The 144179-nt window shown below is 39.5% G+C and overlaps 1 protein-coding gene across 3 annotated transcripts; it reads right to left on the bottom strand.

Moving 5' to 3' along the window:
- Nucleotides 1-39228: 39228 nt before the first annotated feature.
- On the bottom strand, nucleotides 39229-86838 carry lmx1bb (LIM homeobox transcription factor 1, beta b). 3 transcript variants are annotated; one of them, XM_028458551.1, is made up of 10 exons: nucleotides 86708-86830; nucleotides 86084-86467; nucleotides 85666-85788; nucleotides 85137-85323; nucleotides 47101-47333; nucleotides 43975-44150; nucleotides 42671-42748; nucleotides 42229-42295; nucleotides 41525-41686; nucleotides 39229-40407 (listed from the first exon to the last, which is right to left on the bottom strand). In XM_028458551.1, exons 3-10 carry the CDS (start codon nucleotides 85733-85735, stop codon nucleotides 40250-40252), a joined length of 1131 nt encoding a protein of 376 aa, XP_028314352.1. In that variant the 5' UTR covers nucleotides 85736-85788; nucleotides 86084-86467; nucleotides 86708-86830; the 3' UTR covers nucleotides 39229-40249. The 3 variants fall into 3 exon arrangements, with proteins under 3 accessions (XP_028314352.1, XP_028314351.1, XP_028314350.1); XM_028458550.1 differs by having other exon boundaries at nucleotides 41525-41683; nucleotides 85666-86467; nucleotides 86708-86838; XM_028458549.1 differs by having other exon boundaries at nucleotides 85666-86467; nucleotides 86708-86831.
- Between the last annotated feature and the right edge of the window lie 57341 nt (nucleotides 86839-144179).

Below are 144179 nucleotides of genomic sequence, written 5' to 3'. Positions count from 1 at the left end.
TACTTTGGTAAGAATTATTTGTGTAAAACTTATAAAGTTAATGTTTGCTAAAAAGGATCTTCTGCAAAGAAACACTGCTTCCCTATTTTGATTCTCTGATGTATGGACTTAGCTATGGATATCAGGAATAATGTTGGCTACTTTAATCAGCCTATCTGCAATTTGTTTCATCTGATGCGTTGGAAAAATGCACGACAACATCTTATGTTTTGCATGCATACTTTTATTTGAGATAGGTTTAAAATTAGTAAATAAATATTAAGTTTAATATTGTGTGTGTGTGTGTGTGTGTGTGTGTGTGTGTGTGTGTGTGTGTGTGTGTGTGTGTGTGTGTGTGTGCGTGTGTGTGTGTGTGTGTGTGTGTGTGTGGAGGGGGGGGAGGGGGGGTAGATGTACACATAGGGGTATGCAGTGGCACTACAGGGGGTACTTAAGAGAGGGAGAGAGAGAGAAGGTGAGAGTAGAAAATAATAAAATGAATAAAAGTATGTAAAATATGGGGATTTTAAAACGTGTATTATTGGTTTAAATTAAATGATAATCATATTATTGATGATGATTAGAACATGAACTAAAAAATACAATGGTCAGTCTTACTCCCACACTAGATGAGAGATGACAGGAAATGATAAAAAAATAAAAATAAATAATAATAATAATATATTAATGAGGCCCCTAATACTATTTCTTCCCACTTATTTACAAAGTTAAATTCTTTAAAATGTGTGTTATCACTCATTCAATCTATCATTGTGCTCTTTAGTGTTTTTTTTAAATAGTATTCTGGTCAAAATGTTGTTGCTGGACTAAAGGGGTACTTGGATTCACTGGTGTAGATGATAGAGTAGATTGTGCGGCACAGACACTCAAACCATATAACGTAAATAGTTTCTGGCAACAGAGAGGGGTATAAGTTCAAGACAATATTTGGGAGCTGGAAGACTGACAGTAATTCAATTAGACAGGAATCCTCACCCATTGGCTGGGTCAGACTTATCCATGTTAATCAGCAGAGACCGGAGACGCATAAGCTGCTGGTTTCCTGCTGGGGATATTCTGTCTGACTGTGAGCTCTCACCGTGCACTGCATTTAGTCCTGATGTTGGTATTACTGCAATAGTCTTTATAAATACAGATACAAAAATGTATTTAAAACATAGACAGACATATTTACTTTTAGTATTTCTTTTTTTCATACAAAGAGGTTGATTCTATTTTTAATAGACAAATGTTGCTATATAGTTATTTAGCTCCCAGTTTTGTCAGTGAGTTTTGAATGAGTATCGTAGGTTAACTCCCTCCACTTATTGTTACTTTTCCTAAATATCTTTCCTCCACTGTATGAAGTGTGTTGGGTCACTGTGTGTTTCACTGCATATCTCCTCTGTGCGGCGTATTTTCACCCCTCATCATTCAATTGGCTGTTTATATTTTTTAACAGAAAGCATTATTTTAAGGAAAAAAAAAAATATTACAGTTTAATTCTAAATAAAAACATATCTTAATCAGTGTCTCTCTGCCAGTTTTCCTCACGCTTGGTCAATCTTTGTGGTGTTTTTCTCTAAGTTTAATGTAGCATTGAAATTTGAATAAGATGTTGCATGTGTGTTTAATCCGTGTATCATTCATTTTTCATTATATAACAAAAACATGAAAAAAGAAAAAAAACACTCATTATTTGATATTTGTTTCAGAAACCAAAATGAAAAAATGGAAAACGCCTTGTTTTTCTAAATTTAAGCTCTTTTGCTTCGGTACAGAAAACAAAAAAAAAGGAAAACAAACACTTTTATTCGTTTTCTCCATTAACGATTTGCCAAAGTATGTGACCCAGAAGTGAAGCGTTCCACATTCCGCGATATCTTTAGCTCTGCAACACTTAGGAGTCTTTAAATCCTCTGAAATGTCCGTGAGGACGTTCTGTGCCCAACACCAGCTAAAGCAAAAAGGACACATTTCGGATGCACAGTTGGAAGCAGCGATCTTGTCATGCCAAACTGCCTTTAGCATAGCCGTTAGCGTAGAATGGGAGTACACTTCCGGGTCACGTACTTTGGCCAATCAGTAATGGAGAAAACGAATAAAGGTGTTCGTTTTCCGTTTTTTGTTTTCTGTACCGAAGCAAAAGAAAGAATGAACGAATGATACACGGATTGTGTTTGAGTAAACCATCAATCTAATTTCAAAGAGCACTTGTTCAAAAATAGAATTGTTTTGTTTCGGTAAAAAACACCACTTCACTCATATGAGTAAATTTGATAGTTCACCATATTTATTTTACTGTGCATTATAGCATTAGAAACGCAGTAGGATTGAACATTTATTGAATTTGGTCACGTCACATTTCTATTGATTGACTTTTGTAGCATTTATCAATAATTCATTATCTTTCATTGTTAAATGACTGCAGTGTTTCTTCTTGTGCCAGATATCAGATATAAAAAGATATGTATACTGACTACATAAAAAGACGGGGGAATTGCTCTGTGGCAATGTAAAGACTGCTGTATTTTGTATGATATCCTTTGAAGCTCTGGAGAGTTTTGATTCCCTCATGTAAATTTGAGAAGATTGTTGTCTAACCCCTTAGTGCGATATAAATGTCTGCAAAAAGCAATTTAACCAGCATGTCAGCTTAGGAAAAAACAAATGATCTATTGTTTCAAACTCAGTGAACAAGCACATCAATTATTAAAGCGACTCGATTTAAAGAGGAAGATGGTTAGACGGCCATGATGGAGGCGGGTTATTACCAAAACAACAGGTGTAAAGATCCTTCAACATTTAACTCTGCCAGTTAACGTGCAGCCTGCCTGCTCTCAGAACAGGTGGATGAAGCTGAAGACAAACAGGTGAACACACACACACACGCGCGCGCACACACACACACACACACACACACACACACACACACAGAAAAGACAAGAGCCAAAGCTGTCATCCTGACTTTCAGATGAAGTGGAGGATTAGAACAGAGGTGAAAGCATGTTTGAGGATCCTGGTGACAGCAGTTGAGTGCAGATAGGCCAAACTCCTCAGGAATTCTCAAGTATTCACAGGCTTAGCTGTAGGTGGGAGGTGGAGGGAGAATGTTTACTGAAACATATCTGCCAACATATTTATTCACTTGTTTTTGGAAATCCACAAAAAATCCACAAAAAAGTGAAAAAAAAAAAAAAAAAGTCTTCCAGAGTAAAAGCTTTTCCTAAAATTTCATCTCAAATCAATGGGATTCTTTGTTGTGTTTGAACTTTTCTGAAATATCCAATGTTTAGGACTCCTGAAACTAATGTCACTAATAAACAAATGTTATACCAAAATCAAGCCTTACAAATGTGCCTTGTGGTTCTGAAAAATATGGTGTGTGTATGATTATGTCCAATGTGTATTAGTTGGCGTTATGGCGATGCAGGAATGTGCATTTCACAGCGTTTCTTCCACCAACGGATTGAGCTGTGGTGTTCCTACCGCACCAGCCATTCGTCCTTCCTTCAGACACGCTGACTAGGCGCGGCTGAGCTCAGGTATCTCCACTAACCTCTCCTTTGTCCTGCTTTAAAATAGACTCTTTTGTCTACTGATTTCTGCAGGTCATTGTGAGGAGCGCCTCTTAGTGTCAGCTTTATTTCACACTGTAACTCTAGCCGCGATGCCTCCCAACTATCCACACCGCCTGCCTGGTATTCAGCTGAGGCTGCATTACCCACACCCCCATCTTATAACTGCACCCAAGGGACTACTTGCAAACTTTGTTGCTTAAATATTTAAATAGACCTTTAATTGACATTTGTCAGACCTCACTAAGAGAACTGAATGCTTCATTGTTGACATCCAAGAACTGCTTTTAGTTCTACAGTATGTCCTTGTCTTAAAGATTCATAGATGTTTGACTATGAAGTGTTGTTTTTCTTCACATATGATCATGGATCTGTCATAGTATTAAAATTAAAGAAGTGTTGTCTTGTTGTTGACAAGAAGTCTAATACAAAGAAAATGTCCAAATTTGTTCTGAAATGGTTTTACCGTTAATTGACACTGACAGGACACAGCTCAGCAGCCTGCATTGACAATGTTTTTATAACCTCTGACCTTCAAATGAACTCAATCTGGGAAATTTTGGTTAAATGAAAAGCACCACAGTCCAAATTACAGCCGTAGAGCAGCAGGATGATGGGAATTCTCCAGGGGGAGGATGCAAAATTGAGTAACAATGAAGAAGATGCACCAAATTACAACACGGGTGTTTTTTTTGTTCCTTCTTTGGAGCTTAACCTAAGATCCCAGCTGGGGAGACACAACCCCCGGGCTGTGTCTGACTGTCTACCCTTGAAGAGTAGAAACAACAGAAGAAGGAGGAAAAAAAGAGGCTCATGCTAAAAAAGCAAACATTATAACCTGATATCAACTCTCAGCTGGGGTTTGCTTCACTTCAACCATCTCTGTTTTGCTTTCTTGGGATTGTGCAGTCTGTAAGGCCTTCCTCAAAACATCTCCATGGCTAAAAATAAAAGTCACATACAGTACGCTGTGTCAGAAAATGTTCCTTTTTGATACATGTTTTACTAAATGACAACAAGCTGGGTCTCTCTAGGATTTTCATATCTTTACAAATACATTTGTAGTGAACCATTGGTTTGAAAATATTCATTTTAGAATTAAGATATTAAAGTAGTAAACAGAGATCTGATGTGTCATTTAATCCTATTCAGGTTTTAACAACGAAAAATTATGTTAAATATTAAAAAATCATATTACATATCAATGTAGTTTACTGCTAATGTAGAGGAAGTGAGAATAAAGACAATGTGTATTAAAATTATTGTAAAACACACGACAATACATAACAAGATTAGATACAATTGTGATGTCACAGCAGCACAAGACAAGCACAAATACAAAACCAAACAAAATGTAGATTAGCAAAGAAATAAATATATAAAGCAATCAATATATATATATATATATATATATATATATATATATATATATATATATATATATGTATAGACATGTATGTATACATACATACATATCAACTACAATTTGGTTGATTTTGAGCTTCTGCTATATAGAATTTGGGACACTGAACGCATTTAAGAAGGTAGCATTCACTGTTAGGTTCCATGTGTATTATCTTTTTAGTCCAATCGCAGTCAAAACACATAACATTTCATTAGCATTTACTTGAGTCAGGGTTCCTGAATGTGCAACTTGCTGCTACCGACTGAAAGAGAGAAGTGATTCACTGATTTTGCTTGATAAGAGCTACCCATATTAAAGCTGATATCCAGAGTTTCTGAGAAATCTATGTTCATGTATTATTCTTTTGAAATGGGAAAATATACCTCACTAGTCTTTAATTATGGTCTACTGCCTGTGGTCATTCATATACATTAATGTATATAAGTCCCTCCTTTGTTCTATAGACCCCTATACAAATGGAAACGATCGCAGAGTGCGTTCAGCCAGTAAGCTTCGGCTTCCTGTTTTTGAGACTGTCAATCAAAGTGAATGCGGAACTGTGCACGGAAACAAGGCCGCGCGTCACAGCAAACTGGTGAATCTGATTTTGTTTCAGAAAAGTAGAGGCGTGGCTTCTGGTAGATTGGGAGAGGCATTGGAAGGAAGTGGAGCTATTGAGGGCGGGACATTTTTCAGAAACTCCGTATATCAGTTTTAAAGGATCTTAATGTTCATGCAACAATGTAAAAATATCACACCATAAACTATATTCTTAAAATGTAGTCTTAAAAATACATTTGGCATTGTCAGTGGTTACAGTTGCCTTTTTAATTTTCAAATTTAAAGCCAGGTGATACAATGACTTCAAATTCTCAGGTTTTTAAGTTTTTAACCAAGGAGAAATACAATATATTTATAAGAAGGCAAAATGCTGAAAAAGCAGTGGAACTACACTTGTAGTCGAGTTTCCCTCTTACAGTCAAAGACTGGCTCAGTCCTTTAAGTGTGCTGTCCTTTGGAATGAAGGTCAGTGGGAGCTCGTCTCGGCCCACTTCTCCCGCTCAGCTCACATTCTCGGGCTGAACCCGTGTCCTGAGGCCAGTTGGGCGGCACAGTTTCATGTCTCATGTCCTCACAGTTCACTGGGCCCTTTAAAGTGAGCACACCCACCGGGGGCCCTCAAGACTACAAAAAGCACAAACACCAGGCTGTGTAGGGTCCTAACTGTGGCCTGCACACACACACACACACACACACACACACACACACACACACACACACACACACACACACACACACACACACACACACACAAAGACAGACATTAGCGAACACAATTATCTGCATCACCTCCACAAAACATTTTGCTCTGTGGGTCAGTATGTGTCACACTAAAAATATGCAACATTCTATCATAATGTTTCTGTTTTCTTCTCCAGTCAGAGATGAGATCCTTAGGTTTTGATAGGAGGGCAATGTGAAGAAAGAGGATCACTTTTCCGACATGGCACAGTCCGGTGAACATACGCACCAAGATCAAAGCAGCCTCTTTGCCTACCGCAGCGCATCGCCAACAGATCTGACAAAGTGCCCCCATTGTGTGACCCTGACCCATTGCTTATAATAGATCGTCTCCAGAACTGGCCTCTCTGATGCCGAACCGGTCCATCACACAGAGCTGCAGTACATACGTGATACGACATGTCAACTTTCATGCAGCCTGGACGGCTTCAAAAAGATCAGAGATGACAAGTAAAGTTTGGCGTCAGTTCTTCCTTTGGGAATTTAAAGCTTCCCAAAAAACCATCACAAAGAATTTCAACAAAGAATTTGTTTTTCAAACTAAATTTTATTTTGCAAAAACTTCTTATCTATGATTTTCAATCCTTGTAAACTTGATATCAACATGTGCCACTACAGTGACACAGATGACTCAAAACCAAGATATATATTGCAGGTTATTTCTGAAATATCCTATTTGAAATGACATACTTTAAACATTGTATTCATTTTGCATTGTAGCATTGTAGATGTCTGTTTGCAAATGACTTGCCTTCTGAGAGCCATTGACTGATACATAGTAAACATACTTTTATACTGTGCCACGTCTTCAGCCTCGGGCATGTTCTCCATCCTTCCCTCCCTCCCTCATAATTACTGTGTTGATCAAGGTTAGAGTTGTATTAAAGGACGCTAACCCCTTTAACCTTACGTGAACTCTCTTAATAGTCCACCTTGGAAGCTGATGCGCAGTGTCAAACACTGTCACCCACAACTAGTCATTGAATTAGTCTTGGCATGAAACTTAGAGACAGGTCTGAGGAACTGCTGAAGCCTCCACATGAGTCAGACTCTGCAGCAGAGACAGAACGAACACGAGGGGGTCAAAAATGCAGTGTTATCAAATACTCCCACCCCCCTTTGCTGTGAACCCCCTGCCTGGGCTTACAGAAACAGGACAGACTCCCACAACTCAACCTACCATCCTGCCAGCCCCGAGGGCTCCTCCAGAGAAGCTGAGGAATTCGAAACTGGGGTCCGACATGGTCTACAGCTGGGAGAAGAATTTACACCATCCTTCGTTTCACCCTCTTATTGTCTGCCACTGGTATCCCAGAGTTCCCTGTCTGTCTTTGTTGTCTTCTTAGCTCTGTGTTTTGATATTGGTTTTGCTCAAGGGCAAGGGTCAGCTGGGTTGTGACATTTGAGTTTGACGGGAAATGAATTGCAAACAGTGGTAGCTATGAAGGTGAAAATTTAAACGAGGGCTGACTCCTACAGAAAAACAGAGAGGGTGAAGAGAACCCTTGTTAGCAGCCACTATGCTAATATCAGTGATAACATGGCCACTGTTATTGAAAACATTCCTCCATAGGATCACATTATTCCTTTTTCTCAGCTTTATTGCATGCCAACCTTACATGGTTGCGCCTCCATGTTTGAATGCTTGCTTGGCCATGACTACACTGGGGGCCGAATGCAAGACTAACCACTGTGCTCAGGCCAGGGGGCTGCCATCATTTGAAAATATCTCTTTAGCTGTGTGCAGTACACTAAATATTTTCTAGGGGGCACTATTGAACTAAAAGAGAAACACACTTCAGCCTCGTCAAAAGGGAAGACCTTCTTCTGAACACAGTAAGGGTGCATCCACAGAATGTTACAGAAATTACTCAACTCCTGATTGTTTTACATTGCAAGCTCAAATAAAGAGTTTAAATAGAAAAGATAGCTAGCCATCAAAATTGTTGATCTGTAAGACATTGCTTTCTATGGTAATTCAGGTCGTGTGAATAAAATGATCAAATGAAATAATCTCACTGGAAAGACGTAAAATGAAATAATAAAGTACCACAATAATGATAAAAGGGGACAGTTTTGGATAACAGAAACTAATTTTAATCTATAGAGATTAAAATTTGGCATTTGAGATTGTGTGAGCCATTGTCACCACTTGTGTGTTCACAGCTGAGGCCACAGTTGGCTGCTGATATAATGGAGCTCGTGTGATGGACAGATGAGGTGGACTGGGCAGATATTGGCAGTGGGAGTACGATAGGACTAGGATGCAGATGAGGCTTGTCAGAGGCGGGTGATGGGGGAAGGGAAGGGGTATAGTATCTGACAGAGAGCGAGGAGGCTGGTGCATGGTGGGGGTTCATATCCAGGGAGACTGGGCTCGCAGCAGTATGCAGGTGGTGACTGGCTGGTGCTCCTCAGCTGGGCCAGCCGCCAGCTTGGCCCCAAGTGCCCCGCTTTGAATTCAGCCCTTTGTGCTGCCCGTGGTCGTTCAGACAAACTCATGTCTCATCATCCACTGAGATAGTAGTGATACAGGATAATGACTCAGCTGCAATATCAACTAGCTGTGTGTAAATAGCATTCATCAAAACACATTATCTCCTGTGATATCATCAGTTAACACTGACTTTTGTGTTAGTGACCTGTTTTTTAGATGAATTTATTCACATCTTTTTTTTTTTTTTTTTTTACACATGATTACAATTCAAACAGCATTTATTTTTCATGAAAGCCATGAAAGGATATAAGAGATAATTCTATGTTTAAATTATTCATGCTTTTAATGCTTGATTAAGTGCATTGTGAAAAAAAAAAACAGTCAGCATAATATAATATACATACAGATGTATAAACAAATGAATTATACAGTCGGACTTTCAACAAAGATAATGCATTTAATAGAATTGTTGGTGTTTCGTTTAACTGATCGACCATAAATCACAGTGAAAATGCACTGAACAAGGCGGGCAGTGTTCTTGTTCATGGAGGAGGCACTTGTGAGCTCAAAAAATTCTCTTTACTGTACATCAGAGGTGTCAAACCCATGTTAATTCAGGGACCAAATACAGACCAGTTTGATCTCAAGTGTGCCGCAGATTATAGGTAGTGGGAAAAAAGGAAAATTTTAACATCATTGTGCCATAGTTTTTAGTATCAGTTTAAATCACTTCAAAAAACCTTGATTTTGTTGCCAATTTTTGTGTAATTTAGAGTACATTTGTGAAATTGTTTGTCAAAAATTGCAAGATTTGTGGCAAATTAAGAGTTCTTTCCATAATTTGCAATGAAAAATTACTGCATTCACATGTGATATAATTAAAGAAAAAATGCAAGCCCCTAAAAATATTGAGTTTCATTAAATTGGTGAATGTGAGATTTCTACAACTGGATTATTTGGTAATTTATACAAATATTCATGTTTGTCATTTTTATTTTCTCCTGCAGGCCAATATGGATGCTCTAAAGCAGTGATTCTCAACTGGTGGGTCAGGACCCAAAATGGGTGGGCCGCGAAGAGTTGGTCAAAAATAAATAAATACATAAAATAAATAAATACTTAATGTCTCTCATGTTGGACTTGTCTTTTATTTTAAAAGCAACTTTTCTTTTGATAGGCATGCTGTGAAATGCATGTTGCACAAGAATTTTTTTTTTTTTTTTTAAGTATATATGTGTGTGTTTTCAACAGCTATTTTTGAAAACCTAATTCTAAAAAAAAGAGGGATGCGATTTAATGACCGCGGCAAAACGTGGGTCCCAGGGTGAGACCAGTTGAGAACCCCTGCTCTAAAGGGCCGGATTTGGCCCCAGGGCCTTGAGTTTGATGCATGTGCTGTACATCCTCAAGTCTATGGATAGTCAAGTACAGCGATCAATAACAAAAAAAATCCTATTGATTTTTATTGTACCGTACAATCCTATAAATCGGCCCATTGACCTAAACTCAAGGTAAAACCATGAAATAATTTTTGGAAGAGTGATGGTGGAAAATCAAACCTGTTAAATGTAATCTACGGTACATATACATATATGTAGATGGTAGCACTTTAGTATAGGGAACACCTATTAACCATTAATTAGTTGCTTATTAGCATGCATATTTGTAACATATTGACTCTTAATTAGTCATTATTAAGTACTTATTAATGCCTTATTCTGCATGGCCTTAATATACAACCAGCAAGACATTCACTAAGAGTTTTCCCTCAATAACCTCAGAAGTATTACTTATTGGTATTAAGTAAGGAAGTTGTGTATGAATTACAATCTTAACATGCTAGGGTTAGGATTAGAGTTAGGATTAAGGTTAAACCAAACCCTAACTCTAACCCTAATCCTAACCCTAACCCTCTTTGAACTGCGAGATAACCATTAAGTGTATAATAAGGCATAAATAAGTACTTAATAATTACAAATTAAGAACCAATATGTTACTAATGCTAATAAGCAACTAATTAATGGTTAATAGATGTTCCCTAAACTTAATGCGTTACCATGTAGATATAGAAAATATGATATAACATAATAAAATGTAATGACATGTTCTAATGATTTTTATAATAAAAACGTATTGATATTTCATATTTATAGAGTAAGTAACACAACATGTACAGTCATTGTATAGATCGTGTGTGTCAGTGGCCTGGGAGGTGGTGGCCTACTTAGAAGAAGTCAGGCTATGGTGGACAGGCTCTAATAAGAAGCAGAAGCAGTGAAGTGGGAGTGGGACTGGTCCTGGGGAAGGTTCACATGGGGTTAACTATCAAAGATGAGTGCAAACCTATCCCTGTGGAAAAGACGCAGAAGAAAACATCAGCCTGCACATGCTAAGCTCCCCAAACTGGGAGTTCCTCAGCGTAATTAATCCAAGACTGCAGATCCTCCCCCACCAAACAAAATGTGTCGCCTCACTCTACAGAAGAGTGAGAGCTAACACTGTTAAACGTCATGGTCACTTAAACTCATAGACTTTTTTTTTAAATATAAAGTCTCAGATTGCAGAAAGTGTCTGATTAGTTCATGCTAAGGTGTAATTTATAAGCACACCCCAACTCTGCCCGAGGAAGCCAAATCATTTTTATTGAAATGACAGCTAAGAGGAAGAGTTTGGTGGCTACAAATAACCACAAGGTTAAACATATAGTATTGTTGTTAGGAAGATTTGTGTGGGTACCTCCAGAAACACCCAGAAAATGTTGAAAACTGCCGTTTGTTAGACAATTAAAGCCCCACGACAATAAGAAAATTAAAAAAGATGTTAAAGCCTGGAATTAAGTTTGTCAGACACTGTGGAGAGGTTGGGATTGTATAGATGGCTATTTTTTTTATATATATAACTGCTACAAAAAAAAATGTACAAGCTTCAGGTATTTTGGTTTTTGGAAACATTAACCGTCATAAGGAAATAGTGTTTTATTGATTGTTATGTTGCTCTTGTGTTGACAGGTGTTGTCAGCTGTCAACACAAGCCAGACTGTTCATCCAGCAAATTCTAGTATTAGAGCAAAATAAAATCTAATCGTAAGCTATTCATCTTTGGTTCTTAAACAAATCAATAGCTTTTACAATTTGTAAATAGAGACATTTTATAAAACAGCACTGGTTATTTAACTCCAACCCATCCACCATCCTCACTAACTCCTTGCTTTGTTTGCAATTGATCCTATTTTACTGGAACAACTTCTGCTTGAACTTTCACAAAGAGATCTTTCTTCACAGCAGCACATTACTTTTCCTCCACTTGTCCAGACAGGGATTTCACTGGTAATGGCCCTGTAATGGGCGACAGGTCCTTGGGCACAAGCTTTAAGGTTATATTATTGAACAGTCAGTTCTTGACTGACACTTTGTGTAAATTTGTACAATTCGCTATACGTGGCAACTAGAACCATCTTCTCAATCAGCCAAATTGAACATAAGAACAGCAAAAATAAAACTAATGAAAAAAAAAAAAAAGTGGACAGCCTGCATGAGGACAAGAAGTGTCAACGAGTCCCTGAATCAGTTCAGCAGACAGGACTTTGTCAGCTTTCACACTTTGAGACATGCTGGCTTACTCTTACAGTTGCCCCCGGGCGGAGAAAAACCTTTGTTCAGACTTGCAAAATGTTTGTGGTACCTTTGCTAAAATCAAAGAAGTTTACAGTCAGACAAAGATCATTAGGTAATTTTAAAAGAGTGATGAGAGAGAACACAGTTATTGTCAGTTTATGTCCAGTTTTAAAATAGCACTGCTCTCAAATCTAACAGATTACAGGATACTGTAGCTGTTTTCCTTCATCTTCCTTTGGATACCTTATTGCTTCAGATGCATCTTCCTCCTGCTGAGATCAATTACAGTTTTAAATTGTTTTAAGCAGAAGTCATGCTGGAATCTGAGTCCTCAGACACCACAAAATTAATCCAGTCTGGTTGCTGTGATGCCATTTGCTAGGGTGCCTTTGTCGTAAACACTAAAGACGGCTGGCACCTGTCTCTGCATATACAGCACAGCATCAGCACCCTGATGTGCTTTACATATTTATATTTTAATTGCGTTACTACCCGCATGGTCTATTAATGCTGCTCTGTTCCAATTGCCAGTGTGACACAAATATGTCATGTTCCTCACCAGCTCTTGTGTTCATAAAGGGGAAATGTAGAAGGATTGTTAGGATTTTGAAGACATGAGTAAATAAAGCCTAAGCAGCGCTTTTCATTACATCATTTACACTTCCTAAGTGTATCTGTAAAGATGTTCCATTAAAGCCCTTTGATTTCAAACATTAACACAGCATTAACCTCAAGAATTCAGTTGTACTTGAGGAAGCCAGTTCGTTACTTTGTTTTGGGGACCAAATATTCTGTTTGATGTATTACCATTGCTGTAACGCCTGCCATGACGAATATGAGCTATTTATCTTCTACGTCATTCCAAACAGTGTGAAGACAAATTTTGGACCGAAATGTTGGAATTCAATGTTCCCAAGGCAAGTTGACACGAAATGTCAAGAAGAGACATGTGCACCTTCAAAGGGAAAGCCACAGGCAAGGGTTTGTGGGTAGGATTCTGTGCATGGCAGCTCTCTGTCAGGGCTTGCTGCCGTCTCCTGAGCCTCCAGTTTCCTAACAGCCAAAGAAGAAAATCAGGCTATTATGGCAATCTGAAGGTTGACACCCCGTGGTGCTGAGTGGCCTAAAATCCTCTCTTTGTGTTGGGATTTATGATAAAGTGATTATGTATCCAAGAACATTAAACAAATTAATACCCTGACATGACTCTCAGACAGGTGACTAAGCTGTAGGTCATAAATGTTTTTGAAATACTTAGAGCAAGCAAAAAGTCATAGTGCTTACGTGTGGGAAAAAAAGTTTTTAGATGTAAAGTTTATAAAATCAAACCACAAAAAAATACTAAAAAAGAGGTATACACTATATATTTTGTAGCAACAGTGAGCTGGGAAGGTTAGCTAAAGAAGCAGTTGTTTTAGCTAATTCAAAATATAGGTAAATATCTAGGTAAATAGAGGGAAAACTGAATCCTACAAAAAAAAAGTAAAAGCTTGCTAAATTGTGGATTAACCATACAAGACACAACTGTTTGCAAATAAACAATGTTTGAGCTGACCACAGATAGTGCGACCTGCACAAGTAGCCTTCAATGCCCCCATTGCCATAAATCTGGCACAGAGTTTGTAGTAAAAGTCCACATAATCTAAACTCAGAGTTGAGGGTTTTTCTTCCTCCCTATGTTTGCCAAAATAATAGGTATACCTCTGCTAAGAAATTATGCCCCTTTTCCATTCCCCCATTGCAATCACTTCCGGTGGAGTCGGCCATCTTGTTTTGGACATGTGTTTGTCTGCACAGTGTTTGTCTGCACTGTGAGGGGTCGCATCTGTAATGGCCGCATCTACAGACAATGGAGACGTCGCTCCTCAGCCACTGTCAGAGATAGACATTTTATTGCTAAACGCCAACAAGGAAATTACCAATCTACGAGAAGAGATTTGTTGCCTTTCTAACAAGCTAAAAAAGAAAAATGAGCTGTAACAGGTCCACAGTCCACACATATTCCTAGTCCTCTTTTTCCTTCAACTTCACTCATTATTGGTGATTCAATAACTAGGAACATCAGATTCTTTAATGCCATCACACACTGTATTCCAGTTGCTACAGTTCACACTTAAATTCACATCTTAAACGTAATCAAATGCTACTCACACTGCCAGCAACTGTTACTAAATCAGTGTTACATGTAGGGACGAATGATACGACCGGCCGTGAATTGTTTATAGACCATGAGCAAGTTAAACCTTCTCTTTAATGTTTTAAAGATATGTGAGAAATCAGTATTTATCTCTGGTCCTCTTCCTACACTAAATCGAAATATAGAACGTTTCAGCCATCTCCTACAGCAGCACAACTTCTTACAATCTTATTGTGAACTCCATAATTTCATGTATATTGATAACTTCAACCTATTTTGGAAACGTGCTGATCTATTCAAAAAGGATGGTGTACATCCTAATTTACATAGAGTGCAATTTCTAAAATCAAACTTAGAGTCTGTGATTCACGGCTCTACACGTGCATATAAAGTTCATAGTAAGCAAGAAAAATTATAATAACCATGTTCCCCGTGACAGTGGTCGGGGAGGGGGGGGCGGAAGCAGTTTTTCACTCTAGCTTATCAGTCACCCCAAAAACCAAACTTAACCACAATACATTTGAAAGCCTCTCTCTCGGAATTTGTAATCCCGAAAATAAAACACAAAAACCCATTCTACTGGTTATAGTTTACCATCCTCCTGGTCCATATTCAGAGATTATCTAAATTCTCTGACTTTCTCACTGATCTGGTGCTGAGCACAGATAAAGCTATCATAGTGGGTGACTACTTCATTGATGATGAAAACAACAGCCTAAATAAATTATCTGCCTCACTATTAGATTAAATTGGCTTCACACAAAATGTAAACAAACCAACTCATTATCTTAATTATCCATATGTTCTAACTTATGATTTAGATATTGATCACCTGACAATATATCCTCAAAATCCTATTCTCTGTTACGTGGGTTTTCTCCAGGTACTCCGGCTTCCTCCCACAATCCAAAAACATGACTGTTAGTTTGATTTAAAGTAAGTAATGTTTATTTATATAGCACCTTTCACAGACAGAGGTCACAAAGTGTTTTCCATACAAGCTCACACTCACATTCACACACCAATGGGACAGAGTTGCCATGCAAGGCGCTAGTCAACCACTGGGAGCAACTTGTAGTTTAGCATCTTGCCCAAGGACACTTCAACAGATAGAGCAGTATAGACCGGGATCGAACCCCCAACCTCTCGATCAGAATGCCCCCCTTACCTGACTGACCTCATCCACGCCCACACTCCATCTCGCTCCCTCAGATCCTCTTCTGTCATTATGTACTGTTAAGTCACGTTGGGTGACCTGAAAAGCGCTGATGTTCAAATAAGATGCATTATTATTATTATTATTATTATTATTATTATTATTAATACATATGTGGTCTTTTTTTAAGCTCTTTTTGCAGAGATTTGCAAGTGTCTATCTTCTTCTTCTGTTTTAATGGCAACGCTTCAGAGTTCTTCTTTTTCTGATTTTTACATTGCATTTCCGGAAACAAGACCCCGACATGTTGTGTATGGACGTATAAAGATGTATATTGATAAGGATTTAGCGATTCTGATGCTTTTTCGATTCCTGCTTATCGATCCGTTTTTTTATCGATTCCCAAAAAGGCTGAAAAACAAGTAGTACAGAAATGAATAAAACCTGATTTATTAAAATAAATATCAGATGTATTAATATAAATCATAATTATTCACCGCTGAGAATAAACAATACTCAAATCAATCCTCATTAAACAAATAAACAATACTCAAATGAACAAAATGATCCACAAGTCAAGTGGCTATTGGCTTAGGATAATAAATTAACCTAATTTTTATCATCATCACACAATGTTAGTTAGTAAGTACATTTTATTTGTATAGCGTCTTTCATAGATAGAAATCACAAAGTGCTTCACAGTAAAAGACACAATGCTTCACAAAACAGAATAAACTGTGATTTACAAAGATACAAGACAGTCCTTCAAAATAAGGAAAAAGAAAATACAATGTTAACACCAAGTTAATCATTTTTGTCTACCAGTTATAGTTGAAAAGCAAGCACTCATGTCTTCATGGTGCTGGTTTACGTGATAACTATGTCCAATCCCAGAGTTTGTCTACATAATCAGGAGAAGAAGACATAATAGTGCTTCCCTGGGGTGGTCAGAGTGAGGTCAAAGACAAGAATACATAAACCCAGTCTCCCCTTGGCTTCTTGTGAATCAGCCTCTCGACAACCCAGAGGAAGTCAAAACATGAAGACTTCATAGATTCTGCTCAGATACACCGCCATTAAGATCTGACTGAACCTGCAGCAGAGCCTCACATAGAGAAACACAGCAGAGAGCAGTGCACGGACTAAGCTGCAGCCCACAGTGACTCCAAGATGAGGCCAGATATTACTCCTACATATACAATACAGCACTGCGTACTTCTCCAGTGGCTCCACTGAACCGCCTGAGCGTAGAGGAATCAATATTTACTGATAACAGCAACACTGAAAGGTCGTGACCTTTGTTGTTGATGGCAGGGCATAATCTTGGTTTAAGAACTCATAAATCCTGTTTTTTTGAGAAGTAAAGACATTGCTACAAATTGCTATTTTCTTGATTTTCTCCTGTTCTTATTTTAAATTCTCTTAAATGTGAACTTGTTTTCCCTGAAGTGAACCCCAAAGCTTTTTATTTGTCTGTTAAACAAACGGCAAGTTTTATACTTGCAGCAAAGCCTTAAAGGTCATGCTGTCTTTATTAGACTCAACAATTCATCTCTAAATCCATCTTCATTAAACACAGTAGGGGAACAATGGCCTTCCATGAACTCTCAACACTTAACCTCACCAGGCACAACAATATTGTAAAAGTGCAAATCTGTCTACAAAACGGCCCCTCTGTTAATAATTAAGCCATGACATTTGGGGCAGACACCAAGAAAATCTATATGGTGAAATGTACTAACCTTTTGAAGAGCCTGCTAGAGGATGCTGTTTATTTCCAGTTTATTTGGGACACTTTGGACTAAACAATAAAACTGTCACAAAAAAAACACCTCACAGAGCTGTGCACAAAGGATGATTGTGTGCATCTAACTGCCTAAGAGCGGGAGGATAATCAATGCATCCCCATATAAATGCTAAAAGAGGGGATTTGTCTCCCACGAGGAGCAGACAAAAAGACAGGACAGATAAATGACATTCATATGTAACATTATGGATTATGAATGTCATGATGAACTGATAATCATGTTGGTTCTTGGTTTAATTAAAAAGGTCACAACAGGGCACAGTAGCTCCATCCTCAGTCTTCTAAAGGTACTTATCAAGTGAAAACAGGTCATAGAGGAGGTCAAATGTGACCCAGTGGTCATTAGATGATCTCAGTGCAATTGTGTGGCACTCAGCGGATACTGATTTACAGTTATGAACATATCTTGGGATTGTGTTAAAATGGGATTGAATGTACAACAACAACAACAACAAAGAAAGAAAATATTTCTAATATGGGAGCTTAATTTTATGACCTTCTGCAAAATTAATGTTTTAAAATTAGTGATAAGGCCAGAAAACATCTCTTTGGAATTATTATTGGTGGAACATCAAGAGGGCCAACATGCCATGCTGAATAATTAAGACTGAGGTCTCACCTTCACTGGCTGTTGACTTTCAGATTTACTGTCCAAGCTGCACTTAAATATACAGCCAAGGGCTTGCCTTGTCCTGCAGTGTATCCCACATCCTGAGTCATGTTTGTGAGGGCTGTTGTGAACAGCAACTCTGCACAGATTAATGTGTACGCATGGAGAGACCACCGCCTCTGCTCTCCAGGTTTATCCCAGCAGAGAGAAAAGTCACTATGATTTCTCACTTAAACAAGCTCTCAGATTAAACTGATGACATTTCTCCTTTATATGCAAAGAAATAGCCTATTGTATACCAAAAGGTGGGTTAAGAACCTTGAAACTGCTTCTTTTAGACTCACTTCATGTTCACATAATTACCACGATGACTGTCCTTGTCAATTGCTATGAAAAGTATTACTTTGCTCTTACATTGACTAATGTACCTTCAAGCTACTGAATAAAAGTTTTCTTGGTAAAAGCTGTAAAAAGATGCTAAAAAAGATAAAAAAACACTTAATACAATGTTAACAGGAAGTGAATCAAACTTTTGAGAAATCAACCTATCCAGCTGGAAAACAATGATTGCAAATCAATTTCACCTGCTGTTGTGCGCATGGAACAGACAACAGGTGGAAATAAGTGGCAATTAGCAACATAACCCCTTTAACTCATTCAGTGCCAGCCATTTTCAGGATTGCTACCCCTCTCAGTGCTCGCCGTTTTTGAGCATTTTTGACTGATTTTTAAAAACCCACAGAATATTTTGTACTATGACAATCTGAGATCTGACACCAGATTCTGAAAGATTAAAGTCTCTAAAATATTAATAAAAAAATAAATAAAATGTTTGTAGCTTGTTTAGTTCTTCCGTAATCAGCAATTGAATGTTGCAAGTTTTACACAAATTGTCAGTTTCAGAGCAAAAAGCTGAGAAAACAGCTTTTTTCTAAAAAAAAAATCTGTCAGTGACTGACAACTATAACATCTGAACATTGGTTTTTTTAAAAAAAAAACAAAAAAAGATAACACTCAAACAAGGCTTTTGATGGCAAAATTCTTATTATTTTGCTATCTGGCTTACAATTAAATGTTTTGCTTACTGTATTTTGCATCTCCTCCCCCCGTCAATCACACAGACGTAACTTTTTCTTCCCTCTTTCTCCCGCCACACTCTCAATAGTCCACTTAGTTCCACACATGCTCTGGTCGAGTGTGCGCTGCTGTGAGCTGGTGGGAATTTCAGCATCAACTCTCGTAGCGCCATTCTCTGTCTCATAAACTCCTTTCCTCTTCCTCTGAGCTCTGCCCATCACAGGTGATCTCTCATCCAAAGGTGCACTGCTACCACCTACATGTCACCTATTATTTTGCTATCTGGCTCACAGTTGAATGTTTTGCTTACTGTGTTTTGTATCTATCACACAGACATATGTTCCTCTTCCTCCCGACACGCAGAGATGACCCACTTAGCCCGGTTAGTTGATGGTTTTATCTCACGATCGCAACATTATCGATAATCCACTCAGATCCATATCTAAAGGTGCCTTGCTGCCACCTTCAGGGCACAGTTGGTCACTACGCTACAGCTAGTTTTTGATGAGGGACCTCTGCCAGGGTATATTCTAGTCATCTCCGTGATAAAATGCAATTGACAAGTTTTCATCACTGACTGAGTGTTTGGATTTGAAATGACAAATTACATCGTCAATGGCACTGAATGAGTTAAAATAAAGGTGACCACATCCTTTCTGGCAGATTTTTGTTCTTTTTTTGTATTTTGCTGGGGCCCTTATCCAGGATTGCGCATCAATGCACGCTGTGAAAAGACGGTTTCTTAAGAGCCTATACAAAATGACCTCCAACTGTACATGTTTCTGCTCAAACTGTTAGAATTACCAACACCATGCAGGGTGATTGGAATTTTCCAGAGAACATCAAGATTGGCAGCTTGGCCTTTGGCAACTTGGGCTCTTCACAGATGAGAGCAAGTTCACAGTGAGCACATGTGACAGAGTGTGGAGAACATTACGCTGTCTGAGACATCGTCAAGCAGGGACGTGCCGTGAGCACTAGGGTTGGGTAGGCAGGGTGTTCCAAATCGAGACCACCAATGTCAACACCAGTGACAATTTCATATGTTTCTGCTGGCAAGTGTTAATTCAATTCAATTCTATTCAATTCAACTTTATTTGCATAACGCAATTTACAACAAAGTCATCTCAATGCGCTTATCAAAATATAAAATTCATAATAAACAAGATCCACATGAACGAGTATTTAGCCATCTAACAAAATCAACATCATAAAACACCATTAAAGAAACATAAACAATTATTTAATATAGCCTCCATACTACAACAACACAGAACAGCCTCAGTGAGGCGCATCCACAAGCCAATCCTTCCTTTTGTACCATTCACTGTAGCAAATACGAACAATTTTCTGACCTTACCTTTGCTGAAGGTCTGGTAGCTCAGCTGTTGGTCTCCCATCTTTTAAAAGCTGTCGTTTTTCCTCAAAAAAAAGTTTCTTTATCGTCTCTAGTGCTGTCATCCTGCCTGTAGTGTTATCCCGCCCACTAGCTAGAGAACGTAGCAGCAGCGGTCTCATGATATCAATTCACTAATGCACTGTGAACTTAGGTATAGCATTTAGCATAGCGCGGTTATGTCCAAAGGCAGCGTAGAAAGCTGCCTTTGGACGTAAATGGTTGTCATCTTGGGGAACTGACTGCAAACATAAAAACACGCTATGTGAACAGAGGCAGAGCGCAACGTGCCTTTGAGAAGGGGTGTGGCCTCCTCCTGCCTTACAGTGGTTAGGAAATAGCGATGTTTAGTGATTTGGGTTATGAAAAGCACAAAATGCTGACACTTTCAAACTTATGGGTATTGTAGGCTATCGGAAATTGAAAAATGAATAATTTATAATTATATTATAATTAAAACAAATAATCAAAATATCAATTCACCCTTGGGTAGGCACTGCCTACCTTGCCTACCCTGACTGCACGTCACTGTCGTCCAGAATGACCAGTTGGCGTGGGTCAGTGATGGTCTGGGAGGCACAGACTGATGCTTTGATCCAGGTCTGGGAGCAGATCCCTCAGGAGAACATGTCCTCTCATCAGGAGCATATCCAGGCTTTGTAAGGAGTAAATAAAGGCACATGGAGGCCACACACTATACTGAGCCTCATTTTGACTAGTCTTGAGGGATTTTGGGAAGTTGGTTTGGCTGTGATATGATTTTTCCACTTTTATTTAAAGTGTCAATCTGAATCCAGAACTCAGTGTGATAATGGTTTTGATTTCCATTGATCATTCTTATGTTATTTTGTTCTCATTACAGATTTTCAAATGGAATATTTGATTCATTGAGATCTCGGTTGTATTGTTTAACCGTTCCCTTTTAGTTTTTGGTTTTCTTGAGGAGTGTATTTACCCAAGGTAACATACAGTAAAAGGTGTAATTAAAAATGGATAGGGAGCTTGTTACAGGTGTCATAATCAGGATAACAAACGAGTACTTATTACTGATCACTCATCAAATCTTAGTATTTGCTTGATCAAGATTGCCAAAGGGCAACATAGCCTCAGCTTGTCATTGGGTTGTGGCAGGTCTCCAATGCAACTCAGCTTCTCAAAAACAGTTTGTATGATCACAGTACCCAGATTGGGTTTTGAACCTATGTTTCCTGTCAGGTGGGAAAAATTCCAACAGGCCAACCAGGCAAATTTTATATTGAGAAACAGAGATGCGGTAGGCAGTTTAGTTCACCAGGTCGGAAATGGAGGTGGGATCAAAGGAAGAAGTCATAACCAGGGAACTGAACCGAGAGAAAGTGATAGTGAAAGTCAGGCAAGTTGTGAGACAATCAGGCGAGGAGTGAGTGATCTGCAAGTGCTGCTATACCATACTGGGTAGAATGCTCATGAGGACCATTGTCCTTTAGGTGAGTGGATTGATATGGAAGGGGTGTGGCTGAAAAGAGTGGAAAAGTATTTGGGGGAGAGGATTCGGTGAGCTGGAATACAGCAATCTGACACACAGCTGGAATTATTCGACAAGAAGATAATTACATGTTATAATATTGCAATGTTGAAGAGCCTAAAGCTAAGAGAAGGATTATGAATACAAGATCAAAATTCGTAGACGGAAGTCGTGTGTGTACGTGTGCGTGTGTGTGTGTGTGTGCGCGTGCATGCGGTAATGAAGCTTTTTATCCATACCTCTTTTCCTTCTCATATCCAGACCAAAGTCATGGGGTTCAATTTAGACTTGAGATTTTGATCAACTTCACTCATATCTTTAAGTTTATTAGTTTGTCAGCTAACACAGTAATAAATTATAATACAAACAATTCAAATAGTTGTATTTCTAATGTTTTTTAAACAAAAAAATATTTTATATATACTTGCCCTGTTTGAGGTTGCAGAAAATTTTGCCAGATTGGACATTTTACTGCATTCTGTGTGGTGCTGTAAAAGCAAAAAGTTCTGTAAGTCTGTTAACATTTTTAAAAATTGTATTATTAAGTAAATACCTACTCTGAAAGAATGGGTTTTAAAGGATGTTCGTGCTTATTTAAGTTTAAATTAGTTTTGTATGACGATTACATTTAATGGCAAAACTGTCAAATGGAATGACAAATTTGCAAAGTCTGGGCGTTGGAGGGTGACAAGAGTGCAAGTATTTAGATTCCAACATTAAGGGAGGGGCTCCTGGAGTTTATGAGTGCTGGCTTGTGTTAGACCTTAAGGTCATCAATGTCTCTGCTAATGCCCCTGGCATCAGCTTCTCTTTGGACTTCAAACATCCTGGCTGCATTCTTGGACCATGTACCAATAAGCACTAATAATGCAGAAAAATGAAAACCAAAACAGATGGGCTCCAATAGTGGTGAGGATTACTGAGCCCTATCCAGGGCTCTATCTGCACCCCTGGGCGTGGGGACGTGAATCCCTTACCATCTTTTTCTCAGCACTGAAATAAAGGTAAGGGGTTTAGATTCTGTGCAATATTATGTCAACAATAGAAATGTCTTTGAAAGGGTTTGAATGGGGATTTCTTAAAAGATAGTATGTCTTAGCAGCTTCTTTTGAAAATGCCTTTGCTGCATTGCGTGGAGAAGATCACTTCTTCATTCTGAAATAGGTCAATTATTATAATCAATATTACATTGGCATTAATATTTTGTGCTACTGATTAACCTAACACAACATCTCATCTCTGTGAAGACATGCATGGGTGTTTGGCTCTGACCTCCTAAATGGTCAGAGCGGAGGTTATCCAATGAGGCACATGCCCTCAAGGCTTAAGGAATATATGTTAGACGCTGTTTAAACGTCTCTTTGAACAATTAACCACTCGCCGTGGAAAATGCCCAACAAAAACAGCCCACTCTTTTTACTGGGGACTTGCTATGAGCCCTTCTGAACTCTCTTTTATTGGAACCTACACTACAGATTGTCAATAGTTGAATAGCTACTTAGATATTATGCAAATACAGCTCTTTAGCAGATTATTAAGTCATAATAAATCATCTGAGGGGATATTACAATTACAATTTCATTTGGATAATTGTATCTCAGGTGGAAAATTTGAGTGTTTGTATTATCTAATGAAAATATTGTCACTAGAGTCATTTCCTGTCTGGTGCCAGTGTGGCAAAATAGTAAATGTGTGAACAGTGCACTGTAGGGCGAGTTCACTTTCACAGTTTGTGTGTCTCAGGCTCAGGTTTCAGGGCAACTGTTTTTCTACAGAGGCCACATGTACCTCGACCTCTGATTGTCCCCTTTGACTCGTTGACCTCTAGGTGCCAGTGACTAAATAGTTACATAGATTATAGTCAGTTACCCTGTGCCACCAGGCACATTAGTAGATCACAATGTAAAAGTAAGTAGGAAGAATGAGAACAGCCAAATTTAGATAGGGTTTTGATCAAAATTATTTTTTAAACTGTGAAAAAATTTATTAAAAAACAGCAAATTTAAATGTGTTTTCCCTACATTTTGGTAGACCCCTATTCATTATCTTAAAATTCATTATTTTATTCTCAAATAAATAAGAAAAACATGACAGAGGGGTGAGGGGTAGAAGTTGAGCGATGACCCAGGAGAGGCGAGGCACGAGGCAAGCAAAAGGAACTGCTTGTACAAAACAGCAGTGTCCCAAAACAAATAATATTGGTCAATCGCGTGCCGTTTTTGCGAAAAACAAAATCTGCTCCTGTTGTTCACTTTAAAGAGCTGGCTCTTAAAACTTGTTTATTCATGGCCGATACATCACTACCCACCACAGTGACTCGTACACTGATTCAACATAACCGTCAGCGCACAATATACCCGTATTAGGCAGGTGCCAATTTCCATCTCTGAATTCTAGTCGTAGCACACGCAGGTGTTGGCATGAAATCGCAAATCATAGAGGCTGTTCTGGCCTCTCACCATTCACCTGAAGATTTAAAAAATGGAATTTTGTTAGGTTAATGACCAGTGTTTGGAATAACGGCGTTTAAAATAACGGCGTTTGTTTTTCAGTAATGGGGTAATCTAACTAATTACTTTTTACACCGTTACAACGCCGTTATCATTACTGAACGTTAAATGCGGTGCGTTACATGCATTGATTGAATAAACTGTTATCGAAAGTATCCCCGGCTTCTAACTCAGCTGTTGTGAGCGACTATGATTGGCTTAGGCGCCGTCATGTTTTATGGTAGCCAATCAGAGCCAGTGCCAGCAAGAGGAGGCGGGTGAAAAACAAGGTGAGCGATTATGATTGGCTAAGGCGACGTGCCAGCACACGTGAGACACACACACACACACACACACACACACACACACACACACACACACACACACACACACACACACACACACAGCAGATTGGATGAAGCAGCAGAGATGGTGAGTGTGGAGCAATCTGATGAAAAGTTGTCATTTTTAAGGCAATACAAACACAACTTTAAATTAATTATGGTCAAAGGCAAGAACGTGTATGTGAAGTGTTCATTATATCCAGGAGTGAATGTGAATTATTTGACATATAGGAACTTTTTTCTTTTTTTAATAGAAATGCAAATAGTTACTTTCCTTGGTAATGAGTTACTTTTATTATAGAGTAATTTCGTTACTAACTCACTACTCACTAATTTTTTGAACAAGTAGTGAGTAATTATAACTAATTACTTTTTTAAAGTAACGTTTCCAACACTGTTAATGACACAGTAAGAAAATTATCTATTCTAATATGTAGAACTCACCTAATTCAAACACGGACACACACACACACACACACACACAGACAGCTACACACTCTTCAACTGTTGCGTATAACCGTCTCGAGCTACGATGCAGTTTTCATGCGGGATGCCATAGGCATTGCAGCAACATCACACTAAGGAGCTGCACCACCAGCTTGTGGATTACTATTGAAAAAACACATCATCAGTTGGGTATCAGTAAACCACAGCTCTGTTGAATCTTCTAATGCTGTCAACCTGAGCAGTGATGTACTTCATGTAATTCTTTACAGATAAAAATCTAACAATTACAAACAAAGCTAATGTCCCCCCTACAGGAATGGTAAATGGACTTGATTTTATATAGTGCTTTATCACCACACTGAAGCAGTCTCAAAGCACTTTACATATCAGCTCATTCACCCAATCACTCTCACATTCACACACCAGTAGGACAGGACTGCCATGCAAGGCGCTAGTCGACCACTGGGAGCAACTTAGGGTTCAGTGTCTTGCTCAAGGACACTTCGACACATAGTCAGGTACTGGGATCGAACCCCCAACTTCTCGATCAGAAGACGACCCACTACCACCTGAGCCACGGTCGCCCTCATACAGGAGTGCTCATTATTCTCATAAACAAAGCAGCTCCTGAAATAACTCCAACATGTAGCTTTTATTTTTACAGTTTCACTCCTAATGGTCTATCTGAGATGACCTCAATAGTTAGTGCTTCTAAACAAAGAAACTGTCTCTTGGATCCGATCCAAACTCCACTATTTAAAAATGTTTTTCCACTAATTAGCACTAATATTGTTACATGCATTACCACATATTTAGTAACAAGTTATGTGCCACTGTCCTTTAAAACTGCTGTAATCAAACCTCTCCTTAAAAAGCCTACCCTTGATTTTTCCAGCTATTGGCCAATATCCGACCTTCCTTTTGCCAGGTCACCTATGTGATCATCTACATAGAAACAATTTATACGAGAGCTTTCAGTCTGGCTTTAGAGCCCATCACAGCACAGAGACTGATGATCTCCTCTTTGCCTCAGACAGAGGGTTGGTCTCAGCTCTGTTCCTCTTAGATCTCAGTGCAGCCTGCAAAGACTTGAAAGTGTTTTTGGGATTAAAGAACCCACTTTGTTGAAGTTAATTATCGCTCCTCAACGCACACCAGAGTTAATCATGGAGTTCCACAAGGTTCAGTTTTAGGACAAATACTACATTACATTATACATGCTTCCACTAGATAACATTATCAGAGAACATAATCCAAATTTCCATTGCTATGCAGATGATACACAGCTCTATTTGTCAATGAAATCGGATGAAACTCATCAGTTATTACAACTCCAGGCTTGTCTTAAAGACATCACATCCTGGATCTCAAGGACAGCCTTCTTCCACCACCGTAATATCTCTAAAATCAGGAAAATCTTGGCCCAGAGTGATGCTGAAAAACAAATCCATGCATTTGTTATATCTAGACTAGATTATTGTAACTCTTTACTGTCAGGATGTCTCAGTAACTCACTGAAAAGTCTCCAGTTTATCCAGAATGCTGCAGCCAGAGTACTAACAGGTACTAACAGGAGAGAGCATATTTTTCCAGTATTGGCTTCTCTTCATTGGCTTCCTGTAAAATCTAGAATAGAGTTTAAAAATCCTCCTGTTAGCATACGAAGCTCTACATGATCAATCTCCTGTACATCTTAAAGACCTGTTAGTGCCCTATCGTCCAGGCAGAACACTCTGCTCAGTTTGCTGGTCTACTGGAAGTTCCAAACGTGTTTAGAAGTAGAACAGGAGGCAAAATCAAAAATCTACTTATTTGCTAAGGCATATATCGTAAAATAGCGTTAACATAACCACTAGGAACAAAGCCCCAAACCTGAAAATAGGAATTACAAATTAATATTATATAGTACAACACCAACATTATATTCAAACACAATCTACCATCTACACATAGCTCTATTGGGCTGCAATGTATGATGTCCAGACAGACACAGTTGTGGCAGGTTGTAGCCAACCCCCACTTCTGAACCTTGTTGTATACCCATCACACTGCTCACACTGCCATTGACACTGATGCCCACCCCATATTCATTATCATTCCACTGTATTCCTGTATCATGTTTTTCTGTAGTCTGTGCCTTCTCCTCGCCCTTCTCTCTTTTTTTGTTTCAGGTGTCTTCAGATTTAGAATCACAATCAGAAATACTTTAATAATCCAAGGGGAAAATTATTTTCGTTGCAGCTCTAGATAAACAAACAACATATTATACAAGCCACATATATTAAGAACAATATAAATATAACTATACATATATAAAAGGTCAACTGTACAGTTTAATTACGTGCAGAAAGTGCAAAAAGAGCAAAATGAAAAAGACTGTCTGTGTTTGAGTCAGGTTACAGAAGGGGGGTGTCTGACTATCTTTGGGAGGCGTTATAGACAGGGCCGGTCCTACGAAATTCTGGGCCGGGGAGCAAAACCATTGCGTAGCCCCCCCCACCACCACCACCACCACACACACACACACCCACCCACCCACCCCCAACTAACGACATCCACCAACTAGGGCTGGGCGATGTGGCCTTTTTTTTAATATCTTGATATTTTCAAGCTCTTATCACAATATACGATATATATCTCAATATTTAACCCTGCCTTGAGATGATGCTTTGATGCATACAATTGAACCACAATGGCAATACTCAATATATATTGATGTTTTCTCTGTGATGTAATTGGGGTTTCCCCTAACTATTATAGCATAACGTACCTATTAGTTTCTTTTTTTTTTTCAGATTCAAACCCTTAAAATAAGTGAAGTCAGTTAAAGCCAATTGTCACACAGGCATCTTTAATAACATAAGAGTAGAGAACAATATCATAATTTATAAAACAAATATAAAACAAATGTGCACAAATGGATTTGTGCACATTTTAAAAACAACTTCAGCTGACCAAAGTGATGTACATTTTTTTTGTATTACTACAATTACCTATCAATTATTGATTTATTATTACTGGCAATTGTGAATTTATCAGATACTATAATCAGAAGAAGTAATATAAAATAACACTTACCACTACTAACACACACATGCTGTAATGATGGCCTTTTGAGGACTGTCCCTTTAAGGGAGCCATGGTAACGTAATGCCAGAGTTGAATCGGACCTGCTAACTTCCTGATTTGTACTGAGCGCATGGACGGAGCTTTATGTTACTTTTCTGTTACCGTCCCTTCTGAAACAACATAAGCAGTGTTTGAGTTTCCCCTGCTCACAATAAATGTGCAGTGTGACGGTAACGAGTTGTTTTGAGTCATGTTTACAACGTTATGGACCCACGGAGACCTCTGTATCTCTACTGCGCGCGCACACGCTTACTCACGAGCAGTGACACTCTGAAGCCAAACCATTTCCAAATTTAATTATTTGTTTTTTACTAACTAACTCTTCATTCAACTCTGTCTTAATATTGTCGCTGTGGCTGCTGAGGTGAGTGAGTGGAGGAGGGGGGTTTGGTAAGTGTGTGTGTGCATCCACAGTGTCTTCTTGTTCTTCTGTGGCTGCCCAAACGTAAACCACCAACCGTAAATCTTTTTTTAATTTATTTATTTTTTTTTATCATTTTCTGCCTCTTTTTTTGTACTTTCAACTTTTTGTTTTACCTCTCTCCGTTTCTGGCAACCCAATTTGAATCTTTTTACCAACGTGTTGGCAAGTCACGGTCTGAATCTCAAGCGTCGACTCAACTCAAGTCTCTCTTGCACATGCGGCATGGGCAATACTAACTAAAGGTGGAGGGAGGGGTGACAACACACATTTTGACACATTTTTGAAAATAACTCGTTATGGGGGAAAAAAACTGTAAGAGCAACATAAAGGGCCTCTTGTACTGAGTGAAAAAATAAATAAATAATAATCAGAATTTTATTTTTGGGGGGATTGGGGAGGAGCCCCCCCCCCCCAGGCCTGGGCCCGGTGCAATTGCTCCTGTTGCAACCCCAGTAAAACCGGCCCTGGTTATAGAGTTAAATGAGCACAGACAGGAATGATTTTCCTGTGGCGCTCAGTGGTGCATCTGGGTAAGAGGAGTTTCCTGCTGAAAGTGCTCCTCTGCTGGGCCAGTGTGTCATTGAGAGGGTGTGTGACATTGACCAAGATGGACTGAACCTATGACAGCATCCTCCTCTCAGCCACAATCATCAGGGTGTTCAGCTCCTCCCTCACGACATCACCTGCCCTCCTGATCAGTTTGTTTAGTCTGCTGTTGTCTGTGACCTTCAACCCACTGACTCAGCATGTAACAGCAAAGAAGATCGCAGGCTCATAGAACATCCTCAACATCGTCTGGCAGACATCAGCCTATTTAGGAAAAAGAGTCGGCTTTGGCTCTTTTTGTAGACAGCTTCAGCGTTTTTAGTCCAGTCCAACTTTTTTGTTAAAGTACATCCCCAGGTACTTGTATTCCTCAACAGTAGCCACAGGGACCCCCTATGAGCTCTTTTGTCTTTGTTACATTGCGCTGCAGATGATTCAGTTCACACCAAGTGACAAAGTTACCCACAACAGTCCTGTATTCATTTCATCACCCTTTTCAATGCAGCCAACTATTGCTGACTCATCAGAAAATCATCTTGAAGCTGGAGCTGGTAGTTTCTGATCTGTGCTTCACAGCTCAACTAGTCTGGGACACTCTGATGTTCTATCTCTCTATCCTGTTCTGCTTGTCCTTATGTCCACTAATAACCCCAACCAGTCAAAGCAGATGGCTGCCACCTCTGAACCTGGTTCTGCTGGAGATTTTCTTCCTGTTACAAGGCAGTCGTTTCTTCCCACTGTCGCTGATGCTTGTTCATGTGGATTCTTACAAATTTTATATTTTGATAGCCCAGTTCATGCTCCCTATTAGTGGGTGAATCGAAGGATCCTGTGCGTGAGGCCACTGGTTGTGTTTCTAAAGCCTCAAACATACTCGCTGTACATCTCGTCCAGGCCAATTAACTGCAAATTAACCGATTTGTTCGCGTACCCGGTATCACATAAAACACTGCATGGCATGTATCAACCTGCATTAAATGTAACACCGACCTGCATTTCACCCGCCTGGTGAAACAGAGCAGGAGAGATGAAGACGGACTTAGAGGAGAGAGTGACACACGAGCTATGAAAGTAACAACACATTTAAAACACGTTCCAGAAGGAATACAACGACTACAGAGAACTGCTAATGATTCAAGGAAATGGAGAATTTAAGACAGTCACTCGGAATTCGCTTGAGTATGTTTGAGCCTTAAGACAGTTGACGAAGTATGGGAGTACCTGTTTATTTCCACCATCACAAAACACAGGTGAAACACACCTTCAAACAATCAAACAGGCAAACTCTCTAGAATTTGCCTGTTTGATCCGCTATAGACTTTGTTTGCTTGTTCACACCGCCCAAACGAGGCAGACTATTGGAGCAAACATATCCTAGAGCGTATTAATCGCTCTGTGGTCCGTCCGTGTGAATGCACGGAATGTCAGTCCATCTTTGTACTTACCTGCAGAGGTAATGGGTTCAAGTCCTCCAATTACACTGTCTCTGTCAGCCTTACAAATGACAAGCATCCTATCCAAAATAGAGCATCTACAAACAGTAAAGATGAAATGAGTTAAGGATAGACTACTTGGAAGCCCTCTCCAGAGTTCAATGTGTCAACAATGGCCACATAAACAACTGAAATGAAACAGTGAGAAGTAAAAGGTGATCTTGATGAAAATGGCAGGAGTATTTGGCTTCTGTTGGATATACCTTTGCTAGGGATAGGTACTGAAACCCTGTATGAGTATGGCACCAGTTCCAACGTAAACAGTAGTAACCGAACTGAATAAGAACCTAGATTTCGGCACTTTATTTTGTTGTCACACATGAGGTGTTACACATGATGTCAGTGCCACTGCTCAGATTGTTGATGTGGGCCTCCTTTCTAACTGTTGTGCACTCACAAAATGTGGCCTGAAAGATACGCACAACACTTTCCAAGCAAACTTTGGGATTTATAAAAATAAACGAAGCATTAAAATGTGCTCACCAGGATGTTAACTCTGACCCTGACGCACAAATATTTTGAAGACGTGTTGAAATGACGGCGCCAGTGATGAGGTGTTGAATGCATGTAGCCTACGTTAACCTGAAAATGTGCATATAATCAATCTATAGTCAGGCAAACATGGTGATATCAACACAAGATGCATTCAACTTCTTGATGCACAGCAGTGTTGGAACACCTTGCAGATGCACTGCGCTCTTAACTAACCCTCCTCAGAGTGCGGATGGACACGGTGTGTTTTAATGTGCCTCTGCTTGTGCGCATTCTGTTAAAGTGGCACAAGGTGTGGGCAACCTGTAGCAGACACACTCTGACAGAGCTGCACCTTCAAATTATTTGTGCACGTACACACTTACTGTACGTGCGCAGTACTGATTCTACACATTGCTTCATGAATGATGCCCCAGGTCATTCGCACTCTTTATCAAAATAATAAGGCCTACTTTGCAGCTTAAGTTTTAAGATGGAGATTAGATTACTTGGTACTGATACTAATCCCCATTTTAAACTTCATTATTATATTTTTTTGATACAGTATTTGATAGTATGTTAATTGTGTGATTCTGATCTAATAATGGTTTAATTGTATGTTGCATTTTTATTGTTTTAAGTTAAAGGAGCATAGGGCAGGATCTAGAAATCAGACTCCAGAGTGGTGGTTAGTGCAACTGCAGCCATCAGCCAAGCCGCCACGGGAGCGCGCATCAACTGTTTGTTTATCACGGGAGCTAATACTGTGGATAGAGGATATACCCGACCAAATGCCGACGGGACCCGACGGCATCGGATGGATATTTAGAACTAGTGGTCGGGTTCTGTCACATAGTGTTGTTTGCATGCAGCGTTCTTGTTTTCCTGCTGCAGCAGCCACAGCTGATGAAGCACTGAACAATGCAATTTTATCTGTCACCGTGAGAGCTGTGATTCACAATGCAGGGAGATTGGAGCAGGGGACAATTATAAAGAAAAACAATCCTTTTTCTGCACAATAATTATCCTTTGATACATGGATTATGTAAATAGATCCAATGGGTCTCTTGCATGCTCTGCGCCCGTTTGTGTTTCACTTTCTCTTGTTTCTCGCGCATTGATCTGATGTTGACATTAACAGTTGTTTGTTAAAAAAAACGGTGCTTACCACTAAAACAAACCTAAATATGTCATTTCTTTGAGAAAAGAGATGAGGTTTTCCCTGGGTCGGACTCGGACAAGAAAATGCGGCCCGATCCACACTCCAACTGTGACATGGTTATTTATTTACTCGCCGTTCTTGTGACTGTTTACTGCAAGACCTGTGTACATGCCTCTGCATTCATCTGTGGAAACAAACAGTAGTTTCGTCCACTGTGCTTGTTTTCTTTCAGTCTCCAAGCCGTCTTCTTCTCATTCTTTTTTGTTTCCGATAGTGGACCGCCTCTCCAAGATGTTGAGAACGCACCAGCGTCATTTGATGTCACTATCTGCATCATTTGACTTCACATCCGCAGAACTGCGTAGGAAATGAATGCCCTGGACAGCAGTACAAAATATATCACACAATCTTTTCAAGGCAATAGGTAGAAATGTGTGTGGGCTAATTTTCTTAGAGTGCTTCACCATCATTAGAATTAAAAAAAAAAAAGTTAAAATGAATCTTTATTTTTTCTCAATCCTGCCCTATGCTCCTTCAATTGTGTTAATTTTGGTTCTGGTGGATCTTGAGATTTTTAAGTACCAGTTACAGTACGGTTTAGGCACCAGTACTGTTTAAAAATGGAGGAATAACCTGTATTGGTAAAGTCTCAATCGACACCCAACCCTAAACCTGGCTTCATGATGCACTACAGAAAGCCAGGCCAATAGAGGCAGTATCTTGGTTTGGATATTGTTCCTCTTGGATCCCTATATTCAGATATGGATTCACCTTTCACATAGTTTTCTGATGAAACAAGCCTTTGACAGTCACTCCTTATAAAAGCTTCCACATAGAATTACTTCAAAGAAACAGAGAACTTTCTTCTTTCTCATACTTTTTCTCACTGGCAAACTAAGTTGACTTCTCTTCACATTGTCCAAGCAATAATTCAGTGTCTGTTGTTATTCTTTCCTGCACACAACACACAGGTTTTGGGTGTAACACATCAGCCCATTGAAGTGTTTTACACCTGAAAACTTGCCAAGTATGTATTGTATTGTAGCCAAAAAACAAACTTCTTTCTTGCCACCGCAAGAACAAGAACAAGAACAGGAACAAAGTACTCTGTTCATGTAAAGTGTGTAGAAGGTTTGACTCAGCTGTAACTGTCGTGAGTCTACATGTCTCTCCTGTCGGATGAGTGACATGTTTTGTCAGAATTCTTCCACTTTGTTGTCCTTCCCAACCCTCCCGCCCAAGCAGCCCTGTCTTGGGTGGATGAGTTTGTAGGCCTGTTATCACATTTTTAGTCACTTTTTGTTTGTTCGGTGGCTATGCTACCTATTTTGCGTTTATAGTTAATCTGTCAGTTTTAAATCTTGACCTGACTGGCATTTATTTTTCTTCAAAGGACCCAGTCGCCCTTCTTGCACCTGGCACTTTCCAATCTTTCTTTGCATATTGGACCCTTAAATTCTTTTTGTACCACTCTCCTCTCTCTGCTGCAGAAAACCCACCGTCCTTTCCCACAGCAACCTTTGTCCTCATCTACCTATAAGTGATTTTCTATATTAGCTTTTTGCCGATATCCAATATGGTGATATTGTAAATGGACTGAATGGACTTGATTTTATATAGTGCTTTATCACCACACTGAAGCAGTCTCAAAGTGCTTTACATATCAGCTCATTCACCCAATCACTCTCACATTCACACACCAGTAGGACAGGACTGCCATGCAAGGCGCTAGTCAACCACTGGGTGCAACTTAGGGTTCAGTGTCTTGCCCAAGGACACTTCGACACATAGTCAGGTACTGGGGTCGCCAATTGTCCAGCACTTAAGCTCTTATTTCCATGACCTAAAGCGCATATTTGATCTGCTGATCACAACGCCTGATTTCTCTTAGTAGCATTCGTCTACGTGCACCTGTTGTAGGTGTTTCCCTAAAAATTAGGCGTGGTCAAGGTGCACTCCAAGACCAATAGCGCCCCAGGCCCTGTAAGGAATTAGAAAAACGGACTTCACTTTGAAGGGAAGGCGTTTTACATCACAGCCAGGGTCAGGTGCAGAATCTAGGAACAATGCTAGTTTTTATCTGCTAAAAACATCTGCGTTTTTACCAGACATGTAGCTAGTAGCAGTCCGTGACGCAGTAATCCCCCAGTGTCTCAACTTATTTTCACAGATTAAAAACAATATTTCTAAATTATTCATTTAAGTTTAACACATACAGTAACAATTATTTTCCCTTTCTATTTTTATTCACTCATTTGACAGGTGCTGTAACTGTCAGCTTTAAGGCCACTTCCTTTAGTAAGAGTGATTATTACGGCTTGAGTCAACAATCTTGTATAAATAGATTCAAACAACAACAACCACGCCCGGAGAAGATACTGGTCCATGAACTACTCGACACAGCTGCACAGCCAAGTGAGCAAATCTATCCAGACCACACACCCCAGCACAGACACTCCACAATCAAAAGGTGGCAAGACATTAATCTACACTTCTTTGCACCCAGTGCTACGGACAGAGAACACAGCACAAAACTGTGCCCTGTGCTCTGTCCATTATTTCCAATATTAACTGATACTGATATATAAATAGACCCCCTCCCCCAACCTTAATTTTTGGTCACCTTATATTTATCTCCACTTAATTAACACGTTATAGCGTACTTTTATTGTGATAATCCATGGGATAGATTCATCTGTGCAAAGTAAGTCAACTAATTCAACTTCAGTTAAGGAAAGAGAGCCATATTTATTTTAAACATGTCTCAAACAGCAGCACATATCGGGGCAACCATGGCTCAGTTGAAAAGTGGGTTGTTCAAAACGGTTTGGGGGTTCGAATCCCCCTCTATCTAAGTCATTGTCATTGTGTCCTTGTGCAAGGTACTTTACTACATTTAGTATGAATAGGGTGTGTTAGTGAGGGCTCTATGGCAGCCCGACTTCTGTCAGTCTGCCCCAGGGCAGCTGTGGCTACAATAGTAGCTTACCACCACCATGTGTGGAGCGAAAGAATAATGCACATCAATGTAAAGCGCTTTGAGTGCCTATGAAAAAGCACTATCCAAAATCCAATGTATTTATATTATTATTATATCGGTTTTTTTTTTTATTCGTGGTAAAGAACCTGCCCTCTCATTTTATGTATTTTCCCCTAGTCATGTTTTTCATACCCTTCCTTAGGTAGGTCTGGTGATGGTCACAAATATTCAATGCAATCAATTGATTACTTTTGCAAAAAAACAGAACATGGCAAAAGATTGGTTCTTTAAACTAAAATGGTTTTTCAGATTACAATCTGTTAATTTTTTTGGTTACACACCAATTTTGCAACGTGATCTAGCCATCTTCATTGTTTTTAGTTTCTTTCCTTCTTCATTCAGCATCTTTGAGTTTTTTTGAAAAGCACTTTATAAATCTGATATATTGTTACTAATAAAATGAGATGGATTGTGTTAATGGATGTCACACATTATTCTGCATGCCAGTAATATTTTATAATCTTAGAGTGGAGGAGTATTTTAGCTACCCTTTGGGTAATTTTCAACCTGGCAGCTCATCCTTTAAAAGTATGTTTATGTTTATGACAATAAATATTGTATCCATCTTTGGGTGTAGAACGACATTCTCCCATATACTGTAAATAAACAAGTGATGGATGATAGGTTTTGGACTGAAAAGTTTTTTTTTTTTTTGTTTTTTTTTTAATTGGCCTAATAAAACAATTTGAACCATAAGTTAACCCGCCCCTTTAACATTTGACCCTGCATGGTCAGTGAGGTTGTGTGCTAAACTAAGTAAATCATTGCTCATGGAGTTCCTTTGTAATTTTCAAATATTCGGCACATTCGCCATTTGTAATATACTGTATAGCACAAAGACACCAAATCTTCAAGTTTTCTTGACCATCATCTAAAAAACCACCATGAAAATAAACCCCTTACAAGAAACAACTGCTACACAGACTGTAAAAAAAAAAAAAAAAACTTTGATATGTAAGGGAGACTTTTTCAGTTGAAACATTATTAATTTCTATGATTTTTCATGCCTGTTTCAGGTCATTGAGTATTTTTGGAGGATATTTTGCACGTCGTCTCCAATTTAGGGTTAGCAAAGCCACAACTGTGACGAGTTCCTGGTTCCTAGGGCTTTGCTGTCTCATTCATATGACAACCTCAGCAGCAGGACTTTCTGTTCTCCATTACACTTAAACACCTCTCTGTAAGCTCACCTGGCCCACCGTGAAAAGGGAGGGTTTGAACCAATTGTACTGTCTATCCCGTGCAAACACGATGTGTGCATAGCAGCCTCGTCCATGTTTACTGTAAATGGAAGCCTTTGTTGTGCTTGTTGACTCAGCCTTTCAGGTCTCTTACACTTTGATCCTGATATATACTGGAAACCTGATGCAAAGCTGACTATTGTCTTCATAAGCACTGCTTGGGTTAGGGTTAGGGTGCACACAAAGGAGGACACACGCTGCCTCTCTGTATTCACATTGACAGCCTTTTAAATTTCACATGGGCCAAGTTCAAGTTAGAAAAGGACAATCCATTTCAGTTCAATGGACAATTTTTTGTCAGTTAGATTCGATACTTTATTTTGCCATTTCACAGGCAAATATTCCTCACCCAATCAGTATCCAGGCTGAGATGAAGTCACAGCTTCTCCCTTCTGGGAATAATCGCTCAATTGCATGTCAACTGAAGACAAATGGTTATGTAACTTTGCCAACACCTGGCTGTCAGATTGTAGACTTGATTGCAGAAATATATGTGCCATCTTTTTTATACAGACCACACTCCTGTTCAATTCTTTCAACTTCATTTTATGCTCAGGGAGAGCAGTCAATATTATTGAACCTTGTCATGAGCAGGAATTTTGGGATACATTGAGTCATAGCAACACAAACATCATGAAAGCATTGTTTATCTCTGGTCACATGATTCCGGAGAAGGTGGAAGCCTGCCTGGCCACATAGAAGAGCTGTCAGACCGATGAATAAGTACCCAGATGGTACTTCTAAGTCAGCACCCGACAAGCCCTGAGGTGATAGGTAGGGTGTGCTCTCACGTCTTGCAGCTGTATTGGTATGTCACCTGAACTTTTCTCCGACCTCACCCTCACTTTGAGTTTGTGGCTCAGAGTTCTCCCTCTTACTGACTAACCGTGTCTCAGAAAAAGTAGGCTACACATTGTTGTTGGTCTATGAACGAATGGGTGTGCTAACATAGTTAGCATGGTGGTTATAAATGGTAGCTAGCAATTGTAAAACTCATAATTTGAAATCATTTTTTCTATGAATAGCAACATTCGGCAATAAACATAATTATTGATGTGGTTAGGAAAAGTCAAGAATATATTACAGTTATTAGAGCTAATTTCCTTGCAATATTACTTTAGGGAAAATGTTTACAACATTATCTGAACTCTCCAGATCAATGGTGGTGAATTGGGATAAAGAGAGAAGAAAAAGAAGGCAGTGCATGTTTATCGCGGTTCTGTCTTCAGACTAAAATATTTCTGTTATTAATGTAGCTTTACAGAAAGGGGCAAAGCATAGATAATTGTTTTTAGGCCGTGGCTATGGATACGTTAAACGTATCTGTAGGCTGCCAATCTATGCATACGCAGCACCCCTCATTAGCCAGTTTTGGTCACTTGATAGGTGCACCACGTGACTTAAAGTTCCGTCGGTTTTATTTTAGCTCATATTTATTTTTAGCTACCCCGCTAACCCTTTTATTTCAACCCTAACCCAGGGAATACCCTAAAATGTTTATTTTTAAAGGTGGCATTTGCTGTAATAAATATGCTAAAATGAAAAAAAATATGTATGTCAAAAGTGGGATTCGAACCCACGGCAGCAGAATGAAAAATTCTTGAATCAGGCACCTAAGACCACTTGGCAATCCTGACACAGCAAAAACAAAGGCATATTACGCTTATGTAGAAAAGGTCCGGCAACGTCATCAGTCGTACCCATTGTCCCGGGGGCTATGGCTATGTTTAACGTATCTCTAGACACTTTCTTGTTTCTATCATAATCATAAATGTTAAAAGCCTGCGAAAACCTTTCTTCTTCACCAACACAATCGGCCAGTGAGCGCTATACTGCCCCCCACTGGCACTATTTATTAAGTCTGTTAGTTTTGTTTTCTGAAATTATGCTAAAATACTAATGACATTAATGCAGAGTATAAAAAAAGCTCTGTACATATCCAAATCAAACTCTCAATGGGCATTGAGGATGACTGTTATTCTGTTGAAATAGGTCACATTTTCCAACAAAAAAAAAAAAAGAAAGAAAACAGAAAATCAGTCAAATTGAATTTGAACTCAAGACCCTTGGCATGAAAACCTTGTTAGCTCTGGCCCAGACAGTAGCCTGTAAAACAGGGGATCCTAGCGGAAGTTACCAATATTTCAATGCAGGATACCTACAAAGTAAATAAATACAAATGAATTGTTGATTAACTATATACTAATAAATGGGCCAGCATTAAAATAAATCTAGGGGTAAAACATGGAGAGATGTTTAATGTGGTAGCCCTCCACTATAATTTTGGGTTGTTTGTATCACCCTGATAACCCGTCGTCTATGTAGTTGGCTGTCCTGTTCAAGATCATTTGTAAGAATACTGATACTGAGTATCAGAAGACGCTTAAAACAAAAAAAATGAATGAAGGATTTCTAATGTCATCATATGAATGGTCACTGATGTTGTTTATTTAATGTTATCAGGAGAAAGACATTGTTTATTCATCAAACCAGTTAACTTTGGTCAATTAGCAACTTTAACATGTTGAGAATGCACAAAGAACAATGACAACAATAGGTTTATGGTCTGTACGTAATAAATAGCAACTCTGCTCATTTACAGCTTGGCTGATGTAAAGAAAAGGAAAACCAAAGGGTTAATCTTCATTATAAAATGGAATACCGATGAGTTTTGATACTCGTAAAAGTATTAACTGCTCAACAAAAAGACTTTCTCCTTTTAAATAAAGCTTTTCAGTTTTAATATGTACCTTCAAGAGCCTGTTATAGTTAAATAAATAGAATGCTTTCCATTTTGAACATGCACATCCAATTTGCGCGGGGAAAGTATTTACACATAAACTGAACCTACTTGTCCAACAAATTCTCCACGTTTCCTCTCTAAACAATTCTGTCTCATCACAAACTCTCATACATACACAAATGTACACTCACTCTTGCAGACATGCTGCATCTATTTACTATCAACACAATATCTAAACCTATGGAAAGTGATCAAAATGCTAATGGTGAGCATGGGAAACCCATGTAGTGTGGAGAAGTAACAGTCCAAACACCACGTCGTAACCAGAGGGGTTTTACAAAAGGTCTTAGTTTACAATTGATCATGCACTGTATAAATTGTGATTTGGTTTGAGAGTGCGTAATGAGTGGTTTCGGTATCTACTTGTTTTATTTTCAAGTGAACAAAGAAAAACAGTATTTAATCTTGCGACGAATAAGCAATCCTACCAAATTATTTCTAAAAATAATTGTCTTTCCCCCAGCAGTCTTCACTGTCCTACGAGTGGTGTTACTATCTTTGAAGAAGCTTCCGCACGTAAGCAGGAGCATAAGCTATGAGGTGTTTCTTCTGTTTGTCCATATTTGTGTTTAGAAACCCCTCGCCATGCTGCATCGGGCGGGGATGGGCAGTTTATTCTGTGCTGATGTTTCTTGGTTCCTTTATCCTTTTTCTCTTTTCATGATGCAAAATAAGAGTTCTGCATGGAGTAGAGGCGGTCAATTGGGTTTCCAACGCGGGCCTGCATGGAGCTGACTTCTGACGATGCCATGAAGCAGTCACTGAGGCTGGTTAAGGACGTGTCACTGTCTATGTCGTGGAAAGCAGAATCATTACCTGGGAAGAGAAATGTAGATTGTCATCAGAATCCGGTGCCAGCTCGATTAAAAAAAAAAAAAATCTTTGCTTTGAGTGAGGAATCAGTGTAATCTTGTATAAGAGATTTATAGCAGCATTGGGAAATTATAATCACGAACAGTCACTTTGAAAAATCACTGTTGTGTGTCATCACAACAGTGAGAGCACTTTTGTTGGATATTATCAAAGCTCAGTTTTTGCTGCCCTCCCTGGGACAATTGCAGTTTTTGAGGGAGCATGTAAACAAGGGGCATCCAATATTAACCAAGATCTGGTTAATAGCAGCTGTTTACGCCTTTCATAAAGCCTCAACAACGTTATTTCTCTGGAGGGAATAGTTAACTTTATTACACTCTGGATCTTAATGATAGTGTTGCACAAAATGGGGACAGTGTTTGGAGACATATCTTTTAATGCCTTGCCAATATTGCTTTTCCCCAAACCAAAGGAGAGTGATGAGACTGGGGATTTGGGCTTTTACTACTGAGAAGAACTAAATGGAGGCAACTTAAAAGGACGTTATGAACTTCAGGATATGGTCCCTATGGGAAAAATTGAGGACATCACTCAGAAATGTGTTAACAGTGCTAACACTGTGATTGACTGATTTCCCCACAGTCTTTGTTTGCATTTCAATTTCATCCAATATCAAACTGAAATAATAATAAAAATATAAAAAAAACGCCTGACATTTTCCTAATCTGTGACGTCAACTCACCCTGGATCAAAATCTGTGCTGCAGCTTTTCCCGAGCCAACCACACAGAAGATACGTTTTACACAACATTAGAACACGTCACCAGTAACGGGGCACGTGTCAGAAGTGGAACCCAGTTAAAACCATATCAAACAGAGTGAGAAATCCACTTCAAAAACCCAACAGCTCATGAGAGCGTTTGTGATATCTCATGTGGGAGGAGAAGCTGCGCGTTCTTCCCTGGGATCGGCTTAAAGCAGGAGCCTGTGGCCTGAGCACGTGTCCCACACCGGGGAGCGATGAGGTTGATCAAGGGACAGGCATGTGTGCACTTTGTTAGCGGCAGTGAGGGGCTTTTTTTTTTTTGGGGGGTAGGGGGTGGAAGTTGGTAGATGCTCACCATATGGGTTCATATGGTCCCCAGGCATCTGTGGGGGAGTGAGCCCCTGTTGGAACGGGTCTGTGCTGTAACCGTTCTGATCCATGGTGACCAGCTGCTGCTGTGGTGGAGCCAGCGGTGTAAAGGAGCTTATCATTCCCTCCATTCGATTAGACATTACTTCTGGAGGAAAATAAAATAGGAGAAATATTATCACAATGTGAGTAAAAACGGATCTGTTGAATAAGAACACAGAAAGAACTCAGAGAAAAGTTGAGCAATATGTTTTAATTCCTGTATTCCCATCAGTGCTAATCCAATGTTATCTGACACACTATGGTAATAGAAATAGATGTGCTTGTCAGACTGTATTTATGTCCTTTAAAAAGTGGAATAGCTTGTGACGTCTGCCATTCATTTTATTTGGTTTTCAAACTGAATTTCTGTTTTATGTTTGAAGCCTCCTTATTTACACAGGGAGCTATTTGTTATCTGTTATAGAAGAATCACTAAACACACATTTGTTCACAGTGTGGTATTGTTTAAGGAAAAGGCAGCTGCAAATCAAAGTAGAACTTGTGGAAACCGTAACCCTTGTTTTATCACATGTAAAATACTTTGTTTACTTTGCTTGTCATTGTGTATTACACAAGTCGTACAAAAAGTTGTATGCCTTCTTTTTTTTTGTGTTTCCTTTAACAATGTTTATGAGTCCAGACACACACCTTGGCCAAGTCTCTGGGAATTCTGTTGTTCTTGTTGCTGTTGCTGTCGTCTTGCCAACTTCTTCATCTGAAACCAAAGAGTCCAAGTTGTGAGGAACTCCCAAAACTAACATGCTTGCTTTAATTTAAAAAGGATGCACTGCGCTGCTCACCCTTGAATGAACTGCATAAAACTGTATGTGAGTGCACTTCATTGTCAAGAATCAAAGGTTTTCACAAGATTATGATCAAAAAAGTTGGGGGTGTAGATATTTAACGCTGGAGACGCTCAGATTTTTAACTCTGTTCTCCTTTTTTCTGCATTTGTGGAGGAATGCAGTGATAAGTTTAACACACATAGTTGTGGTGATTTATTCGATGGACTCCAAGATGGAGCAGAGCTGATAAATATATACTTTTAGAGGTCACAAAATGTGATTTATCTTGTGTTTGTAACTCTTACCTTGGCTCTTTGGTTCTGAAACCACACTTGGACCACCCGAACACTGAGTCCCGTTTCAGCAGCCAGCGTCTCCCTTACCTGAACACAAACCGCAAAATCTTAGAATTTTATAATTATACAAAAAAGCCCTAAAACATTTACATAACACAGCAAAAATGCATTGTCATGTCATTTTAAAGGTCCAGTATTATGCTATTTTACAACAATCTCTAATTGTTGTAAGAACCCCAACAACATAGTATTTGAGGTTTATTTTTCTGGAATTTTAGCCCTTTGAAGAAGAGTCACTTTCAGAGTGCTCCTAAAAACTGGCGGTTTTTTGGGCCTTCATGCTGCTTCAGCGTGCGTGTTTATCACAGCAGCAGCAGCTGTAAAACATTAACAGTCTTCCTTCTCCTCCTTACTCATCAGACCATAGGACATTTAAAATGATAGTCCATTGTTATGTCCAACTGCTGCGTCGCATCGGGTCAAGAACACGTCAGATCATCCCATAATGGTGATACAAGGTGGTGTAACGGCTACTAAAAGTGAAACTCATTGTGAGCAATCTTTGGTTTATCTATATACTGGATTATTTAATAATGAAATATATAAATATATAAACTGTAATATGAACTTGCCTGGGCATTGTTTGTTTTAGCTGTGAGGTAGTTTGAGAGGGAGAAGCTAGGGTAGGAGGAGCCTGGATTGTCAGGAAGAGGAGTTTCCGCATTATAACATCCATACGAGAAAAATCCAACTCGCCCATTTGGAGCTGACTTTTTACAAAATGTGAAATAGCAAGGGAGGGAGGAAACAGAACTCTTTAAGCATTGGCCCTCTGAAAGAGGAATGTATATCACTGTAGCAAAACTATTATAAAGTGATTTTTTAAAATACTGCCCCTTTAACATTTCTGCTATGTTTCTGAGCTGGCACGTTGCCTCTTTGATTTTCTTTGATTTCGATAAATGCTGACTGAATGCAGAGGTCCTGAGGACATCATAGCCCTTGCCTCTGCAATGGTGCAGTTCTGGTTCAGACTGTGGAGGCAGTTCTATTTCCCAATGTGACATGTGGTGCAGACGGACGGCGTTACACCAGCCTGCCACAGTTAACAGAAAACAGAATGCTACTCACCACTTCAAAGCTCGGCTCTGACGTGGGGGGAGCTTTTTTTAATTTGAGAATTTTATTTGTCAAACTACTGTAGGGCACGTGGTCGCCATCTAAATCTACTTCACCTCAAGCACACACCACAGAAGGGTTGAAAACATCAAAATAAAAAGTCTGCCCTGCTTGGTGCGAGTGCCTTGGCTTACCTTTCTGCAAGGCTTTGAGGACACCTCAAAGGACGCTTTGAAGGCTCGTCTCTGTTGAGTAGTTAGAATGGTCCGTGGTCTTTTGGGCCTCCTCGGATCCTTCGCATCATCCCCCTTATCCTGGCTTCCAATGCCTTTTTCTGGCTTGATGTCCAGCTCCTCATCATCACTTTTCTCTGCAGAAAGAGATGTTTTTTTTTTTGTGATTAAGACAAGCTTAGCTGACCTCACTCTTTTTAGTCAGAGACAGACAGCCTGCTGATGAATACATTTTTATTCTTTCCTATTCTGGGATATTCACACAACGTGAGTCTATAATCAAAGGAAACACATGTGTTTTTCATACTTTGTTATAAATCTTTTGCAAAAAGAAAAAAAAAAAGCCACATGGATGAATGGACTTAAAGAAGTCAGTGGAGAGCCTATGAAATATGCACATTTGTCACTGAGCTGGACATTGTGACACTAGTAATGTATTGCTCTCAGCTTTGTCTGATTTACACTAAATCAATCTCTGATAATAGTGCTACATCAAGTGTAACATGAAAAAAGCAACACTGGCGCATGGAGGATACGTCTTCTGTGAAGGAGTAACTTTGAGCCTTCAAAATAAGACACAATCTCTGTTGCTTGCTATACTTTGGGATTTAACTGCACTGTTTTGTGCTGTATATTATTTTACTTTATAAGCTTTTACCTTGCTAGAAAAAAATATACGAATAAAATAAGATAAATAATTGTATTGAGCTTTATTTAGTTAAAAGACAGTCCTTCTTATTTACTATTTATCCAAAATTGCATATACATAGTCAATGCTGTAAACTCACTTTCTTACTTAAGTCATTACATATTTTTGTAATTTGAGCATAAAATACATTGACACAATTCACGTAGCTAAAATTAACTGTTCCGTTTTGAAAATAGTTTCCTACTTAGTTCCAATTTAGATGACGAAGGATGCGCATGTCAAAATGATCAGCGTCTGATGCAGTAGCATAAGCTAGTCGCTTAGTGGAGTAGAGCAGTGTTTCCCTAACTTTATTGCCCCCTGTACCCCCTAGCTTTTATTTCTTATCCCAAGTACCCCTTAGCTCATGTTATACATGATTTATTAGTGTCTGCACGCTCATCTAAACTTGAGTTTAGGCCTTTTTATTCATTTATTCATGATGTTTTGCTCATTTTAGAATTTGAATTTCACCTTTTGGTGTATTTTAAAGAGTTGCACCACAAATAGTTATTGATGGATGAGAAAAAAATCTGTGTGCATGTAAAAAAAATGTTTCTGTGTATCTCCTGAGAGGTGTTCATGTACCCCTAGGGGTACACGTACCCCAGTTTGGGAACAACTGGAGTAGAGACTTCTCTCAGGAGACAAACAAAATGAGAAAAATAGGCTCTCATCTATTGGTCAGCGAATGCATAACAGCATACAGAAAATACTGCCGTCTGTTCTTTCACAACATTCAGTAATGGAGCTGAAAAACATTGTTGTGCCTTTGATGGTTTGAATGTTTCAGTTCGGGCCGTAGCAGGTATTCTCCCTACCCACAATTCCATGCGCCCCACGTTATCTTCGACACGTTTGTGCTCAGGGCACACCTGATCCGCTCAAGACTTTGTTTGCGTGTTCATACCACCTAACCGCAGCAGAATATCTGAGGGGAACTTGGGGATAACCCCACATTTGACCATCAGTCCTCTATACTTAGCTCATTTTATATTTTTATTATATTTTATAATATGACAGTTGGTCAGCCATTACGTGTATAATCTGGGTCTGGAATTTACATAGTTCTAATTTGATTTAAAGTTGGTAGAATGTGTGGTTAATTGTGAGGGGGAAACAGAGTTGATTACAGCCTTTTTGTTATGTCATTGTCTGAACTTGATACACACCTCACCTCTGCCATCCTATTACCTTTGTGTTTCAATTATCAGCATCAGATTACTGGTTGGCATGTCTCCTGCCAATGTCAAACTACTTCAGATCATGCCTGATCACATATTATCAAATCACACCTATGTTTTGTGTAAATAGAAAAGTTTCACTGTAACGAAATGGCACCTGTAGGAGGATTCCTTCTAACGTTGCAACATGTTTTGTCCTCTCAAAATAGCACCCTTGATCTGAATAAATATGACATGAAATAAATTTACAAAACGTGTCACGTAACAAAAACATCAGCCATTGCTTTGCAGCTATTCATCCCTTTCAATAACACTTCCCACAAAGACGCGCGGACGTGATCTAAGCATAAGAAAAAAATGTCAACATCAGTTATTATTCTGTGTGAAGTTTAAAACAAGTGCCTGCAAATCAGAACCAGCAGTGCTGTTAGCAAACACTAATGACTTTGGGGTACATTTGCTACAAAGAGAAGCTCTCACAAAGCATCACTTGGTATCTCCTGTCATCTGGTTTTGATATGTATCTACATTTCTCAGCTGAAAACCTACATTTCATCTGCGGCATGCTGAGGTTAACCTCTGTTCAAGTCAACATTTGGAAATTTTGGAGACATACAGAAAAGAAAAAAAGAGACATGGCTACAGAATATGTTGGGACACGAGTGGATGAGGAAGACGAAGAGCAAATATTCCCACAAGTTGACAAAAGTTGACACAGGCACAGATGTATTTGACAAATTCCGTGCTTTTGTGCATATTTAAATGCAAGCCAGATGGTAGTGAACGGTTAGGCTTGGCGAGAAGCCTCATTGTGTGTGGAGGCTAAAGGCGAGGAACACTTGAGCCGATAAGACTGGAGGCGCAGACTTTTTGCAGAAAGGCCCCAAAATCCTTTTGTCACTCATCCTGACACAGTGTCATAATTCTTTCCATCACCAGAACTTGCCCACGTAAAGGGAAACGTTCTTCTGTATCATAAACGTATGCTTCCCGCATACTAGAATTTTACTAAATCCACCATTGAAAAGCTGTAGATAGAATAGTGCTTATTTTCCTAAAGTAGGAATATTTTTGCCCTTACATTGATTCCAGATTCATCCACGTTGGTACCAGTGTGATGAAACAGAGCATACAGAATACAACACCCCAGTGGCATGTGATGATCACACGCCGGTGTCACTCTCACCCCTGTGTGAGTGGGTGCAGAGGGCTCACCTGAGTCTGAGTCATCCGGGCTGATGGAGCTGAGTAAGTCTTTCTCCCTCTCGTAGTCAATTTTGCAGAGGAGCTGACCCTCCTTTAGGACAAACTCGTCACCTTTCCTCAGCTGGCGATCGCACACGCAGCAGCAGAAACAGTTCAAGTGGTAGACGCACTCCAGGGCTCGCATCACAAACTCTGTGGGGGCGATCTTTTCCATGCAGCCACTGCACTTGGTAGTGAACAACCTTTAAAAAAAAGAGATAACATGCTTGAATGAGTTTTCCCCTTTATTTTGAATACACATTGTCATCAGTCGTCGGTTGCTCCCTCAAATGATGGGATAAAATCGATTTTGATACAACCAATGTTATTCTTTCTTTTCTTTTTTTTTAATTTAGGGTTTTTTTTTACAAACTATTTATAAAAGGAAATCATATTTTTTTAATACTGCATACCAATGTTACAAACAAGTGCACGCAGATAGAACAAGGCACCAAATATCCTCTTTTCTATCATGTGATCCTGATCATTCACACTTTAAAGGCTTGTAAGAAATATGTATCCCCATTAATACAGTAGGTCCAAATGTATGGACAATTCTTTTCAAACAATCAAGATAAAATGCACAATCTGGATCCGATCTAGATTAAACTCAGTGGGGTAATCGAGGAACCAACCAGAAATAACTGATTAAAATTTTTTAATGACACACCGAGATATGAATTTAAGAAATTTTGCGAATCATGAGGAAAAAGAGATTTTTTTTATTTTTTAAACTGAACCAGAATTAGTATCACCTCCAAAATGGAATGGGATCTTCCATGTCATATGGTCTATATTTGTTTAAAATTTCATCATAATTTGTGAAAGTCCATGTAAAGCAGAAACAAATTTGTATAATGAGTTTGTCACACCACAGAAACATGTGTCAGTGACCACTGAGCCAAATTTGAAAGATAAGTATATCAAATTAGGTCTCAAAATCATGGAAAAACAAGCACTTCTCTCTCCTCTGAGACGATGGGGGCGTGTCAGTTAGAGTACCTGGAACCACGCCCACACGCGGGGAGGGCACCGCCTCCTTACTGTGTCTATGGGAGAGAGCAATGTCAAAGCGGCTCCAACGTCGATAGTGCTTCCAAAAGTGCTTGGATCGGGCCAAACAAGGTGTCAGCGGCGCTAGAGGCAAAAAACAAAATCGCGGTTTATAAACGTGCTCATTTCAGGGAAAATGTAGCACCAGCGGACGCGTTTTATTCCCCTGAGTTCAAATGTGTGGGTTGTTTTCGGCAAGTCGTCGAATTGCGCCCGCTGGAGGCCACGGAAGTTTGGTGTGCTTTAGCAGCAGGGTCAGGTTTATGCTAATGGGGGCTTCGTTACGTAACGAGGCTATGATTTCTGACCCGCCCATTACATCCTGAACACAGAAATTGGAAACAGTTTTTGAAGCCTAGCTCCACAATTACATTATAAATGGTTGAATGGCTTTTTACATGTTTTAAGGAATACATTTATGACCGATTAAATTTTTTTTAAATGTGTTTAGAAGAAAAATGTCAGAAATTGCTTTTCACAATCTTTAAGTACTTTTGACGTAATCCTGCTCACAAAAAATTTTAAAAAAATTATCACAGGTGAAAATATGAATTCCTTGGCGGAGGTAAAAAAGTTGAAATACATCCAAACGTCCAAAATACTGCATGACATTTCATGCAATACTAGATTACACACTTACTATTTTGGCAATTGGCTTTCTGGTTATGTAGTCAATGAGAGCTGTTCAGCACACCTAAACCCCTCCCCCTCACACTTACAATCTATAAAGAGCAAAGGCTATGTTTCAATCACTAAATCTAAACTGTAATCATCCTGATCTGGCCTTTGTTAGAAATCGGCACATTTCTTTCATTTTTTCTAGTACTTTATATGCATCAGATAACATATCGGCTACCAGGAATAAATGGTGACTACTAGGCCACCTTTTAGCCTGTTCATATCTCAACATTATCCCTTTATGTCACAACACAGCCTCTGTCACGGTTCTTATGACAACACCTTCATCTCATTTTATGCCCTTTCAGGAAGATGTTTGCATCATTTTATTGGTGACTGAGCGGCACTTAATTTGTCCTCTGAAGTCACAAATGGAGCAAGATGGCAGGGAGTGTGGTTGATCTTGTCCAGCCGTAAAGCTGGATTTATAAGCAGCCTCTTTTGTTTGCCCGGTCTGGAAGACAGCTGGCAACCGCCTATCTGTTGGTTGTGAACATCTATTTCATTGTACATGGAAGGGAGGTAGTGAGAGGAGCATTTGACATCATCAGCTGGTTCAGGGAAGGGATGTGTGATAGTGATGAATATAATGTGTAAATATGAGAGGAGGAAAAACAAAGCGGATGGTTTTTTTGATGTTAATGTTGTTATAGGTACTGATTGAGTCGCGATAGGGTGTGTGTGGATGTGCAGCTGTATGCATGATGGAAACAAGTGTGGTTTGTATTATTACCTGTGCACCACTTTAAAATTACTACTGCTGATAAAATCAGAATAAGGAGAGCTGAATTTTATGTCATCTTAATTACATCACAACAATTAATAATTTGTTTTACTAGTTTCCAGATATCCATTGCTCACAATACAATTACAACCTCTACCTGTCAACGGATGATGATAATGGCATTGTAAATTATTTTTTCTTCATCAACATCATTATAGGAAATTTAAGGATGTTTTTCATGCAAGGAGGGTTCTAGATTAAATTGAATTCCAGACGTTGAGTACGAGTCTATCATCATATAAACAATCAGGTTGGACCCCAGAAAAAAAAAGACTAGAGCAAACTCTGATGATACAACAACTAAGGAAAGACAATGAAGAACTAAACGTGAATGTTCCTAGATTTGTTCCACGTTATTCGGGGGATTAGTGTGTTACATGCTGGGATCAGGGAGAAGAAGAGAAGAATCTGTCATGACAAGTTCCCAGCTCTAACTCTAATGTTTAGGAAATGATCGCTGGCTTAGAGCTCAGAATGAGTGCAAAAAGTTGCGGAAATGACTTGTTAGCACAGTTTTGATATGTCCAGGCCTAAGCATTCACCTACGACCGCTCCCTCAAAGCTTCTCATCTCGATGAAAACATTCTCATTCAGTCCTCTTTCCTTTCTTCTTTCTTCTTGCTGAGGCTAATCTTGTAAGCCATTATTTTTCTATTTCCCCTCTCTGTCACTTTGCATTATTTTTGCTGCTGTAATTCCTATTCGTCCTTTCTGGAATCTTCCTGTCCTGCTTTGTACTCAGGTCTAATCCGGACTTTCTGCCTGTTTTCAGTCCCCGGTCTCCATTCCCAGTGGGGTTCAGATGGAATAGCCATGCATGACGCCCCTTCTATGGCAACCACACCTCCACAGGAAGGCAACGGCGACTTTTCGGATGGGCAGAGAAGGCCTTTGAGAAGCTGGCAGCAGAAGTAAATCCTTCTCTAAGGAACAAGGAGAATTAGCAGGGAGCAGTGGACTAGGGATTTAACCCTACCCCTCTTCTTTGAAAGGCACAGTCAGTCCCACTCCTGCGGCTCGCCACAATCAAACAGAGGAGGAGTGGGGAGGTGGCAGCAGGGAGAGGAGAACACAAACTCCCTGAATGACACAAGCAGTGGATTGTGGAGGAGCCTAATCCCACTCTAATACCTTTCCAAGTTCAGCTGCTAAAGAATGCTCTTTAAAACAACACCACTGTGTGAGCAGTGAAGGTTGACCAGAGGGAGGCACGCCATTCAACCTCCCCAACATTACCTGATTAGTGGTTTGAGGACCAGGCCGCTGGGCCAGCATAGCGATTGGAGACGAAGTGGAAAATGTAAATGATGATTCTATATAGAGAAAACACATCAGCTGGGAGTCTTGATAACATTAGCTGAAGAAAAGACTACACCTCTCCTATAGTGAATTTCTACAGGGATATAAAACACATAAAAGAGGCTGTAGGTGTAACTAAAATCAGACTTAATGTCGTTTTGATGATTTCTTTACTACTTTCTCTAGCTACTTGATCCCAGTGACCCATCACACTGAGGCACGTAGTCTTCTCAAATCCACTTTCAGCAGCTTTGGTAACATGACTCCCAGTGTCGCTGGTCTGTGTACAACAGACACCACAAAGAGGACCACCAGCATGACAATCTTGTGTCCCAGCTCTTGCTTTTCCACCTCCCACACCTGAGCGCACGGATCAAGTGATGAGATCCTCTTGTGTGGATCAATGGAAGCATTTCAACCAGAAAGAAGTGTCAATATTTACCCAGGACTCCCCAGAATGCGACTCATAAATTGAAAAAAAAGAGGCCATCTCAGCACATACCTCTCTTCTAAAGGAATCATTACGTCCTTCTTTTAATCCTGTGTCCACATACCTGTAATCCCTTGTCTGTTCTTTTTTTTTACATTAGGGTTTACACCAACCCTTGTTTCATGTCCTCCTAGCTGTGACAGACTATGACAATGCTGTGGCTCACAACAAGACAACCAGATAGAAAAAAGCCAGAAAAGGCCTAAGGTTGCTTTGCAAAACAAAAATATAAATGAAGAAAAGCTGAGAGGCATTCACTCCTCTGCTGTTCCAAGCCCTCTGGAGAACTATGGACAGACCTATTCCCTTTGAACAGATAAGAAGCACCTTAAAGTGTGACAACATCTTAAGCTCTCACCACATGTTGCAAATGATTTTGCTTGGACAGAAAATACATTTAATGCTTCTGCTGCAGTGATAAGCATCAGGTGGACAGGGTGAGATAAAAGGAACTGATGGAGGAACAGGAGAGAAATAGCACAGGAGGAGAGGGTAAGGAGATGTTTATGCTGCTTGATTATCATACTACATTTAGTAACACGTGCAACATACTCACCTCCTCCCCTTTGCGACTGAACAACAGCTCGAAAAATGCCATAACAATTTAGAGAAGAATAGTCAGAGCTATTATGTCACCCCATCTCTTTAAAGACAAGGGGTAGAGGGGGGGTTGAGGATTATCCATGCAACAGCTGTAAGTGATTACTTTGAAGATGGGCTTTCGTGTTTGGGCAGGAAACCTGTGGCCATGCCAATCACGCAGAGGTGAGGGATGAGGCCTGTGAGGCAGGTCAGACATGAGCCCCCAGAAAAGACCAAAGGATAATCGGTCAGACGACTGGTTTTATGGCAGCTGGTAGACCTGGCTAGCTCCTTTCAAACCACAATGTTTCCCAAATAGGTGAACATGTTTTGTTTTTCTTCCAGTTTGTTGAAGATAACTAAATAAAGACATCAGCCTCATGTGAACCATTTCCAGAACCAAAATGTGCTAAAAGCAAGCAATAATGAACAATGCGTGTAGAGGGATGCACATTTTTGCTGACTGCCTTAACTTAGCTAAGCAAAGTAACTCTCCATGTCAAATCTTTAATACTCACCCATGAACAAATTATATTTCATCTGGATTTTATTGGTTTTTATTCCGATGCTAAACTACCTGGCTTAAGCTCTGCATTACAGATTTCTGTTCATATTTAAATACTGCTGGTATTTACATTCTCATCCAACCAAGAAAGAGAAAACATATTTCTTCAAATCAGCTGCTTTAAATCCTCAGATACTTTTATAAAAGTTTACAGCAAAAATCTTTAATTACATTTTCAAGGTTGCATCATATTGTGTTTTGTTGGTCGTCTTAAAATATCACAGTTTTAAGAAGGTATTTCTTTGCTTCTCACGAGACATGCTTTTGTGTTTGAAAACTGGCTCAACAACGGTATCACAAGCTTTTGAAGCAAGGGAGAACATTTGATTCCCTGTACATTGATGAAGGAAGGCAAACCTTTTCAACGATCTTTTTTTTCTTTTTAGCCTCACATGAAGCAGGTACAAGCCGTTGTCTGCGGAAACAAAAATAGCTTCCCTATTTGAGCTAATACGAGCCTGTGATTGCTTCCACGGGGAGTGATGATAAAGGTCGACTCCAAAAGAAGAATAGACCACAACAGCTTTCCTACCATCGCTGTAAAAAGGAGGATAGGGTGAACTTCAGGCCTGTGTGAGTAGTTGAGTGCAGGAAAAGTGGTGATGAGGCTGTCTGCATAAATGATCTCTGTGGCTGACCTTGTTTCTTAGGATCAGCATTTCTCTTTGGAGCATAGATTCATGGAGAGTAATGAAGCAAAATAAAAAGTGCCATCCTTCTGCTCCCAAGGGCCAGCTCCAGTCAGCTCTAAAAGCTGCTTAATCACCATCCCGTGCTTACTACATTAGCATAATAATGGCCTTTAAATTGAGGCTCTTTGTTTTTTAATTAAACTCCCAGCAGGTAAAAGTAAAACACATTAACGGGAGATGTGTACACCACTAATGGCCCAAAGGTGCCTTCTTCATCACACAGCTCTGGCCACAGGGCTGTGCTTGTTCCCTGTACTGAAGTGAAGCTCTGACTGCCGGCGAGCTCACCGGGGAGGGATGAGACAAGCTGATTGCACTTGGCATATCAAAGATAATAGCAGAGACGTGTCCGATGTGTTGATGCATGTGCACCTGCATCTCCACTCAGAGGAAACATGTTTAGAATTAGCTGCTGGGAGGAGCAATGTTACAGTTGCTCTGGTGTGAAGTGCTTTCAGGATTGTCCACCCCACATGCCTGCTATTGTGAAAATAAATACGCCACTTTATTTCTATAGCAACATGAGCTCCCATGTGCTGGAATGCACAGCTCCTCTGATGGTCAGATGGACATCTCAGGCATATCGCTGCATTACGCTGCAACGCACAGCTGCACAAAGAAAGCTGAACCCTTAAGACGCTATTTAAATGATGTCATATCAGGAACTGAGTGTTTTACAGATTACCCAATGTGACCAACATTTAGTGTGCATGTGTGTACAGCACTATTCCAGCAACATGTGTATTTCTTATTATGTATCCGTTCCCACAGACGTTTCCATGACGCCAAAGGTGTGATTTGGCCTAAATCCTAAAGCAAGTCAAAAACCCAAATGCAGACAAATGTCTTTCAGTTTCCTGTCCCTCCAATGCATGTATCTATACGTCTGTCACCACAAAAACAGCATGAAAAATGTGTCTCCTGCCACACAGGTAGAACAAAGCTCCCGGAGTGAAAAGGACAGTACGCTGGGCAGCAGAGGAGGCTAAGTACACATCTAAACACAAGAGTAAGCAGGCGAGCACACATGATGCTGTTTGGACAGCTGGTGTTCCTGAGTATGTAAAATGAGTGCAACATCACATTTTGGGCTCAGTTTTTATTTAGAGCTCAGAGCAAACAATACGCTCTCACTGTCTCCGGGGCAGCATCAGTGAATTAATCATGACGTTTTGAGGTTGTTTCTTACTATTTCCTCTCCAATTATCTTCAAGCTACTCTCATAAAAAAAAAAAAAATCAACTATATTGAATGTTTTTACTCTAAAGATGTTTGTTATCGCAACTAAACCAATTTCTGCAAAACAGATTAAATCATCAAAGTCTGTAACCTATAATTGTAGCTGTTGTTATTGTGTTTCAATATTCACCCCTTCACAAATGATCTGTGTGAGCTGAAGCAGAGCCACTGGCGAGCCACCGCAGACGATTACGACCGCTGAAGGAGAGAGTGTGTCGGCTACTCTGTGTAATGGCTTTCACATGTTTCAGTAGTACGGCATCCCTGAGATACATGATTAAAAAATACTCTACTATAGGAAAATAAATGCAGACATCTTTGTGATGCCACACTGGAATGGTTAAAAAACAACATTTGGATTGGAGGGCTTTATAATTACTATTGACCCAGAGGCTATGGGTCTAAGAAATAAAACAAACAGTAATATGAGGTGTTTCAAAGCACAAGTCTGCAAATATGCAAAGACAGGGTCTGGTGGAGAGCATCACGCTCTGGCTTCTTTTCTCCACTCCTAATCTGTGGGCCTACACAATATTAAGACGGCTTTGGAGCCACTTGTGACCCAGCTGTGCACTAATGAAAAATTCCACAGCTCTGTGCAGAGGCCAATGGAGCTTGACCCCTTTCCACCCTGAACCAAGCAATGTCCATCTTGAGGAGTTTACCCGGACTGAAAGATACTGGATTAATCGGTGGAAAAGGAGAAAGAGAGGCAATCTGGGAAAATCCTAGAGAGAAAAAAAGCCCTTGCGTGTTTCCTCTTCTTCTTTTCCTCTCGTCTTTAGTGTATTGGTGCAAAGTAAAGTGTTTGCCGAGGTTTTAATGGGCCCAGATGATGTGGAGATCATTGTGATGGAGGATGGTTGTATAAGGCGTCTCTGTTTACTTAACAGAGATTCAGCCTAAGCCCAAAATTAGTTTGGAGGGAGAGAATGTGAGGCAACCAGGAATTAGACCTTGTTCACAAGATCCAAATGCATCTGTTTGTGATCCGGCTGCCCTTGATTCTCTGTCTTTGTGTCTCTTTCAAGACAAAAGTAAGCACAATAGGAACAGCTATCAAAAGAGCAGCAAACTGAAAGACGGCAGAGGCATACATACTGTACCGCAGTGGTAATACACACCATGTCAGACACTCAGACGGGTCAATAAGCAGGATGGCTTTTTCATACGGATGTATATGTTTTGGTCTGCTCTGTTATGCGTTATCTTCTCTTCTTTTTTTTCGACATTTATTTATCCAAAGCATTATTTAAAGAACACCCTGTCCTGCACAATTAGCCTCACAGATACACAGAGATGTAGATAACATCTAGAATAACAAAGACACAAAACACAACATAAAAGTGCCATGAAAAGGACAAAAGCAAGGGATAAATGAGCGCTGCTGCAACCAGCATTATTACATATTCCACCTATTTTTTGTGTTTGGGATTGTAATCATTACAGATGATGTCAATAAGAGAATGGCAGGAGGACTTATCAATTGTTCGGGGATTCAAAGATCAATAAAAAAAAATGCTTCATTCCTAAATTTTCATCAATATAAATAATAATCTTCCAAATTGCCACACACACCAAAATGGTGTCCTTCGTTCCTTGTGGGAATAGGCAGCAGAGCTAAAGAAGGGTTGGGAAATGAGGAGGGGGAGCAGTGGTGAGAGAAAATGGAAAAAGACAAAGCAAATGAAAAATAAACATTGTTATTCAAAGACAGGATGTTTTAAAACCCAGGGGCCAGGGATTAACATTCAGATTAGCATTCAAATAATATATTTGAATTTCTGATCAGCAATCCTCTTCAAAGAGCTAAATCCCAAGATTAGCAGGTGTTATGCTAAAAAGCTGTGTTTTTTTTGTCAGGAACGTAGCTACACTAGCCAAACAAATATGTCTCTGAGTGTGAAGAGCTGGCATGAATGTATGCTTGTACCCATGGCGACGGACTGGTAGTTAGGAGCCTTTGAGAGGAGTGCAGTGTTGGAATGTGTCAAACAGACAGAGGGGCGCACACACACCGCAGAGCAAACCAAAAACCCGCTGTTTCACTAAAGACCTTCAGCTACGTTATCAAGACCACCTACAAAATCCAGGAGGCTTCAGGTCGAGAGAGAGAGAGCGAGACAGAGAGAGAGAAAGGACAGTGGGATTCATAACTGTATCTGTACACACTCGCTCATTTATAATATCTGGTTGGGCCAACAATGTAAGACCAGCGTGGTTAAATGTTAGCTATCAATGTCTATATGATGAAATTACACAAATATATTTTAAAGATGAAAGGGAAAGTGCATTTAATCAGTAGTATTTTGTGGTAATAGTAGTGCAATAGCAAATTAAGGAATGATGTATAAATTCACAGAAATGTTATGTGTCAAAAGCATCAATAAAATCCTATAATGAACATAAAATAAATGTAAATATAAACTAGATATTCATGAAGACATTTTTTCTTTCCTCACACTTTATAATTGTAACTTTCAATGTAGAAATGATGCAGGAACACAAACAACGCTCTACGGAGCTTAGCAACGCTCCAAGAGCAATGGTGGTTTTCATTTTCAATTGACATTGAAATTCGCTGTGTTTTTCTGTAGATCTATGTTTCTTTAAACTTTCCTTGATAGCAAATAAAATAAATCAATAAAACATATTAAAAACTTTATTTAGAAATGTTTTGTTTTTTTTTCTATTGTGTTTTTAGATATCAGTTTTTACAGGCTGTCTGCATTTATATATATTTATGAAGCATAAAGCTTCATGAAAACTTTTGATCTTGATTTAATGTAAACTATTATATTAGCAACAAAGTAGTAAAAGGTAAAATATTTGATCAACACTGCAATTTTCAGACTATAATATGCTTTGAGACCAGGGTTGGGGTCAATTACATTTTTAAATTACAATTACATCTTCAATTATCCATGTTCAATTACAACTCAACTACGATTATGTTGACCTGTATTTTTTCCCAATTACAATTATTGTGTTCCCACTGGAATCAATTGCAATTAACATCTCAATTACTAAAATTCAAATTAAATTAATCACAATTACTGAGCCTTTAATAAATAACCCTATAAAAAGTAACCTTCCTCTTGTGTTAACTTTCTGTTAGCGTCTCTTATGATAATAGGTCACATGTCTTAAATCAGCTGTAAAATACACTAAGAAATTTATCATCTATCATCTAATTTGTTTCTCATCTATTGGGTAATTTGTTAGACTTTTTTATTCACGACAATTTTGGTTTTAATATTTTTGATGTGGGCGTCTGAGCTTTTTTTCTGTCAGTATTCCCCTCAATTTCATTCTTTTAAATTTTTTTTTAAATGGTAAAAGATAACCAAGAGAACCGACAGGTTGACCTATTTTAACTATGTTGGCCTTATGTGTAAGCCATAGAACTGCAACATGGTTCCCCAGGTTTGTGTTTGATGACATTGTAAATGAGTTTTTTATAAAGTTTTCATGACAGCTACAATTTAAAAAGTAAATTATCTGAACTCAAATACAATTCAATTACTATTACAACAGCAACATATTTTGTTCAATTATAATTACGTTATAATTGTAATTAATTACCAATTACGCCAATACAATTATAATTGACCCCAAACCCTGCTTCAGACAATAGAATAATACTGGCTCCAACATCCCCACATTAACCTAAACAGCAGAATGAATGAATGAATGAATGAATGAATGAATGAATGAAAGGAAAGTTAACCCATCACATCGAACTAACAGAATGACTTAGAAACATATGACTAAAAGCTAATGCTATGTAGCTTGCCAGCTTTTAAATGCAGGTAGTAAATATCTTTATTTCCTCGTTTTGATGGTCCGTATTACCTGACCTGCTGACTAACCAAGTAAACAAAATATATAATGATAACTTGAGGCTATGATTTCCTACCAAAACACATTTAATGGGGACTTTAGCCAGAGTTGTCATCAGGTTGGTTTGCCCATAGCAGCTACAGATGAACCTAAAAGGAACAATAAATGCATTGTATGTACTTGCTGCAGCTTGAATTATGTGTGTGGGGAAATTCTCCTTCTGTCAGTGCAGCTAAAGTTACTGTGAAACTATTTTGTTTGCGTCTTAAAGCAGCTAAGCATGCATTTCGCCTGGGGAGGTCTGGCAGCAGTGTCTGATGCCCTTTTTTTGTTCTTTCATTTCACTGCTCTCAGTTTTTCCCACACACGTACTCACACACACTCCAAGCAATTCTCTGTCATGTCGTTGCCGGTGAGTAAAATCTCCTTTCCTCAGCTGGATGAGAACAGGTTAGACAAAATTCTCTTTTCTCCACGTGGAGCCTCAGAGTGGAATGGTGAAGCATGGCACAGCACGTCTTGTTTCTCCGCGAGCTAGCTGACAGTATACCTGCATGGCCCTGGGGCGCTTACCTTGGTTCAACTTGGTACCCTTAGCACAGCCCCTCACTGACTGCATCATGACCCCTGACAGAGTACTGACACGCATTATTTTCCCTTCACTTTGGCACTGCACTCTGTAAATTGACCTTTGCATTATGCTGTAGTGCCGAGCGATATGCAAGTTTGACTCGGATAATTCATCCGTGCATGGCTCTGCTAAGCAGTCGGATATGTATTGTCAGGAGAGAGCGATGCTCTGCAGCTGGAGTTATGCATATCTGAGCGTGAACAAGGCCGAGCGGTGTGGTGCCCCTGCTACTCATTGTACCCCCGACCAAGCTGATATGAATTGCTATTTGTCTTCAGATGCTATGACAATGTCTCTCGCCCCGGTGACACCCGTGGTCAGGCCTCTCAGCAAGGAAAAAGGTTTGCTTTCACCAACCAATTTTACACTCTCTTTAGGACCACGAGTGTCTTTTTGTTGTGGGGAGCAGCCCATTCTCCGTGGCTGTCTGGAAAAAGCAGCTGTTTCTATAATGCTGTGGCAGCACTTTATGTTGCCGAATGATAAATGAAGGCAAAGAGGCAGAGCTGAGGTGCAGCTGAAGCACACACACGCAGGAACAATGGCTTAGGAGTGTCCATGGATGTGCTCTCCATGCCTTGCTCACTTTTCACTCCTTCCTTTCCTTTACACTCTCTGTCTCTTTCTCTCCCTGCAGGTTAGCCTCCCAGTGCTTGCACATAGCCAGGGGTTATGGGAGCGTGTTGAATCAGGGGGGCTAACAAACTGACACATCCCACCAGTCCCCGTGCACACCCAGGGGAATGGGAGGTCGTGGTGGCTGTCCCACCGGGACCTGTCGCTCCTCTCTCCTCAGGGCACTCATCTTCCTCTCAAACACAAACCTAATGACAGAGCCCCGAGGCCTCACCATTCCTGCTCCACGCTTCTATCCATCCCTTGTCCAACCCAGGTGTCTGTCAGAGGGGTGTCTGCTCCATGACTGGTGTAACTGTCCACATAAAGGACACCCCCACCTCCTCCTCTTTGCCCCGGGCTCAGCCTTTCATTATGAAGTGGCGCGGTCCAGCTCTGCACCAGCCTGGGCCCTCGGCCTGCAGCCTGCTCTATTGTTTAGCCTCAGAGAAAGACTATTATTTCAACTCAATTTACTGTGAGTAAACACTGAGTGATAAGGCCCCCTGTTCTATCCTTCACTCACACGCACACACACGCACACACTGTTCTGATCTCTCCTTCCCTGACTGTGGGCTATAATATACGCTGCCAACAAATCACTGCTTTCAGCCCATTGCTATCACTGGCTTTAGAATGGAGCTTACTAATTCACTTTCCAACACAGATCAGAGGACAGGACTCATGTGGTTCCGAATATGGCTCTGCCACTGAGCGGCATTTAAGGGCTTGTGGCCCGATGGTGGACCGATATAAATTTTAAGCAACAGCATTCTCACATCTTTAGGATTCTATTCACATGCAAAACCCAAGCTAATCAGATGTAAATATGCAAAGATAGCCGGGGTAGGGAGAGTTTATTAAAAGAGGGGGCTTTAATCAATCTTTAGCATCAGTAATATCAAAGACCAGTCATATGATGAATGACAGCGCAGATATACCCGTCGCGCTCCGAATAATCATGATGGTAACTTTTAGTGTTTCCAAGACAAAAGGGATAGAAATACTCTCAGCTGCTTGAACGACAAAACAATGGACATGTGTGCAATTCATAACATATATTTTTTCACAATATTCAAACCTTCATGCTCTGTATACCAACAGAGGAAAGCATTTGTGGTCCATTTTGCTGTAAAATCCTTACAACAAGCCTGTTTGTCCAATTTTTCACTGTTTTGCTGTTTCATCACAGAAAAGCCCTTGGTCCCTCTTCTGTGTGAGGAACTGTAGTATGTCTTAATTATACAGAATTATTGGCCAGCTTTAAATAGCAGTTGTTTGCACTGTCTCCGCCTTCTGTGGCTAATGGAATTATTCAGAGCCTCTTTTATCTTGGGCAGAAAGAGGCTGACACAGTATCACAAACTAATGTGATAAAACCTTAGCATATCACAACTTGATTCGGGGATTTTAAAGGTAAGTGTTTATGACAAGGTAATAATGCCTCATGCAAAAGGCTGGCCTGTAAATTGGTTAGTTAGGCCATGATGGATGAGGGGGAGCCTAACCTTATTTCCAATAGAGCCTCATGATTTCTAGAGCTGAGGATAATGAATGTGATTTAATTAGACCGTCCCTCATCTAATTAAGAGTGGGAGAAATCTGACCCTGTGTGTAGTTTTTTAAACAGGCTCTACTTTGAACCAAACAGACATAAGAATTGTGACAAATCAACGACTTTGAAAACAAGGATTGCCTGCATGTAAAAAGTCATTACAATCTTTGTGATTCCAATCTCTCGAACCCGCCCTTCAATAAATGAGTGAGGCTAATCAATAGAAACTGATTGTTGTTTGACATAAAAAACAAACTACCATACATGCCTGTTATGAATGGTGTTGCAGAGATGGGGTGAGGGATCAGCAAGAGCTATAAAGCACCAATTAAAGTAGTGATTCATCATCAGATTATTAATGAAGCTTGTGAAGGTCCTCTGCAGTATTGGTAATGGGCTGGTTGGCCTATCTTCCACTAAACCCTCTGGGTAGACTTGCTCCTTACACTGCCAAGGTAATCTCTTTAAAGGCCGAAGAGATCCAGCTCATCAGGCCTCAAAAGGCACCACTGCATTGCTTCCACCGCATGCTCCACTCTGCGCTCCACCTCACAGGCTTGACAACTCTCATTTGGCTCCAACTTCTCGAAGCTTCACCTTAGAGAAACAAACTCTCTCAACTTGATCATTCCGACAGCCTCGGGTGTTGTATTTGTCATCCTTCGACTAACTGGGAGTGCTTGCGTGAACTGAGATCCAAAGAGAAGTAATAAAACTGGGTATCTAACACTCTTCTTATTGGCTTCGAGGTCTGATGACGTCTGTGGGAGTGAGCAGCTAAAATATCACAAATCAGCCATTATTGCTGTATGTGCTGATAGAATACCCTCTACTACTTATCAGTAGCAGTCAATCTCATTGTTCCCCATGTAACCAACTAAAGAAACAACTCACAATGCACAACACCATAGATGCTTAGGTAGCCAACACAGTGCAGATCCAATTACCTGTAATACACACTTCAGTTTATCTCACTCCCAGTCATTACCCAAATTGCCAACATATTATTAGGGTACCTGCCTGAGAAGTGTGTGTTTCTCTTTGTCTCCTAATAGGGCCCAAAGGGAGTGTTGTTCTGTGCGTATTCCTCTGTAGGCTGTAAAGGAATGGGCTTTATAACCGTTTTCCAAAACAGGGGTATGTGGGAAGCACAAAGCACTTCACCATTATGCACCAAACACAAACATATCTGTCATGACATGGTGAGCAGCAGAATCAGGAGATTAATTATGTGATTGTGGAGGACGGAGCTCGGCCCTCAGCCTGAGTGGTCCCTCATTACATTACCTCGCTCTCCAGAGGAACCCAATTGACTTTGGAGGCGCACGGCTCCACCGCAAAAGATCTGCGCTGATTGAGAACTGCAATGCTATTAACAAAACATTGCACAGTGATTCCAGCAGGTCACATTCAAGTCACTGAGGTTAATCACAAATGTTTGCAAAAATTATTTAGTCCAAGAAAAAAACGTACAACGCTTTGACTTTTTCATCAATTCTTGCCTCAACCTTTTACTGTCATTTGTTCACTTTGTTGGCATTCATTTAATGAGCAGAGACTGTCACATGCCCACAAATGGAGAGCTGAAGGCCAATCGCGGCTCACATAATTTAAATCATGTCCATGCAAGTGAGATGTACTCCTGACACTGGACGCTCCTCTGAGAGTCATATATGCAATTGCAGAATAGCTGGGGCTGAAAATGTCTCATCCATAGGGACGCTCACAAGTAATAACACACTCCATGAGAGACAGACAGATAGATTGAATAGAGAGACAGCTAGACGGGCAGAGATCAAGTCCAATGCTGCTCCCGTCATCTGGCTGTGCGCTCACGAGTCAGGCTTAGTTAATCTAATTCCTGGGCTTTCCCACAAAAAGCCAAGAGCCACTCAGGAGAAGTGTCAGAAGGAGAGAGACGGGGAAAAAAGCAAAGGGTCTTGGGGTGGATGTGAAGAGGGTTGCTGGTGGTGGCAGCGGTGAGGGCTTGAATAATTATGAATCAGGGAGCTTAACCTTCTGGGGAGTTAATTTGAAGAGCACTGGGGATAGGGGTATGGGACTCTTTATTTCCCTGGGGTGCCCCTAATGCCATTGTGAGGGAATGGAGAGATCAAGACACGCAGCAATATCGTGTCTCTTAGCCACCATATGACGAGCTGACCCCGGAGCAGAGCTCACAATCACACCTGCCGTCATCAGGGCTAATTTGTTAAACATATCAATAGCGCTCTGCTGGCCTTTTCTCTGCCACATCGAACCATTGATTTTGCCGCCGTGCTGAGTGACAACGCAACAACCCCTTGACTCCACTCCCTCCTGCCATCTACTAACAGATACCAAATATCATTTACAAGTTCTCCCCTTTTTATAAGAGGGGTTAAAGAAAATTGAAGATTGTTTCAATTAAAATAGTTTTTGTACAACAGCTTTTCACTCTCTGCAACTATATTTCACCAACTAAAAGCCTGTTTCCCAACATGACTTGTCTTTTTGTCAATGCCCACAGGCCCCACAAGCACAGTGAGCAAGGAGAGACACAAAGTAAAGGACGGGGAAAGACAAAGAGAGGATAGAGACACAAACCAAGCAGGAGATAAATCACAGCATGAAGAAATGATGCTTTGCAGCCCTTGGCGGCTCGGTGAGCACCATCAGATGGAATCCTCTTATTTGGAGTGTGGGCCTCTGATCCAGGCTCTCACTGGGAGAGTCTCCTGTCATGTTTGCAAGCTTGGAGGTTGAGAGATAGGCTGGCTAGCTGTTAGCTGGTAAAAAAAAGCCCCTGTCCTGTGGCTGTGGCAGGAGCAGCAGCCTATGGCAGCACAGTGCTCGACATCTGGATCCTGTTTGCTGGGAGCACACTAAGACATGCCTGACTCTGCCAAGGGGAATCTCAGTCCTTTGATTCCTACTCCCCTGGCCTGCTCTAATTGTCATCCCTCATTATTTAGTCAAAGGTGCAGGGATGAATCATAAACTATTACAGAGACATGACATGTTCTGCTCTGAGAGAAATCCTCCTCATCCTCGCTCACGTCTAATCTCAGCTGATAAGAACGATGAATTTCACACACGGCCAGAGTACAAACATCTTTCATGTGCGCTCCTGTCATTTATAAAAAGTTGTCCAAGAATTTTTGTTTTCTTCTATAACCACAAGGTGGGAGGAGAACAGCTGCGAGCTGCTGGAGGTGCAGCGCTGTCCCATTTATACTGAACATCTAAGCTGTCGAGTCCATCATCAGAAATAAAAGCCTAGCTTTGAATTGCTCTTGTTGCGAGGCAGTGATTACAACAAGCAAATTCCCTGTGTTTGTAGAGATTGAAACTATTAACACAACAGAGAGCTTTAAAAGGATAATAATCAATTTCCTCATCAGTAACAATGATGATTTATTGCTGCTAGATACATTTTTCAGCAGAGCTTAATGAGCACATCTATTTAGTCTGCAGATAAATTAACTAAATAGTGAGATTCCTTTGTTGGTTATCAAAATGTCTTTCCTAACTCACATCGCACTGATTGATTCTTACATTTGTAAAATGAATGGATCATGGGAAGAGTATAAGCTGTGGAGGAGTTCTCACAAAGGAGTCGCGTATGACTAATCCAAATAAATACAGATTTATTGTCAAATGTCAAAGCAGATCAAAGCAGAATACGTGAAGTGATGCAAACACTTCATCAACTCCTTTGTGATTGCCTTTATCGTTGCGACATCGAGTCAATCCTGCAATTCAGCATCAAATGACAGCTACGTTTCTGTGTGCAGCACCGTGCCAAGTGTGAACAGGTTTGTCTGATCTGCAACAGATCTACCTGTCTTTGATTTATTATGCCGTTTGTTTTGAAAACTGAGGGAAGTGTGAAAACGTCCGGTACTTTAAGTGTGTCGGAGTTTTAGAAGTTCACGGCTGAAAGTAGAATGCAGCTTTCATGACACATGACGGCTGCTATCAGTCAAACAGTCACTCAACAGCAGTGATGACAGATAGTCAATTAATAACATAGATTTTTTTTTTTGTTAAAACTACTGTTTGGAATGAAATGTCGGCACATTTGTTCCTCAGACAGGTCTGTGTTTGAACATAATTCTGCACTTTCTGCAGATTTAAAATAATTCTACATGAAGACACCTTCTAGTACTTTTTTCTCTACCTTTGAGTCTTGTTTTTATCATGGCGATCATTCACTCAGCAGCAGTCAGATAAGCCATTTCTGCTTTTGAATGTTCACCCTGCTATCAGATTAAGCGGTCTCTGATTTCAGCGCTAATTGTGCATGTCCACTTAAGACGCTGACAGGCCAGCGAATGAGGAGGCTTGCAGGCCTCTGCAGCGCGACACTCATCCATCACAGCCTAACCGATTGCATCCCTCTGAAGGCTCAACACGCTAACACCATTAGCTTTACTGCTGGGCATCTAACTAGCACATCACTCACATGGCTACATGCTAACAGCATTATGGCTAATGCTGCCCCTCTAACTAACACATCCGTCATAGGGCTGGAAATCCTACGGCTCAACAGAAACACTTGAAGTAACACCGTTTCTCTGAGACAATTACCCACATTATTTAGCCTCGGCTGCTTTTGTTGTTTTTCTGGCTAACACCCTCATTTGTCTGTTCCTGGATCCTGTATGCCACAGATAGTAAGACACGTTTCGAATCTGTTTCGCTTCTGCCACAACTGATCAAGGCAAATTGTTGAATATGCAAGGCCTTGTGAAGGAAACCATTCGACCCTGATTAGGATTGCATATTTCACTTAGACAGTACACCATGAGGATGATTTTTAATTAGAACGAGAATCTGTGAAAAGAATGGGGCATTGAGACAATAAAAATTACAAATGCATTCATCCAATGGATGATTCTCTAGCTTTATTTAAGATCCGTGCCAATGTGCTAACAGCATTAATGAAGTTATAAAGAATTATGAGGGGAAATCAAATTTGCCTCGCCACTTGCGCGCCACTAAAATGCCAAACAATAAACTACCAGATTGCAAATTAGATCAGTAAAAATATCAAACACATTGCGGTGCAGGAAAATCCATAATTGCATTTAGTGCCTGGCCTCTCCTGGGGGAAGAGACACTAAAGATCATCAGCAGGCTACACGGGAGCCTCTATTGACAGAGCGGTAAAAATCGACAGGCTAACTAAATAAACACTCCAGGCTCCATTAAATATTCAACGGCTGAGATTTGACAGTCGACCATTCCTGCCTTTCCTCAACGCCTCTATTGGCTTCCTTTCCTGCAGCACATCTTCTCCATTTCTCCCTCCTCCTTACACGCCCCCTCCCTCCCCTCCCCTCCTTCTCCTCCCCACCCCTCTCCACTGTGACTCCTGACAGCAATAAATGATGCGGTGCCTGAGGGCGCTGCTCCAGTGGGAGGACCTGGGAGGATAGAGCAGGAGAGCAAAAGAAATAAAGGGGAGACAGCCTATGACCAATGACCATTAACCAAAGGCTGAGACAGGGCCCTATGACATCCACTGACACCCCACCCCCTCAACGCACTTTTTCTCCCAGGCAGACGCACACGCGCACATACACTGCTACAAACCTGATACACCACATCCTCCTTTCTTCATTTTGTTGTTTATGTTCTAATACCACAAAGACAGCTGAGCCAGAAAGCTCTGTATACATCCAATAGCAGAGAGGTGGTTTCTTCTTTCATTCTGTTAACATGGTCACAATCAAACAGTTTATCCTACATCGTTGGAACAAAGCCGACAGCTAAAAGAAGGTGAAAAACCTCTACAATCATGTGCCATCCAAATTCTCGCTGTCGTTTTGACAAGATCATATGCATTCATCGACTGTGGCGAGCCGAGTGAGGTTATGCAAATGAGAGATGACAGTGTTATTGTGTGAGGAATATCAATGGAGTAATTACTGTTCCATGTCGGGCTATTGGCCCTCCACTGCCGTGCCTTGCTGGCGAGCTTCATTTCTCAGCCGTCCTCTCTGGGGAGAGATGAGCGGCAAGCTCTGGAGAGCAGAGCTAATAATGGCAGCTTGGATACAGGCAGAGCTTAGACGAGCCCTGGGGTCCTGAGCCACAGACTGCTAAACGTTGCAGGGGTCTCTGGAGAGCCCCCCAGCGAAGATGAAATGATTAAAAAACCACCAAACCTGACTGACAAGCTGACCGACGACCTTTCACTTTCAGTGTGGTGGGTCAAAACATCAAGGCTTACTTCAATCAGAGCAGCAGGCGACCTTTTTGGACATTAGCCGGCTGACTGACAATGACTTTTCTTCCAGACTTTTTTGTAAAGATGAAGATAAAAGTTACATGACAGTTAGCATCCCAATTGTGCCCCGCATGACAAAACACAATAGGATTTAAGTAAATGCAAATAAGTCAAAAAGTGAAAGTGTTACTCTTCACTTTACTGCCTTGGCAGGTGTCCAGTAAACCAGCACCTCTGATTATTTATTTTTTTAACTAGGCCTGCATTTGTTGTTTTAGGTTAACACTACATGTAGCTGTTTTTACGATAAGGCATGTTTTGTATTTTTTATTTATTTAAACAATACAATACATTTATTATAGTGCATTAATGTTACCATCACTAATAGATGGAAATATGTATAAAAACACCTGGGTGAGGGAGGAAATACAAGAATAAAGTGATTAGAGAGAACAGTAAAAAGAAGGATGAGAGTGGGACCGTTTTGGTCGTGGTGTTGGTATAATGGGTTTCTTCTAAAGGTAAGACGATATTTCCTGCAACAATAAATTGGCATTGCAATATTGAGAAGACGGGGTATGTTGTTGTCTCAAACCATCTCATCTTTTCAACTGCAAGAGACATGTTTAAGACCCAAAGATCTGAATTGCAGCCAGAAAATGTACACAATATTAATATTCTTTTTTTTTCTTTCCTTTTTTAAAAAAAACAACTACATTTTTTATGCAATGTTCATACATGGAAAGGAATATTTTTTTGATGATTTGGTTTTAATTTTAGACTGGCATGAATTGTCAGTCTCAGATTGGCACTTTTTACACTTTAAATGGGAAAAATTGTTCATATTTAGTGTATGTTAATGTTTTTTTTTTTTATTTGTTCATGTTGCTTTTGAGTTGGAAAGGCCATACCCATAGTAAGTAGTATGTTAGGGGTTAAAGTCAAATAAAAGCATGGTTATTTTTCCAACTGCATTTTTATTTTCTTAAACATTGTATTGTATCGTTATTGTGAGCCCATGGCCCATGGAAAACATCCCAATGCTCAGATACCATGACGATAAGAGTGAACAGAGGGGGTAGATGTGTGCTCATAAGAGTGACAGGGCTATTTGTTTGAAGCAAACATCTTATTGTATGTTGAGACGAGAGCTGTCCTGAAGCTCCAGGCCCCCTTTGTGAATTCTATGAGGAGATGTAGCTACTGGATGATGCTTAGGCATTTCTTACGCTTTGAATTCACTAAGATGGATCTTTTGAGCTCTGGTAAAAGCTGCAGGGATAAACTCCAACAGGTTGTTTATTAATGTTTTGCTATATTAAATTTAGACCAGAATTGCGCCACCTTGAGTTGCAATTTGCACCCTCGCCTGAAGTCCACATATGGCCAATAGTAGAATGACTGATGCTGCATTCAAACAACTCAGTAATCTGCCTTTTTAACTTCAAAAATTTGAGATGCAGCATGTCAAAAATTTCCTCAAAACATGGCTGACTGAGATAGTATTTACAATAACAACATTAATGTTTGTGTGATTTGTGACCGTCAAATGTACTTTTTCAAGTAGAAGTTTGGAAAACCCAGATCTCCGAGTTGCCATAAAGGCACCAATACTACTCTATTCCTAAGGTACTGCTCCTAAGGTACTATTCCTATAGGTACTACTCCTGTAGGTACTACTCCTAAGGTACTGCTCCTATAAGTACTATTCCTAAGGTACTATTCCTATAGGTACTACTCCTGTAGGTACTACTCCTAAGGTACTGCTCCTAAGGTACTATTCCTATAGGTACTATTCCTATAGGTACTATTCCTAAGGTACTACTCCTGTAGGTACTATTCCTAAGGTACTGCTCCAAAGGTACTATTCCTATAGGTACTATTCCTAAGGTACTATACTCCTATAGGTACTATTCCTCAGGTACTACTCCTAAGGTACTGCTTCTATATGTACTATTCCTAAGGTACTACTCCTATAGGAACTATTCTTAAGGTACTGCTCCTAAGGTACTACTATAGGTACTATTCCTAAGGTACTACTCCTATAGGTACTATTCTTAAGGTACTGCTCCTGAGGTACTACTATAGGTACTAGTCCTAAGGTACTACTCCCATAGGTACTATTCCTAAGGTACTGCTCCTAAGGTACTACTATAGGTACTAGTCCTAAGGTACTACTCCCATAGGTACTATTCCTAAGGTACTGCTCCTAAAGTATTGCTCCATTTCCACACATCCGCATGCACCACACCCCCTACGCTAAAATCTCTTTACCCTGATGGCATTCTATACAGTGGCCCTTTAAGCAAAGAGTTGGTGATAGTGGAATCCAGCAGTCCAAAATACAGAAAACATTTTGAATAATTAATGACCAAAGTTGATTGATGAGACAGCAGAGCCATGTAAAGAAGCGTTCCCTGAGTACACTGTGAACAGATGTCAGTAGGAGCAAAGCCTATTTTAGCAATGCGTGATGTGTGTTCTATGGAGAATCTTGTATTGATTTAAATGTTGCCGAGTGGTTTTTTTTTTTTTTTGTATGTAAAACCTAAACCTATGTCATTATTAATGAAAAATGAGCTTCCCATTGAACAACTGGTATAGGTGTATAGTGTGTGTTTGATAATGCCACGTAAAATTTAGAGAGCATTTTAATATTTTTTTTACTTTTTAAATTTTGGGACCAGGACCAGGTCTTAAGGCTGAAATGAATTTGGATCTATTGGAGTGTTTGTCTTAATTTTCTGTTATTTGTAAAAACAGTAGGAAATTACTTTTACTTATAATAAACGTTTGGATTAAATTGTTATATGTCCTAGGCCTGCCTTCTTAAAGAAGGTTACGGAGATGAACGATTTGATGCTCTTTTGGCATTTAAAGTGCCATCCACTTTAAAGCTGAAATTTGTCAGGGTGTCGTCCTCGATGTGTGAAAGCGATGTCTGCCTGTATCCTTTCATCATCTCAGCTTTTACACGTGATAGATTGTCTGATAAATAAAAATGCTAAAAGGCCAGGAGTTCACTTGATGGGGAGGAGGCAACAACGTGCTGAGAAACTTCAAAGAGGGAAAGCTGGTGCAGACCCTGGAGCTGTGAATTAACATGGTGAGCTGGAGGAATGTTTCTCCCACACACGCTTCACGTGGCGGCAGCTACCTGATCACTTTCCCTTTTCTCATAAACACAAATAATCTAAAGGAATTTATGTTTTCAGTTAATAAAATGGCTTTGGAACTACTGTATGTATAATTATCTTTTTCAATTATTTACACGTAAACCTTCATCTCTGTAATCAATACATTTAATACAAATTCATAAATATTATATTTTGAAGAGTAATTTTTCACTTTGTTTTTATGTTTAAATATTAGATTTCAGCAAAAGGAAGTTGTTGTGCAAGCCTTGTGTCCTCACACGTTTTATTACCAGGTCAGGTGCACCTCTTGCTTTGTCCAAACACCTCATACATCTTGCAGGAAAGCATTGGCTTATCTCCATGGTAATAATTCCTACCTATAGTTGTAGCCCAAAGCAGATGACAGGACAGGAAAGGATCGACAGATCTGTGGGATACACAACTCCTATTGCTTCAGGATTCCTGTTACAGTCCAATGGGATGCACCGTACATAAGCCCCTTCAGATAATGAACCATGTATCAAAAACTGTTTGATTTTCTTTCAACACGATTAGAAAATTGAATAATGAATGATTGTAATTTCTAAATGGTCAGGTACAATAGTGTGGGCCAGATTAGAGGATTAGAGGATATATCTTTTTTGTCATCTGTCTAATAAATCACCATTCAATGAAGACGAGCAGCAGAAAGAATGTAAGGTCCTTGTGTGGGGCTAAAACCTTTTTTCATTGTTAAAGCTAAAAAGAAATTCCGTCACAAACCCAAAAATTCGCAGAGAATGAAAATGTCAAAAACAGACTGAAATACATTGGCTCACAATCCTTGGAGAAGAAAGAATAACGTCTGCCTAATAAAAAGGACCTTTTCGTTTGTCTAAGTAGCATATTTCCTTCTTTCTTTATACTGCTATTGTTCTTTTTCATATGACTGCTCTGTTGTTTTGTACTGGGGGACTGTTTTTCACGTCAATAAAACAAAAGCAACACAAGCAAACAGAGCATTACTCCTCCCCCTCATTGTTTGATTGTATGATTAACTGATTTTGTTCTTTATTCCAGTTTTTTCCGCTGAACGTCCTTGCGTAGCGCTTTGATCTGGCTACTCTTATGGATCCTCACCATAAACATTTACCACCTGAGGACGTTTTTACTGCTCGTGACTCTATGCCAGGCATCTGCACAGATGTGCTGCTTTAGATAAACTCTGCCAGTTGCCAGTAAGGCCAAAGGTACAACAGCCTCCCTGCGCTGATGCATTCAAAATACTTCATTTGCCCTTTAATTATGGTTACTGACTTTCTTGGAAGTATTTTTTGGCATTAAAATCATAATTCATGTCTTTATATTTATTCAGCTTATTTTTAGTTAGTCACCAGCACCTTGTGGTAATGCTTGCTCTGTGGACAACCGCTATCATTCTAGACATTGATTTTTTGCAAAACGATTCAAATTTGAGATAATTTTGGCAGAAAACTGCTGCTGTGCTCAACTATTTGGAAGAAGATGCAGGAGCTGACGTCCAAAAAGTGAAGTCCTACATGTCTGAGCATAAATACAAACTCACCAACCACCGAGAACACTCAGCCGTGTGCAGACCACAGGAATTGTTCGCTGCACATCAGAGTGACTAATCAGAAGCAGGCTCTTTCTTCTTGAACCTGCGCGATGTCGAGATGTTACTTCATCACACACCAAGACATATACATGCGACAGCATGACTCCCCCCCCCCACATCTCACTACTCGATTGGTGCAGCGTCACTGAGGGACAGTGAGACAACAAAAAACAACAATACTATGGTAATTAGGGGTGTGGAAAAAAATCGATTCAGTGATATATTGCGATAATACGTTGCGCGATTCTCGAATCGATTCAAAATGTATCCATATCGATTTTTTTTTTTTTTGCCCAGCTGTTTTTTCAAAAAAATCTAAAAAGAAAGTACTAACTTTCTGCATTGTTTTGTTGTTCTAGACATATACCTCAGTTAAGATGCACTAAAGTCAACGTTGGTTTAAAAGCCACAGGCAGATTGTATTGTGTTTTTTATTTTTTTTATTTTAAGTTGTTGGCACATGGAATGTTTAAGTCAATGTTTTGAGTGTAAAATATGCCAATAAAATATATATTCATACATAATGTTCTCATGAAGGTGTACACATTTACAGATTAGTTGTTTCATAAGTCATATATATATCTATATATATATTAAAAAGTCGCAATAATCGTCTTATACTTTAATATCGGAATATATTGTATCGTATCGTGATACGAATCGTATCACCAGATGTCAGACAATACACACCCCTAGTGGTGTGTATTGTCTGCTTCATTAATTTGTCTCCTATTCTTAATAATTAGCAGATAACAAACATTTTGTCCACGTTTTCTTCTCTTAGCTGTGAGTATATCAATGATGCTAGGAATTATTACAGTATATAAAGCAAGGAGAAACCTGAGAGGAGGGGATTTAAAGTGATTACAAGGCAAAGTAAGAGTTTCCATTAGGATTTTCTAGTACCATTAAATGTTATTGGGACGTCAGGGCCAGCGGAGCATGTTGGTCAGCACAGTGGGAGCATGACATCTTACACTGTGCAGGGACTCATTCTGAACCGCGTAGGGAGCTTCAAAAGAACTTTCAAGAAAAAGACAGAAAACCCACAGGAAACAGGAAAATACAATGTTTGATGTAATATAGTCATCTACCAAAGGTTCTTTGGATATAAACAGCAACAAAATGATAATCATATCACAAGCTGCACTTAACAGGGAGAAAACAGGCTGACTTGTAATAAAACAAAATAAAAAAAAACACAAAGAAGCGGTTCAGTGATAGCAGTGAAGAAGATCTGTTAGCCATGAGGGATGTTTCAAAGGCTCTCCGACGCTTGTCAGTGCAGTTTATTACTTCCTTGAAATATCTGTAAAAGAAGAACCGTTGCGCAAAAAAAAAATGTTTAAGAGCTGGGAGTGTAAATCTTTTTTAATGCTGCTGATCCCTGTGTTAGTGGTGCTTCCAGAAACCGCTTCGCTGTTTCTTCTTGCCTACATTTCCCTCATTACGCATCGCCTGGAAGAAATGGCCACCTTTTCACTTTGCCTTCTCAAATATTGCAAACTTAGAGCGGTTTTCTCTTATAACTACACTAGTCTGCCAAGAGTCTGTCGCATGCACTTAGATTTCGACCCCCCCTGTATTCCTGTGGCTGTTGGATAGGGAACGTTGTGTCACAAACCAAAGTTGAAATACACAGAGGCTGTTGTAACCTAAACATGAGCGAGATATTTGCACTCTCTTAACAGCCCCTGTCAACATTGTTCAGAACTCTTAAGTCTGGTGCAGAAATCATTATTTTTTTTCACTCTGTATTTTTTTTTTTTTCAGTAAAGATTCCGACTTGACTTTTAAAGCCCTCCACCTTTGCCAACATTAGGTTAACTCCTGGGGAGATGTTTTTGTGTGGAGAGGCCACCTCTCTTTCTTATCTTCCTGTCATCTCTGTGGGGAGGCAAGGCACGACTACTTCTCTGGCTCCAGAACCGCAGGCTTCTCCCGGACAGCAAACCGCCGCTCCACACTCAATGTTCTCTTTGAGAGGGCAGTTGTTTAGGGTGTGTCAGAGCCTATTAGCACCAGAATGTGTGAAAAAAGCAGACCTGGGCGAAATGGTACGTGCAAAAGACATTTTTTATGGGTTGCTTCACTCGTGTTAAGTGCCAGCAGAGCGGGGTTTACCACATGAGGCGGAACGAGCGGACTGAAAAAGTAGCCAAACATGGGAGGTATGGTACAAGCTAACCTTGTCTATTCATGATCGACAGCTTATTTTCACCTCTTCTAATGCTTTAGGTTCAGTAAACACATATCATACGCATGTCATAGACAGGCACAGGCCATCAATTCTCTGGTAAATGTAATGCCTACATACAATGAATCAAGTATCTATAGCTTTCTGGTTTGTGAATTGAGACTGGATTCCCTGGAGTATAATCGAGCACATCAAGAGAGAACTCCCACATAAGAACCTGTTTTAAATCCAAATTCACAATCTGTAGCTAGGAAGCTGCAATAAATCCAACCCAACCATTTACCCACAAAAAAGGAAATAATGAACAGTGACAGTATTGCATCACAATTGAAAATGAATTGTTAATAATTAAAAAATAGGCCTTTATATGACAAGTACTAAATTACACTTAAATATGATAGTGCTATTAGACAATTATTTTATTATTATTGTTATTATTATTCGAAGAAGAAGATGAGTATTTAACTTATTTGCATGGTTTAGTCACTTGGGAGCAAAGGACAAAAACAATCTGTCCACAATCACCAGAAGGGCCAGTAAAAAATCACTGGCAAATGCCAAACACGTTCAGGATTTTTTATGATGCTCAAGTGAATCAAAAGGCCCAACAAAAAATACTATGTGACCCTGTTCATCATCTTTATGGAACATTTGTAAAACTGGCGTCTGGGAGACGATACAGAGAGGATAAAGTCACAAAGAATGTGTACAAGAACCCTATATACCCAGCCCTATATACAAGACGTAATAAACTCCTCTGCTGAACTTAAAGATGTAAGTTTTTTTTTTTTTTTTTTTTTGATATTTTGTTGTTTTTAACTTCATTAATGATGACAAACCAGTCTCAAAGAAATTTTCCAAAGCTGTGGGCAGTAAAGATTTTGCATTTTATAATAATAATAATAATAATAATAATAATAACAATAATAATAATAATAATAATAATAATAATAATAATAATAATAATAATAATTATTATTATTATTATTATTATTATTATTATTATACTTATATCTTTATGATATAAAGCTATCTGACACTACAGTGCTCCAGTGGTCTTCTGCTCGCTGAAGCTATAAATTCTCATGAAATATTTCAACAGTTCCTAAAGCACAGGCACTTACAGTAGGTTATTTAAATGACTATCTCTCACATTCTGCACTTTTCTGTGCCCATCAATAGTTACCTTAACAAACTTCACAAACAATGTGAAGTCGATATATCAGCATGTGTGACAGTGCGAGTGAGATGGTTAGCCTGGCTTAAGCTGATGTATAAACTGTGGTGAGACTAAAACCTATGGTAGAAATATGAATGGCAGCATGTGTGTGGATAGTCCCTCGTACAGACATACTTGTGGGCAGCAAGAAAAACATGTGTGCCGCACTGAGGCTGTGGAATCACACAAGCTTCAAGAATGGTAATGACGATTATGTGTAATATAGTTGTTTTACTGGTTACAATGCTCTTTGACGGCGGTTGTCGCTTTTGCCAAACAAAACTAACCCAAAGTAACATGAATCTATGTCTGTCAATTTATCTTTAAAAAACGCTTTCATAATTAAAACGATTCCACGAGAGTAAAAATAGTAATCCACTTCAAATCTGACAGAATAAAGCTTTAAAGGCAGTAATTCATATTCCAACATGTAAGCCATGATGATGAAGTGATGCCAGTGTGACCTCTGTGACCTTGTGCTTGCTTTATGGCTTCTGCTTAGTGTAAGATGCATCCAGCTAAAATGCTCCCACAGGCCTTTATGTGTCCATGTGACATTTAGAAGAAGAGATGGACCATTTCATCTGATTATGGATGCAAACATCAACACGTGTAGACATCTCCGTACAGTACAGATGTGTGTGTATGAGTTAATTATACTTGTGCACACATTAGAGAGTTTCTATTCCAAAAAAGAAAAAAAAGAAAAGCACTAACAATTCATACAAAAACTGTATATGATAAATGGGAATGGATTTTTCTATGATTTGGTTGTAAAGCAGTTGGAGTCTTAGGTGAGTGATTGAGCTTAAAAAGTCAGGGAGCAACAGTTAAAAGTACCTGAAATGAAATACTGCGTGAAACAGTAAACCATCTGTCAATGCTTTCGCGGTCGGTTTAAAAACACAACACCCGAGCACTCAAACAGCCCCTTTTTATTGGCCAGACTATGAATATGTCTATTCTGAGGGTGATCCTTTCTTTTTCAAGTCAGAGATCTGAGTGTGAGTCACAGCTCACTGTATGTTTGAGGCACTGACTGCTGCCGGCGGCGAGGGGCGGGAGGAAGTGGAACGAGGAGCTGACAGACAGCTCCTGATACTGCACTTCCACCACAGGCCAATCCCTAGCTAACCCCTGTGCTGACAGCCAGGATGTAGCACTCATCCACAGGCCACAGGCCCAGTTCTGGGAGAGCATGGGGAGCAGGGTGAGGTGGCTGATGATGGAGGAGGGGGTGCAGGTGCGAGTGCCGGTGGTGGGTGGTTTGGGTGGCACACACTGCATTCTGCTTACAGAGCAGCAGCACGAGGAGAATCCACACACTGTGTTCTCTTCCAACTGTATGTCTAATGCCTGGCTGGGTGACAGAGCCAATACACACATACTAAAATAATCAAGTATAATAAGTATGTGCATTTACATGTAAAAAAGACAGGGACTGATAAATTCAGATGTGTTAAAAACACAGACATATTTATATACAGTATATAACACAAAGGTAATATTGATATTTTACATTTCAAGCAGACACTATTTCCACTTGGACATTGGAGATGAATTTCACTGTAAGACAGATTGCAGTGACAACATCACTTTGAAACAACATTTATCTAAACATTAGACACTTTTCGGGTTGTTCAACTGAGCCCGACTCCATCAACACTCCAGTTCACTGATATTCGTCCTCACACACCATCTGTAACGTACTGAAAACTGCAGCTCAATAAATATCCCAGCTCTACGGGGTGCAACGCGCAAGCACAGCAGAGCAATGTACACTGACGACTGAGAGGCAACCGTTGACCCCGACTGCACGCTGTGACAGAGCTGCACGCTGAGTTCGACCTGTCCCTCCAGCTGGGATCACAACACAGAACTGGAGCTCTGGTTTCAGAGCAAGGCTCTGGCCCAAGGCGGAGCGAGCCATTCCCAGTGATGCAGGGCCTGCAGGGACCGTGTAAAGGCAGACAGACACCAGGGTTGCTCGCGACAAGTGTGCATGCCGTAAATTGATCGGACCACCTTTGGACCCAGCCTTCAAAGGGAAAAGTAATGAAAAAAAACATGTACAGTAGCTGGCGATATGCACCTATTCAAGTTGGTTGCAACACGCCGATAACCAAGAAAGAAGAAGTAAAGATGGATCATAGATGAGGTTTTCAACAGGGTTAGCTGCTACCAGGGGCTATTTCTGTGCATAAATCATGTGTCATTTGACCAAGTGGTTAAACCAAACACTATTATGACACAGGTAATTGTCTTGGCCTTGACCTGCAGAGACATTTTCTTTCTCCTTTGGAGCCATTAACATAGAATTCTCCATTCTGAGAGCAAAATAAAGTCACACACAGGCACAAAAACATGTTGAAAAATCTTCATGTCTTAATCCATTATCTTTCCCTTTTAGAAACACTGGATCGTTTTGCATCAGTTTTGAAGATGTGGAGTTACCTAGGAGAATGCACTGTAACACGTTTCTGGGAAACATTAATACATCCAGCCGAAAGTAGAAAGGTAAAAGGAGCAGAGGAGTGTCTGGGGGTGTCCACCAGGGGGTGGGGGTACAAACCAGATCAGATCGGTTTCATGGCATGGCACCTGATTGTAGATTCCTCTTCAAAAGCAACTCTTTAGCACCCTGTAGCTTATTGACATATTTTTGCGAGCATAGAGACGCCTTCTCAGGGATACTGCGTAGGTGGAGGTTTTAAAGAAGTCCAGAACGGGCAGTCATCGTCTTTACACCCACTCCCTTGTCGTGGCTCCGCTGCAGATTCTTCACATCTGCCTTGCTTTACAATGCTTATCCTTGCTCTCACCAAGCCCCCATGGTCTCTACCTCCCTCCTACGTCTCCACTCCCCCGTCAGGATCATCCAAATATTTCCCCTTGCTGCTTTTTGAAGCTTCCATGGGTCACGGGACCTCATGCACAAATCATGCTAGCGTGCTGTGGGGGGCCGAAGAGGAGGGGTGAGTCAGACATGCAGAAATCCAATCTGCACTATTTTCATACGAGGTTCTTTTTCTTGCCAAGACAGCCATCAGCAATCAGCGGCTGGTTCTAAACAGTGAGTTTAGGGATCTCTCGCTGTGGAAGCTGGTTCTGGCAGCTGATAGCAACCAAACTCCCCTGCCACGCCAAGGGGAAGAGACGGAAAGTAAATTCAGACTGTATGACAGCCTGTAGTGGTTTAACATGGGGGTTAGACCCAAATACATGGCTCTAGGTTTATACTGATGGATGTATGACTGAATGTATTTCTTTGTTTGCAATTGAATATACAGTAGATGTTAGTGTATTCACTATATGACGCAGCATAGGCAGTAAAAGTGTCTGCTCTTTGGTGCCTAGACGCTGCTGGTTCTATAGGCTCTTATTGACAGAGAATATTGCGGAGGCCTTGAACAGTAAGGGATGAGCTGTTGTGGACCTTCTTGCTCACCTGCCGAGCACGTCGGCTCCAGGGTGAGAAGAGGATGCTGGGCAGTGGGCAGGAATCTGCAAGTGCTGGTTAAAGTAATCACATTGGTCTCACTGCATCTGCTCTGCAGTCTAACAGACTTCCAAACAGTTGAATGAGTAAATAAAGTGCCCCGGGGGACTCCCGCTGCAGATGGATTACCGCAAGGGTGCATACACAAAAGAAGCTGAAGCCCCACAACATGATGTGAGCTGCACACAAAAGCTTTGCATTGGACCTCGACCAGGGAACCGGCAAACTTTATTAATCTCATCCTAGACTGAACCTCCTGCTATTGCAATCCTTGGTCTCATAGATGGATGCATGCTCCGTGGTGACTGTTAGTGGGTACTACCTCTAAGTGACTGTGCATGAGTGTATTCCTGAGCTTTTGCAAAAATACTGAGCCGTCTGTCAACATTTCTAGTCAATGTATCGTTAATCGTGTGCAGTGGCTTTGGTAAATAATCTAAACGTGCTGTGCTGTAGATGCACAAATGTGTTAGAGCCCGTGTGAGCGTGTCTGCTCGAGTGCATAGACCACATAAGATGAGTCTCATGCTCACTTGGCTGTGGAGGCTGGGTCTGGAAAGGACTAAGGGCCACGGCATTCTGCAGCCACATCCCACTCGGCTCCTTTCTTTCCTTTTTCTAGGTCTGACACAAATAAAAGGATTAGGAGCCCCCGTTTCCGTCAGACCATCCATTCAAGACAAAGCTCTGACCAGCTTAGTGTCACACTTAATGATAAAAGTGCAAATCTCTGTCAGTCACTTTGGCCAGGAATACCAGTATTTGGGGGCTAATCTCATTTGACGAAGATTAAAATGGTTTTGAAAAAAAGACAAGAATGTTTTTTGACGCCTCTGTGCAAAAATCTACACGGGGACTGAATCTGATGTGCCACGACTACGACTGATATGTCTTTACAACACAGAGAGTGAATGCTAGGTAACGGAAAAGCTTAGATTAAAGACAAAGAACGAAAGGAGCTGGGAGACACCCTCACAAAAACCTGGGGTGTATGTAGGCAAACATGCTGCTCTGCCCATTCCCATGTAGAGCTAGAATGTGTGATGTGAGTGTGACAGTAAGCCTTGGGCACACAACAGTCTGAATGCAGCACTTGCCACTATGATGCCAGTCCTCTCTTGTGTATCTGTGAAAAGCCTACGTGTTGGAAAAACATTCCAGAGTGGGCTCACATATACACAGTTGGGGCCAGCAGCAATACTGCGAGCCAGCGGCAGAGGCCATGTCTCTATTTCTCATGCACGTTAGAGCAGGAACGCCTCAAAAAAAAAAAAAAAAACACTGTGGGCTATTTTAGAGCTATAATAGCAAAAACATAGGAGGGAAAAACCCAAAGAAATGCAAAAAAATATTTATATTTTTAACATCACAAAATTTGAAATCAACTGTTTTATGAAAAAAGAAAATTATCAAATGGAAATGATTCAAAACTTATCTAAAGATGTAACTGGCAATTGTAAAACACTGTTGAGTTAATGAAACTGTGAGAAATTTATAGATTTTGGAATAAATTTAACAATTATTGTTTGCGTTATTTCAAAAATGATCATGACGTGACAACAAACTGAAGATGGATAAAAGCTCGAGAACATGGAAATAAAACTCCCAGCCCTCTCCTCAGCCTTGAATGACTGACATGTCCCACTGGCTGCCTAACACCAAGCTTTAGGAGATGAGGTTAAATTGTGGCTACCAACAAATTGCATGCTCGAGTTCCTCTGCACCCCTTTGCTATCGTGCAAGTGTAACGTGAGCAGATCCCTGTGCAGATCCTTCTCCTCCCCAGCACGTCACAAACACCTCCCTCTGAATCCCTCGCCACCCGTCTGGCCTCTGAAAGCGGTGGTGATGGGCATTACCCTGGCTGAGTCTCTGTGGCTCCCCATAGCGTTCTGCTCTGTGCACACACACACACACACACACACACACACACACACACTAAACCTGTTTTTTTCTTCTTTTTTTTCTCTTTTTCTAATTAAAAAATTGTGAGTTTTTATGGCGTAAATGAGAACAGCATGCCTTGGACATACAAATAACAGAAAAATAATCCAGAGAAATTGTTAAAATCAAAAAAAAGCTTCAATGTGATGTGGATGAACAGGTCCTCAATGAGCGTGAATGTATCTGGGTTTTGAGGGAGTCACGGCCAGCGAACCGTGAGATGACAGATGATGCATCCGTATGCGTATGCTGCTGGGACAGGCCGGGCCATGTTGACATAAAACCCAATACTTCCTCACAGAAGAGCGGGGCCAGCTCCAGCCAGCTCCACCATGAACACTAAAACTCCCAGCAAGCTGAAGCAATATTATCCAGCTCTGTGTTTCTAACATTAGATTTGTCTCTCTGCAGAGGTCCTCTTTTATTTACCCATAGAGAAACAGCCGGAGTCACATTTTTATCCTTTTTTTTTTTTTTAGGGAGAATCTAAGATAAAAGTGGAGCAGGAAGTTTAAAAGTTCTGCAGCGAGGAGTGTACACCCGCAGATCTGCCTACAGAGCTGCCTGTGAAATGCTTTAACAGGATTGAGGACACCCTTTAATTAACTGCAAAACTACCCAGCTGGGTTAACAACACAAAGTACATCCTTGAGTGTTTTTTTCGGTGAGTGTGTGAGTGTTCACAAAGTGCCAGGCCGTGCTGGAGGGTCCTAAACACACACAAACACACACACACATTGGGTGAACTCACTTAGAAAGCTAGCCGTCAGCATCTCTCCGGCTCACACTGCTGCAGCGTCCCAAGCACAGCTAATTAAAAAACAACAATTTCACAGGAGGCTACTCCAAACTGCTCTAAAAAGCACCTCTCAGCACACCAGGGGATCGTCCAGCGTACATGGGAGGTGAGACAGGTTCTGGGAGCTCTGCTTTATGGCTTCATCACTGCTGTGTGTGTGTGTTTTTCCCTTTGTTTTTTGTTTTGTTTTTTTTTTTTTCATTTTACTACTCATACTACCGTGACCTGAATTTTATTTTTTGCTTACAGCACTTGAGTTTGGAGATTAGGAAAAATCTGCAAACTTGGCATTTTTATATAACATTTTCCTTAACAGTAAAGCTGAATGGAGCATGGAAAAAAAAGAAGAAAAAAAAACCTAAGCAGGAGTTTAATTCATTAGCAGGCAGCATGGGGTATAGTTAGCTAATGCTATGTTTTCTAGAAGCAACCCATGGCAGTTTCTAACAAGGCAATCCATTACAGGCGTGCTGTCCAACATTTTTGGTGAAGTGAAAGGGCTCATTACACCGCTGCTTTCAAAGCATCTGCTTGGTTAGAGGGAAGCTCCCTCTGGGGAACGGATCGCCCTCCATCTAATGATGTATAATTGACCTCACAACACCAGGGCACAACAAACTCTCCTGGAATGGTGTAATTCCACTCTACCTTTTACATACCGCCCAGCTCGTTGGAGCTTGTTCTTTCTCTACAGCTACGGATCTCATCCTACTGACACCTCGGCTTGTTCACTTCTAACAAGCTGAAACATTTCAGCAAAAACTAACCCATTGCGTGCTAAAATGTCCTTTGTCTCCCCATTAAAGACATTTCTGTATAACATTGAGTCGCTCATTCACAACAACTCAAACCTGGGACAATACAACTAAGTCGTCTGCATAGCATGAAAAGCACACATGGAAAGGGCTAATAAAATCAAGTCTCGTTCATGTGTAATTGTACTATATGGAGCGAGGTGTGTTGAACTACATAGGTGGGAATCTTAATCAGGGCGTAAACAATTGTTTCCCCCGTCTGCATTTAAACCTGTTCTAGGTGTGAAAAAAAACACTGCTTGCCAATTCCTTGATTTATAATAGCTAGTGAGAGCATATTATGGGGCATGAATCAGTTGCTGTAGGAATGTAATTAGGCACAAAGACCTCGGTAAGGTTAGCAGCTCTCTTCACAGCCCAAAGCAGTTTGTGGGCTGACAAATGCATCTTAAATGGGTGTCATAAAAGTCAAAAAGGTGCCAATTACATCTTTAAGTATCCTATCAATGCAAGTGGAACAAACAACAATAAAAATGGGATAGGTGTGTCGGCGGGATGGAGGAAGCCACCGGCTATTTCAGCTTGGGAGTGGGGGGATGGGGGGGTGGGGTGTTAAAGGAAAAAAAGGTAGAAGATGAATTAAAAGATGTGATAAATAACAGCGCTCAGGGAGCAGGACGGCGCTCAGCAGGTTGTTGTGTTTGGCTGGAAAGTTCAGACTTCCATGCACATGTTCATGCAAGCAAGTAGAGCCAGAAAAGGAAGACATTGTCTTATTTCTGAAAACACTTTTCTCATATCAAAAATAAACTATCCGCCACAAACCGCTTTTGCATGCCGCTAAGTGTCTGTATCCCATATGTGCATCAATACAATTTCAAAAGGGGAAAATTCACAACAGGCCTGAGAAAGAGATCATTCTCTCCATCCGAATGTCTCAACTTCCACCCTGAGCCGAGGCCGAGGCCCTGGTATCCCCTAGTTACTGCTATGAATTTTCTATTGTTATAAGGCAGACTAAACTCATGTCACAAAGCTGGATGAATAGCACGCATGGCAATAGATGTAACTCTTTGTTGCTTGCAGGGCATCTAGCAGAGAGCCATAATGTCCCGGTTAATCGAAGTAGAATTGTTAAAAGGGCTGGACACAAAAAGCTGAAAATTCAGTGACAAGCATGAAAAGCGCTCATGCGATGGGAAACACAGGACACCGCAGGGTTCGGCAGTCCACAACAGCTAACCTCTGTATTGTAATACTTCTGTAAATTAGGCTCCACTATATCTGCCATCACAGATAATTTTATGGGACTATTCACTAATTTAGTAAACAAATACATGCAAATCCTTGGCGAATTCCTGCAACCATTAAAGTAATTATTTTATGTTTTTATTTATTCATTCATTTAAATGTTTTGGGACTTCTTTATTCTTAATCAATCGTTTTTTATTTATAAAAAAAATACAATTAACAATAAATAAGAGAATGAAATAGTGTTTTTTTTTTAATTATATATGTACAATGTAGAAAATTATTAATAGCACTTGTGACATTAATAGTGCATTCTTGAATTTATTGAGTTAATGACAGAAATATCAAATTAAATTATACAATGTATTAGTCTTATAATCAATTAAATTATTTTTTCTGTATCTTTTTTTAATGTGTTTGCGCACAGAAAGTTATTATTAATGAATGTATTTACTTGTGTGAGTTAATGTTCTTCTAAGCCAATGAGAGCTTTAAAATTTAAGGTGTAAAACTCTGTGCAGGAAATACAGGTTCAACCTTTAAAGGACTGCTTGATTTACATTTCGCCAAACGCGAACTGTACAATTTAGTAGAGGGTTTAAACGTAGTGATGAATCAAAATAAGAACAAACTGTAATGACATTAAGAATCCCATATGAAATATATATTGTGGAAATTGAATTGTGTTTCGGAGGATAAAGGGAAGAAAAAAAAAAAAAAACGTGCGGAAAAGTCGTAATGGCGTCTGTCCGTAAATACATGTCTTAAACATTAAAAAAAAAATAAAAATGTATAACAATAATAATAATTAAAAAAAACGTCATGATTTTTAAGGGTAAATGAGGCAGGTCGAAGGCCACGAGCGTCATTTCCATTAAAGGCGCATCAGAATAAAGAATAAAAAAAGTGAACCTGTGTAACAATAACGAAGCAAAATGTGGAATAAAACTGTAACAAATAGAAAAATGTAAGGATTGGTCCGATTTTATTTTATTTTTTTCAAAACAGATATCACGAGTAGCTATGGATTTATTAAATTGTATTTTTCATTTATTTATTTTACTATAGTAAAATAAAGACAAACAACGCAATATATAGTCTATACTAAATATTTACAATTATATTTTTAAAATGTAATATTTTTTATCTCGTTTTGATTATTTTTAATCAGTTTTTTGTTTTGTTTTTTTGCTCATGCGCACGTTAGGCCCCAGGCCATGTAAATCCTAATTTCATTTTTTCCCTTTATTTTAAAAATCAGTGCACGCCACGAAAAAACTAAATAAATAACAAAAATCAGTGAAAGCGATGCGTTAAGAGACAGAGAGAAAGAGAGATGGTGCTTACTGTTGGTAGTCGTGTTTGCAGTAAAGTTTCCTTTCTCTGAAGTAACAGCTGGTGGTGAGAGGTTGTTGACACACGGTGCACTGCAAACACTCCTCGTGCCATGACGAGTCGTTGACTCTCATCAAGAAGCGGTCGGAGATGGGCCGCTGGCACCCCTCACACACCGACCGATGGTGACAATCGGAACCTGGAGAAGCACATGGAGAAAAGGCCTGAGCACGGCTTATTCTGACTTCTAAGCGTCAATGCAAATGTGTTTACTTTAAATATAAAAATGTCCACTAAGCTAGGGTGCTCTTTTACTTTAAACTCTATTTATGGCGCGTCCAAGTATTGACCAAATTTGTTATTTCACCATATCTGCTTTATTTTATAGCCTACAAATAATCACACAAATTGTGTATTGGCCAAAATGATAAAATAAACAATCAAATATGATGTTACAATATGAAACAATAATAATAATAATAATAATAATAATAATAATAATAATAATAATAATAATAATAATTAAAAATAAAGCACTAACCGAGCATGACTCCAAGCGTGGCCTGCCCCGATCGCAGGGGATGATCCTCAATTTTTATCCCGTCCAGCATGATGCGCGTCTCGGACTGTTCTCCCACGGAGAGGCGCTCCAGTAACACCAGACCTGTTGCAATATCCATAAGAACACGGGTCAGAAGCCCTGATTCACTAAAGTCCCCTCTGCACACAAAAGTGGAAGTCTGGAAACCTGTTGAAGAGTCTGAGCTCCAATCAGACAGGGTGGTGGGGGTTTGGGGTTGGGGTGGGGGGCTATAGGAAAAGCAAAAGTGAAGACGGGAGTAGGAGGAAGAAAAAAAAAAAAAAGCTCGATCAGCAGTTTGATCTAAACTGGATCTTTGAATCCTTGAAAAGAAGTGTAAATGGTGGTTTTAAAAATCAAGAAGTCTCTGAAGAGTCACCTGTAGTAAGGATCAGAGGAGCGAGGACGCGGTTAGATCTTCTCTGAAAAAAAAAATACGGCTTCACAGTGTAACTCACGACAGCATGAGCGACTCGGTCTAAAAAAAAAAAAAAAAAAAGTTAAACAACAAATCCAAAAGATGGTGCAAAGTGCGTGTGAGTGAGCTGTGTCTGTATGTCTGTATATCTGTGTCCCCGGTTAGTCAGCAGGGCTGCTGCCTTGTTTGGTTTCTGCTCCTGTCGCTGCAAAAGAGATCGAGATTGAAGCCAGTGGATCCTCCCACTGCTGCATGCATGGCTACACTACACCTTTTTTTTTTTCCTTTTTTTTTCTTCTTCTTCTTCCTTCTTCTTCCAATCCGCCATTCACCGCCGTCAGGATGCTATTGGAGAAGAATACAGAACAATTCACACAGTCCAATAAAAACACACAAGGAGAGAAATGTAGAAGGAAGAGTGTGAGGACAAGGTTTATACTCAAATAATAATAATAATAATAATAATAATAATAATAATATCTTGTTATATGGTTGATATAATAATATCAACCATATATATATATATATATATATATATATATAATGTAATTTACTGTGTTCCATTTTCCACATTTTTTTGCTCACCATCAGTAAAGCTACAGATGCGCTTTGTAAGTGCGCATGCATGCAGGGCCTCTTTTGTGCATTGTCTGCCGTGGAAGCTGCGGATGCACCTGGCGATCAGCGGTGATAACAGCAGGGTGAGAGTCTGTCCCCGCACTGCGTGGTGCACGGGCCTCAGCGCGGGCACGTCTGTCCACCGCTCGGTCAGGCATGACGTCGACACATCCGGCCTGATATCAAGACAATAATAATATCAAATGTCTGATCTGCTTTTAGTTTTTATTTATTTATTTATGTATTATTATTATTATTATTATTATTATTATTATTATTATTATTATTATTATTATTATTTGTGATAATTCCTTCACAAGATGTATTTTATTGCAAAAATATATTTAGATTGTGTGTGTGTGTGTGTGGTTTTTTTTTTTATATTAATATCATCAAAACAAACTACTACTAACAAACTGAGCATATTTTTTCATGCAAACACAACAAATGTGACACAGGTCGTAGTTATATTGAAATTCAGACATGATCTGTCAGCTTTTTTTTTTTTTTTTTTTTGTGCCAGCGTGTGATCAAGATGTTCTAAGGTGCACATCATGAATATTGCTCCGAGGCAATACTACAGGGCCGCTAATAGGATTGTCTACCACCACCACCACCACCGCTGCTGCTGCATGAGACGCTGATTGTTATCAACGCACTACGGCCACAGGCCCAGAGGAGTGCACACATGGAGTTTAACCAGCCTTCGCTCATGATATATAAACGGAAATAAATGAATACATAAAAGGAATCGAATACAATATAGTCATAATTGTAATGATAATACAAACTACGGTGGTTGTATTTACAATTTATTTTTTTCAGTCATAGAATAAAAATGTATTTACTTATTTATTTTTTACCTTTAGTTAAAAAAAAAATTGTGTCCTTTTTGAAGCATCAAGGCGATGACCTGTGGCCCTTCATACAACACACACACACACACACACACACACACACACACACACACACACACACACACGCACACACACACACACACACACACACACAAACACACACACACACACACACACAGCAGATTGTTAGTGTTGCCATCTGCTGTTCAACCCCAGAATAGCTGCTGGTATGGCTATAATGCACATAATGATATAGCTACATATAAACTTCCATAGATTATGACCACCTGTCTGATATTGTGTTCGTTTATAGCTGCTTCCGTTTCTCTCCATCATATGACAATAATTCTCCATCACAGCCACCACCAGTTTCTCTCAAGTGTTTGAATTTGTTATTTTTTTTTGCTTTTCACTCTTTCTTTCCTCTTGTGCCGCAATAATGCTTGACCAGTCGTGACCCTGTTGCTGGTTTAGCACATTGGATGCTTGACCGCTGCGGACTGGGAACAGCCCACATTATGTTCTGACCCAGTTATCAAGCCATCACAATATGTCTCATCACAAAATGATTAAAATAGTGCTTTAAAAAAAAAAAAAAAAAAAAAAAAAAAAGTCACCCATATTTGACGATAAAATATTCACCTTATGCCAAATGCTAACAGGTGCATATATTCAGATAATGATAATGCTAATGGTCTTACTGCTCATTTGCAATCATGAGCATATTTCATTTGGACCGTGACAGTATTTCATGCAATGTTGGTTTGCATTTTCATGAAAGGAACAAATAAACAAATAAACATTAAGGCATTAAAACAAGCATAGGGTTAACATCAAAACATCATTAGCTATACTTCTTTACATCAATTTTTATAGAACAAAAAACTTACATATCTTTAAACACACTATAGATTTCAAAGCTGAAAAGAGCAACTTTGATCACAATGGGGGCCACAATTTTTGTGATTGTCTGCTCTGAGGGCCATTATTATGAACTGTCATGTCAGCTTTTAGAATAACGAGCACTATAGGAAATAACACACAATATGTTTCCCCTTTCATGTTTGTATATTTTGTATATTCTTGTTGTTATGTGTATCTTAGTTTTCATTTGAAATATTTTCCTTTCATTTTCTGTTGCATTTGTTCAGGTTTTGTGTGTCTGTTTGGAATCATTTTGTGCATTTTTGTTCTTATTTTGTGCATTTTTGTTCTTATTTTGTACATTTTAGTTCATGTTTGTAGATATCTGCTGTGTTTTTGGAGTATAGCTTAATTTTGTGTGTTACATAATCTCTGCAGGTTTATTTTGATGCTTGCACAAAAATGAACCGAGGACCGCATGTGGCCCCCGGGCCGTCAGTTGCCTACGTGTCCGTCTATAAAATGGAGTTATTCTAGAGGGTGTTGTTATCTATTCGATCTGCGTGGGGTTAATGACAGTTAATAACCTCATCCTCATGAAATGATTGCGCCACTATAGATCCATCACGACCTGAACATTCTATCAATATCCAATAATCAATAGTAGAAGGAGATATATGGATGTGAGGCCTACATGTGTTACGCCCCCACCTTTTCCTGCTCCGTTCACTCAGCAGGACCCGCCAGGTCACCCGCTCGCACGAGGACATCAAACATTGGTTCAATAAATCAATCGGCCAACTTTCAGGCGGCGGTGTTTTAATGAGCCTCTACATGACAGGCCTCCTTTCTCAGGGCAGCAGGTGTGCAGCTGCAGCACATACTACTATAGAAATACCCCCTAAAGTCAGCAGACCTGTTGCAACCGTCATCGGAAAGGTAAGAAGAGATTATTATCATCTGATCATGTTATTATACAATATATAATACAGTGATGTGCGCGCGGATTTCATTTTTAAAGCCAAACTTGACAGAAGTGACAGTGTAAACGATAAGCAACGAAGTTAAGGAAGAAAGTGCGTTGAAATGAAAATAAATGGCATCTGTTATTATATGGAGGATCAATTTATGTTACACAATATTTTCATGCAAAATAAAAAAAAAAAAAAACTAATTCTAGGATAAAATACATTGTAAAATCTGATAAATCTCACTGCCTTATTGTAAGGTACACGTTTCTAAACGGATATAACAATATTGATATTTATATAAAATCAGGCGTGCACATAACTTTATGTGGTCTGTTGCTATATAAAGGGAGTACCTAGTGTTATTTATTTATTTATCTATGTATTTATTTATTATTAATTCATCATTAAACGCATGTTTTCCACGGTCACTTCACATGAGGAACAGAACTGAATTGAGTGGATAACATGACATTTTTTTACTGATAAATAGAAACAGCACAACACAATGTCTGCTATATGTGAAAGCCTCACTATACAAAGCAGTTCTAATGAAATGACTGAAAACCAAATGTGAAAATTACAATAAAAAATAAAATAGATTAAATTAAGTAATTATTATCTTCATGGTTGTTTTTTTTATTTATTTTTTTTTAATGTAAGATCAACAGGACTGCTATAAAAAAAAAAAAAAAAAAAAAAAAAAAAAAAAAAAAGATGATAAAATACAAAAGGTCCAGTTAAAGTCATGAGACACTGCTCTCATGTGTCTGTGTCTGTGAATAATATGAAATATTTAGATGGGTCAGTATACACTATATATAATATAGGTTTTGTTCAAAGCTATATATATATATTATAGCTTTTAACAAAAATGCACAGTTAAACTATTACAAATACAATATATTAGTTTAAATTGTTTCAAAATCAGCCCAATAAATAATGGTTTTAATTGCAGGGTGGCAGTACTTTGATAGTTCAGTCACTTTGATCTTTTAATGAGACTCTGTGATGCTTTTTTTTAAAAGCTCTAAAAAAACGACTCTCGTGCAGCACTTGAAGGTCCTGATGCTGCTGCAGCGACATTTCTAAGCCGTGGGGCGTTCATAGAATTTGGAAAAATAGGCTTCCATTTCCTATTTCTTTTTCTTTTTTTGTATTTATTTATTTATTTTTAGCCTGCACCTATTTTTCCTCCTGTGTGAGCTCGTTGCTGAGGCTGAGAGATTACTACCGCTGACCGCCCAGGATCCACACACAGGCTCAATGTGAAGGTTTGACCGTCGTTATTTTTATACAAAAAAAAAAAAAGAAAAAAAGAAAAGAAAACGGAATTAAACTAATTCCAGATCGTCGGCACTCAAACGGCTGGAATTAACGCATTATTTGTTAAATGTGCGTCTTTATTAATGTGTCTAAAAGGTAATTGCGCGCGTTTATATTTATAAAAAAAAATAACCTTTTAATATTTTTGATTTACCTCTTTAAACAAACCGCCACTGCTGTAATAACAAAAAGCAGAGCAGTGTCATGTTTAGGGCCACACAGGCCCGCAGGCCCCTAAATCTTCATCTGATTTCATCTCATTCAGTTTTCTTTTGTCAATGCGTCAGAAAGTGTGTGCCACCCACGTCCACATTTCAAACTATGAGAACACAACAGTTAAAATGTAGTTTGAGATCACTAAAGATCAGATCACACACTGACTTCTTCACTCACATATCATTTTTCTGTCCTTTCCGACCACACAGCTCTTCTTATCTCATATAGTGCGGGATAATCCCTGCAGCTCTCTGGGGATTAAGACCAAGTATAATACAGCACTGTCAACCCATGACTAGATTTGTTTATGTTGTGATTTATTGGCTTCAGCCTTTCAGAGGAAAAAAAAGAAAGAAAACCTTTTCCTTTTGTTTTTTTTTTTTTTCTCCCACCGATAAATTTATTGAGTTTTTGACAAGTGTCCAGTCCCCGGTGTGACAGTGATCTAACACACAGCTTTAGAAAATAAGAGTCTGAAATGGACCAAAAGTATAAAATCATTTAATTAAAAACTGATTTTCATACGAACGCAGTTATGAGCCTTTTTAATAGTATAGGACATAAACAAATAGTGTCATTATTCAGTAAATAATTTAATATAATCATGTAAGATACGCAAAAACAAATTTGAATTTAGAGTGTATTACTATGATTTAAAGTAATAATAATAATAATAATAATAATAATAATAATAATAATAATAATAATAATAATAATAATAATAATAATAAATACTTTTTCTATTTATGTTACTTTATCCCACAGACTTGGTTCTACGTTTTAGTTCACTGTGGTGTTATAAATCGTAACAAATGTAAGTATAAATATAACAAATATAACAAATGGCCACTTTTTTAAATTATTTAAATAGTTAAAGAATAATTACACTATACACTAATGAATAATATTGGGGAAAAAAAGAAAAGAAAAAAAACAAAAAACAGGATTAGTAATGATAAAGCTTTCATACATTCCCGGTGAAATAACAAGGTATTATTTTTTTCTGGTAATTTACTCTTTCATTACTTTGCTAATTTACAGGCCACACCCAAACTCCGCAGTGTGGAGCGGCTGATCGGATGATGTGATGACAGTAACCGTATTTATGCTCCTGTTTCTTTGGCTCACTGTGGACATCACCTCACTGTCACAGATTCAGCTATCTGCATAGCAACACCACCCCCTAGTGGGGGGAACCAGGCAGTGCACTCTGTGCTTTGTGTGCCGTACATAACTCCAGTAAATTAGAATAGAATAGAATAGAATAGATTAGAATAGAATAGAATAGGATAGAATAGAATAGAATAGAATAGAATAGAATAGGATAGATTAGAATAGAATAGAATAGAATAGAATAGAATAGAATAGGATAGATTAGAATAGAATAGAATAGAATAGAATAGAATAGAATAGAATAGAATAGACCTTTATCACACGTTGCAACAACACAATAGAATTGCAGACATGTAAGAAAAAAAAATATCAACATGATAATGGTGCAAATATATAACTGTGGGACACACATACATCAAAATAAAAATAAAATAAATGATAATTAAAATAAATTAAAATATAAAAAAACCCCAAAATAATAACAAAGACATGAAAAAAAACACAACATATGTGCAAATAGCGTCTATTTTGGTTTGAGGGGTTGCTGTACAAAGTCAAAGTTGAAGGGAAGGAAATTTTAAGATTGGTGGTTTTGAAAATAAAGAATACGCTACACGTGTTTAAGTAATAGGACTTTGGGTTCTTGGTCTTTTGTTTTTCCTGAACATTTGTGGGAGTCCTACAGGTCATCAGATGTGACCCACCAGCTTTAAGTTTGTGTTCAGCTCTGTTTTTCATTCTGACTAAACTATGGTGCCTCACAGTGTGACCCGTATAGAAGTTGGATGGGATTTATTGCACAATATAATGTTAAACACAGCAATATGATACAAATATCTTCTTGTTGTTGTTTTTATTAAAATATAAAACTTAAAGTGTGAAATTATCCAAATATCTCCAAATAGTCTAATTATTAAGTTAAATATATGAAACTGAATGTCCTTTCTTATAGTTTTTCCCATGATACCATGCATGTAAGTGATGCAGTTTATATGTTATTGTAGAAATGATGTTTAATTCTTACACATACATTATGTAAATGTCAAATGTGATTCATGTGAATGTTTGTGTAGGTATGCAGCTCTGAGATACAAAAACACGTTTTAAAGATTTAGTTATTTAAAAAGTACCACGCTTTGATTTTTCAGATCTGGTCCACTCAAGAACAAATTGGACCATGTGTGTGTGCAACCCCCGGACTGAAACACGAAAGTGAGTCAGAGACCCCAATTCTAAAAAAAAACCAAAAAAAAAACAATAGGAAACAATGTTGTTTTCATCCCTGTAATAAGTAATGATAAATCATGCAGTATTCCCATAAATACAGCCACATAAATACAGCTTTTTATTGTTTGTCAAACTTTGAAAGATTCAGTGAACGTTAGATTTGTCTTTGAATGATGGTTAAGATGCTATAATAAAAAGATAAATGAAATCAGTGGTTACATATTTTTACAATTTATTGTTTCTTTCTGTGGGTATTTTCCCTTTTTTTGAACCATCAAACTTTTCTTATGTAAAAAAAAAAAACATCCAGTTTTTCTGGGATTAAACAGTTTGAATGCAATTTATGGGAAATGATGTGTAAATCATTCCAGTGTTGACGGAATTGCTGAGAATTGGAATACAAAAAAAAATCAAAGTTATGAAGCTTTTGTTAAAACTTGACAAAATATTTAATTTCAGTTGCATTTCTGTAGTCTTAGTTCCACTTTCTTAAATCAATATAAATAAAAACATTTTAATAAATATATTCATTTTTTTTTATTTGTTTCTCGGAATTCAAATGTGACTCTATTTGTACACACACATACACACACGCACACAGGGCCTCATGCCTGTTAGGCCTAAGGCTTTTGCCAAAATGCAAACCACTAACCTCTTTGACTGGAAAAGGACACAAATTAAAAACAATAATAAACAATGTTTACACATATGATTTCTAAATATCACCACAAAAATAAAGACATACAATGAAAAAATGTGGCCTTTGAAAAACCTAATTTCCTGTTAGTACATCTGAAAATTTATGTTAAATTATTACTATATAAATAAACAGTATATTTGGAAGACACATATTTTGTTCTGTTGAATGCATGATCACATTTTTTGTTTTAAATGAAGAATAATATAATTTAAAAAATACATGAAATCATTGTTTTTAATCAGAGATCACAAAAAAGCATAGATAAAATAAGTCGTATTTGTTTTGCCTGTGATTGCTGAGCCTTTGAATATAGTCATTAAAAAAGAACTGTACATTTTATAATAAATGTAAATTACAGGAGTGCGTGGTTACATACATTATAATTTAAAAGCTTATAGTCATTGTTAAGAAAACTCTTTTGAGAAGTAAAACGTTACAGGTTGATTACAGATGAGTGTTATGAAAGCCAGCAACACCCATGTTTTTGGACTCTGTGATGTGGGGATGGAGTCGCAGCCAAACAAGACTTCATGTGAGCTTAAGCTGCTCCGACACATCAGGAACAGCTTACTGCATGGTGATCTTAAACTAAATTAAATCCTCATTTCTAAATGTCTCCATCTTCCACACGCCCACATGTATTGGTGACTTGCTGTTTTGATGAACACTTTAAGACTCTGAAGTCTTTGTGCAAATTTTCCAGAGAACCAAAACAAGGGTTTGCCCTTTAAGCAAAGACCCTCACACGCTTTGAATTTACAAACGTTATGTGTTCCTAAGTGACTCATGTTGAATTGTGATGAATGCCATTTGTTGTCTAGTTCGTTAGTCAAAGTTCCTCACTTCCATTTAGTTGCAGTCTTTCATTGAATGATCATGTTATTCTGCAAATCAGTTGCTGCACAAATAATGTTTCCTCTGATGAAGAGCTCGGAGCTACGTCGGGCCGAGGGCTAGACTTTAGGACGCGTGCCATGAAAAACAAGCAGGAGCCTTCATGTAAAATGTAAAAAATTCTGTGTCTGCTGAGTAACCTGTGTGCGCTGGCAGACGGAGGCCGAGCTAGTGAAAGATATTCTTAACACGTCCACGTTTAAACTGGCTCCCACACAGTGCTGCGTTTGAGCTGCTACGTTTGCATGCAGGCAAAAATAACTGGAGAGCCCCAGAAACCTGAAGCCAGCATCCTTTCATGTGTTACATATGCTGCATGAATAAAGAAATGTTTTTTTTTTTTTTTTTTTAAAGTCTCATCATCTTTTGCAAAGTCAACAAACTATGCAGAAATAATGGAAGAAGTTCCACAACTCGATCACGATCAGACATTTCTCTGTCCCAATCAAACACAGCCAATATGTGTTGGTGTGTATATACGTGCGTCTGCACATGTATGATGGTGAGCATGTCATTAATAGGCTGCACTTCAGAGAAAAAAGGTAGAAATCCGCCAGATGTTGTGCAGCTGGGTGGATCTGGTGGTGAGGATCCAGACAGCGTCTGTCACAGGCGAACATTTCTAATCTGTCCAGAACATTAGGCAGAGAGCACTAAAAAGCCATCGTGGGCTGCATGTGCTCGCCACAGGCTCTGCAGTTTGGCCGAGAGAAAGTTCAAAATGAAACAGAAAGAAAATGTAATATTTATCACACCAAGCGGTAAAAAAAAAATAAAATAAAAAAAAGCAATTTTATCTGTGCTAGCTTTTCCTCCATGGGCTCTTCTCAACTTTTCCCGCTAATGCCGAAAGTGCTTGAAAAAGCTTTGGAAAAGCAAAAGTTGATGTTATTGGGGCAGCGTGCCTGAGGCTAAATATCAGAGCTTTGAACTAGTGGTCCAGCAGAGCTTAGTGAGGTCAAGATCAGTTGAGAGGCAAGCCAAAATAACATCAAGACGTCATGAACAGAGTGTCTTTAGAGAGCATTGGCTGTATGCACCATGAAAAAGCATCACCTTAAGACCGATTACCAATGAAATTCATCCCTTAAAACCCATTTTCCAAGTTTTTTATTGCAGTTGGTGGGAATTGCAGTCATTCAATTTCCAACCACGGGCCCAATGATTGCACCTCAGGGCTGATGGGTTTGCTTTTAGCTGACATGTTTGGGTTTAGGAACTGTGGGAATCTCTCCGCGCTGACCTCCATAGTCTGGAGATATTTTCCTTCCTGAGTTCATGTGCCTAGTTACCAGTTGGTCAACCTTACGCCCCGTGAACTGACCCTGTCCTCCCTGAGAGGGTTGAAAGGAAAGGAAATCCAATTCTCTAGAGAACGCTCCAACTAACAAGAAAACTGCTGGCCCGAATCTTTTAGAAGTGCCGTGTTTTCCCACTGGACCACTTTCAGCTTAATAAACATCTTAACTAGCCAGAGGTCCCATGAGAGCTGCTGGGAAATCCTCTGGGCAGCTAGAGCTCAGGAGCTGGGTCTTTATTGCATCCAGGTGGCTGTTAAAAAATGCTGGCTGGCCATAAATGTCCAATAAAATGCAAGTGGCACCTTTAAGGGTGGACAGGGTCAGTGCACCTGTCTGGGGATGAAAACTCCATCCGTTCCCTCGTGCCCGATCAGATTGATGTCACACTCTCTGCTGCGCCACCACAGGCGCTGAAGAAGAGATTAGCGAGCCACAGGGCACGAGCCCAGTTTGGACGTTTTCCTGTTTGAAAGTCAAACCAGTTGGCCACAAGCAGACTCCAAAAACACAGCAACAGAAAAGTCTGACTAATCACGACAGAGTCACAGTAGATTCAGAGAGAATAAAAGACCATCACAAAGACACAAAACGACCAAATCAAAATAAATCTGATTTAGCTAAGAACTTCATATAATTTTCATCTTCACATTTGGATAATAACAACTTTAATGATGTAAACAAACAACATCAACTATTCTCTAATATTATGAATAATATTGTTTGATCTGACTAATATTAAACCAACAATACATACCACAGCAGAATGACTCAAATCAACCTAAATGCACTACATTGCTTTAAGAAAAAATAATATAATAATTTTGAGGATATTCAGTTACTGGTTAAATATGCGATAGGGCAAGTTAGTATAAAAGGGTGTGACAAGATGTTAAATAGACCAATCAGAAGTATTCTCTATAATGGAAGATATAAAACTCAAAAATACCAGTTAAATAATATAAGGCGAAGCAATTGTAGTTGACTTGTGGTGTTTATAGTTGACTAAAAATGACTAGAACTATAGATTATTTTTTATTGCTCATGCAATGACTAAAACAAAGTAATTATGATCATTTACTGTCCAAATGAAGAAACATTTCACTTTGTGTCCAACATTATGGTTCAGAGGGAACAATAGGACAGTAAAACAGCGCTGTCAGTGAACTCATCTGCCACTGTGCATGTCAGTAAATTGGAAGTGATTTTTTGGAAGAGTCCCAAAAGGACAGGGTTGGGTGGTGTGGTGTGGTGTAGGGGGGAGGTAAACTCAGCTGTGTACTTTCAGGCCAAGCTTGCTTCTGCAACTCCCTGGAATGCCAATCTCCAGCTTAAAGTTCCATTAAGTCAGAATTACTTCTTTTCTTGATTCAGGCTTTACAAGCTTTGTGTTCACCTGATCTTTTAAATCGCCAGGACATTTCAAGTGGTTCAAAGTTATTTCTTTGGACTTTTTTTTTTCAGGGAGCAAAGAATAGGCTTTCAATCATGTTCCATCTTTTAAAGTCAGCTATCTCATGTGCGTATAGCGTCATGGCTGCAAGGTGCAGATGAAACACTCCTTATGTGATGAATGGCTAAGTTGATGGACGGATGACTGATGTTGACTCTGTCCATCCTGTTTGTTGGTGACTGTTTTACACGTGGGTTAACAGTGGCAGTGGCCTGGCCTGGTCGCTGTCCACAGGCAGAGCTAATTGTCCCACAGGTATTTGGAAAGGCCTGAATGGTGTATTAGGCCTTTGATCTGACATGAAAGGACTTAATTGATTTCTGTGTTACAGGCCATGTTAAAGGGAAGAGCGAGAGGGAGCGAGGAGGGTGGAGGGGGGTGGACGCTTGCTGAATTTCACAACATGTGCCAAAATATCTTGAGAGAGAGCACGAGGGAGGAAAAGAGGGGGTGAAGAGAGAGATCAGCTCACACTCTGCTCCATCCCTGCTCCATTATTATAATGTAATTCACATGGACTGGTCGAAGGAGAGAGAGAGAGAGAGAGAGAGAGAGAGCGAGAGAGAGGAGGGGAGGCAAGCTGCTTTGTGGGGGAGGAAAGGAGCTCACCCATCTTACCTCTAGCAGAGGTTGGGAAGATGGATTTGATGTGTGGATCCCCTCTGAGGGGGGGTGGTGGAGGGAAGCTTGTAAAGTTGGCGGCACGGTGAAGACCACACGGCGAACCTCTCACTGGTGCTTTCTGACACTTGTTGGTATCAAGATGGTGCAAATGGGACATTAGCTGCATTGCCATTACCCTTGGAAATGCACAAAATCTAAATAGTGCAATAAAAACAGGTAATGGAAACACCTGAGTTTTGAAAAAGCACTCAAATATCGCTCAAAAGTTTTTACGCTTTCATGAGGAGTTTTTTCAGGCGTTTCAATATTGAAATGTGTCGTAAAAACGCTATGGAAACACATTTTCCGCAAATACACGTCACAGAATGTGACGTACCTGGTCACATGACCACTTCTTAGATTCAGATTCAGAAAACTTTATTTGTCCCTGAGGGGAAATTCAGTTTCAATTACATCCTGACGAAGAAACATGAAAGACAATAACATATCACAATGGAGACAAGTACGGGAGTACTGGGGAGCAGCCACAAGAGCAGCGCACCATTTCGTAGATGAGAAATATGAAACAATGGATAAGAAGAAGAGGTAAAAAGGCAAAAATTCAACTGAGCTGAAAACATGACGTGGTACGTGTAGACAGAAGACTGGGACATTTCTTAGCTACTGATACGACTTTTGATACTTACTATGAATTATTACTGCCACATCAGACGTGAAACAACAAAGGAATCCGGGGGCGTTATAAGGAGATTTGGGGCATTAGTCTTTCTGCAGTGAAGTTTCACGGGATGAGATTTCACGGGAGTTACGAAGCTCCAGCCCAAAGCAACGTTCAATGGAAACAAGTTTGAAGCGCAATTATACTTTGTCGACATTTAGAAATATTGTTCGTATTTGCAAAAATCTGTAATGAAAACCCAGCTTGTGAGAGGCAAAGTGTCAGATCAGAGCTTCACAGTGTAGCTTCTAATAAACATGGCGGTCCGTTTGGGTGGTCATGATGGCTCGGATAATCCCAGAATGCACTGCACTAACGCAATGTGAAACATGTTTTCTTATGAGAGTATGGATTGGGGCTGGCTTTCCATCTTCTGGCACTGCATCACTTTGTCCAGCTGCTTTGACAGGCCTCCTGCCTTTACTCCTTCACCTTAGCCTGTCTCTGGTCACCCAGGCTCAGGGCTGGTGGGGGGGGGGATGGGGGGATATAGCGCTGTTAGAGGGAGAGTGGCAGACTAAGCCCGTCTTAACACAGCACCTCAAACCACCTCATAAATACAGGCTTCCTCTTCCAATTTCCAAGCAGCCTATCTACCTCTGTCTACATGCTTGCACACTGCTCTGTGTCATGTGCCGGGGTGTGAGTTTAAAAATGACCATGGGACATCTGGAGGGTGGAGCTTTGATGTGCTGCTCTGTACTTTCCTTGAGCTTCAGCCGAGTCAAATCTTCTGCAGCAGCCTCTGCGGACCAACCAAAAGTGGACTTGGAGGGTTACAGATAGCAGGCATGAATACTAGATACAAAAGGCTTGGAAAGAACAGTCCCACTATTGAGTAAACTGCTGGATTCCAATGAAGTGTGACCATGAAAACTCACCAGAGTTTCATTAAATAAAACAGAATCACAAAGGAGGCATTTAAATGAGCTCATAGGCAACACAAAGAATAAAAGGAGGATTTGCCAGGAAATGTTCTCAGTTAAGGAGGAACAAATGCTTTAGTAACCGACAACGTGAGGGAACGATGATGAGAATATCCAATACTTGATAATTCTGATTAGGTGTCATGTTTTATTATCAATCTATTTTTTTTTTTCATTTATTTTCCTAAATTTTATAGTGTTATTTATTTATTAATTTTTTTAGTCTTAAGTCACCCACTGAACCCCCCCCCACCCAATCACCACCTCCATGATGACATTATCTGCTGCACTGTATATATTTATATATATTTATATTTATCCTATTTATCCTTTATTCTCTATCTATCCTTTATTTATCCCTCATCCTTTATATTCATCATTCATCATTATTATTATTATTGTTGCTGGGTTGTTCTTTGTTTTTTTTTTTGTTTTTTTGTTGTTTGTTTTGTGCACCAACTACCAAGACAAATTCCTTGTACTGTCCTTAAAACTGTACATGGCCATTAAAAACATTTCTGATTCTGATTCTGATTAATAGAAGGTGGAGGTAAACTGTTACATTTACCCTAAACCTACAGGTTTTGTAACATTCTTTGTTTTCCAAATCAAGTTTTCCAAATAAAATTATTAACTCATGTTTATTTTTCTCCAAAATAACAATGAGATATTGTTTTCTATATTTGCAGGTCTATGATTCCTTATAAAAAGGCAGTTAAAAACAAGGCAAAATATATCATGCAAATGTAATTTATTCACATTACATAAGAGGAAAATGGCATTATAAAAAAGACAATATTTACAAATTATTGTTACACTATTTTTTATGAACTATAATATGCTAAAAGAGTGCAACTTTGAAAATGTCTTTCTTTATTTGTTTTTCCAAAAAGTACACTTTTGCAAAGTATGGCTTTATAATCATGACACAGCAGCAACTCTAAAACTAGAGTAAAACAGAAACATATTTACATAAATACTATGTAAGATAATATGTTTTTAAGAACAGATCTGAGCTTTGATTAAACACTTAAAAGTTACTCATCACATTTCTTAAGCAGCTTTTTTTTATTTTATAAGAATTTGTATTTGTAAGAAATTACGGTATTATATTAAAACATTACAAACCATCTTCATTTGACTATAAACTTTCTCATACAACAGAGAACAAGAGGAATGCATGACAGAAAAAAAAGGAGTAGGCCTACAGTTGTTATAAAAATTTTAGTTTTAGAATAATTTAAACAGGTTTTAAATACATACACTCTAGGTAAATCTATGTGTTTTTCAGATTTTATCATAATCAATCAACATAGGCAGGGTTAATAATTAGAATTTGAAATTCTAGTTTTACCCTTAGAATTATTAAAATTGTCAGAGCAAGTATAAGTCAATCAACAGTTTGATATTTTTTATTTTGTCCATATTTTTCTCTATAGCAATATCTGTGGCATCTGCTTAAGTCTTTATTTACTTTTCTTTTATTGTGCTATGTGCATGGTTTTGGTTCCTTCTATGTTTCCAATTGTTTGGTAGAAATGCATACAACATGCTTAAAGTTAGTTGGTATACTGTACATATCAATTTTCCTTGGTTTAATATCCAACCTACTCAGTCCGCCTGTGACAAAACAAGTTCAAATTAATATTGAACAAACCATTACACATTAATGAACTAAAGCAAGTTAAAATATTGGAGTTTTTTAACATGATAATAGTTGAAAACACACACACACACACACACACACACACGTGTGTATGTGTATGTGTGTATATATATATATATATATATATATATATATATATATATATATATATTAGTGGTGGGAGACTAGATAAAAAAAAATCTAATAATAAAGCTATATTTATGTTTTTCCAGATTTTTGTAAACTTTGTAAAACAAAATAGTTATTTTGTATTAAAATAAAAAAAATAAAAGAGAAGTGGAACCTGAACATTGCAAAAAGCTTGGCATGAAATAAGCACATCTTTTAGCCCCGCGTGGGTGTCCACTACAATCATTTATCCAGTGAGTTTGTTAATTTGTCAATCATGGACTTGATGGACTGGCACCCTGTCCAGGGTGTACCCAGCCTAATCCCCATTGAGAGCTGGAGATAAGCCCCAGCAGACCCCTACGACCATTACAACAGGAACAAGTGGGTCAGAAAAAGGAAGGACTAGGACCCTGTCATTGAGAGAGGATTGGCAAAACTACCTGTTTGGAACTGCCTGCTCAGAGCATGTAGCAGCTCGCACTGTCCGGGTGTCTGTGCTAGCTGCTACATGTTTTGCATTAAGGTGGTAGCGGAGGCTACAAAGTTCCAAACTCTTCCACAATTTTCACACAACTGGGCTTTTGTTTTCCATCCAGTGTTATTATAAAAAAACTCCTCGAAGCACTGCATTGACTTGTCCTTGGGTTCTACCGTAGTCTGGACATCAGTATTATGGGTATACCGGGAACTTGTGAAATAAGGAAGGTTTTGCGTTGGTTCAAGCGATATTTTAGTATTTTTTGGTAATTAAGAAATCACAATTAATGCGTTAGTCTCATTCCTAATATATATTAGGAAATTAACTGTTTTTACAATGCATTGCAATACAGAAGATGAACGACTGCGTTAATGCAGGGACATGACATAACTGATTATAGTGTTGTAATGTTGCTTTTTGATTTTCTGTTCGTAAATGATATTAAAGTTGTAAAGTACCAAATGACCTTCAATGAGCAACTTCCTGTTGAATTGTGGGTGAATGTGTCCAGCTCGGTATATTTTTGGAGGGATTAAAAATATTAAAAGCAGATAACTGGACACATTTTGGATTGTATGAACAGGTCAGGAGAAAGCATGGGCTTCACTTCCTGTTGATGACATAGAAGCCCCAGTAGAGCTCCCATCATGTATCTGCTTCACAGAAAGGTATACCTGCCCTCTGTAATGAATCCAAAGCCCAGATAGGAGCGTTAATCAGCCAAGCTTGTCCAGTTGCCCTTATATGTGATTCATGGACTTCTGTCAAGTTGGACTCCTATTAAACAGTGACGCTACGTTACAATAATTAAGTCTAATGGATTTTGTCGCACATACATGAGTCTCAGAAATGTGCTGATCTAACAAAAGTGACTGTTGGACCCATTTGCTACATTCATGAAGCTTCCTGTTGCAGTGCAAAAAATGAAGCTATACTGCTGACTGCAAAATGATTGGTTTAGTTTTTTTTTTAGCTTATTTAGGAGGTGTTATAGCTTACAGCTGCTGACTGGAAACTTTGTTTAGTATATTATACGTTACATTACAGCACTTGCTTAAGGATTTTGTATTGTGATGAAAAACATTTTCACACATTGTACTCATTACGTTGTGTGAATTTAGTTGCTTTGCAAGTGCTTTGCAATAAACACTGAGAAGTTTGATATAATGTTAGCATTTCCTCTTGTTGTCTGCTTTGTGCAGTTTCATTCAGGGGCGGATTCACTAGGATCTGAAATAAAGGGTGGTACACCAAGTGTGTCCCTAAATCCTTTGGTGGCGCTTTTTCCTCACCTGTTGTGGGGAATTCACTAACACTAGTCGGTGCGTATATAGACGTGGGTGAGACTGCCCTATTTATTTTGATTGTTCAACATGGAAAGGTGAGTGCACAGAAACACAAAATGACATTTGAAGAAGTTTAATTGGAGGCTGGTGGACTTCTCTGTCTGCTGCACAAACATTCAATAATGTGGAAAAACAAAATAAATACATACAGTATATATTAAAAAAGCAAAAAAAAAAAAAAAAAAACAACTTTAAAACCTAACCTGAAATCTATATTTTTTCCCCTAATTTAATGTGGGTGATCTGCTATGTCCTGTAACTTTGCTCTTAAAAAAGGGAGATTTGGACAGAAACCGTCTTATTGATCTATTGATGCCATTGATCTCAGTTAATGTAGCAACAGAGTCTGTCAATCAGTCGATCAGAACCATTTGATGATGATCTACTGACCATCATCCAGCAGGTCTGAGCTCCTGAGTAGTCAAGTACACCCTCAATAGTGAATATTGTGTCATCGCTGCATAAATTACACATGCTGCTCAGCTGATTCTGGAATGCCATCAATGCAACATGAGAGTTTTAAAAAGCATCCTCTGTACAGCAACCACCAGACTCCACACGCGCTGCCGCGGGTGGAGTCCAGGTTTTTCTCTCTCACACACACACTTTACTCTGCAATTTCTTATTCAGTGGCTGTTAATATTGACTATTGTTTTATTTAAATTATTTTCTTATACTAGAATGGTTAACTAGAGTCTTTTTTCCATCTCCGCTGTGTTTTGTGTCTACATTTACTGCAGCTGATCTCTGCGTGTGTGTTTGTACCTGTTTGTCAGCCGTATTATTTTCCGATGCTATAACAATCAGTGCAAACAGTTCCAGGTTTGATGAATTACATTATACCCACTGCATTCATTTATTTGCATTTCCTCCTCCCATTTTTTTCTACTCCCCTTATAAGATCCACCTACTTTACATATTATTCAGAGGTAGACACGCTAAATGGATTGTGGATGCATTGTGATGCAATGAAGACGCACAGTCCTGATTCCCTGGGGTTTGTACACCTTGTTAGCACGTGTTTGCACACGTTTTGATACCCCTAAACTTTGAGTGAATCCACCCCTCAGTGTCCTTTCTTGGACAAACACTAGAAGCAGCAGCTCGACTTCAGGAGTGTTTGTTTGATATGAGGATAGTAATAATTTCACAGGCAGGCTAGACATATACAATTTATTCATTTTTATTTACAGTCTAATCCACGTCTCAAACTCAAGGCCTGGGGGCCAAATCCAGCCCTTTGGAGCATCCAATTTGGCCTGCTGGAGAAAGTAAAAAGAGAAAACATGAATCATTGTGTAAATGAACTCAACGTTATTTGCAGGGTCTCACAGTTTTCCTGGTGCTTATATCAAATGATTGCAGTCATCTTTAATGTTGAACTGTTGAAAAAAACTCTAAATTCTTACAAAATCCTTCAATATTTACCTTAATTAAATCAAAATTGGTCAGAAAATCTCGGAAATTGAAAGTGAAGATCTTGTTGGGACTGATATCTTACAGGCATTGCTTTGATATTGTCAGTTTCTTATATATTCAGTATTTTATGTGTACAACGAAGCACAAACTAGGACACAATAATGTTGAAATTACTTTTTTTCTCGCAGAAAATCTGTGGCCTACTTGCGATTCAACTGGTCCTTATTTGGCCCCTGAACTAGAATGAGTTTGACACCCTTGGTCTGATGAAAAGACAATCAAGTGTTTGAGTTTTGAAAGCACTTTCTCACTAATAAAGAATGGAGATCATACTGATTTGACTGTTTGTAGTCACTGATGAAAGAGCAACCACGAGCAGTAATGTAAAGAAAAGAGAATAAAACCGATGTTGGAATGGAGTCAAATACATTGTAATAGAATGGTGAGTCCAGTGAAGATACATGGCTGTCACTGTGCTTTAGGGCATCACTGGCATAGTTGTCACCTTCATGGAAAAGAGCCTGAAAGCATAGGATTCCTCACAATGTACAGCTAGATACCTTCAGCAGCAGCACAAGAGATCATAGAAACACACTGAGGGGATTGGGAAGGGCTTCATCAACACATGAGTATATAAAACGCTACCAGCACTGTTGGAACGATGACAAAAGAACACAGGTGCAGAAAGCACAAGTTTACTACTTTATCTACTTGACAGTTTTCCACTGCATAATTATCCTCTTAAATGTGACAGGATTTATGGTGTTCGGGTAAAAAATAAAGTAACCGTTCATTGTGCGTGTGGCAATACACCCTAATTAGAGCAACTTGTGAAAATATTCAAAGTAAAAACTACAAAGGTTTTATTTACATAATTAAAAAAATAATCATCATCATCAATATTGTTGGTAGATATATATTGAATCAACAGTGACAGGCTCTGTTTGACATTTCACTAAATTCTTCTTGTCGTTTCTTACAGTTGCAGACGATGCTGGGCCAGACGGAGGTTGCATGGTTAGTAAGCAACGCTTCGCTCAGTGCTGAAGTTGTAGTGAAACTGCAGAAAGAAAACAACAGAAAATGAAAAGAGAACACAAGCATCATGTTTTGTTATTCCATGAACTCTTTGGGATGAAAGCAAACCACGAAGAAACACAACAAGGCACAGTGGAGCACAGGGAGAATGGGGAATGTATTAAGAACCACTGACCTCTTGTGGCACGGCAATGGCATGACAACAGGGCCTTTTGGTTTCAGCCATTAAAAGCATTAAAAACCTTTTTTCACATAATAGCTTGGATGGAGTTTAACATTGATTATTATTATTATTTTTTTACAACTACAGTATAAAATTTCAAGTAACAATTAAAATATATCAACATCTACTAACATTTAATAGAAGGTGACAATTTTATAGTTTGACCTCTAATTTCTTTGAATTTCGTTTAAGTAAAACCCAAGTAATTAAACACTTGACTTTTTAATTTCTCTTTTCTTTATTAAAGTATCAGATAGCTGTGGTTCAGTATTTGAAGTAGTATGGTAGAAATAAAAAGATTGATTTAGATAGTAATGAGAATGATATAATTACTAATGCTCATTGCACACACATACACAGCTCCATGTTCACTCCATGATTAATTTAAAGATTTATCTCATATAAAATCTTTTAGACTGTAAAAAAAAAAAAAAAAAAAAAAAGATAGTAAAGATAATAAAATCAATAAATTGTAGAATTGTGAGCTAGTCCACCCCTTAGAGAGAATAAAAACACCTCGATCAAACGTTTTCTATTGCTGAGAGACTGGGTAACTAACCTTGGCCCTTTAAAAATTAATAAAGAATTAAAATTAAAAAATCTAAGGCTATTTATTTTATTTATTTATTACTATGTCCGCATTTGTTGTTACAGACATGGCTTCATAAACCTAGAAACAAATCAGTGACGTCACAATCAAAAATAATTATTGTTTAGTTTTGGATTCCATGTATATGTTATTAAAATATATAAAAATTATGAATCAAAAATATATGAGTTGTGAAATGATAAAATGATCTTTAGTTCAATAATCTTAAATTATAAATGTATAATATCACTATAAACAGGAAAAATACTTGTTTGAATAACTAACAATGATATCAGAATTATATTTGCATAATAAGGTAGGCTAATATCGATGTATCTTAACATTGGCTTTTCTACAGATAATGAACATTTGAAATCCATCATGTGACTTACAATGTGTTGGGGCAGTGGTGGTTGGTATTGGTTTTGAACAGTATTAGCATATTAAATTTCAACAAAAATTTAAATATTGGACATCCAGTTATAATTCATTGAGAGCATCAATTTGCATTGATTTCTGAGGTACCCTAGCTTTCCAAAGCCATCCAAAAACAAATATGTTGGGTTCACACGTGTCACTAATTTATCCAATGATGTGAGTGAGATAATTATTCAAAGGTTTTAAATCCCATATTTGCTGTAACAGGTTATTTTGCCTTTAAACTGGATGATGGGAGGATGCAAGTATAAAGGATAAATTCTTTAATAATGTTATTATTGTCGCAAACAGCTACAGCTCATGGTTTAGAACACTGCAGCTCGCATCTTAACCAGAACAAAGAGGTCAGAACACATTAGTCCAGTTTTAAAGTCTTTACACTGGCTCCCAGTCAGCCTCAGAATAGACTTTAAAGTTCTGCTGCTGGTGTATAAATCTGTGAATGGGTTTGGTCCAGAATACATCAGTGACATGTTAGTCAGGTATGAACCCAGCAGGTCTCTCAGATCTATGGACACAGGTCAGATAGTGGAGGCCAGAGCGCAATAAACACGGTGAGACTGTTTTTACTTGTTATGCTGCAAAGAAGTGGAACAAACTGCTGAAGTCAGCATCCAAAGTGAACATTTTTAAATCAAAGTTAAAGGCACTTTTTTTTCTCTACTGCGTATGATTGAGAGAGAGATTTTTAATCATATAATTGTTGATTTATTGTTTTTAATGCTAATTTTAAATAACGTTATGCTGATTTTAATGTTCTTATTGATTTTTAAACTGTAAATGTTTTCTGTTGCACTTTTTGTAAGGCACATTGCATTGCCTTGTGTATGAAACGCACTTTAAAAATAAATTTGCCTTGCCTTGCCTTAGATTTTAAACCTTATTAATATGACTTTTTTCCTCGATATTATGGTCCCATTTTTTCATAACAACAAGATTAACCGATGATTTATTTGTGCATTTAGACAAACTGTGACAACTGTCCTCTAATTTCACACCAATTGGGTTTTCAATGGATTGTTGTAATACTGATACACAGCACTAGGTGTCGCTGTATGATAAATAAAACAAGTTTCCAAATCGAAATTGCACCCTTCATGATTTTCATTTACTGAGAGGAAGCTGCCAGTTACCCCAAACCTGTCAGCTACAACACGCCAGTTATTTGTGGAAGATTTCGGCCCCTCAACACACAAAATTCAGACTCAACATCTGGCTCGGTAAATAAATATTCGCGTGTGTGTGCGTGTGTGTGTGTGTGGATGATGGATGGGGGAATGGGGTGTTATCAGGGAGAGCATGTATCAATGTCTGCCACTTTTACACACAGGCTGACAGGACAGTGACACACTGGAACATGGGCGGCAGTCACCCAGACGAGCTGAGCTTCATTTCCTGAGCCTGCTCCACTGCCAAAAATATGTGACATGTTGTCTTCATTAATTCCACCTCTATTTGGAGCTCTCACATAGGCCTACTACTGTACACCGCTGTCCTGCCTTACACGTGCACACACACACACACACACTGGACACACATGGAATATCCTGAAAACACACGCTTGGGTAAACACAGGTGCTAATGAAAAACCTATCATGTCTTTGTATACATCTCCCAATAAAAACCATTACCCAGCCGCCAACAGTATTTTTCAGTCCAGCAAAATATACAAAGATGTCACTTTAAATCGGTTACTAATTAACACTTAAGAAGACACAAATTAGATATGCGTGGCTAAAAGCAATTATAAAATCCCAAAGTTTTGCGAATCATTTGGGAAATGAAAAAGGGCGCCTAATTGCTGGAACCAACATCATCTCAGACGATGCCTGTTAGGAAACAGCCTTATCTACCACTGTGGAGTTTTCCTCCATAAAATCAGCATTTCCCTAACTTTAGGAAACACATCTCGGCCCTGAATCAAATTATTCTAATTGGTTAAATAAAAAGTAATTATGTTCTTTGGGGAAAAGAGCCTTTAGTATGAGATAGGGAGGATAAAAGCCCACAGTGAGGCGCTGACAGTGACCTCTTCTGGACAACAAAGGAAGAATAACCTGATGACAGCTTTCCCCTTTTTCTGTTTTTTACTCTTTGAATAAAGTTTCCACCACACCAAAAATAACTTAACACAATATCTCTCCCCGTTTGTTTTGCAGCTATCAATGAGATACAATAACAAGTGCAGAACATAAAAAAAAAATAACACAATGGTGAGGGATGTTTCCACTTGGAAACTAATTATCAAGCTAAGCTGTGACTTCATCCTCATCAACCTGGCCCTGTCATTAATCTTGTGCTGTCGTCCACTTCACTAAACCCTGTGTGTTACACTTTCTCCCATTTACTTCATCAGCTCCAGCGCGGCTGTAATTAACGATTTCTCATGTCCTTCTACGCTCTTCCTCAGCTCAGCTCACCATGTGTCCTCCTGCTAATCACCCTCAGGAAAGGAAGGAGGAGAGAATGGAAGGAGGAGAGGAAAGAGACGAGAACGTATAGAAGGTGGCAGGCGCATGCACGTATACCCATACTCATGTTCATGCAACTAATACCTGCACTGACAATGAGCTTCATTCAGATGACCATATGACAAGATGGCGACTGGGTGTGATTTGGATAGTATGTGACAGAAGACAGAGGCAGAGTGCAGAACAGACACCCGGTTTGATGAGGGAGTGTTTGCTCTGTAACACATCTCAAACCCAACAGCACCTGTTCTTTTACAGTGGTCTGTCACTTCCTGGCAGTTCTGATACCAAGATACCGTGCTAATGAGAGAGAAGGGGGGTTGTCACTTCCTTTAAAGCACACACACACACACACACACACACACACACACGTACACACACACACACAGTGACTTCTTCGTTCGCGTGTAAACACATAAGCTGGGAAGGATGGAGCTGCACTGATGCCTGCAGGCTACAGTGTTTCAGAAAGCTGGAAAACTTTGTTCTGCTTTTCATTTACACTGTGTGTGCATCATCGTTGAAGCAATCCCACTCTGAAGATGTTGTGAAAGTAGGAAAAAAAAAAGAAAAAAGTTCAACATGCAGAGCCTGACCACTGAAGTCCAATGCTGTGGGAGAGGCTAGATTGAGCTATTTGAGGGAAGAATTGGAGAATAAAAGTCAAGTGTTTTGGAACATGAGACAAAGCTTTTAAGAGAGAATGGCTTTCCTAGCTGGGCCGTGCTTTTATTCAATTGGGGCTTAGTGGAGCCAACAGTGCCTTGGTGTCTCACACACACATAATTACAAGCACAAGAGCATTTGCTTTGCATTCTGGACCAGCAGTGTCAGTGGCAGTGGAGCGTTGCAGCCCGTACTCACTTCCTCCTCGATCTCTGGCTGGGATTTGATCGTAATGCCCATTAAATTGACTTGCTGCATCTGAAATCAAAAGCAGTGAGAGAAGAAGGAGGGAGAAGAAGAAGAAGACACACGCACACACATCAGAAACGTGGCGGTTAGGCTCATGGCTAAGTAAGCATGCTTAAAATCTTTAATCCTCTGCATTTCTGTGTCAATACAAACGGGGCTAGTGACAACTACAGCCAGCCAGCCCAATGGACTGCATTGAGCCAGCTCTGCCTGAGTGCACGCATTCATCACTCAGTCTGGAGGGAAGTATAAAAGATGGAGAAAATAAAATAGAGAAAGAAAAGTAGAACAAATAGTAAATGGGGAAGAAAAAAAATTACTTAAAAGAGGCTATGTAACAGTAAAAAAAAATATTTATGGTTGAGAAAATGAAAGGAAATGAAAGTAAAGGAAAACTTTCATTTATACAATAATCAGCTCTAACATTTTGACCTCATACAGGAAAGATGAAAAAACAAACATTTTCTCATGGGGCCTGTTAGTAGTTGGGTTATTGATTTAGTAGCAAAGGTTTTTTCTTTTTTTTGGCATCACTATTTGCAACCATAAGAAGTTTTTCAGTTTTCAAGAGAGCAGAACTGTGATGTAAGCTCTATACAGCATGTGCCTATTATGGCTGCAGCGGTCCAAAATACAGTAACTCAAAAGTCATTCATAGAGTAATGGTGACATGGTGATGGGAGACTAAGGCTACACCGAGAGCAGGGAAGCATCAATATGGATTCCCCCCCCCCCCCCCAAACGATCTGATAACTTTTCAACTTAAATGGCAGAAAACTGATAAACAATGAGTAGTAATTTTATCGACAATGTTAATATTTCAGAACCAATCCAATTGTGGTTATGAGAAACTTTCACATAACACATTTTTATTATGTATGAAGATTAAAAAAAATGCAGTTAATATACATTTTCTATTTTTGTGGATTGAATGGTTTAATAGACAAAAGTTGGTTATGTTTTTTAAATGAAAAAATAATGACAAAAATGATTGTCAATCACAGCCACTAATGAATCCAACATGTATTGGTCAACTTGGCACATAGCAGTGCTAGCATGGCAGGGTCCAAGCTAGGTCTAGCCCAGATAGCACGTATACGTCTCGCCGATGTCGGCCTCAGATCGTGCGTCTGAATTCTACTTCTAATGCATTATTTTGTGGTGATTTTTCCCCCCAAATCGGTGACATCACTTATAAAATTGTAGAACTGTAAAATGTCACTTCTATGAAGCTGTTTTTATGCTGGGGCTCTTTTGGCTATGCTGCTGAAAATACATTAATGATCATGAACTGTGTCTCTCTTTTTTTTGTCCACACATAATAAGCTATTTAGTGGTAATATATTGTTTTTTGTTGTTGTTGTTGTTCTAATATTGCCATATTCCTATCAGATTTAAGTAAATACTCAACTATGGATATGGAAATATTTATTCGAATTGAATGATCCAAGCTAAATAAAGGGTAATATAAGCTGTAGAGAGTCCGCGCTGAGCATCTTTAATCCATCGGCCAAACGCCGATGTCTCTGCGACGTCTGCCCAATGAGCAAACGCTCTCCATAATACATTTCGCCGATGCAACGTCATTCATCATGCCGACGTCGGCGAGATGTGCTATCAGGTATGTCATTAGGTCAACTTATTGGGTCAAATTATTTCGTCAAACCAATTTTAGAAATGACAAACTTTACCATTTCTAGCTGATATGTATCAGTGTGAAAGTTATCATGCATCCCTGGTTGAAAGTAAAAGCCCACTCCTTGCACACCACTTCCAAAAAGGAGTTTCTATTAAATGTAGGGTTACTGTATGTGCTAGCAAAATAGGCCCTTACACTATTTGATACTAGGTGGAAATAATGTTATTGGTTGATTGGTGAACATCAAGCCTAATACAGAAATGATCTCCAGATGCTTTTTTTTTTTTTTACCTTTTTGTAGTTTTCAGAAAACTTGTCAGGGATTCCAAAGGGCACATCATCCAGAGCTGGGACAGAAAACAAACCAACATTATTTTTTTTAACAAAAACAATGCACTCAAAATCTGAACATTTCCGCGAGACAAAATGTGGGATTATAAATGAGTAAAGCTATCAACATCCCCAGCCACCTCCCCTCTTCCCATCCACGTAGAGCAGATGAAAGGCTCCTTTATTCTCTGCTGTATTTGGGCACCTCCACTCTCTCCTCTAACACAGCCTTTTTTTTTTTCCCCAGCCATTTTCCAGTTTAATTACTCTTGATTATTCCCGATTCTGTCTTGTCTCAGAGATGTTCACCTCTGAAACAAAGGCACACTCACACAAGGCACAAAAAGCGGAAAGAAGAGAGACAAACCATTCACCAGATATCAAATTTGCATGAAAATAAGCCACCCTGTTCCGCTGGCAAAAAAAGTGGATTGAAATGAGGACATGCCAAGAGCGTGGTGGTATAATTAGCATTTGACCAAACAAACGAGATTCAACAGAGCTATAATTAAGCAGGCCTGTAATTAAGTGTATGCCCTTTATCATAATGATCGTGGTTAAAATGGTGCGATGGCTGCCAGTTGATTATTAATGGCGTAACCTCGTCCTGTATGCACCCTGCACTGGAATCAAGGTGTCACGACTGTCAGGCGAGGGAGCAGCCTTTTGTTTATAAAATACAGTAGGCCCAAATTAACAGAGGGTGACAGGAGACACAAAGCCGCTCTTTTCCCGACTGAGCTGAAAGCTGCAGCTGGGCGGCCTCACACTTAAAACTCCTAAATCTAAAGGCAGAAAACTTTCTGCAGTCGGCTTCAACATGAGCCCCAAAGCTCAAGAGGCCAAACATCCAACTGGTTTTCTTTTACCCACAGTCCATCAGGCTGCTGGCACAGGGAGAGGAACTCATAAATGTAAACTTAAGTTGCTGATGAGTCATGCTTTTAGGAGTTTACACTCCTGTTGGCTTTTCCTTTTGGAAGCAATATGTTAAAAGAATAAAAGTCTAATATGACTGTTTTTTCTTCCTCGTATGTGCTTCCTCTTCTGGGATATTACATTGATTTATGATTTGGCACTTTGCACACAACTGTGGTACAATGTGATCTTTGTAACCAAAGCATGGCCTTCACCTTCCTGGCCACAGGAACACAGAATTACTGCTCTGTCATCATCTCAAGAGTAAAATTATGGCTTAGAGACACTGCAACCATTCTAGCTCTCATGACCGCATGAGGCTTTGACCAGTGGCATGTCCAGAGTTATTCATTGGGGTGTCCCACAGGGCACTGGGTCAAGAACGGGTAACAATCACTGTAGCATTAGTTGCTTTATGAAAATCATTTTGTGATTAATTGTATTTCCTAATTAAAAAAAGATACACAATCTAACCACATCCTGTTATTATGCCATTTAAAAAACAATTGTTTAAAATTCACACCAGGTTTGATGAGAAACACACCTGGCTTAGAATGAAATCATATATAAATCATAGTATCATAGTAAAAATCATAGTAAATTAAGTTAATTACACAACATTGTAGTTTTTTGAATTATAGAACATCATACTAAAAATGTAGTAATTAGCAATTTATAATCAGGAAACATTTTTTTAAATGAATAAACAAGAAATTTTAATTAACTGTTGATTATAAAATCTGTTATTAGAGGGGTATTTCCTCTATAATTTAAGATCTTTTATGTAACAACAGAAACAATGGCAGTCTACCTGTTCATTCAAATAATTTAGAAAATGTTGTAAACAGTTGATGAAACACACATTGAGTGACTAAAACTATATCTAAACTATAAACCATTTTGTTCTCTGAGACTATACCATTCTTCCTTTTTTAAACAGTTTATTTTGATAAAGCTGAATCGGGGCAGTCAGGGCACGTTTTTTAGACCTTAAAAAAAGCTCATAATACTTTTTATCAATATATTTAAAATTTTCCAGGTCAGTTTAACAATATTGAGTTGATTATAAAATTATTATTACTTAAATGTTAGTACCAGGGTACTGCAAGGATATGTTTTTCTCCCCTGCTGTTTTGTCCAAATCTCATCAAAGATTTGTCTCATTTATGGAAATCATAGAGCAAATATCAAAATATATGCTGATGATAGAGTTCTGCATGTTTTATGCAAACGTACAGAGAAAGTCTTTGAGCAGTTATCACATTACCAGCACTACATAAAGGGATGGGCTGAGGATTCTTTTTATAAGACTTGAAGTTGAAAAAAAACCAAAACAAAAACAGTGTCATTTTGTTTACTTCTATGGAAATCCATCAAAGTACAAATAAGTAGAATATTTAACAGGTCTCAGAGGTAATAGGAAAGTGTTACTAGATCCTTTTTACGTTATTTTTGGACAGATTTACCACAAACTAACATATCTGCTCAATACAATCGCATTAAAGTTCCATTAATATTATTATTTTAAATGCTATTTTTTTTTTATTTAAATGAAAAGCACACCTAAGAAAGACACGGTTGGGCTGTCATGAGTTTTGATTCATGTAATAATTGTATTCATATATTGTTTAAAGCTGTTCCTGTTACTTGTAAAGCAGGTAGAAGCCAAAGCACCAACCTTAGTGTATGTGTGACTTTTAAAAGCTGCAAGTTAGAAAGGGTCACTGCGAAGCCACCATGACTTGTTTAAGCTCATAAGTACAAGTGAATAAACATGCACTGCTGTGTCGCTCAGGGCACCGACACCAGGCACAGGAAGGCAGGAAGAATACATTTGAATCAATAGCCAGGAATGGGAAGCTGAGATTGTAGCTACTGATGGATCTCTGAGGCCCAGACAGATAAATGCACAGAGCTGAAGGCCAGAGAGTTTCTTTATTGCTCAAGGATTACATTTAAAACCAGATCTCACTTTGTATTCCCCACCCATCTATACTGGAGAGGCTATCTCACAGGCAGACAAATGGAGAGGCATGGGAGATGACTTGGTGGTAAGAAATGGGATGCTGTACTATGAAAAAATCTGCAGGTGTAAAGGGCAAACATAATGTAAATCCAATCTTCTGACCAGCAATCCCAATATGAAGTATGTTGGAGCCTCTCAAATGGCCAGGCTACAGTCCATTAACTCAGGAGTGTATTGCTGTGTGTGGAATTTAGTAGTTATTTGGTATTTGGAGTGTGTGAGTGCAGTCTGTGGATGAAAACATCTGGCAGGAATTTGGGTACCATTGCCACAATGATGATGATGATGATGATGATGATGATGATGATGATGATGATGATAATAATGATGATGATGGTGTGCGTAAAGTTGGTGTTAAGATAGGAGGACCCTGTGGCTTGAATGATTGTAGTGTAAAGAACGAAGTCAGCACAGGCCCTGTGTGGATCATTGCTTTATTAATGGCTCCGTCATGTGCGATGAGCAATGGCTGCATTGTCATCTCCAGCCCCTGGGCACAGATGAATGGCTGTTTCAGGGCGGGAAGGGCTACCTCGTACGCTGGGCTGAGCACTAATCCCTCACTCCTCCATTGTTGGATGCACTGTCATCCAGGACTTCAGTGGAACCCTACATTGAATTTCCAGGGCGCTCAAAGACATGGCTGTTCACAACAAGGGTGCCGACATGACTTCACACATAATCACACACACAGAAATACACACACACACACACACACACACACGCACAAACGAGCCGTAGCCAGTTTTCTCTCCGACACTGAGTGATGGGAGAATATGCGTGGGTGATCGAGCGTACCCCATATTACCTGAACCACAGCTCAGGAGTAGCACTTCAGGAATGTTGATGAACTTTTATTTTACACTTCACTAATCCTGCAGAAATGCATTGATCTCTGTCTGCTGTGATTACTTGGGCGAATCTGTCTTGCACCCAAATTAAGTGGGAAAGCCAGAGTGCAATCATGCACAGGTGCAAATGAGAAACTTTTTTTGTTTTCTTTTTCTTTTATGGACTTTAAGTGGATTGTATAACAGTGGAATAATACCAAACTAATGAGCAAAGTAGGTCAAAAACAGGTTACAGCTATATCTGGAAGCTGCTGTACGTCGTATTCCAAACAATTGGATGCTGCCTTTTCTCTCAGTGTAGCCAGACTAGACATCGCAAAACCTTCCCTGTCGATGTGACTCTTAATTTGAGCCAGATTCTGTATGCAGACCATGGGAAAGCTATTCTAGTAACAGACCCCTCTCTCTGTCACCTCTGCAGATAATGGTGAGGAGATGAACAGAGAGCTGGAGGAGGACCCCCTGTGCCCACTCACAGCCCTTAGCCCCAGTCTGACATGAGAAATAGTGCCCAGGCCTGACAGCATCTCGGAGACATATTGTAGTTTATTTTGTCGCCCGGGCTTGCCATCTGTGCCATTCCAATAGAGGGTGTGTGTGTTCAGGCTGCTGCAGAAGAGAGGGTGCAAGGCTCCGGGTCCCTCAGTGGCTCTGCAGCCACGGCAGGTCATTAGTCAAATTACCTAATGAGAGAGAATACAAATGGCCCCCTACCCTGACAGGAGGAATTTTGGAGGTGTCAGAGCTCCTGACCCGTGCTACGAGAACAGATGATAGTGAGTTGCTATTTTCAGATTCTTTTAATGAGTGTGACTCTATGAAGCCACTTTTCTTTCCCTTTTATCCACTTTTTTGGTTGAAGCATTAAAGTGTAAACATATAACAGACAAAAAATGTTGCAAATGTAAAAGTGTGACTTCATTTTTTAACAGTTTACTGGAGAGAACATTAATAAACGATTGGGAGGGTTTTTGGAGAGTTTGCGTGTGACTTTGTGCAGCTTGGGTTTCACAAATTTCACAGTACTTATCTCAAGGCTGTGGTTCCAAATCTCCTGACGTTCTGTCATTTGACGCTAAAATATTAATTTCTCTTTTCATCAAAATGAAAAAGTAAACAAGCTTAATATGGCAACACTGTGCAAAGCGTTCCAAGGATGTTTTTCATGGTTATTTAATATGAGAAGCTGAACACTTTCGTTCCATTTCTGAGAGAGAAACTGGAAGAAAAGCCCTGTTTTCACTGTACGCACTAGCACTGTAACTATATATGTCCTCTCTGGTAAACATGTGTTGTTTTTAATGATTAAAATCTTGTAAATAGACACAAACCAAACTAAAGATTTAAATATATTTTAGTTTGCCTTTTAGATGCTGATTTTTTCATTATTAAATAAATATGCAACAATTATTTAATAAAAGATAATGTGTGTAATTGTGGGGCGATACAATGGTAATAGGCAGGTAAGTGAATTGGATATAAATCTATTCATTTATATCCATACAAATGTCAAAATGAAACAAAATTGTCCAATCGAAAAAGCATAATCTATAACAGCACTAATTTTGTTATAATTTTTTTTATTTTAATTGTTTGACAAAATAATATATTTCATCCTATGTTTATTTTTTGTTAGTTAAATTCACCAACGGATGGACCCATGAGCAGCAGCACAGCACTCCTGCAGATTTTAAATGTTGTCTTTATTCTACACACGTGAATCTGATAAAAATAAATAAATAAATAAAATATCATCCTGCTCTGCAAAAAATAATTTAGGTGACAGATCATATGCAGCTAAAAAGTTGTGCATTTTCATAACATTGTTCTATTGACATTTATCTCACTGCATACATGACTATATATATATAGTATATATAATATATATATATATATATATATATATATATATATATATATATATATATATATATATATATATATATATATATATATATATAATTCAAATTGCATCCAGTCTTTTCCACTGCAGGAGACATTTTAACTGCACAAAGAAGTGCACTGAAACCTGGGCATGTTGACCAGCTTGTGTTTTTTCTATAAAATCTAAAAATAAAGTAGTAACTTTCTGCATTTATTTGTTGTTCTAGGCATATACCTCAGTTAAGTTGCACTAAAGTAATGTTGCACTAAAGTCAAAGTTGGTTTAAAAGTATGTATGTTATTTTTTTATTTTAAGTTGTTGCCACATGGCATGTTAAAGCCAATGTTGTGAGTGTAAAATAAGCCAATAAAATATATTTCATATATAATGTTCTCATGAAGGTGTACATATTTAGAGATTATTATTATTATTTCTTAAGTCATATATTACTTGTACTTTAATATCGAGACATATTGTATCATATCTTATCCCAACCTATGTATCGGGATACGAATCATATTGCCAGATGCCAGGCAACGCACACCCCTAATATATATATTGTTTGTTTATTTGACAGGGACAATGTAAATTCAACATTACAGTTAATGTACCAGAATTAGCCTAATGGCTATTTTTTATGCTGTCCCTAAAAAGTTCTTCTTTTTATTAACAAATTCTCATCTTCATCAAGTAAAAAAAGGTGCAGGTAAGCACTGCATTATGGAAACTATTAGTCAATAAAATCAAAGCTAATTTTTATCGTTTTTAATCTTACAAAGCACATTGTTTCTATTATACGTTGGCATTATGTGGATGACAATTGCTCGGCTTTTATAGAATGACCCATTTACTTTTCCAGATGTGAAAGGCAGTCCTTGAAATGTGGTTGTGAGTAGGGAGCCTGAAGACAGTCCCAGTCAGGCAGTGGCCCATCAGTCTTCTAGAAAGTGGACACAGCCAACAACACTTAATGTGATTTGGCTGCAGCAACTGCATAGCACAGAAGTGTGTGCTAACTTCTCCAAAATGCCTACCTATTGTTAATAGGGCCCATATGTATAACAGGCATTTCATTTATGACCTATTCATGCTAGAGGAATACAGAATGAACGGATTGTGAAGTTAAATGGACAATAAGACTAAATCTACACCACAGTGTCTTTTAAAGTTTCTGCCATTGCACTGGCATTGATCCCCAGCTGTGGCTGCTGGTAAATGTGCACCAGAATGTGTGTATAAATGGAGTACGCCTCTCTGGACAAGCGCAAAACCTGGCAGAGGGCTGACAGTAAATTGCATGTGCCGGATGGGACGCAGCAGAAGGCACAATTACACAAATCCCCTCTTAATTAGCGGTTCTGTGGGCAAACTAACCCGTAATGATGCGAGGGATGTGGCGAGCCCCAGAAATCCTAACAAGAAACATTCACAAGCACAGGAGACTGGGTCATATGGCCTTGGTTCCCCTGAAGTCATGACTGACACAAGATGTGTTTTGATCAGTGCAGCTGCACGAGATGATTCCCACGCAGACCTTTAAGCTCTTGCTGAGCTGCTTGCCCTCTGGACTGTGGGTAAAGCAGCAGGCCCTGTGTGGTTTGGGGTGGCATTATTAAGTTCTCCATGCTCACAGTACCAGGCAATGTAAAGTGGCATCTCACACGGTGAGTAATGAACTGTGCCAGAGCGGAAGCAGGAGGGATGACAGCCAAAGAGGCCTCCTTGGCAGCCACTTACCTGGGCATTCACTAATTCATCATCCCCTAGAACCAATACACCAATGCTGAACTGCCATTTGTCATTAATTATGCTAATAAGGACACCATTACTCTCTTGATGAAAGAGGGTACTGTTATTAGTATAATGCATTTGATACATGAGCATTTGCTTGCTAGTTTGTGTAAATGAGTGGACGTTGAATAGAGATATCTTATTATTATTTAAATAAATCTGTATAGTACCGCCTTCAGAAATTCTACTATTGTACACATTGTCATTGACTCACAAAGCATTCGTTTTCCCAACCATCCACTTTTCACTGCGCCTTAACATAAAACGTGTTATTTACGTGAAGAAATGCTTGAATTTGTTTTACTGCAGAATGGATTTTTCTGAGAACTCCTGTCTGAGCAGGAGTATTTAACATGGCTTCATGGGAGCCCCAGATGCCCTTTTCTAAAACGACTTTATTCCCAGAATCTCATCGTGCTTTGGAAATCACACTACAGTATGTATTAGAAGGTCATTAATTACAAACTTAACAAGTCAGCCTACCCATTAAAAGATCTTTAAGGCATATTTGACCATAAATCTCCTTAAACTATATTTAATGACTGAATTTTTTTTTTGGGAAATATTTTTTATCAAGTTTTAATTAGATGATAGGGTGATAACAAACTCTGCTGTACATGGGGCAAATGAGAGAGCTGTGACAGGCCCATCCATTGATGCTGTCCACGTCTGGACACTGAAACTAATGGAGCACCGCTTCTATCAGTGGGATGAGAAGAAAGAAAAAAAAAAAAAAAAAGAGAGAGAAATAAGAGACAAGACTCTAGAGTCCAGTGTGGCCTTCCAGTACAAAGCCATTTAAAACTTATTTGACTGTAATACAGGTCCAGAATGCCTGTGGGCTTTGATGCCCTGGTCTAAAATTCCATTAGTATTTATAGAGAATTGATCCTCAGATGCGTAATGATACTATCACTCAAGATCCATCAATTTTGCTCCCAAACCTGATTTGGTCAGATTAAAAACAAAAAAAAAAAACAAAAAAAAAAAACCAGTAGTCCACATGAGCAACTACACCCCAGATTATTTGTTTTTTTTTAAATATTCCTATTGAGTTGAAAAGATCAAACCCAGGGTAAGATGTAAGTATGTCCAGAGTTAAAGTCAAATAAAAAGCAATTTTTTTTCCCAACTGCAATTTCTTTCATTTTTTCCTTTCCCAAAAAATTACATCATTATTGCCATTCCGTTATCGTCTCTATTGTATTGTATCTCATCATTCGTCCCACCCCAGTAACATATATAGCTTCAAACAGGCAGCATTTATTATGAATGCATGAGTGTACCACAGGATTATTTGACTGATAACAGCAATAATAGTAATACCATTTCCACTCTTTGTAAACCTTAATGTTGTTTACATGAGCAGTGTTATTTTGTTTTGCAGCAACAACAGATTTAATGTTTAAAGAAAGGGCACGGAATGCTTAAATCTAACAGAGAACTAAAGTAACTTTGAATAATGGTTCATTTACGAGCAATGGATTTATTATTATAGAACCCAGAATTAGTTATACCATTAGGTGCAGTGTGTGTATGTGTGTGCGTATGTGTGTACATTAACTGTAAGTACCATTTTCTCTTTTTTTTTTTCCACTTTCTCTCTCTCTCTTTCTCTGTCTCGACTTTTGCTGACCAGTAGAATTAAGAACCGAAACGTGGGTTTTAAGAGCGTTCCTTTCATGTCTTGATGTAAGCTTTGGCATTACTTCAGACATCAAGATCGGTTTCATACAAATCCCATTCCATCTAAAGTAAAAGCACTGCAGTAAATCTGCTCATACCTCCCCCATAACACTTCCATAAATGATTCATTCAGCTCAGTTTAGCTGATGCAAAACAGAATGTTAGCGAGTGTGTGGATTGAGCCTGAGCTGCGGGAAGAGGACAAACCTGCCTGAATGGTAATTTCGTCATTCTTCAAGTAGGGAAAAGGAACGAAAAAAGAAGAGCAAGGAAGAAAAAGAAAGGGAAAGGTTTAAAATAATAATAACTTTAGTGTTAGGTGTAGTGTTGTTTATCCCTCAGCCTATAGGAATAGTGTTCTTCTGAAATATAACCCCGGTGGTGCAGAAGCAGCTGAGATCCATCACGGTTGGAGATAAGAAGCGGCTGATCTTCTCCGCCTCCTGCACAGCCTCGCCCAGAATTACACAGCCAGATAAGATGGAACTTTTGTTTGAAACCTGATGAGAACCCTCTTAATGAAAGTGCGGCACTAAAAATAATCTTTTTTCTCCATGTTAGTCAATCAAAAAAAAAGAAAAGAAAAAAAAAAATTGTGTAGTTGGGAGAAAAAAAAAGAAAGAAAGAAAGTCATTTTGCATAATCAGTGAGAACCATCTGGAACAATTAACCAAATTCCAAAGAACTCAGAAGATCAGTCATATTGGCTTATTAAAGATCCAGAATTATACAAGTAATAAATCCTTGGAAAAACGAAGCTTATACCCCTGCCTGTCACGACTATTTTAACTTCAAATACAGTGGAACACTTGATAAGGCTGAAAAAGGGGAGATTAATATATGCAAATTGTGCAGAGCATTTAAAAGCCCCCCAACAACTGTCTGGGTTTTTTTTTTTTCCCTGTCTCTTATTACACGGCTTTATGTTTTATTCATACAACAACTCACCTGTCATTTCATAAGCTATAATATTACGAGGGTATTATTAAACAGCATAAAGTGAAGCTTTAATTGGAAGGCTCCATTGAATTTTCCAATTATTTGCTGCAAATTAAAAGCAGATGCACATAGTTTAATAAGAATTCCAATATTGTTTCCTGAGAGTCAAAAATCATTGTCATCCTGCCAAGATATTTTGCAAACCCAAGTTAATTTTGAGCCTCCTATTCTTTCCTCCTCCTCCTCCTCCTCCTCCTCTGAAGGATGAACTGTCTTCTATCCGTTAATTGAAGTTCTCCTAATGGATAGGGAAATAATTGCTCTCCATATTATGTTAGATCAGGGCCAATGTCTGACTTTATATCTGATTAATGCTATAGATATGGAAATGTATTACTTTTTATTACATTTACCTTTTTTTATCAGGTAGATGTCTGCTGATAATTCAGTTTAACTGGATACCACAGGCATGATAAAGTTTTATATTTGACTTAGTAATAATATTTTGGCACATTTGCATATATCTATTTAATATATAAGTTTATGGTTTTAGACAGATTTTCTGAATGTGCAGATAATTACTTTTAAAATGTGTCAGGGAAAGAAAAACAAACCTAATTGGCAAAGGGACTTGGCATGGATCAAAGCAACAGCGGTAAAGAAATGCAAAAATGTTGAAGCAGCGGCAAAAAATGTGATAACTTTTCAAATGAGCTTGATCTGTCAAATGAAAGGGGACGAAAATATATGTGAATAAGTATTTAATATTCTGGTGATAGATGTCGAAGCATCGCTATATAATGTGACTCCTAATCACACCCTCGCAGATATGTTACCTCCCCACCTCTCGACTCACCGTTTGGAGTGTGTGTGCGTGTAGATGAGGTGTGTGTTGGCTTTTTTTTTTTTGTTTTGTTGGGAAGTGACAGAGGGTTTAATCAAGAAAGCAGGCAATTCATCAATCCTAAAGAAGGCGCCTGTACAACCCTGACAGAGCGCGCATGGTTTTAGAGCAACTCCAACCTGGCCAGCTGTCAGCACGTGCACACACACACACACACACACTCCACTGTGCTAACAATTAACACAAATTGGCTACGACCTCACACTTGGTCCGCAGACGACCACATTGTTAATGAAAGCGAATTGCGTGTTCTCTCCCATTCACAGTGTGATGCTGCAAAGCTGACGAGTGCACAGTAGTCTGGAGTTAGAAACCACCTCAGTCCACCTCCGTCATCTTGCTTTGCTTATACCAGTGGTTCCCACACTTTTTGTGCCCAAAGGACAAGTAAAAGTCTGTAGGCACACCTATTGTGCAAAATAGAATTTATAACACATGGTATCACTCATATCATGTACAATATCTGTAAATGTGCATAATTATTTATTAATGCCAAATAAAATGTGACAGACAACTAATATTACTCATGAAATATTCATTAATGAAATAATAATAATAATAATAAAAAGATTAGGTATAGAGTTTGCCTCTGTATATCAAATGAGTGCATACAAAGTAGTAAATTTAAAAAATATATATATTTTTTTATGTAGTTGTGTATTGCAATAAATGTATGGTTGTCACAAAATCCTACGGCACACCAGTGTGCCGCGGCGCACCGTTTGGGAACCACTGGCTTATACCATCTCAACGGCTCATGAAGGGAGGTAGGTGGTGGTGGTGGTGGTAGTGGGGGGGTGGGGGCTGGTGTGCACCTGGGTAAGGACACTTCTCTGATGGCTGGTGGCAGCGCGCGGTACAGTATGTGCAGATTCTTCACTGCCAATCAAAGGCCGTCCCAGTGGAGGGATCCCACACCAAATGCCTTAAACCGTTCAGCTGTCTGTGAACGTCTGCTGCTGCTGCTGCTGCTGCTGCTGCTGCTGGGCCTAACTTTAGCAACTTAGAAAATGACTTGTCACACTAACATGATGATGCACTAATTCATGTCTTGTCAATCAAGTAAAATCATTTTTTTTTTATTTTTTTATTAGTAAGTTACGTATGTTAGGTAAGGATAAATATATCCACACATGTTCATTTTTCATGTGTTTTTGTGTGTTCTCTAATACAAGACTGTGATGGCAGTTTGCTGGGTGTGCCTGTGTGGAAGCAGCAGGAGGAATCCTCGCCACATGGTGTCTCTCTCCAGCTGGATAAAAAACCTGCCTGCATTCATTCACCTCATGTGCTGCACACACACACACACACACACACACACACACACACACACACACACACACACACACACACACACACACACACACACACACACACACACACACACACACACACACACACACACACACACACACACACACACACACTCAGGCTCAGGCTGCTCAGACTCGGTGGCGCTAAAGGCTGTCACAGAAAAGCTAGGCTTCCAAACAAATTACGGTAGACATTTTCTCTCCTTGTTTTAGTCACGGGGTATTGAGATTTTGCTATTTACCGTTTATTTCCCCTTGACAAAGAGTTCACGCAAAAAAAACCAAAAAAAGTATTTCAGAAATGCAGCACGTGACAGATGTTAAATGTTCTATAGCAAAGCTCCTCAGGGGACGCCACATTGTCCACTGTTATATGCTTTTGTCATTTGAAATGTACCAACACACATTTGTAAAAATACATGTAAAGGTGTTTTCTCTCTAAAAAGAGCAGCAGATTTAGTTCTTTAATAAACTCTGCATACTTTAAAATCGTGTGGTGGCACAAAATAACACGGAAATAAAGAGTCGCTTAAAAAATGTGGGAACTTTTACCTGTGATGGAGTAGCTGCCGCTGTTCTGTTGCTCATAATATGTCCTGCTCACGGTTCTTCCTCTGACACAAACAAGAGAAAGTGTAAAGTCATCAGATCCATTGTGTATTTAGAATATTTAAAACACCCTGTCGTGTGTAACACATGCAATGAAAAAAATAAAATAAAAAATCACACCTAAAGATACAGCATTCTGGATTGTCAAAATTTCAACTAAAGTGCTATAATACTCTAAAATGATAAAAATATGATAAATATTTAACAGTGCCCGAGCTGCCAACAGGCAGGGCTTTAGAGAAGGATTTTGTTAATTTTGGAGGGAATGAAAGATTTCATTATTCAGTAGCCTAGAAGTCTGCTTTTCTCTCTGCTTCGTTTCATGGCCTTGAAAACAGCACAGGATGCACTTTGTGGGCCGTTAAAGTTAACATACTATATACGACTGAAATCCTCATCAATCAAGCTATCATGAATTACACCCTGTGACTCACCCCTGCGATCGATACGTCCACAGAAAGAAAAGCGGGAAAAAAAAAATCACAGCTGCATAACATGGCATGGTTTGGAGGTTAAGTGAGCTTTAGGTTGCTTTTCTAAACTAATGATCCAAAAATAGCAATATTAAAACAAAGTATAGTGGGGGGTCTTTGATCAAAGGAGAAAAAAAAAAACAGAAGTTGAAGTTTGTAGTTGAAGAACAAAAACACAAAACACGGGATATAAAACAGAGCAAAACCACGAGTTACGATAAGCAGACAGATTTTGGGAGCGAACAGGTGTGAAGTTTGGAAAAAAAAAAGGTAATAAATAAAGTTTTCTGAGGTGGGAGGTGATCACATTCTGTATTTAGTTTGTTAATGAGTACACAGAATCAAACCCCATGTTGCAGGAGGAGTAAATTAAATAAGGTGTACAAATTGTGGACAGATCTGCATGGTCAGATGCCACAGTCTGAGTTGTGACTTTCATGGCTTTATCTCTTTGAACGAGATAAATAAATGCAATAATTTCCATCAAGAGCAATAAAACGAGGCTTGTGACAGGCTGTGGTATTTATGAGCTGAAGCCTCCAACTCAGATTTATTTGCAATGAAAGGGTCGACTTTTCTCGTCCTCATTTACATCAGCATTTGGCCATGTTAAATCCAGGCCAATGGTGAATTTTTAAAAGGTTGGCATCAATCTTCTAACAACGATTGCCATATTCAACGCAGATTTCTTTTACCTTGCAAAGGTTGATTCCGCTGCTGAGGAAGAAAGGTACACATCCTTCAAAGCACAGAGACAAGCTGATAACGTGGACGCAAACGCTTTAAATGTCCTAAGGGTGTCTGTGTTTGTGTGTATCAGCGCACTTGAAATAAAAGTCATGGAGAAGCTTTGGGTCTGGCTTTTTGAGAGGAAAAAAAAAGGTGTGAAAAACCTGAACCTTCTCAAAAAAAACATATTTCCACAGGCAACCTCTAGGGCTGCTTTTCCCATCTGTTTGAAAACCACAGAACTGTCTCAATCCCAACTACGGATTTCTAAATGCAATTTTAGCTACATTGGAGAGGGCAACATATGGCAAATCAATTAAAAAACTAAGTCTTATAACAAAAACATGGCAAGTGCATGTGCTAATCAACGGCAGCATCGGGGCTCATATTACATCGGCCACTGGAGTTTTGACAACAATTAATCCTCATTTCAGGCAAGGGGAGCCATATTGACACATATTCCTAATTTGAATATTCAATTACAATGTAGTTCCTCATCAAATTATGGTAAAACTGGGAACGTGGCCTAAAAGATTTATGCAATTACAACACGGATCAAGAGTGTTACTGCTGGTGTTAAAATCGTGTTAGTGATGCAAAGCAACCCAGAACACCAAGGATTTCGTAATGATATGATTTACAATGCCACATATGCTTTTGTGAGGTACAGACAAACAAGAGTTGTGTGACTAAAATACACAAAGATACGTGAGGATTGGGATGGAGAAGAGATAATAAGAGAGACAGTAAGGGCAAACAGGCGATAGTGCAGGGATATAAGACAAAAATGAGAGTAATATTAGTGAGTGAAAAGCCCGAGCTTGGATATCGTGAGCTGGAATCTCTTGTTTTGACACAAATCGAGCCTTTTCGGTGACAACATCTCCACACCTTTCTCTATGTGCCAACGCTGGTGCTTTGTTGGAGCTGCTTTCTCACCCGTCATTATCCTCCTTTAAGTTCAGTGTCAGGTGTTGAAAAAAGGAATCTCTGTGAATTCGGTGGCAAATAACTGAAAAGTCTTGTACTCGTCAGATCTTAGCTGATCACTCCATCATTCTTGGCAGCGCTCGGCCTTCCTCTCCTTGATCTGCGTGCTTTTTTGCAACTTTTTTGCGAGCACAACAAAGTAATGAGTGAGATTGTGCCAGGGTGGATTGTTCCTCTACGCTTCAGATGGGAGATCTGTCATGCAACTAACCGTCACTGTTTCTCTCCCTCTTTCCCAAAAGCCCTGTGAAGTGTGAAGTGTTGGTTAACCAGTGTGCAATGTGAGCCGATACAATACTCCTGCAAAGCTGAAGCCGCGCGTGCAGCGTAACAGGCAGAATGCAGGACAAGCTACAACGTATTGATACAAATGTCAATTCTGACACTGATGGCTAGTCTTTATGCTTCACGTGTTTAAAGGTACAGCAAGCTTTGCAATGGCAAAAAACAAAAATAAAAAATATATTCCCCTGCTCTGACAGTTTCATCACAGAGCATTTTGAGGTGTACAATTCTTAAAAGAAATGTCAAAAACCTTGATTATGTGTGAGGAGAAAGAATTGCAATATTAGAACAGGGCTAATTTATGCCAACAGTCACTGTCGAGGTCAGATATCAGCTCCAGCCATGACAGTTTTATCAGAAGAACAAATGGCAGTGTTGGTCAGGAGAAGGAGGGAGGGAGGGCGATGCTTTACTGGACACATTAAAAGGCTTGACCGCATGTTGCTTTATGAAGTTAGAGATCGACTGATTCAGGACTTGACAGCGAACAAGCCAGAGCGTGTGTGGCTGCTATGAATCAAATCACGGTCCCTGGTTGAGACGCTTTTGACAAATTTGGTAAATAAACATTAAACACATTTTTTATGCATTTACGAAACACACATCTCTATTGATTCTACAGGAGTTTGGGTTAATTACAATTAAAATTACAAATATTATTCTCCCCTTAATTACAATTATGTTCTCAGTTACTAAAATTTAATTACAATTAATTATAATTACTGGGCCTTTAATAATTTTTTTAAATTTTTATTTATTTATTTACTTATTTTTTATTTATTGGAGGATATGCCCCTTGAGATGGAACATCTCCCATAACCCCATAACACTCAAATAGCATCTCTTATGGGTCGGTTTGGACCCATGCCTTACGTCAGCTGAAAAATACAATATGTTATATCTATCGTCCTGTTTGTTTTTCATGGCTGGAATATTTATTTTTTGTCAGTATACAGTTTCATTTATTTTAAAAAATAGTAAAATTATCCCCAAGTGAACTGACAGATAGTAAGAAAACTTGATACGAAACATAATTTGATGTTAACTACATATGTGTAAGCCAACTGTAACATGGTCTCCCAGGTTTGCGTTTAATTAAATTGTAATTGATATTTCATACAGAATTTCCATGCCATCTGCAATTACAAAGTCAATTATCTGAACTCAATTGCAAATCATTTACTATTACAACAGAAAGAGATCATTCATTACAATTATATTTATGTCATAATTGTAATTATCAATTACGCAATTACAATTAAACAAACAAACACATGTATATTGGATGAGTTAGAATCCCTGAATTGCCTATAAAATGTAAACCTTGCTTGTACATGTGATCCATACAGTCTCTGTAAATAGTCCTGCTAAGGACTCTGCAAAGGCATATTAGCTTAAGTCAGTTTGTACAGGCTTTATATTCATCATTGTCACAAGTAATTAAATGTATCTTTTGATACTTCATACAATTAGCCTTTAAACAAAAATGCAACTGAGAGCTCTGGTTGTATCTCAATTTTTTGGTTATGATATAACAATGTTAAAATATGTAAATCATTCATACAGTTATGTAATACTTCATTAGATAAAACCATAGTGTATGCATCATAGATCAATGAATCATGCATCATTTACTCCAAAAAGAAAAGGAAATATAGCTGCTTGAAAATTTGTTTTCATCTACACCGTAAACACTTAGTTACGTTTGTTGACATTATCGCACATTGCATTGTGGGATGTGGAGTGTTCGATTTTTATTCACGTGATATCACGTGGAATTTCCATCAGCAATTTCAACCTTTTTTCTTTACTTTTAGAGTAAATGATTCATTGATATATGAGGCATAGCTACACTGATTTCATCTCATAAAAGATTATTGGGGTTAGCAGCTTTAAGAAAAAATGATATGCAAATAAAAATCAGAATTTATGACACCAGATAGGAAGAAATATAAAACATTTTGACAACTGGAAAAAATATATATCTAAAAAGCAATGTGTTGCTGAACAATGTAAAAACAGTTCCCGTTAACCTTGATGCAGTAAATGTTTGCATCCCATAATGATAAAACACTCCTGCAGCTCTGTGCTGCTGAAATGCCTGATTTGCGGTTTATGTTCATACACAAGTCGAACAAGCTCTCGCTGCCCGAGGCAACTTTAACATTTGAAAGGGATGGCTGGAGCTTTCAAAATTATAAGGGTCATTAAAAATTTACACATTATTGACTGTATTTAAAACATGTTTTCCACTGACTGTAAAGAGCACTTAAATTTAAGAGGTGCTATTCTCCAACGGCCATAAAGTTGTTATAGATAGCTTGAAGGAGGCGTGAAGGAGAGGATTTTCTCTGGTTGAATATGAATAAAGTACAGTGGTGTGATACTACACCGTACACGGACGGTTACACTGTGCTGCATCCTCTGTACAAAGAGTCAGTGAGTGTTGAAGAGCTGCTTATAAATCAGCGTGTCAAACCAATGTGTGATTTTAAAGAAAAGAGAGACCTATTCATAGTTACAGGCCAAGCTGTTTGAAATGCTTGTAAGTACACAGAAATAAATAAATAAATAAAAAGGCAAAAACCTGCCACTGTGTAAATTGCCCACAGTCCTGTCCTTATGTGTCAGTGCATTACAGATGGAAATACTCTCAAAAGAAGACTCCCTGACTGTGGAATGAATTTTAATGTTAATACAAAAACAGCAGCGTCTGATCTCAGCAGGCATCAGGAAGAGGGGGTGTGTAAGTCGCTTCGAGGTGCAATTTATTCCAACCTCTGAGCTTCACCAACTTAAAAGTGAGCTTCAAAAGAATGGAGGATTATCAGCGATGGTTGGGAGAGCGCACATGGTTTAGAGCTTTGGCCATAACTACACATCAAAGATCACTGACCATCCACTTACAAAAAAAGAGGAAGGATTTGGAAAGCTGGGTGTAGTTTAGGTCTACAGCTGACCATTTTACTCTCCTCATCTCACAGTGTGACCACATTAACAAAATCTGTGTTGAATATGCCTTCTGGCATCAACCCCACCGCCCTGTTGTGGCTTTTAAATAGCTTTTACTCAGCCCTGCACAGATCGAGCAGCAGAACATGGAGCATTTCATACTGGCAAAGATTTCAGAATCCTGTGCCAAGCTTCTCTCGCTACAGCATCACTGCGCCGATGGAGTCTCAGTTGTTTGTTTACAGTTTGCGGTGAAAAAGCCCAGCTCTTCGTTGCGATAAATAATTGATCTGTTTGATCTGGACACAGTACAAAGGTTCATTTCATTCACTGGGAGGCCTGAGGCGGAGGAAGTGGAAGCAGCATGAGCGGAGGAGGGGACACATGCAGGCTTTCCAGTATGACGGAGATCTTAGCGCTCTCCTCTCTTCCTCTGCAGCTGTTGCTCTCTCTGGGCAATTCTCCTCCCCTTTGTCTGCACTGCATGTGCAACACGCCTGTCACCACTGTCAGAGAGGCAATCTGCCTCCTGATGACTTTAGCCCTCAATGAACTCATGTTCATGTTTGATGCTGCGTTCACACCGGATGCGTCACAAAATGTCCATACGATTACATACAAAGTCAATGGATAGATGCATCCCAGATGCGAAATCTTTCCTGTGCAGCAGTGCGGTTCGAGAACGCGCTCCCGATTTTACGCATATCCGTACATTCGCAAGAATTGAAAATATTGAACTCCTGCGACTGTTTTCGCATGACGAAAACTAATCAGAGTCTTTGTTGACAATAACGTCAGGCCGTCAACACGGACACCGGTCTGTTCACCCATTCAACCATGGAGTAGAAGCTGTGTGTGACCACCTGGAGCTGTATGACACGGCCTTTATAACCGGGGCCGGACTAGGAAGGATTTAGCGTGGAGGAGAATCAGGAGGTGGTAGTAGCAGGTAAAAGTTCTCTCTGTAGTTTTCATCTTTGAAAGTCGGCTGTAGCCGCAAATCACACCGGCTTTTTTCACTGGTGGTTTACCCTTCAGCAGGTAGTGAAACTCACCGAGTTGGATGTGTCGCTGGTGGGAGGGGCGAGGCTTCAAACGAGCATATGAAGCGAATGGGGACATTTTTGGATCCTGCGGACCATGCGGTACGTTTTGTACGGCAGACTCATCCGGTGCCACAGACGACGCATTTGGTGTGAACGCAGCATAAGAGATCCAGTCTAGTTAGCCTGGCGCACCACTTCACTAATAATCTTTGTCTGTTGTTCAGTTTTAGTGGCACAATTATTAATATGTGCTTTGGTGTCATACCTGATGTGCAGAAACCTAAAGGCCTAGGTTCCCAAAGTGGGGTATGGGTACCCCCAGGGGTACGCAAATTGTCATGGGGTAGATTTTTTTTTTTTTAAATTGGAAAATAGAATATGAATCGACCAGCAGTCAGGAGCCCCCATGCATTGTCACAAATTACACATTAGCCGATGTAACCCAGCTTTTGATAATGTTTGTTGTTGCCAGGATTAATGCACAAAGTGACAACATGCACAATCTCAGATAGTTTTATTCTGCATTTTATTTCAACTAGATTTATATTTGAGAAAGTGAAAGTATAGAATGCAGTTGTTAAAGATTGTATGTGTGTGATGTTAAAATTTGAATAAGAATAATTTAAATATCTTAAAAATGCATTTTTATTCAGTATTTTTTATTTTCTATTTCATTATAAAATATTAGACATTTCAGGGGATCCCATTTGAATTCCAGGCAACCACACATGGGGTCATGACCCCAAGGTTGAAAAACACTGCATTTCATCATTTTATTTTTTAAGTGTGCAGAGGAACAACTGGTCTAAGGATTACGTGGTGAAATAAAAGTGAGGTTTTTAATAAAAAGATGTATTGGTAAAACCTGTGACTCCATGTTACCTTGTAGTGTTGGTTAGCGTGTCTTTTTGAACTGTGCTGGAAGTTTCCTGAGTCGATGGATGCTGGGCGACATTTCCTGTCTGATACCAGATTCCCACAGTGTTTATTTCTCTGAACAAAGACAAGGACGAAATGAGGCTTTTTCATTGGAGACACAAAAATGACTGAATATTAAGAAATCATTCATATTCACCCTAAACAGGTGTAGTTAATGAGGTGGTATTTGGACTTAGCAATGACCTGGATGTCACACACTGCCTTCTCAGCATCAGCACGAGGGCTCATTTTCACACAGAGCCTCCTCTTCCTCAGGGCAGCTTCCTCTGAAATGACACAAAAATGTCATGTGTTTCCTGTAAAGAAAACTAAAAGTGAAAGTACTGCAAGTGTAAGAGTTCATACAGTGCATTTTAGAATACATATTTTAGTATAGTTTGGATTATTAAAGCATATAGAGGTTTAATCGAACCAATTCTCTTGCAAAACTTTGAGCCTCCCCTATGTGAATGATAATAAATACAAAATACAAACCATTTGGGATAATGTTGACGTTGCATTCTGAGAGACAACAATGTCCTACATGACATTGGGATAAATTCCTCACCCTGGCTGTCATTAAAGGGGATGTCCAGCACTCATATTAACCTATAGATGAAATCCAATGGATGCTGTCAATCCCTCTAATTAACCGACTTGTCTTTAGTTTGTAGGCCTTTTATCTGCATTATTAAACAATAACATTCACATACAACGATTCTCCAAATCTGAGTTCTTTACTCTTCGAGCTGACTCATCAAAATGTGAACGAAAAAAACAAATGCTAAACTTTACAGTCCTTAATTTGGATGCCTGTCAAACTATTGTTCAGTTAGTTATTTTTCCCTTTTTAAAGGAAACAAGTGTCTAAAAATTGATTTATGGGCTAGACATTCAAATTTACAGCAGCACCTCCTGGAATCAGGAGGTAGATTTCCAGATCATGTTTTTTTTTTTTTTAAAAAACACGATCTTGATTTTTTATGAATATTTACTCTACTGCTGTTCATTGATCAAAGGTTTGAGATTCTCATCTCAAACCTTTTTGCGAATGGAAGATTTGAAGGATGTGTGATTTTATTATGTATTTATTTATTTTTTAGAGGAGTTTACGATTTAACGATTGCCTGTCACAGAATAAGAAATGAGCTAATATCTGTGTGTAGGTGACTTGCTATGTGCTTAAAGGAAAAAAAAATAACTGGACACAGGGAAGCTGTGGCATTCGCATCTTTATATTATGATTTTTATCATTTTAGTAGGTAAAACGACAGAAGCCAGTGAATCCTCCATCAGCTTTAGGGCCCAACAGGGATTTAAACTCGATATTATAGCTAGAAACTCATACATAATGTCACATGTATACATTAAACATGGATTCACATAAAGTAATAAACATTAAATTATAACTCAGCCATACAAAACATAATCTCTTTTCTACATTCTGGCAAAAAAAAAAAAAAAAAGCATGTCCATGCTTTCTTATATTGCTTCTGAGACTTGCTCATTTATTTTCCCTGCAACACTGGAAAGTGCAGAGTAAATGCAATGATAATAAAAATAATAAACAAGCTGTCTTCACTCCCCACACCAAAATATTATTACATTTCCAAGGCATGTATAGTGAAGGGGAAATACGTAGCACTCAAAAAGCACTAAAGCATTGGGGAATGCATTTCATTAATATTAGATAACCCACATCCACTCGTCCTCTCCCCAAATAAATACATAAATAAATAAGCCCCTAATAAAGAAAAGCACAGCTCCAGCTGAGATAAACAATGACTCATGATTCTCTTCTCTTGTACCTCCAGGGCAAAATGTTTATTTTATTCCCACACTCTGCCATAAATTATGTTAACCTGCACCCATAAAACATTCACTATCTCAGGCAAAGCTGCCCCCGAGGACCTCCATAAGCTGGTTGGAGAGTAAAAAAAAAAAAAAAACAAGAGGCAAGAAACGAGCCTAAGGTCTAAATCGACTGCTAACTTACTTGTGTCCATGGTTTCTTGTACAGGTATGAACATCTCTGGCAACGGGTCCCTCATGTCAATCAGCTTCATTTCCACAATAACATTGGGACCCTGAGTAAATTCAGGAAAAAAAAGAAGAAAAAAAACTTTGCAAGCTAAACATTGAATGAAGGGTAGCTGTACTAGTCATCTACTGTATATAATGTAAAATCTTTTTAATGTATGACTAATAAAAAAACAATTGCACATTCATAAAACAAAAACTTAACATTTTTAATGTGTTAATCTGTTTTTGAATGAAATTATACCTAAAAAAAACAAACCATGTGGGTGCAGCCAGTTTTTTTTTACCAGGTGTGACATGAAGTGATGGACTTAGTGCAGTGTTTACATTATATACCATCTGATTACTTTGATTTTCCTTTTTTATTTTGATTTTTGTAGTGATTTTATCCATATTTTCTTCTTAAAAAAGTGTTTTATTTTTACTACAAACAACACAAAGATGCATGGTTGTTGGAGCTACTTCTGAGGTGTCTGGATTTGTAATGGAAAGCGCTTGTTGTGCATGGAGGCAACCACAGCTGGCAGTTGACTGCACTATTTACAGACGAGACGGGACGGAGATTGTGCTGTACGACACAACTGAGCAGGAGAGAGAGGGGGCATTTAGGGTCTGGGAGGACATTGACAAAATCTGCAATTTCTGTTGCACTTTCTAATCATGTAAAGCACATTGAATTGACCTATTTCTGAAATGCACTTGTGACCTGAGGTACTTTAACTTAAACTAATCACTAACCAAAAAAAATAACTAAATCACTAATAAAACCAAAGGACACGGAGATACATTTGTAAATAAAAAGCAGAGACAGTGCTTTTAATATATATACAATTCAAGGTTTATTTAAAGGACCAGGAGTAAGCTTAAAATATTAAAGTATTTATTTCTAAGAAGTAACAGTGTAGGTTAAAGTGGCCATATTAAAAATACAATTTAAAAGGGTAAAACCTTGCAGCCCCTGTGCCAGAACCAAACAAAATCTGAAAAAAAGGCAGATAAATATTAGAAAAGAACCAAACCAGAATGGCTGGAGAGGAGGAAGCCCCACCCCAAACAAAACAGACAATGCTAATCACAAACACACTAAATAACAAAAATCCCAAGTGCAAAACAGAAAACGGGCCAATTCCTCCTCCCAAGCACACCCAAGGGAAAAAAAGACTAAAAGACCCAGGGACTGCTAAACATAACTGGTGCAGAGGTAAGGATTTCTAAAAAAAGATACCAAATGATACAAAAATAAACTCCAATTCAACCAAAAAGAAACCCTAAAAATGAACCCTAAACAAAACAGTAGCAGGCTAAAATCTGCAATTAAAATGGAAACAAACGTTAAAACCCAAATACAAATACAAAGTATTAAAACGCTTGTCCCACCTTAAAGTTGCAATAAAAACGGGGGAAATTAGCTGCCACCGGAGTTCTACAGAAGCTCTAAAACCAGAAAGGCAAGTTAAGAACAGATTAAAAATGCTCAAATGAGGGAGAAGTTAAAAGCACACCTGTCACCAGCCAGCAGCAGTCAAGACTGATCGCCAGGTGCAGGGGAGACTTAATTAGGCCACTTCCACCATAAGGCAGGAAGTGGCACTATTGGTGAAGGGGGCCCCCTGCTGTCTGCTACAATCTGTCCCCAGTTTGTCATCACCGTCCCGGTGATGCCATGGCTAGTCCCAGGGCCTAAAATAAGCACTCACCATACTACTGGCACCACTGACCCGGGAGGCAGCAGCCCCACCTGACCTATGAGATGCCGTGACAGGGAGATGGTGCCTGTTCGGGTGCTGACCCGCTGTGGCCCGGGTTGTCCTCCTAGGGCCTTCTGGGAGCTGATGCGGAGGCTGACTTGAAGAACCTCCTGAGGGCTCAGAGACAGGCGGGTTATTAGAATGAAGGGGGGTACCTGCTTGTAAGGGCTCAGTGGAAGTGGTTGCCTCTCCAAGGGGTGGCCTGGTGACCACATAGAAACTCTCTTCCTCATTCTCCTCCGTCTCGCGCTGGACCTCGGGAGGCTGCGTGTTTGGGCTCTGAGGGCAGAGGTGGTCGGGCACAGGTTTCAACATGGAGCGATGAACAGTTCTTACCCTCTGGGGGTTTCCAATGGGTGCCACAGAGTAGACTGGTCCACCAGAACTTGGGGCTTGCACCACCACATGGATTTCTGGGCTCCACACATCCTGGATCTTCGAGCGGCCTCGTCTGCTGTGGTCGTGGAGATATACAAACTGCTTCTCTTGTAGATCAGAGGATTTTACCCCAGCATCATGCCGCTCCTTCCGGCGGGCCGCTGCCGCTTTCAGCCGTTGTTGTGCCCCCTCAAACGCCACCTGTAGTCTCTTCCGGTGCTCCTGAACCCAGTCCTCCACTCTACCCTCACTGGCCTCGGGAACCCGGCCAAGGAGGAAGTCGATGGGAAGATACGGTTCCTGCCCAAACATAAGGAGATGTGGAGACTCACCGGTGGACTGATGGATGGTAGTATTGTAGGCGAATGTGACTTGTGGGAGGTATTTGGACCAGTTCCGTTTCTTCTCGAGGGGCAGAGTTCTTAGCAGGTCGTGGAGCGTCCTGTTAAAGCGTTCACACTGACCATTTCCTTCAGGGTGATAGGGGGTAGTACGTGTCTTTTGGGTGCCATAGAGGTTGCAGAGCTGGCTGATGAGAGCGCTTTCAAAGTTCCTGCCCTGATCTGAATGCAGCCGTGTCGGGACACCGAACTTATAAAACCACTCCTGCACCAAGATGTGAGCCACAGTCGACGCCCGCTGGTCCCTCGTAGCAACAGCCTGTGTAAACTTGGAAAAGACGTCCGTCATTACGAGTACATTTTCTGTACCGTCTTGTGAAGGTTCAAGTAAGGTAAAGTCAATGGCTAACACTTCATTGGGTCTGGACGCCAGCAGATGACCCATGGCCACTTTAGTGCGAGGAACTGAGGCCTTTGCGAGAGTACAGCGCTCACAACTTTGGCCCCAATCCTTAATGTCCCTGTGCATAAGGGGCCAGTAGCATCTCTGCCTTACCAAATCTGTAGTTCTTTCCAGGCCTTGATGGCCATGTCCATGGTGCAGCTGCTGAAGTACCTCCTCTTTTAGACAGGCTGGTAGAAGCAGCTGGTACCGGTCCTCGCCTCCATCAGACCTCTGTGTGTGGCGATACAGTACCCCGTTCATCTCCTGTAGCCGGTCCCACTGTCGACACAACTCCAGCACCTGAGGGGAGAGATTAGCTCTGTCAGCCCGATCCGGGCGTCTCTGGTTACGCCAGAATGTTAAAAACGTCCCTAGTACTGTGTCAGCTTGTTGTAAGGCCATCAACTCCTCTGCTGAATGGGATGGAAAGGCAGAGATGGCGGCTTGGGTTGCCTGGAGGACAGAGTTAAAAGGTACAGGTCTCGGAAGCGTTGGTGGAATGGCTGTACCAGGCAGGTATTGCTCCAGTGTCTCTGACGCTGGCCACCTCGACAGAGCATCAGCATTACCATTTGTTCTGCCTGACCTGTAACGTATGGTGAATTCAAACGACGCTAGTTGGGCTGCCCACCGCTGTTCTGTTGCCCCCAGTTTTGCCGTTTCCAAGTGACTAAGAGGGTTATTGTCTGTCCATACTGTGCATTTTTGGCCAAGGAGGTAGTCACGAAATTTCTCAGTCATTGCCCATTTTAATGCCAGAAACTCTAATTTCATGGAGCTATAATTTGACATGTTTCTCTCCGTTGGTCTGAGGCCTCGACTGGCGTACGCTATTGGCCGCACTTTACCCTCATGCTCTTGTGAGAGCACGGCTCCGAGCCCATCGAAGCTAGCATCAATTTCCAAAATGAATGGCAGGGAAAAGTTTGCATAAGCAAGAACAGGCGCACTCACCAAGGTAGCTTTGAGGTCATTGAAGCTCTTTTCGCATTCACCTGTCCAGCTGGCTGCCAGAAGTTGCTGCTTGGATCGCCCTTGTACTCTCTGCATTTCCGCAATCAGCTGATGGAGAGGGCCTGCCATCTTTGCAAAGCCATTGACGAACCGCCGATAGTAGCTGGCAAAGCCTAAAAAGGATCTCAATTCCGTTGTAGTGGTAGGACGAGGCCAGCCAGCTACTGCGGTAATTTTGTCGGGGTCTGTGGACACTCCATCGGCAGAAATCACATGGCCAAGGTATTTCACTTCCTTTTTGAAGAAGTCACATTTTGACAGCTTTACCTTGAGGCCTTCTCGTTGCAGCCGGCTCAAAACAGCACCCAGACGCTGGAGGTGGTCATCTATAGAGGTGGAATAAACAACAACATCGTCAAGGTATAAAAGCAAAGATTGGCAGTGCTGGGATCCAAACATTCTCTCCATTAGCCTTTGGAAAGTGCTAGGTGCATTGCATAAGCCGAATGGCATCCTGTTGAACTCGAATAAACCAAACGGTGTGCAAAACGCAGTTTTCATTTTGTCGTGCTCGGCCACCGGGACTTGATTATAGCCGCTAGCAAGGTCTATGGTTGAAAACCATTTTGCACCGGACAATGCATCCAGCGACTCCTCAATCCTGGGTAATGGAAAGGCATCTCTGCGTGTTTTGCTGTTGAGCTGTCTGTAGTCAACACAGAGGCGTATGGTGCCATCCTTCTTCTTGACAATCACAATAGGAGAGGCGTAGGGGCTACTACTCTCCCGGATCACCTGACTATCTAGTAGTTGTCGTATGTGGGCCTTAACTGCCTCATACTCTGAGGGGGGTATTCTCCTAAACCTCTGTCTGACGGGTGCATTATCGAGCAATGGGATCTCATGAGTAATGAGGTTTGTACAACCCAAATCACCTTCGCTAGTGGAAAACACGGAGCTGTACTGCCTGAGTAGACTCCTCACCTTGTCCTGCTCATTTGGAGGTAAAACGGACAGATCTAGACCATCTAAAGGGCTAGGCTGGGTACTCTCTGTACCTATCTGAGAGGAAATTGTGGCTCTCACCTGCTCGTTAGGGGACCCCACTATCTCAGTGACACCCTCTGGTAGACTCACAATGTCAGCTGGACTCAACATGCCTATGGGGATGCGTGGGTGGAGCGCAGCATCTGTGGTGCCTACATTTAACACTGGGATGTACGCCGTGCCTTGATGTACCGCGACCATAGCAGAGGCTATGACCACACCTGCTGGAATAGAACGCATACTGGTCAATGGTTCAAAAAGGCCAGACTCTAAGGGACCAAACCTGCCTTGAGGACATATAGTCGGGACAATCTTAACTGTACCTGCAGGAATGCACACCGGTCTCCGACCTCGTACCCTCACCATGCCTATTTTAGGGCTCTCTCCCTCTACCTGGGCTCTCTGACAGTGCTGAAATGCATTAAACCAGGGGGAAGCGGCTCCTGTCACCACAGGGAGTTCGAACAGTGAGGGGCCATGCTGCTGGAAAAGCTCATTGTAACATTCTCTGATTACATTCATGCCCAAAATGCCTGGGACCTTAGGTTGGGGCAAATTGTTGGGAGGATCTCGCACCACTAAAACACAACGACCTGGTACAACCTTGTCGAGTACCTCAACATCTGCCTCCAAATAGCCAATATAAGGTATGTGAAACCCATTAGCTGCGTGGAGCTCAAGCCAATGGCAGGAGTTTAACTTTTCCTTGAAGTTGCAGGCAAAAAAGCTTTCAGTGATGGTTGTTACCATAGATCCTGTGTCAAGGAGACATTCCAATTCCACCCCACCCAGACTCACTGTTACAGTGGGACAAGTTCCTATGAGTTTTGAGACTGTAATGTTGCTTCTAAAGCTAGGGCCAGAGGAGCCAGTGTCATTCCCTTCTGCCATGTGGCTCTGCAACACAGAAGGAATTAGTTTTCCGTCTGCTGACTAGCTGATGTGGCCTGCCCCTGTTGAGGACAGGGGGGCCCCGTGCTCTGGCTATGCTGTGGCTGGCGACAGTTTCGGGCAATGTGACCGGGCCGTTGACATTGTCTACAAATAAGTGGGCCACCTCGATTAAAACTAGGGGGTCTGTTACTTTGTAACTGCAACATATTTTGGGTTAGCAGGTTTATCTGCTCCTGTTGTTTAAACAACAATTCTTTAAGCTCAGCTAGGTCACCCTGAGATGTAACTGGGACACTCCCAGTCCCCCTCGCCTGAGAGCACTGAACGGCACAAAATGATGGTACGGACAGACTGCGCCCCCTTGGGTCTGAAGGTTGGCCCTCTTGCTCCCACCTAATTGCTTCACGTCTCACATCTAAAAGAGTGTAACCAGGGTGTAACCGAACAAGCCTCTTTAATTCCCTACGTAAAGATGGGTCAAGTACATGCTCAACAAATTGGTCTCTTAACAGAACAGCTGAATCCTGAAACACACCTGGAGCACTTTTGGTAACCTTTTCCATTAAACAAAATAGAGCATGTGAATACTCTTGAAGTGTTTCGCCTTCCAGCTGTTTTCTAGAAAAGAAATTCTCTTGAAGCGCAACGTATGATTTTGAACACCCATACAGTTCCTGCAAAATTCTCAGAATAGTTTCAGGATTTTCCCGCTCGGCTTCAGGCCTGTACCTAATTTCTTCCTTTGCTTCTCCCTCAATATGATCATAAATAAAATAAGCCTGGTCAAGTGGCGAAAGGTACCTAGCCCGCATACTAGCCCGTACCTCCTCGACCCAGTCATTAATTCCAATGCCCGTACTCCCTCTAAAAGTGGGGCATTTACGCTCCCGAGGAATGTAAAGAATACGTTCACCGGTAGTAGAGTGTCCATGGCCAGAGGTGCGTCGAGTAGGGTTACCAGCAGAGTTCCGAGAGGAAGAACCCTCACCAGGGTCCTCCTGAGCAGCTGCTCGCTCCTGTCGTAAAAGTTCATTGTCCGTTTGTAGTCGTTTCACCAGATCCCTCAATTCCTGAGCTTCAGCGGCATCCATGTCTACTTCAGATGGAGATGAGAGCAGAAGCAGAATCAACCAAGTAGTCACAGGGTAGGTTCAGGTAGATGCCAGGCCACGGTCCAACGCCGGGCCTGCTACTGTTTTGTATTTAGCTACTAAGCCCACGGCCTATGCACTACTGCACCAATAAATTACACAATTAAAAACACATGTCTCTGTTACAAAGTCCTGTCGACAACGCCACGATTGTGACCTGAGGTACTTTAACTTAAACTAATCACTAACCAAAAAAAATAACTAAATCACTAATAAAACCAAAGGACACGGAGATACATTTGTAAATAAAAAGCAGAGACAGTGCTTTTAATATATATACAATTCAAGGTTTATTTAAAGGACCAGGAGTAAGCTTAAAATATTAAAGTATTTATTTCTAAGAAGTAACAGTGTAGGTTAAAGTGGCCATATTAAAAATACAATTTAAAAGGGTAAAACCTTGCAGCCCCTGTGCCAGAACCAAACAAAATCTGAAAAAAAGGCAGATAAATATTAGAAAAGAACCAAACCAGAATGGCTGGAGAGGAGGAAGCCCCACCCCAAACAAAACAGACAATGCTAATCACAAACACACTAAATAACAAAAATCCCAAGTGCAAAACAGAAAACGGGCCAATTCCTCCTCCCAAGCACACCCAAGGGAAAAAAAGACTAAAAGACCCAGGGACTGCTAAACATAACTGGTGCAGAGGTAAGGATTTCTAAAAAAAGATACCAAATGATACAAAAATAAACTCCAATTCAACCAAAAAGAAACCCTAAAAATGAACCCTAAACAAAACAGTAGCAGGCTAAAATCTGCAATTAAAATGGAAACAAACGTTAAAACCCAAATACAAATACAAAGTATTAAAACGCTTGTCCCACCTTAAAGTTGCAATAAAAACGGGGGAAATTAGCTGCCACCGGAGTTCTACAGAAGCTCTGTCACCAGCCAGCAGCAGTCAAGACTGATCGCCAGGTGCAGGGGAGACTTAATTAGGCCACTTCCACCATAAGGCAGGAAGTGGCACTATTGGTGAAGGGGGCCCCCTGCTGTCTGCTACACACTTTACAATAAATTTGAATTGATACGGAGCTACTGGCAGCGCTAATGCGTCATTAAGTCACTATACAAGCATTGGAGTTTAGTCAAGTTTTTTTCTAGTCCTTACTACTCTACAAAAACTTCCAAAGGTTCCATGTCCTGCTATTTTTCACTCATCTCCATTTGTTCTAAGAACTCTAAAAACATAGTATTTCAGGTTTATTTTCCCAAACTCGCCTGTTTTCCAGAGTTTTAGCCTCTGAAAAGTCACTTTCTGAGCAATTCTACACAAACAGGCTGATTTGCGGCCTACTTATGCATATTCATGAGTGGGCGTGTCTACAGACGGGACACTGACTTCCTCCTCCCCGCACGGTGACGTAGGGCCAGAGGACAGACCGTTCTCCTGCCACCCACTCTGTAGCTGGACTCATGCTGCTTTATAAACACGAGACAGAGCGTGGGGGCGGGGCGTTCGCCGGTAAATACATAGACTGTAGAAAATACATACATGGCACTGTGCGAAGGACGCTGAAATGCTCACCTTCGTGGGCGTGTCTGTTTACATGTCAATCACGAAAGAGAGCTTCCTGGAGGCGCGGCTTCTCCATCTCCAAGTTCGTCATCAAAGTGGGAACGCGTCATCAAATTGGAGCGAGGTGTTTGGGCTCGCCCTGCAGTAAGAAAGGAGCAAATCATCCTCTAACTAACGATTGAGGGAATCAATGAAAAAAACACTTTGGGCATGTGTATGTAACCCAAATAGTACTTTATGATGTTTAAAGCACAGAAAAGTGGATTTAGCATAACATGGGCACTTTAAAGAAAGTAACTGGACTTAATCTTGAGTTGTATATATGATATTTTGATAGAGATTGTAGTTCAAATTCACTACAGATACCGTTTAAATAAAACCGGAGCGTAAGTAGGGATAACAGTCAATGATTCACTGAAAAGCCAAGGTATGCTAAACTGATTCGGCCTTTGGTTTATTTATGACTCTTATGAATAATCTGTGGAATTGTGATCAATCTCCAGCAGTGGGCGACATCTGATTGAAAGAACAGAACTAGTTAAAAAATAATGTGGGACTGTACTGTTGACATTTTCATGCACGACTCTTCCAAAGCCTCCCATTGAATTCACATTTTCTGCCATAATAAATTGCAATAATACACAGCGGCAGTAGCGAGTGTGGTGAGCGAGGCGTGACGTCGTGCGTACGAGCAGGCTGCTTTTCATAGCTGCGGTTGCCCAACACTTAGGCCGATTACCATTAGACACATTTTTA

Source organism: Gouania willdenowi, chromosome 9 (assembly GCF_900634775.1).
Source record: "Gouania willdenowi chromosome 9, fGouWil2.1, whole genome shotgun sequence".
Classification (NCBI taxonomy): Eukaryota; Metazoa; Chordata; class Actinopteri; order Blenniiformes; family Gobiesocidae; genus Gouania; species Gouania willdenowi.
The sequence above is the reverse complement of the archived record's forward strand: the minus strand, read 5'-3'. Positions and strand labels throughout refer to the sequence as shown.

What these genes read in the sequence shown, in the direction of transcription:
- lmx1bb (XM_028458549.1), bottom strand. Translation starts at nt 85,804, where the DNA reads ATGGATATTGCAACAGGTCTGGTGTTACTGGAGCGCCTCTCCGTGGGA. An exon ending in TGCAAACACGACTACCAACA is followed by an intron (nt 47,334 to 85,136) that starts GTAAGCACCATC and finishes TTTTTTTTAAAG; the next exon opens with GTTGTTCACTACCAAGTGCA. An exon ending in CCCGGATGACTCAGACTCAG is followed by an intron (nt 44,151 to 47,100) that starts GTGAGCCCTCTG and finishes CTCTTTCTGCAG; the next exon opens with AGAAAAGTGATGATGAGGAG.